The 119,280-nt window shown below is 43.5% G+C and overlaps 4 protein-coding genes and 1 long non-coding RNA gene across 5 annotated transcripts; all 5 read right to left on the reverse strand.

Moving 5' to 3' along the window:
- Positions 1–36,820: 36,820 nt before the first annotated feature.
- On the reverse strand, positions 36,821–49,423 carry LOC107312885 (transmembrane protein 182-like). Its single transcript, XM_015860701.3, has 5 exons — positions 49,183–49,423; positions 47,091–47,208; positions 45,505–45,603; positions 43,554–43,691; positions 36,821–38,818 (listed from the first exon to the last, which is right to left on the reverse strand). Exons 1-5 carry the CDS (start codon positions 49,333–49,335, stop codon positions 38,589–38,591), a joined length of 738 nt encoding a protein of 245 aa, XP_015716187.2. The 5' UTR covers positions 49,336–49,423; the 3' UTR covers positions 36,821–38,588.
- A 1,970-nt stretch (positions 49,424–51,393) lies between these two features.
- LOC107312889 (sodium/hydrogen exchanger 2-like) lies at positions 51,394–77,675 on the reverse strand. Its single transcript, XM_015860702.3, has 12 exons — positions 76,703–77,675; positions 75,188–75,651; positions 74,833–75,083; positions 71,369–71,586; positions 69,101–69,297; positions 65,559–65,648; positions 63,911–63,981; positions 62,816–62,980; positions 61,979–62,093; positions 61,224–61,358; positions 56,321–56,387; positions 51,394–54,817 (listed from the first exon to the last, which is right to left on the reverse strand). The coding sequence occupies exons 1-12, from the start codon at positions 76,950–76,952 to the stop codon at positions 54,702–54,704; spliced, it is 2,139 nt and encodes a 712-aa protein (XP_015716188.2). The 5' UTR covers positions 76,953–77,675; the 3' UTR covers positions 51,394–54,701.
- A 4,734-nt stretch (positions 77,676–82,409) lies between these two features.
- On the reverse strand, positions 82,410–87,724 carry LOC107312847 (TLR adapter interacting with SLC15A4 on the lysosome-like). The gene is made up of 2 exons (XM_015860638.2): positions 87,093–87,724; positions 82,410–86,406 (listed from the first exon to the last, which is right to left on the reverse strand). Exon 2 carries the CDS (start codon positions 86,356–86,358, stop codon positions 85,372–85,374), a length of 987 nt encoding a protein of 328 aa, XP_015716124.2. The 5' UTR covers positions 86,359–86,406; positions 87,093–87,724; the 3' UTR covers positions 82,410–85,371.
- Positions 87,725–88,063: 339 nt separating this feature from the next.
- Positions 88,064–117,531, reverse strand: SH3BGRL (SH3 domain binding glutamate rich protein like). Its single transcript, XM_015860639.3, has 4 exons — positions 117,418–117,531; positions 96,329–96,514; positions 93,880–93,960; positions 88,064–90,870 (listed from the first exon to the last, which is right to left on the reverse strand). Exons 1-4 carry the CDS (start codon positions 117,460–117,462, stop codon positions 90,838–90,840), a joined length of 345 nt encoding a protein of 114 aa, XP_015716125.1. The 5' UTR covers positions 117,463–117,531; the 3' UTR covers positions 88,064–90,837.
- On the reverse strand, positions 100,826–101,313 carry LOC146760959 (uncharacterized). Its single transcript, XR_014945180.1, has 2 exons — positions 101,188–101,313; positions 100,826–100,942 (listed from the first exon to the last, which is right to left on the reverse strand). It is a non-coding gene; the product is annotated as an uncharacterized LOC146760959 (long non-coding RNA).
- Positions 117,532–119,280: the final 1,749 nt, after the last annotated feature.

Genomic DNA, 119,280 nt, shown 5'->3' on the forward strand with positions numbered 1-119,280 from the left:
TGCTGCTGGTGCACCAGCACGCTGAGAGGGGAAGTGGATGCGGATATGGTCATCCAAAGCAGAGAGAGAAAAAGAAAACCAGACAGAATTTCAGGGGTTTATTTCGGTGTTTTGTTGAAACAGAAAACCAGAAGCATACAGCATGTAAGCAGAATTCATCAAAATGAGTTTTTGATTTGCAAGTTGATTTGGCACTGTTGTGGCATTTTGGGGTAGATTGCCCCTTCTGAGCTGTGGACGTTTCAGTCTGTCTGGTGGGCAGTGCAGGTCATTCTGTGCCACCACAGACCCAGTATTGATCCAAAGCTCTGCAAAGAAAGGAGGTTTAATAAATAAATACAAATCAATGAAATTCAATCAAAATAGAAGGGATAGTCTTCCTAGTGGTGCAGAAATGGAAAGTCACTCCATGAAATGTGACTGACTGCTGGTCTTGTGTGGGAAATCAACTACAGTCCTCAAAGACCTTGCTTTAATTAGGGCACGCAGAGCTCCATTTCACCTCCTTTAATCACTAGAAACTTATCCTACAGCTTCAGTCAGCTGAGCAAGGGGATGAGTCACCTCCTGCAGAAACTGGAGCTGTGCTACAAAGGAGTGCATCTGGGCTGTAGGTGCTGAGTTTTTGGGTGGCTGGGTTAGGTGCAGCTCAGCTTGTATATCTGAGGATCGCTTTGTGCAGCCGCTCTTGAATAACAAAGAATCCTGTTTGCCACAGCAGTTATTTACATTGAGATGATTTCCCGTTGCATGAGAGTAATTCATCTTTTTTTAAATTATGGTTGTTCAGTCAGCAAAACTGAGGCTCTCTGTAAAGATGTAGTGGTAGCGTTGCTGGTAAATAATCTAACTAATTTTTGAAAAAGCCAAAAACAATTTGGGCACAGTTATTTTTCCATCGACTGCAATGTAAATCAGGAACAGCTCCTGAACACCCAGCTTGCATAGCAAAGTGCATGCGACTCAGATAACTTGTAAGCCGCTGGCTCCTGCAGGTCATAGAATATCTTAAGTTGGAGGGGATCTTAAATCCCATCTGGTTCCAACCCCAGTGCCATGGGAAGGGTTGGCAAGCACTTGAGCACGCTCCCCAGGGGCTCATCCAACCTGATCCTGAATGCCTCCACGTCAGCTTCACCAATGCTCTGAAGCAAGCATATGTTTGATAGCTGTCAATCCTACATAATAATTCTTACCTGCTTCCTACACCTAGCCTAAATGAAGAATGCAGATGAGAAAATTAGCTGATATGGGGTGCTGAGAGTGTTGTGTCCATGTCTGTGCTGCAAAATGAAAGCTTCTGTTTTAGCAACCCAATGGGAAAGGCAGAGATGTGCCTTAAGAAGATGCTTGTCTCTTTTCTGCCTTTCCCATTGGGAGGCTGGGTTTACAGCACTGAGTTTTTTCTTTCATTTGCTTTACCTCCTCTCTGTGTGGATGTTCTGGTTGATGTCTCCTTGCTGTAGTATGGGATGGGCTCTGACCATGAAGTCTCAATCCAAGTATCCCTTGAGACTACCAGACTCTGTGCTGTACCCTGACAATTGGCAGTAATGCATTAGAGTCATAGAATCATTAAGATAGAAAAAGACCTTTAAGGTCTTGTAGTTCAACGCATCCCCACCATGCCCACTAAAACAAGTCCCTCAGTGCCACATCTACATGATTTTTGGGCACCTCCAGTGATGGTGACTCCAACACCTTCCTGGAGAACCTCTTCCACTGCCTGGCTACTTTTTTGGAGAATTAAATTTTTCCCAATTGGAACCTCCCCAGAGTCCAACCTTTCTCATCCTGTCACAGTTATCCGGAAGAAGAGACCAACTCCCACCTCACCAAACTTCCATTCAGGGAGTTGTAGACAGCAGTAAGTCCTTTCCAGAGCACCCCTTTCTCCAGACTGAACAACCCCAATTCCCTTCCCTGCTCCCTATAAGACTTGTTCCTTTGTTCTTTAGGGAATGTTTGAAGAAGGAAATAGCTGCAGAGCTTGGTGCAGGCAGTAATGAGGGAAAAGCTGCTGAGATAACCATGGTTTACAGCTGGCAGAACAGGGGCAGATGAATGAGCAAGTCAGCCAGAACAAGAGGTGGTGCAGGGATGTGTACATCAGAGTTGGTATACAACAGGCAGAGAGAATAGTGTTAGTGTTGTGCTGAGGATGTGGTTGGTGGTGGCATCCTGATCAGTATACTGTGTGGAACTTTAGTCCTCTCCCTGCAGATGATGCTATCAAGCAGGAATAAAATACTATATAGAAATTAATGCTGTGTTTTTTTGTTTGTTTGTTAATTATTTCTATTTATGTAAGGCCTGATGTAATAAAAAGCTCAGTATCTAAACTGAGGTTTGGGAAAACTGCGACCTGCAATCACAGTGCTCTATGCTGGGGCTGGGCAAGGTGGGACCTGCACTGGGGACAGATGACCCCGTGGTCCTGCTGCCCTATGCATACGCTGGGAGCAGAGCTCCTGGGGCCAGGAGGAGGTGGCTTGAGCCCATACATCGCTTGCAGTGCTTTGTGGCTGCTGCAGGCGCTTTCTCAGATTTTTTGCTGATTATGCTAGTCCAATATTGCAAGGAATGTATGCATAATGGACATAAATCTTGCTATATGAGCCACCAGAGAGGCAAGAAAAACGGTCTCTGTCAAGAATCTACATACAAAAATACATTAAACAACAGCTCTCTGAAGATCAGAAGCTTCGGTTTCGAGTGCAGGTTTGGGGGAATAATGAAGACTAAAATTAGCACTTTGACAATGTGTTAAGCCTTTTGGGGGGGTTTCACTGGCATATTTTTATAGCTTTAAAGAATAAATGATGATGATAATAAATTTTTCTAACTTTTTAACTGATTATCCAGAGGAGAATGCAGAAAGCTTTTTGTGTGCAGTGCTGTATGTGGGTAGTGCTGCTCAGCTGGGACATCAAGCCAGCACCGTGACTTTCAATGCACAAGGCATCCATTGGGGCACCCACTACAAAATGGCTGTGATTAATGGCTGTGCCATCACTCATGTGTCTGTATGTGGATTCATATCAGAGCTATTTGGGAATCGTCAGCACAGACTTGGGCAGCCCCCAGTTAGCAGGGTTTCAGTGTGACTGAGCCTGTTAATTACATTGCCTATTCCCATCCAGGTTGCTTGCAGTGTTCCCAGCAACTGGGAACTGCCAAGTGGTGTTGACAAAGCTCGTTTTAAAACAAAGCCATGAAATGGAAGTGTGCTGCTCATTCATTTCTACATGTTAGTTATTGCAAAGGGAAGTGTGGTGTTATTACAGCGGGTATGAGCCTCTTCCCGTCGCACTTCTGTGGCTCTGAATTTATTATACATATTCTCATAAATTATTTTGTTGCTATAGCAATACTTTCTGTGGGCCTAATCCCACTGTTATCATTTACAGAGAGGCCCTTCACTTTGTTCTCGCAGTGCAATGACACCTTCACTTTGGCAAATGACCTTCCAAATCACATTTTTGGCTCTCTTTGCTCTTGCTTTTCGATGCTAATCTGGATTAGGGAATTCTTACACTGAATTAAAATTGACTTGAATATTCTTAATAAAGTAAGTACTGATAAAACACATAAAACTATAAAATATTGTATATGTACATATGTGAGGGACATGGTTAGCGGGCAATATAGGTGGTAGGTGGACAGTTGGACTGGATGATCTCAGTGGTCTTTTCCAACATCAATGATTCTGAGATTCAGTGATTCTATGTGTGTGTCTGTATCTTTATAATTAAATGGATCTCTGGATACTTTAATATTTCCTGTGTAGAGAGGATAATGGCTGAGGAAAAACACAGCATGACAAGAATCTGCATATTCCCCACATACAGAATTCTGAGCTCCATTGCCACAGTTACTTCTAAGCATTTAAGAAATGTCCTTCATCGAAAAACTTGCACTCCCAAATGACATTCCCATTATCCCTGTGTATCATTTGATGCATTGATATCTCGTATGAGATATCCTGAAACCTAAAATCTGAAATTTGCAGCTATTTTACCAGCATAGAGAGGTGTTGCCTATTTAGTTGTGATGATATATTCTCTGTGAAGGAGCATAGTTTTCCCAGCACCAGCAAGAGAGCAGAGCAGGAATGATTATAGGATAAGATGCAGCTGAGGCAGTCATCTGATGGGTGTCAGTGTTGATGGCTTTTAATGTTTCCCCTTAAAGCTGCAGCTGTTCAATCTCATACTTATTTCTCTTTCCTCATTTTTTCTGGTGATGTGGCTAACATGTTGGTGCCACATACAAGTGTGTGGCTTTTTCCACATTGCTAATGGACCAAGAATCTGCTGTCCCTCATACTGGTCTTTGCAACTCTTAGCGATCCTTTACTCTGTGGTTCATAGAGCAGTGATGGATTACAAGATTAAAATGTCGAAATAGATAATTATGATTGTACATGTGTAAGAAATTTCGTCTCAAGGCAAAAAATTAATGTTTGCTTTGTATTAAGTAATACTCATTTAAATAATGTTCTTCGATATTAATTTTTAAATGGACAAATTTAGGAATAAGACCAGGCCTCTGGGTGATCTTTCTTTAATGCCCTAAAAGAGTAGTTATAATACTGGGTATATTGCCACAAACATGAAGAATCTTGGGAGATTAATAACTAAAACTCAAGTCGTTGAGCAGCTGAAAGGGCAACAAAGATCTGTATTCCCATACTGTTATTTTAAATGAAAGCATTTGCATCAGCAGTTGCCTTACATAAAGCAAATGGATGAGCTCTGAATGAGGACCAAATCAGAAGTGCTGTTGAAAATAGGGGAGGAAAGTCTTTTCCCTGTGCAGAAGTGCTGTTCTGGATGGGTGCTAAGGGCTAGGCTTGCTGAGAGTACCATGCACTTGAATTCTGTCCAATAGCTGATGTCTTTCCTCTCTTTAAATGTTATTGCATGTATATGCTATCTATGTACCTGAAAAGTTCACATAAATTATATTTTTCTTTTTTTTTTTTCTTAGCAAGAATTAGATTTCCTTTTCAAGAGACTCAGTTGGGATTATCCTGTCATTATTTTCAGTCTTTTTTTTTTTTGTTCGCATTCCATAACAAGTAATCCTAGACTAAAATCTACTTGATGCTTATATACAGCAGTCCATCATTTTTTTCTGAAACTGCTTTCAATAAATCATTTCCCCGTGTTACATATAGCAGAGAGCTGTGCTTTTCTAAAACGGCACAATTCCTTACTCATGTTCAGTGTCCTTGCATCCTTCTGTAAGGCATGAACTCCTCTGGAGCCACCATGGCTTTCTCCAGAGATGTCAAATCTCTGTGGTTTCAATACTCTGTTATTTAAATGTTTAGGATGTTCCTGCTATGTATGCAGAGCACCATTTTAATGTACTCTTTTAATCAGAAGGTGCTATCACTGATATCTATAGAGATAACTCCTCCCTAGCTACATGACTAATGGAGACTTTGACCAGTTTCTGGATATTTTCTTTTCCTCCCACCCCCAACTGATGTCTGTTTTCAGTTCTTCTTTTCCTGTGATCTGTAAAGATATTTTTGCCTGCAATTGAAGCCCTGAACAAAAATATGGATCTTTGAGGAGGCTTTTCTCGTATCAACTTGTTTCTCTTCTAGTCAAAGTTATCCTAAAATGTGGATATTTTATGTAAAATTTAAATATTGTTTTAGTTTGGAAACAAGCAAAACTCCTTAGCAGGGACATTAACACTTTAGATGAATTATTATATTGGTGTTAATTTCTTTCACTTTATTACAGCATCTGGGTGTTAAATATATGAGTGAGGGAGATGAGAGGAACAAATCCCTTTTGAGGGCTGGAGGAGGGATGAGAAGGAGTTTGTGTAACTTACGTTTCTAAAATTCCACATGTGAAACATCATAATAACCCCAAACCCATTTTGTGTTGGACCATAGAATTTAAGCAAAAAAAAAACCAAAACAGAAGAGGATTGAGTTCACACCTGAAGTTATTTTGTGAAATTTCACTCTGTGTTTGCTCAGGCTCCCATGATACCTGACCTCACCTCCACCTCCATCAGGTATCTCAATCAGATTTTAGTAAACTCAGTGCTGTGAATTGTCTTTCTAGAACACGATTTGCAAATGTGCATTTCTGGTAGATATTTTACTAATCTTTCTTTATAATGAATGTTACTTGTATTAAATACTAATTTGGGGTGAGCAGTTAATTTTTATCATGGCCATAGAACCAAACCAAGATCAGTTTTTGTTGTTTATTTTCCTAAATAACAAATCAATTTTACAATTTGGGCAGGAAAAAAACTAATTGAGGTTAGAGGAAATATAGATAACAGTGTATCTTTGTTAGGGTACCAAAATACAGATACCACTTTTTAGTTATGGATTCTGGAGGTCTACATTTAATGTCTGGGATTTTGCATCATTAATTCCATAGCGGAGTTTATCACTGAAAGCATTAATTTTCCTCAGAATGCAAGAGGCAAATTTTTCTGAGTCAACAGTCATCAATCTTTTCTGTTGGTAACAGAACAGCCCTATATAGCTGTGAAGGCACTGGGAGTCTTACTGTTTCTCAGAGTCATTGGATGTGTTTTAGGTGTTCATATCCCATTAATGATCCTTGCTGTCACCTTGCTCTGACTTTCTCCAGCTGCAGGGAATCTCACACTGCACTGAATTCTGGAACACCAGATGAACACTCAACACAGGTGAAGCCATCACAGAATGGCATGCCTTGATCTAAGCTTCTGCTCCTTCTGAGCATTATCTAATCTCTAGCAGCAAATATATATTAGCTTTGAAAGGCAAATCAGCTTTTTCATCCACCAGCCAAAGCATGCTTTGGGTTAAATGGTGCTACTAGCTCATGCCATTTTGTTGTTCAGAAAGGCTCTACCAACATTGGCAAGTCAATCTCTCTATGTGCAGTGCTCTTCTTTGGGACTTCTAACAAACAAAAATCCTCTGCTTTTCCTTTGTTCTCCTTGCTCTAGCTGTTCAGGTTTTCTCCAGGTATGTGTTGTTGCTCTCTGTTGACCATGAAATCAATGCATTTTGAGCAGGACAAGGAGCACGTCTCAGGCATGATGCATGCTCTGCAGTCAGTTCCAGTCATGTGCTACATCTGCTTCCTGAAGTTGTCTAGGACAGCAGGCTCTCAAACACTAACCATTTTCAGGTGGCACGGCAATGTGTTCTGCACATGGTCTAAATTGGGGCTTTTCACATAGCCATCACATTTGCTTAGGGAGAAAGCTCCTTTCCAGAGCAGAAACACAACATCAACCTTTCCAGTTCCATCTGGTAAGAATAAACTATGCAGCGGAGTAAACCTATTGTCCCTGCATGTCCAAGCAGAAGTTCCTACCTTATTGCACCTGAAAACATGTCTCCTGTAATGGCCAGATTTCAAACACATGTGGACAAGCCAGTAAGTTTTATTTTGATTCCATGGTAACTTGAGAAAAGAGTAAAGGAATTGGACAAAGGGGGAAGATGATCTTACTAGCAACATGCATATTGGAAAGGAGGGCAAATATATCCCATAAAGCAGATGGAGGTGGACTACAAAAATACTAGACTTGAATCTGCATACATTGCTTTCTAGCCCTCTGGCTTGGTGGCTTAAGAAACATTTCTGCTCCTCCCCTAGTGTTTTTACTCCCAAAATAAAATTATTTCTCAGTATTGTTGCATCTATGATAATTGCATCAAACTCCCATCCCCAGATGTTTAGCACTGCATTCTCAAATGAATGTGACAGAATCTTACACATATTTTTGGCTAAAGTCTTCTAAACAAAGAACTGGCAGCCTTCTAAAGAAAATCAGTTTTTACCTTATCAGTTGCCTTACCATCCTCCATCCTAGGTGGCATTCTTGGCTGGAATTCCCCATGTCAAAATTTAATCACAGTTATACTTTGTAGTCCCATCGTTCCACCTGCAAAAGTCCAACTGTGATGCTGAATCCCTAGATTCAGTACTTCTGGCAGCAATGGAGAGGGGCCCATACAGCAAGCTGGATCCTGCAGAGCATCTCATCCCCAGTGCCTGCAAGAATGCCAGGGGGAAATGCAGCCTTAGTGAGGTGCAGAGAAGCACACCAGGTAGTGCTGTACCACTAAGCCAGAGAACAGAGTAATGCTAGAAATAAGGAAAATTCAAAAGAAAGCCTGAAAGTTGGAGTTAAGGATGGAATTAAAGAATGCAGATTTATTAATCCCAATTGTTCATACCAAACTCCAGCTCAGATAACGTCTCTTTTCCCATAAGCTAGGATTTTTAAGCTAACACTCCTCTTTCAGAATATTTTTCTATTACATAGTTGTTCATGCTGAGCTATTGATTTTTTTTCTTGGCTGTAATCAGATGTTATTACTTTCTCTTAATTTAGTTTGATAGCTGTTTAATGAATGCTGTTCCTAAATGGAGGGGAAAAAAAATAAAATCAGAGGATTTAGGAAGCTAGAAAAGCCTCTGGAAATTGATTTGTGGTGTATTTTGGGTAGGAGGAGGCCCTGCTGCTCACTCCCCTTCCTTGATAAGCCTACGCAGAACAACAGACGAGATCATTTAGTGAGTTAAAAATCATTCTGAAGCGAAACAACTTCCAGATGCTTCTCTAATTTTGCGGGACATGGAACCGCGAACAATCGTTAAACTTTATCCCTTTTGCTTCCTGAGTTTTCAGAGAGAGAAACAGATAAAAGAACGTGGAAAAAATAAAAATAAAATGTTCCACTGCTGAGCAATGCTTGTGTGAGGGGAACCTCTGGACTAAATATTGTAGGTATTGCCAAAGAGCACAGGAGTTTGCAAATGGGAAGTTTTCAGTTGAGAAGGATGAAATTAGCATTAAGTGGGGGAATATGGGAAAAGTGGGAGAAATCTGTCAGCTGAAGGGCTGTGGTTCAAGGCCCTGAGGAGCCCTGCACAGCCCTGCAGGTCACAGGTGCACCTCGAGCATAGGGCTGCGTGTGCCAGGCTCAGTGCAAGAGCAGATCCTTTTGATACTTGATGAAAAGCTTATATGCAGGAGAGGGAATGACACTTAGTATGGTCTGACAGAAAAATGAATGGCTTTACACTAAAAAATGGGAAATTTAGATTACATGTTATGAATACATTCTTTACTCAGAGGGCAGTGAGGCCCTGGTACTGCTGCCCAGAGAGCTGTGGGTGCCCCAGCCCTGGAGGTGCACAAGTTCAGGTGGGATGGGACCCTGTGCAGCCTGAGCTGGTGGGGGGCAGCCAGTCCATGGCAGGGGTTGGGGCTAGGGAGGCTGTAAATTCCCTTTCAATCCAAGCATTCTGTGATTCTATGACATCCTGGGAGTCATATCGCTGCATCAAAGAGCAAGACTGGACATGTGTCTTGTAGAAGCCTGGTATTGGTGAAGTTAACCATTAGAAGCCTCCCTGGACAGATGCATTTATGATACGCTTATTGCTATCCCTGTCGCTGGCTCTGATTGAGATCACAAGATAGAGATCATGAGAAGTATTTTCAGCAAAACATTTTTGCTTTTAAAATTAAATTTTACTTGCTGAAGAGCAGTCTTCTAAGTAGCAGTTCTTTCTAACCCTACATATCTACAGTGATACTCAAGTGTATTTTCTGCAGTTGTCAAGACTATGAATTAAATTTTCCATAAAATTTTGATAAAGATCTCGAAGCTTCAACTTCAGACAGCATGTACTTATTAAAACTCCTCTTACTGGATGTTTAATATAATATTGACATCCAGTAATTAATTTATCCATGATAGCATTCAATTTTTTTTCTGCCAATTAATGCTGCAGTATTCATTTTTGCCTGTCTTAGAAATAAACAGAGAAGATACCATTAAACTTTATTCTCTTGCTTTTTATGTGGTTTTCACATTTCTTTTCCATCCATTCTATGCTGAATGTTGTACTAAGCTGTGGAAATTCACCATTTGCCACAGCAAATGCCTTGCAACAGCCTTTACGAGAGCGCAGCATCACAGGTGGCTTCAGAGATGTATTCCTCTCATCTTTCCCACTCCTTCCATTCACCAACCCACTTGTCCGGGACAAGGAATGGGAACATGCACAAGCCTCCAGAACCTCCCAGGGCTGGGAAATACAGATTTTGCAGTACCAGTTCCCCAGTGGCACCATGCTAAGGATGTTTCAGTATCCCCTGCTCCCATAGCTGCCTGAAAATCATGCATAGTCAGCTCGAGAAACTTGCTTTTTGATTTTTTTTTCACTGCTTTGATTTCTCGTGTGATTGTTGACTAGAAAACCAAGTGGATTTTTATCATCTCTCATTTGTATTTAGCAATTAAACACCAATACGATCTGTTCATGTGGTTGCAACATCACTTGGAAAAGACCCAGTAAAGCCTTTTTCTGTACTTGCCCTGTAAATGGTGTCATTTTACATTAATGCAGGCTCTGTTTCTGTTGAAGCAGCTCCTGTGCTTTTTGTTGGTTCTTTGGATTAGACTGGCTGTTATGAATTTGACAACAGTTATCAAATCTCCCCTGCAGCGGACTGACTGTCAAGGATATGATGGTCAAATGTTTCACATATTGCAATCAAACCATTTGTGTTTGGTTTGAAGAATTCCAAAAGAAAGCTGTCAGCTAAGAAATGAAGTCGAAGTAGCCTGAAGCTTTTGGAGCATGTTGATCCAATTATGATGATCCACTCATATCCTTCAGCTTTTTTCAAAATCAATTTTCATTTTAGCTCAGGGATGGGGTTTTTTTGTTGGTAGTGCGGGGAAACATCTGTAAGGGTATTTCAGATGTGTTGTTTCAGGAAATTTCTTTTTTTGTGCAAGAGAGCATTGAACTCTACATGTATTTTGTAAGTGTCTTTTGTATCCAGTGCACAAATATGCACTTGTATTATACGTTGTCTGCCTGTACATATGCCTATCAGTATGTACACACAAGCAATGAAGAATAAGCTGAAAATGAATTCTAAATTTATTTACTCATGCTCAATTCAGTTGCTTGAATCCGAGGTGGGGAGAACCACAGCAAAACCCCAAAGGAGGGGTGATGTCCAGATAAACAGATGTAAAGAAACTTCAGCCATAGGTGTTGTGATGTTCAGCTGGCATTTAACATCAAAACTGTTTGTCACCAGCAGGGCTGTATCCTGCAGGGACACTATTGCGTGATGTTGACATGATGAGCAAGTGGTCAGCTCCTTCCTTTCTTTCCTTTAGCTCTCAGATAATGTGTGGAAGTGCCTAATATTTATTATTATATTCTGCTGCCAGAGTGTTGTTGATGTCTCTGTACCCAACGCATACTGAGACTGAAGCCGCCATGTGAGGGATGTGATTGAATACCAAAGCCACGCTTACCCACCTGGGATCAAGCATACAGCATTTATGAGTTAGGGCAGCAGATTTGATCCAAGATCCATGAGCTGTTCTCATTCTAGATAATGCCTTCTTGTCATGTTGTTTCTGCACAAGATAAATGACAAGTATTCTATAAATTTAATTAGATGAGGAGATATTCCAAGCCTTTTGACATGGTAATAAGAAGCAGAAATTTGGGTTCCTCACTCTGGATGCCACGGATGGCAAGGCAAACTCTCCAGTGTCCAAAAAAGAAACCCAAAGTCTCCCTGGCTGTGAGAGGAATAAGAAACAAAGTTCTGTCCTGTAGTTATCATTCTCATCAGCTCCAGTTCTGCTGATGGTGCCCATGGCTGGGTGTAACACCAGTACCTCCAGTCTGGCTCTTCTGATCAGGAGATCTTTGTGTTCTTCAAACAATTATTTCCCAAACTATCCAGACACCCAGTAACCTGTGAGTCCCATTATCTTTCTCAGATCCATAAATGCTGCTCAGAAACCATCTGTGTAATATCTTGATCACTTAACCCAACAGTAAGAAATACACAAGTTTCCAAATTCTCCAGGAAGCGAAATTTGACCTTTTCTTCATGATTCACATCCAGCCTTCATTTAATGATTATTCTGCTGTGAGAATACAGTACAGTGAGATAAGGAAGGGGAGCCGGTCTGTAACAGCAAAAAACATTTCCAGGTTCAGCATTCGTATGCTTAGAGAGAAAGTCTACCACAGGTAGGAGGAGAGGCATTGGCTTTCAGTTGTACCAGGGGAGGTTCAGGTTGGATATTAGGACCAATGGAGATGTGGCACTGAGGGCTGTGGGTTAGAGCAGTCACAGGTATGGGCTGATAACCAGATGGTCTTGGTCCTTCCAACCTTAATGATTCTATGATTCTGTGATGTTTTAAAGGACTGGTAGGGCCTGATTTTCTGAAGAACACAGAAAACTATTCAGTACAGTTTGGTATATTAAGGATTTTAACTTCTAAAATGTGATGTTTATAGAGAAATTAATCTTCTTAATTTTATGCCAACATGTCTACAGCTGAAGTAAGTGTACGTACAACCTCTTTTTCAGCAATACATTTGGTTAAATCAAGATATTAACTGGATTGCTAGTATTTTTTGTGGCATGGTGTAAGCAAAGGCATAGCTGATGATACTGAAGTATCTTTGCACCTTGCAACACAGAGTTTTAAGAATGATTTTGACAAATGTTGGCTTTCAGAAGGAACCAGATTTATTTTTATTTGGCTTGAAGTCCTGGCATTTCTTGAAGAAATGAAGAGTTTATTTGAAAAACTCCCAAAACCCAAGAACAAATTACAAACACTGACTTTGATGGAATGATGCTGGTTTGCACCAGTTGGAACTCTCACCTCTTTCTGTTCTACTTCATCCACAAATTTGCAATAAGACGACACCAAATTCCTTTATGATTTTACTAGGAAATGCATCAGCCCCATCAAGGCAGTTATCTGGAAAGGAACAGACTGAGACACCGAATACCTTGCCAAGTAGTTTTATGAACTGATGATGGAGAATTGCACTAAGATCAGAGTTCACCTTTCAAACCTTTTGGTCTGAATGGGCTTTATCTTGGACTTAAAATACAGCTCAGAGATGCTGAAGTTAGAAAACAAAGCAGTTAGATTTTGGGATTCCACTGACCACACAGGAGAGTTGCTGTTCAAAAGCACTATTCAAAAAGCATTTAGGGTTTTATTTAACTGTAAATATTTATTGTTCTTCAGTGGAAGTCCCAGAGATGGGCTTGGAATCCAGCTGGCAGGTTTTCAACAGAATGTTAAGTTTTGTACACTCATCTCCAAGCTGTGCAGTTAGCAAGTGTCAGGAGCTGCTGAAGACAAGAGTCTACAGCAAAGGCCAGGGATGAGGGCAAGTTTCTCAGAGATAAACACAATGGGCCATATTCTGCTTTCAGATGGATATATCTTTTTTCTCCTCCCTCATCCCCAAACCAAAGGATTGATGTCCTTATGAGCAGTTGTCTCAATTCAAAGCAAAGCATTTTGCTTCATTTTCAGACTCCTGAGCCCTTCATTATAAAATCTTTCCCTAATCTAGGTAATTTTAAAAAATATTTTATTTTTTTACTGTGTGATAGAAATGGAAGTCAGCATTTCATGCTCCTTGAGGAGTTACTGCACCTTTGTGTCTGCCAATGTGATGACAGCACTGCACAGATGTTTCAGACAACCCTGGGCCTGCATAAACACAGCAAAAAGCCTGTCCAATCTCTCCAGACACTGAATTGTACAAGGAGTAAAGCATGCAAAATTAATACAGCTCATGATATTGAAATAAGGAAAATGCCAATCAAAATCTCCAAGTGCTAATATGAAGTATCCTGGGAAGACAGGACTTCAACTAAAACCCATGTCAGCACCTGACTCCCTTGCAGAATGGTGCAATTAGTTATTCTGTAGTATGATATCACGTGGAGTTCTAGCTATAGGCTGGGAGACATCTGTGTAACTGCTGCATGAAAGCCAGCTCCAACATGAGATGAAACACAGGGCTGTAGATGGTACGGTGGTGGTTTGCACAGTGACCTGGTACTCATGTATCCAGTTGGAGAAGAAAGACAGAGCATCAGGACCTGTGATGATAGGACAAGGGGAAATGGTTTCAAAATAAAAGAGGGGAAATTTACATTGGACGTATAGGAGAGGTTTTTTACAGTACAGGTGGTGAGGCACTGGCACAGGTTGCCCAAAGAGGTGGTGGTGCCCCATCTGTGGAGACACCCAAAGTCAGGCTGGATGGGGCTCTGAGCACCTGATGGAGCTGTACGTGTCCATGCTCACTGTAGGGGGGTTTGATGAGGTGATCTTTAAGGGTCCTTTCCAACTCAAACAATTTTGTGATTATTTTAAAAGATCTAAAGGGAGTGGGGAGGAAGAGACGTGAAACACATGGGGTTGGTGAGATCCTACCTCTATCCATACCACCTAAAGCTCAGCCTTGGAGTGCACGCTATTGCAATGTTGCTGTCTGTTTTAACAGTGCAGAAAGATCTCTAATACTGCCTGTATCCTTAACGCTTTGTGCTTTCTGCTCAAAGCAGAAAACACATATCAAATTAATGCATAAATATTGTAAAATTTCTAAAGTTGTCTTTAGCTGTTTAAATCTCAAACATGAGTAAATGGAATAATTTTTATTTTTTATTATTTTATTTTATTTTTTTACCACGAGCTGCTGCTCAGGGGCAAATGCATAAAGATGATGCATTTCAAAATTGAAGCTTCTGACTCAGAGTTTAGCAGAGTCATTAGTCATGTCATACATGCCAAGTCTGGTGGAATTTGGCATAGCTGTTTAAATTTTAACGAGGGGTAAATTAAATGAACCTTTACCTAAGATATACTGCTGAGGACAGAATGCCTACGGTTATGATACAGATGCTAATTTATCAAGAACTGTTGAATTCTCAGCTTCATATTAAAATACAAGTGTCAGGCAAGACCAATCCCTACAAATCTGCCAAGAAGGATACATTTTGGATCAAACAATAACATTTTTAGTTGGGCTGCATAGACACAGTTTGGCTCTGATGTATTTTCCTGGGTGAATTATAAAAGTAGGATTTGGAGATTCTTCCGTCTCAGGAATTAAATGCTCAGAACTATTGGCTGTCAACTTGAAAAATGTTAGATCTGCATCTCTCCACAATTGTCTTAAGTTCCTTGGAATTCAGCCCAGCTATTAGCAGGGGGTAAATAAGACAAAAAATTGACAACAATGCGCATTATAGGGTGAAGCGTTGAAGGATGAGTTTTAGATGTGAACAGTTAATGGATTTCTTAGAAGTGCAGTATTTGATTTGAAGCTCACTATGTTTTTGAAGCAGGTTCACCTCAGTTGCTCTCTAAAAATTCAAAAACATATCTTCTATTCCTTTTGAAGCGCTGTGAAAATATGGAATAGTGTTTATTACAAACACAGTTTAAATATGCAGCATTGTAAGTTTGAAGTCAGCTGGATTGAGTTCAGCTGTTGGTGTAAATCACTGCAGTAAAATGGAAACTGCTCCAAGAAATAAGGGTTAAGTGGCTATTATTTCCAAGTGCGTTCACATTGCTTCCGAACTCTTCATGCTGTTTTCACAGTGTATGGTGCCAGTCTGACTCAGGGCTATACTGTCAGGCTGGGAGTGACTCTGCTGTCTCATAGAAACATGTGTTCCACTTGATAATTCCTACTAATTTTGTGCTTGTGTTGTAAGAATCATTATTCTCTCCCATGGGCTGGGCTTCCCATCTTACATCACCTTGACTGGGAGTGAAAGTTCCCATTAAATAAGTGATAATTTTACTGCAGTGAATGCTGTTCACTGTGTGTAGTGCAGTTAATACGAGGCAAATATGTAAAAGATCTCATTTTGACAGGTTCAGTCTGTTCTGTGTGATGAGAAGGAGTACCCCAAAACCTGATACAAGCCCCAAGCAGTGTGAACAAACCCAAGTACATGTTAAATCTTAGTTCAGCAAGGTGTTCATGCCTGAGGTTATTTTAACATGTATGCCATCCTACTACTGTCAATGGCAATACTTTGCCAGGGTGACCATTGGCAAGCAAAGCTAAGCCTTGATTGTCTCTATCTTACTGTTGAAAAGAATGAGTGATTTTTCTGCCTCTCTCTGTACTTTTTTTCTTAGGAAAATATTTCCAGTAATATTTTTCTTTAGTTTATGGACATGGTTCTGGAGGACAGTGACTTACTATGTCCTTCCCCAGCTGGTGCCAACACAAAATTTATCTTCATTTGAGATAGATTTCTACTCAGAGCTTAACTAAGTCTGTGGGCTAACCCTCTAAAATTGAACTTTACTCAGTGGAGAAATATCACCTCTGGCCCTGTTTTGCCTTTGATGTAATGCTGCTGTGTGCCTTGAACCACAGTTTGTATCTTGAAGTTTTCTTTTTTCTTCGATGTAGGCAAACAACTCTTATTTTCTAAGGAAGGAGAGGGAAAAAATATTTTCAAAGGTTTTATTTCCATTATTACATGCAATATGGAATTCGGTAGGGCAGAACTTCTGTTTATATATGGTTGGTGTCTACAGGTTACAATGTGCAACAGAGAAACTTCCAAACAACCAGTCATAGCGCGGCTCTAGTAAGAAACAGGAGCACAAGCATAAGCGTTTGAGGTGTTCCATGTGGTAAGACCATACAACTAACAAGAGTAACTCGGTATATTTACCAAGATACCACCTACCTGAGACTAATGACTTGAAGAAATGTAAAGTAATAGCCTATACTTGGTAGCTAAAATATCATTAGGTCTCCAGGTTAAGGAAAATGCTGTTAAATGGAAATTATTCTGAGTGTTACGGAATCATTAAGGTTGGAAAAGACTGCTCATATCATCTAGTCTGACTATCAATTCACAAAACCGCGTCCCTCATCACCACAGTGTCCCACTGAGTTTCTGTAGGGCACAGAAAGGGACAGCTTAGGTGTGGTGTTCCAGCTTTGGCAAGATTCCTGTGAATGAGGAGTTTATAACCTCCCATTGATCATTCCTTTTTGCAACATGTGTATAAAAGAGCAAGCTGAAGTTCCAGGAGTGTCATGTCGGGATGATGAGTCCATCAATTTTCCTTGGTTGTAGGTTTCCCTTCAGTGGCTGGAACGTAAATTCTGAGAAGCTGAAGGAGAAAGCTGCAAATTATTGGGTGCTGTCAACTTCAATATCCTCAGTCTGATGGATCTGTGATTTGACAACAATCTGCTTGTCAGTCACTCTTGCAAAATATTAACACGCTTGATTATCAGATGTGTTAGCCAAATGTTCACTCTAACAGTGAGTGCAGTCAGAAGTCCAGGGACACTGTGGCTCACTTAGGCTGCTCACACTCATGTTACAGAGCATCTGCTAAAACTCAGGGGTTGCTCAGCTGCTCTTTGCTGGCCTGTGACAGCTGAGTTGTTGAGGGGTTTGGTGATCTCTAGGAAATCCTCGCTGAGGGATTTCTGTCTGTTTCTATGAGAAAAACAGAAAGTAGAGAATTGTTGCCCAACTGCAAAGAGATGGGACCATAAGGAAGAGGTCAGTAGAGACTGGTGGCATCACTTGGCAATGGGAATGGGCTCATGACATATTGGGATGAAATCTGCAGTGCAGTAAAGGTGGGTTGCCTGTTCTCCCTTCCAAACAAAAGGTAAAACTTTGAGAATATTTTTTGTTAATGATAGAGGAAAACATCTCTAGTATTACAGCATAAAATGAAAGAGGTGTGTGATGACAGCCTCCAGCACCTCTGCTTGTGGAGCTGCAGTAGCTAGGTGGGTGGAAATACCTACTAACAGGAGCGCCTGTCCTTAATAAGCACTGTTAGTTTAATTGCCCCCATTACAGAAGTTGGCAGCAGCAGGAAGAAGAAAGGGATCACCTGTCAAGTGGAGTGGGAGCACCAGGACAGTCAGCGATGCAGACTGCTGCACTCTGCTGAATGCATAATGAAACTGCCAACCAGCACAGGCAAGAAATTATCAACTTAAGCTATAAGGCCTCTTCAGAAATTCTTGCAGCTTTTTTTTGTGTGTGTGTGTGTGTGACTGTATGTAAGCCCTCATAAAAAAGCATGCCTGCAGAGCTGGCACCAGCTGCTGGCTTAGAAGGCTCCAAGTTACCTCTCGCCAATTGGTCTTGGAAAGCTTTTATGGGTGAGGTATTGATCAATTATTACATTTAATTGCTTGTATGGATTTTTTATTTATTTTTTAACAGTCGTAGCTTTAAGTGTACTGGTCTGCCGTAGAAAATGATGATGAGTTAGTCTGTCTCGTGCTGTAGGTTGTAATAGGCTGCTCTAGATACAAATGTTGTGCTGAACATTAAGAACAGTCACCTGGAAAAAAAGAAAAGTATGAGTACTAACCAAATGTAAATATATCCGCCATACATAATGTGCTAGTAAGTGCTGACATTCAGAGGCAGGGAATGTGGTACAGGAGGAGGACGCTGGTTTTTGCAATTACAGCCACAATCCATTCTCGAAAGATTAAAGTTTTACACAGTGGTTGTTCTCAGGAAATTTGCTGAATGCTAATATTTAAGATGAAAGCATAATAAAGGGTGATTTTTTTTTTAAAGAATTGGCTGATAGATTTGATTTGCCAGTTCTCACTGAAGCAAAACTTTCTACTGACTTCAATTATCAGTAAATTGTGTTGACCTCAATAAGGATTTTTGCAGAACTGGGCCCGTAGCATGAATAGGCTGTTCTGTGCAGAAAAGGCGCTGCATGAAAATGGCATCTTCTTACTCATCAGTTCTGCCTCCTGGGGGCATACTGAGCCGTAGCATCTGACTTTAATGATAAAAATGAGGTTATGCTGTTCTTTCCTCCTGTAAAACCTTTTCGTAACCAGAGAGTTTGAAAGCTGGGATTGCCACATGTAAGTGGTGAGGTGCCCAGGGAGATGGGGGAGTCACCATCCCTGGTGGTGTTTAAGAATTATGGAAGTATGGCACTGAGGGACATGGTATAGTGGGCTTTAGTGGTGGTAGCTGGATGGTGGGACTACATGCTCTTAGAGGTCTTTTCCAACCTTAATGATTCTGTGATTCTATGAGTCTACGCTGCTTCTTGGTGACTGTGCCCAGTAACAGTGAATATAAAACTGCTTTCAGGTGCCAGCTTGCCACTGCACGGTAACACTTGGAGAAAAATTCTTTTGGTTTATAAGACATGGTATTATATGGTATTAAGACACTGAGAGAGGAAAACCAGGGAATTCCAACCCCCTGATAACTTAGAGGCAGCAACTTTGATAGTTCAGCCTTTCTGTGATTTGTGTAGCCCCATGTTGTCCTGCCCACAGGATAGGGGAAATGGTTTTAAACTGAAGGAGTGGAGGTTTAGATTAGATGCCAGTGGGAGCAATGAGGGCAGTGAGGCCCTGACTCAGGCTGACCAGAGACGTGGTGGGTACCTCATCCCTGGCTCCATCCCAAGACCTGCTTAGATGGGGTTCTGGGCAGCCTGATCTGGTAAGGGGCAGCCAGCACATGGAATAACATGATCCTTCATGTTCCTTCCAACCTAAGCCATTCTATGATTTCAGAGCCTTCTTATTTCATCATCAGGCTTTGGGTGGTGGTGGTGGATTGGCTGGAGGGGTGGAGAGTGGTGGTCCCCAGCCTCGCTTTGCATGTAGCGATGAATCATACTGTTGTTTTCCCACTGGTCTATTCCAGTCAGGGAGCTTTAAATGCTCTCTGTTTGACATCCTCCTGATTTATTGCATTTGTAAAGGTGACCTTAAATATTTTAATGGTAATAATTCTTTCAAGGGCTTGAATCTGTAAATGTGCTATGTTCATATTTTGGCATTATATACTGTAGGCAATTTAATCCATATAAGCAGTTTCAGTGATATTAACACTGTAGGCAAACTGATACTAAAGTTTAAATGTCAGAGAGAGTTTCATATTAGATCTAGTGCAAACAAAGCATTTTTTCTTCAAGTACTGAGGCATAAAATACCAGGAGATAGTAAAGACAGGGAGCACCAATGAATCTGAAATAAAATGGTGGTGAAATTTATAGTATTTTCAAATATGTGCCCTATCCAAGGACTGCTGCAGCTGCACAGATCTATAAAATTGGAGATAAGAGAAAAACCTTGTAGCACTTTACAATAAATGCACCTCCACTGGGGTATCTATCTGGGTTCCTGTAACTCCTTGGAGATTTACTATTTCACCTTGGATTTATTACCCCGCTGTGCATGCTGCCGATGGCATTTTATGTTTCCTTCACCGCCCTGTTCATTATATGATGTCAGGTCCCAGCTGTAATCATGGTGAGGAACGTGCTGCTGAACCCTCGCCTACCCATTGCCAATGGGTGCGGGCACAGGAACTCCTGGATGAGGCTGTCATTATTTATCCAGTGATGCTATAGGAGCAGTGGGACTGGAAATGTTCCTAGTCCACACTCCTGAAGTGCCCTCTTACACACGATTGGCAGCAAGGCTTCTAACAATACAGAAAAAAGCATAGACTGGATAAACAGAGGGATGTTTTAGTGTTTCTAGTGTAAGGTGCCAGGTGCTATCTCTGCTGGATTGCTTGAGCTGACATAGCACTTAATGGTACCAGTCCATAAAATCTGTGAGAAATAGTCAAAAAGTTTATTGATCATGTGTGGACTTTATGTCCACCCCATAAAGCACTGAGAGTAGCATGCGTGAAAGCACAGGCTGTTGGTTAGGGTGTTTTCTTGTTGAATAACCTGACCCACTCTGAAATCTCATAGTTGGCATCCTGTGGCCAACAAGTGCAGGTTGTTGGGAGCAGGAGTATGCATATGCATACTTTTCTTTGTTTTATATTAGGGTGTGTAAATGATGTATTCTAGAGGCCATGGAAACCCTTACCTTACCAAACCCCATTTTTCATGCAGTTAAGCAATACCAATTGTCAGGATGACTGTCTGATGTCCATAGGATATCTTGCTAGTGCTACCTTCCATTAGCCATGGACATCTTCCTTTCTTCCTTTTCATCAATAAGGCTCTTTCAGCTTTATTTGCACTGGGCAACCCTTGTTGCTTCAGCCTTGGAAGGGCCTTAAATCTTCAGCTTTCGTATACATTTTCCAGCAGAAGAATTATGCATACAAGCATAAGGTGATGAATGGGAGAAGAAATCTGTCCCTCTAGGAATGCTGTTTCCAGCATAGCTAGCATTAGCTTCACTCTGCTAACACCAAGTCCCAGACCAGAAACAATAAGAGCTCAAAAACCCTCAAAATGCCATGAGTGAGAAAGAAGAGACTGCATCTGCCAGGAGCAGTTTCTTTAATTTGTCAGAAAACTCAGACATAAATAAGATCATCTCAACATTGTAATTGTGTCAGGGTGAACTTATTACTTTCTCCTCAGCAATTGCATGCTGAAGGACTCATCTGGAACAGCACTTCCTTCAGGAGCTCCCTACAGCAGATGTGACTTTTCTTGCCATGGCACTTGGTTGAACAAGCGACCCATGCACAGCTTGCAATCAACAAACCCTCAAAAATCGATGAAAAAGTGAATATGCACAAAAGCTGGTTATGAATTTCAGTCTTTTGCTGAATCAGAGCCAAGATCTTTAATTAATACTCAGATCTCTATTCAATATTTAAAGAAAATCAAACTATGACGTTCAACCTGTGCATTTGTGCTTTTGTTCTAATTGCAGTGTTCAGGTGCTGGTAAGTTCAGGCTTCTTTAATTTTGAGCCTTAATAAGTATAAAGGAATCCAATTTTAGTTGCCTCTCTGCACCTTTTGTAGCTAAAAGCAATTCCTTAGCTTTCTTTATCCTCCTTAAATTTACAGACTCTAAATAAGGTGTTATCATGGCTTGTTTCTCCATGGAAGATGTCATCATCATATTTAAAAACATATATAGAATGACTTGTGATAATTGCTACTACGTCAATAGATGATAAACCAATAAATTAAAGTAATGGTGCATAAAGTGATGAATTCTGATAGACTTAAGGCAATATAAAATAATTGGAGACTTTATTGCTCTTTCCATTTTTAATGGTGTGCTGCAGCAGTACATTCTTGCAGTGGGGGCGGAGAGGTAAATTAATCTTTATGCATCATCATCAAGCAGTGTAAACACGGCCAAACTTAATTACGATATAATAGATTGTTAAGTGTCTGCCCCACAGAGGTGTGATTGCTCTCATGCAAGTGATTACGGCAGAGGTGTCTACCAGACCAGGTCCTCTTTACAAGGCTGCTGGTAGCTTTTGCCTCTGACAATAAATCCAATTGGAAAGCCATGCCAGCGAGGCAGCTTTCCATGGTGCCAGCTGTGGCAGAGCTGTATGTGGGAGACAAACACAAATTTACAGCAGAGCGTTAATGACACATGGCCTGAAATTGCTGTACTTCGCCAGGAAAAACTCTTGTTTCGCTACAAAAACACAATGGGCATTTTCCCAGCAGGGCTGCGGCACCAGACACCCCTTTGTGTCCCCAGCCTGCTGGGCTGGGGTCCTGCCCCACTGCACACAGGGATGGCAAAACATGGAGGGCCTCTGGCCCCATGTTCTTGCAGAGCAAAACATAATTTTGACATATTGTCTTTTGGAAATTATAGCACATTAAGGAGAAAAATGCAACACAACGTGTATTTTCTGCTTCTGTCTCCAATAGTGTTTTCTGTCATTAGCAGCACTGTTCATGACACAGATGTGTGATTTTATGAGCCCATTGTACTATTACTTCTCTTTCCAGGGTAGCAATTTAATTTACACTTACATATATAAGTATATATTTATCCATAGTAGACATACTCTGCAGTGAACTTGCTTCCTTAATGGACTAAGTTCACTGAAAGAACACAGGGTAATAATTTATACTTTAAATGTAGCTGCGAAATGTAGTTCATAAATCTCACATTACAGGATATTTGTGAAAAATTGCTGGGAACTAATTCTGAGAAAGGAGTGTGTTTTACTGAATTCTTGCAAGAGTCTGATGTCTGTAAAATGTGTTCAGCAGAAAATTCAGGCTAAAGAATATCTGCTAAATGTGTCTGCTTTAAAACTCATGGTGCCAATTATGCGGTCCTGTTTTGTGTTTCAACGTTGTGATGCTGACACTGGCATGAACTGGTTGGGCGTGGAGTGGCAGGTTTCTTCCATGCTGCCAAGTACTGAAAGAGGTGTTAATAACTGAAAATCAATCAGAAGTGTGATCTGTAATCCCTTCAATACTCTAAATGACTTTGGACTTCAACATACTTGTGTTTATTCCCTGGTTAAAGTACTTAGTTCACTGTTGCTAAACTGCTTCACGAATTAGGGTCTGCTTTAGAGAAGGACTCCCCTGCTAGAACACACCTCGCACATCCCCAAAGCTGAGAACATCTCTTGTGATGGAAATTGTTATAGCTGGTGTGTGAGAAGGGGGGAAAAACATTACAGAGCCATGGCAATGGTTCACTCTGGATCACCAAGGAGGCCAGCTGGATTATTTTTGGCAATCAGAAAAAACAGCAAGGAAAACATGAAATCATAAGATCCCAAGCATATGTGGTCACTGGTGTACTTTGCAGAGGGCCTCTCTGTATTTTAATATTTATTTTAATTCTTTAATTCTCAGTTATTATGCTTCTTTGCCCACTGTTTGCACCATCTGAATCTAAACCAATCTAATCCAGTGTGGGCCTCCACAAACATCTCAAAGTCAGATTGCATCCCTGATTCTTGCTTTTACATTCTCACTTTTCGATAATGGCTTCTACTAGCAGCCCAGTTTAAATTCTTAATTTTATCTAATTCCTCTAAATGCACAATGATTCTTCAACTGGAAAGGAAACAGAGCAGTTCAGAATGATCCATATGTTGAAGTACTGTATTTTCATCATTTAAATGATAAACTTCCCATCAAATATCCACAAACGTGCATTCATGATTCCCATCCAGTGATCTATTGGCCAGAGGCACATACATTGTTTTAATTTATTTTGGAGTAAAGGTGCTTTCCTGCCGAGTTTGAATAAGCTTGCTATGTACAAAACAGATGTTCAATAAAAGAGAGACTTTACTGAATATGACATATAAACACAGAGAAAGAGGATGAAGAAAGGAAAATCGCAGGAAGTGTGGATTCCTGGTTCGTCAAACAACAGGCCACAGTTCTAATCAGGGTCCTTTTATAGATGGAGCGGTAATGGAATAGAAGGAGTGGGGATGTCTTGGGAGAAAGTAACATTTATGCTTTGCTTTTGGTGGAATTGGAGAGCCCACTGAGATACCACACAGTTTTCTTTGCAGTAGTGTGGTGGATTCTGTAGTTGCTGAGCTTTTCCTCACATCATGGAAAATATATATATAGAAAAAAATTCATCTGCACGATCTGGGAGAATTGCAGTGTCTGAGGTGGGCACCTGAGTCTTTCTTCCTCTTGTGTAAAATACCTAATGCTGCTCTGGCCAGAGAAACTCCTGCATCTATTCAAACGCACCCATCACGGTGAGAAGCATTCAGAAGAACAAGGCTGGCCTGATACAGCACTACTGATGGGAGATCAGAGAGGGAATGCTGCCTTTGAGATAAGCAGGCTTGGCTTTGAAGGGCTTCTCCTTTGTGCAAGGGTCCTGTGGTGGGATATCCACCTGCTGGGGGATGTCTCCCTGGTGGGCCACCTCCCGAGGGAGACACCAGAAGGAAGAGCCCCCACTGTCAGCTCCCAGAGTTTTGTGGGAAAAAGGCTGAATTTGTGGATGCTTGTGTCAGTGTGATACTTTGTGCCAGATCTGTCCTGGCTGGATCCCATAAACAGGTTTGTCTCACTCTGCTTTCCAGTATTGATGCGTGAAGGTGGGGAAAACTTAAACATAATTATGGGCACTTTGGTAAAATATGATTATATAGGAGGCAAACTCTCCCCATCTGCATCATTCAGTATAATCAAAATCAATCCTAATAGCAAGAGTGATGTCCTAGCGTGCAGGGAAGGAAAACCTACACAAATGTCTTTAGGCTGCTGAGGGTTTCCAGAGAAGGATAACAAAATCAGTTTGTGCTGGAACTTCAAAACACTCAGAACAAACCTTACATTTACAGCATCCCTAAGGCAAAAGGAAGACTGTGAGACTGTGATGAGAAATACCGTGTTTGGTTCAGTTTGGTTTTTTGTTTTGGTTTGGTTTTTTTTGATTTGCTTTTTAATATAGCCTTTTTGAGAGTCTTATTAGCAGTTTGAGACAGAATATATGTGCTGGTGTCTTAAGCATTCAAACGAATGCAACTGCATCCCAAGGGGAAGAGGCATGTAAATGGTGCAAGCTGTGTTGGTGGGGTCTGTAAACCAGTGCTGGCAAAAGGGATCCTGTATGGGAAATTGGTAATCACAGCCTGAACCTCTGATTAATCAGCTGAGGCAAGTGTCGGGTCAGCTGTGGGAGCACAGGTGAGAGTAATTTAGCTGTGCTCCTGGAAGGGATGGAGCTTGACTCCACCTCCTCTAGACCTCATTTAAGGGCTGACCACCACTAAGGCAGCATCTCTTGGAGATTGCTCCGTGGTGGAGATTGCCTTAGTGTTTCCCAGCAGACTGAAGGCTTCCATGCAGATGAGTTTTTCCTGTAAATAACCTTTAGGATATTTACTACCATCTTTACGTTATTGTCACTGTACAGGTCTCATTTGGGATCAGAAGTTTCAAATGTAAAATTGCACTGATGACACCAATCTGCCTCACCAAAGATATTTTAATTCCATCTTACATGACAAGGAGGAGTATATTTCAAACAGCTAGTGCTGAGGAGCACCCAGCACTCCCTGAGACTCTCAGGAGCATTATTGAAGCTTGGTGTCTTGCTGCTGCTTCTTCCCAAAGGTCAGGCTGCTGTTAGGACTGAGAGAAAAGCCTTTTTATCAGTAGTTATTAAGATGAATCTCCATATGTATTACTCAGATGGGAACGTACAGCCACTTTCAATGGCAAACTTTCAGCAAGTTCTTGGTTATAAAAGGAAAGTTTCCATCTCTCCCACAGGCAGAGTATTCTGAGCCTTTCTTAGCACTCCCACATCCACTTAAAAACAAAAAAAAAAAAAAAAAAAAGGAAAAATACTTTTCTACTACCTACAGAATGACACGTGCAAAATGATTATCGAATATGGAAGCACTGCACCTCTGGGCTTCTCAGATGCAGGTGTGAAAATCCATGAATAGTTTTCAATGAACTGAGCATAAAAAGAAACATCTTAATTTCTGAACAGCCTAAATGCATTTCTTCTTTCCCCTTTATTTCTCATGCCTCTCTAGGATAAGAAGGGAAAAGTACAGTTTCAGGCAAAATGATACTGCATGTGCACAAATCAGTCCCAGCCATCATCACTCAGTGCTGGGGGGTGGTTGCTACTAGGCAAAAATGTCATTGCTGCAAGGCAAACCCCTCGGTGTAAGGGGTCTGGGTAGAGTGCTGGGAAATCGATGTTGTGGGATCCAGGGCAAACTTCAAATTCAGCCACTAAGAAACACATTCTCTTTTCCCTCCTGCTCAGGAAAGCCCTTGAGTTCCTTATCATGAAGTTCTAACAATGCAAGTATTGGAGCATTGTCTAGGCATGAATTCAGGACACAAAAAAGCTGAACCATAGAATCATTAAGGTTGGAAAAGACCACCAAGATCATCTAGTCCAAGCACTTACTCATCACCACCAATCCCCTTAAACCATGTGGCTGCAGAGCACAGCGCACCACAGTGCGCTATGGATTGATGGTCTCACTTGGGGCCATGCTAAAGTGCTGAGCAGAGGAGAAGCTGCACCAAGCCTAGCCCAGAGACTGAGACAGGCTGGTAGGCTGTCATGCCAGGAAGGCAAAATATGGGAATAGTGGAAAAACACAAAACCTGGATGATATTTTGAACAAGATGCGCTGGTGGTCTTAATAATTCCCCAGTCACAAACATGTATGAAATGAGCCCTTGATGAGAAAGGTCTGATTACAAATAACCTGCACAGAGATGAAAGTTCGCTTTTAATATGGTTTGTTTTTTCTTCCTTTCTTTTTCTTTTTTTTTTTTTTGTGTCTGCTTTAGACTTTCAAGAGGCTTCAAAAGAAGGCAAAGACTTGAAAACAGTTTGATTTAATACTGTTAGATGTGTGAAATAAAATGCTGGACAATAAGAGATGCAAAACGGGCAACAAGTGCAAATGACTTAAATCAAATTAAAGAGCTAATTGAAAATAATGGAATTAAAACCTTTTTTTGTTGTTTTTATTCATCTGCTTTGCATCACTTTTTGCAACAGCATTTTTTTAATCATTTTTTACTTTGAAGAACAAACTTTTCCCACCATGAAAGACAATGATTTTAATCAGTATATGAAATGTCATTCTATGGGGATGGAGGTGCTAAATGCCAGGCAGGAGGAGAAGCACCACCAGCATAAAGCAGCAGGACTGTCAGGCAGACAGACATAGGCTTTTGTCTATGAGGCTCTCTGAGACAACATCATGGCACCAGGTTATTTTATCATCTCCCATTTACTCATTGGCTCTTCTTTACTTCCATTTTCTGCCCTGGCTTAAGGGCATAGTTTTGAGAAAGGTTTTTGCTCAGATCACCCAATATATATTTCTGATCTTAAAAAAAAAAAAAAAAAGGCTATAAGGACCTTATAGCACAGAGAAAAATAAAGGAAAACCCAATGGAGGAACCATGAGAACCATTCCTCTGCCCATGAGAACACTATTTTTTAAGCAAAATTCTTTCCCTTAAGTACTGGCTTTATTAACAGGGAGAGGGGAAGTGAGCATCTGCTCGGCACCAGAAATGGCATAAAGAAATCACATATGAGACTGAAACACAAACCATCACCACTCACAGCTCCTTAAGTTTGGTGCAATATCCAATCAGTCTCAGTGGGGTTTTTCAGGAAAAGGGGCTAAGGAAAAAAAAAAGGGAAAAAGGAAGAGAGAAAACGTACCAACCCCAATGCGTTCCCATAATGATGGGTCTAAAAATGCCCCACTCATTGATGCAAAATTGCAGTTATTGTTTATCCTCCTATGTCTACTTCACACAGTTTTATACAATACGCACCAGGAAAAATGCAAGCAAACAACTGCCACATTAGTTAAGAGACCTTCCATTTTAGTTTGGCAGTTCACGATAATGGAATTTAATTGTGGAAAAAGCTGAATAATTTTAGCTGAATGTCATTTGGTTCATTCAAACTGGGAATCAGGGACATTTTTAACAAAGGTTTTCAAACTTCTTTTGAAATCAGGAAGCTGCTGTGCACAGATAAGGGGAGAGGTTTGAGGATTCTCTATCAGAAATTTCAAGGTTTTTTCCATCTGCTTTTTCACATTAACTGGTAATTATCCAGAAAGGCACATAATAGTGCAGAAATGACAGAAGCTGACAAAGGTTTTCCTAAGATATGTAAATTGTCAGTGATAGGCAAGGTGCAACAGAAAGGCTTTCTACAGCACAATTATTTATGCCAGTTTCATTTGCTTTTAGGTAGCACTGATGGCATACTGCACGGCCACGCTTATCGCACGCGCTGCACATTCCCTCCGCCACCAGCAGCCGCATGCACTGCGCTCCCAGCATGTTGGGCTCCTCTGGCTCCAGCGTTCTGCACCGTGCCCGCCTACATGCAGATATTGGTGAGGACTCTCCTCTTCTTTAGAATTCCCGCCTTCGTTTCTGGCAAATAAACAGGTGACACCCTTCCCAGCAAAACAGCCTTGTTGGTGGTAGGGCTGTCATACACAGTGCCAGCGTGCGTGGCACAGCACTGTCCCAGTGGTCATTGGGGATGTGTAGGGCTTCACAGGGCAAACTGAGTCTGTGCCATGCAAGTATAAGGACAGAGAGTGGCTGGTTGATAAATATCCCCTTTCAAAATGAGAACGTGAGATTCCGAGCCCTCCAGGGAGGTCAGTCCTTGGTTTAAGCAAAACTTAAGAGGATACGCGGTGTTGCTCACAGGAGAAATTCCTTCCTGACCCCATCCATGTTCAACTCACACCAGAGTTATGGGCTTTTATTAACCTTTTCTGGGAGCTGGACTTCATATGTAATTTCATATGTAACTGGACTTCATATGTTATAATTTCTTTAATGGATGAAAGGACTTTGTCTCTTGGGCCCTGATGTAGCAATACCAGAGGTATTATGGTGGTATAACTACTTTACATAACTATATGAGTGACGGCAAGTTATACTGATGGGGATGTAGCTGTGGGGTGGGAATAATTTCCTTGAAGGTAATATTAAGTTAATGGGAGCTGTGAGAAGGTAAACAGTAAAGCAGCACAAGAGATTTGTATATGTTCAGAAGTCTGATACATTGCATTTGAAAGTCAATGGGTTTAGCTATTAGCTGTGAGGATCTTGTCTCCTTGCTCAAGTTCTGAGCAAGGTGAAAAGCAGTGTCCCCATTGTAAGGGTCTTTGCATTGTCACTGCAGATTTGGCTAAGCAGTCACACCAACAATAAACCAAACATACACATTTTTTAAGGAGAAGCTGATATATTTTTAACTCCAATTAGTGTTCTGTTGCCTCAGGGAGATGTTTAGGCACACACCTGCCAGCAAAAAATGCAGACTGGAAAATGCCCTGCATGAACTCATAACTGAAAGGTTGGAGCTGATGGCCAGGTCTCATTCTGTTGACGGGATCAGCCATAATTTGGCCAACTCAGAGATCACCGAATCTCTTGAGTCTGCTCAGGTGTCAGCCCCAGCAGTGCTGCAAATGGTGCTTTTCCCCACATTTAAATTAGAGCAGAACCTTGTGTCTGTCAGGGCTGTTTTGGTTGCTCTGTACATGGAGGACTAATGACCTCATGTGCTTCTCAAGCATAGACATGAGGTTAGGGATGCAACTTGTGAGCGGTCATACTTACCACAGAGCTTACATTTCAACCATTAAATAATTGCAGCAAAATGCTCAACACCCATCTACAGCCAGAGAATTATTTACTAAAGCTATTCAGTAAATAATTGTGAATAATGATTCCATCAAAGGAAATTGTATACTGAAAAAGGGGTGAAATCCAGTGGGTGAATTATTCACTTCAATTTATTTGTTCAGCTGAACTAGTAAAGAGTTGAAACATGGACTTCAGAAGGCCTGAGCAGGCATGGGGACTGTGTGAAATGGCAGGAGAATGTAAAGTGGCCCCAGGGCTGGAAAGGAACTTGCCCACTTGTGATGCATATGGGAGCCAGCCTGAACTTCTGGGTGTAGGTAGGCATGTGTTCTGTGTACATACAGCTTATTTGCCCTTTATATACTTACTGGTGCTTGATAATGAGACAGAAAGAAGAACATTTCCAAGTCATCTCCTTGAAGCCATGTCATGTTAGGAGCATATAAGGCAGTTTGACTCAACTACATCGGTTTTATTTGTCATGACCCAAGCACCCCAAAGATGCACGTGTTATTGGCTTGGCTGTTAGGGGATTTTACTTCTCAGACCAACAGTTTTGTATATCCAATGAGCTTCATGTTAAAAGAGGATGAGTTTAAAGAGTATGAAAAACTTTGATGAAGTAATGTGCAAGAAAAGTATCTGTCATTAGAGACAATGTCCCTTTGCCAAAGTTCAGTCACCTATAAAATACCTGCTCAGTATCCTTTGTTTCAGTTGTAATCAGAAGCTCTGTATTTCATAAATGTTTCTGATGTATCCAGTGAGATGGTGAAAGGTTCAAAGTAGGAAGGGATTTCTTGTTTTGTATTTTGCTTACAAGTCCTTTGCTGTAAAATGTGGATGCATTCTAAGCGAGCCATGCTCCTCCTGACACATCTCTCTTAGGGATGCTGAAAGTCATTTGTAAATGGTCACCAGGGACAATAGTTGAATATTAGGAAAAAGTTTCTTCTCTGAAAGAGCGGTTGGGCACTGGAACAGGCTGCCCAGGGAGGTGGGGGAGTCACCATCCCTGCAGGTGTTCAAGAACTGTAGAGATATGGTGCTCAGGGATGTGGTTTAGTGGGCAATATTAGTGTAGGTGGATGGTTGGATCAGATGATCTTAGAAGTCTTTTCCAACCTTAATAATTGTATGGTTCTTTCTCTCCAGGTTGTAAAAAGATTTTCTGAAAAGAGCAATGTAGAAGAAAATCTTTAAAGCATTTTCTCATTGACCACAGCCTTCCAGGTTAAGTGAAGACAAAGCTTCCAAATGCAATACCCAGCATTTTTGGGCAGGAATCAGAAGAGGAAACTGGGGAGTTCTAAATGCACAGAACCAGTTTGACTGTATTGTCCAGATTATGTTTGTTGTTTCTTTTTTTTTTTTTCTTTCTTTCTTTCTTTTTTTTTTTTTTTTCCCTGCAGCCTCTTGTTGTGCTTTGCAAGGAAAAAATAAAAAAAGAAAAAAAAGAAAAAAAAATTAAACATATTTCAGAGTCATTGAACTGTGCTCACATTAACTTACACTAAAATTATTTTTAATTAAATGAACTTCCCCTGTTTGTAGCTGGAAGGTACTTATGTGAGATAAAAACTCCATTCTAATAAGGCTGAGCCTCACTGCCACTTAATTAGCACCAGGACTGATGGCAGAGGCAGCGGGCGGGGGCTGCCAGGTCTGGGGGAGCTGCTCCCTCCCCAGCAGCCCCAGCCGCGCGGCACGCCGGGAGCAGAGCACGACCAGTGTTTGACACAGTTTATGGCAAAAGCAATTATAATTAACATTATATTAAATATTAAGTCAAGATCATAAAATGTTGATTGGTGCTGATTAGCTGTATAATCCATAATTAGAAATCACTGCACCCTTCACCAGGTAGTGTAGTGCTTCGCTTATGATTTCACTGCTAAATTAAATGACTGATTCAGCTTTTGCCCTGAGTTTTATTATAATTTAGGTCAGAACCACATTCCAGTGAAGCAAGACACAAGCCCTCTTCCTGCTGAGGATGCTCCCAACACTCCATCCCAAGCACTTAGCCTTTACATCTATTTTTCCAGTGATGGCCTTGGCTGGAGACTTGTCCACAACTTTCTGTTTAATTTTTGTATGAATTTTTTATATTTCCATAGAATGCTTTTGCCAAAATCTGCTGTAGCCCAGCCATTGGGAGAATGTGAAACACAGCACTACAGGCACAGCTTTTCCAGTGGTACCTTTACAGGCTGCTGCCAAACCCAGGGAAAGGAGGAGAAAGCACCTAAAATGTGCTTTATTTTTCTCTTCTGAGAGCACTTCTAGGAGTTCTGTGGAAGAAACCTTTTCGTTCTCCCTCCAGCAAAAGCCAACACAATTATCTTTTGTAGTGATTAACATTGCCCGGTGGTTCAGACTTGAGGCTGGGCAGAGCCCAGGACTCGCAATCAATGAAATCAATACAGTCGTGATGCTCCACTGATTCAAACTAACCAGAGGTTTGCCTAAACAACAGAGTAAGCAGCCTTGCAGAGGGCATGCAGCCAGGAGGTGACAGGGCTGCCAGCCAGGCCTAGAGAAATGCAAGATTCCCTGTAGCTGGCATCACAGTATGCCTCCACCAGATTAGGCTGCTCAGTACCCCATCCAAGCTGGCCTTGAGCACCTCCAGGTATGAGGCACCCATATTGGTGTGTATCAGTGGTTGTGTTTTGATGTAAATCATGGTGTTAAGCTTGCATATCTTCTCTCCTTGTTTTATGGGATGGGATAGGGAAGTTCTATTGTGGTGTAAAAAAAGCAGGATTTCCTCCCTATGTGTTACTGTTACATAGGCAGCGTGGGATCCTGCATCCCACTATAAAACTGCATTCACATCCACAGCACAGCCCTCATCTCCTGCCTGTGATGTGCAGAGGATCTGTCCATCCAGCAGACAGCTTTGTGGCTCATCTCAGAGCAAAGCTGTCTGTCTATTTTTGCCTGCAGAACCAATGCATTAACATGGAGGAGTGGCACCAACAAGAATCGCTGGAGCTGCTGCCTGGCGCCCAGTCCCCTATTTCTCCTTCAAATCTTTTTTTTTTTTTCCAATTAAATTAATTTGAAATGAATGAAAAAATGCGTCATGCCCTAAGATCCTGAAAGCTCTGGTGTCAGCTGAAAGCAGCATTCCTGCTCCCAGCCGCAGCCCTCGCTGCAGGCACCTCTGCTTTGAAGCCTTTGAAGTGGCTGTGGCACAGGCAAGGCTCTCTGCAGAGAAAGGCAGTCATTTTATATATATTTAATGTGTAAAGTGAGGGTGTTTGTGTTAGCGTAACCGATTCTCACAATGCACAGGGAATGTTGTGGAAGAGTTCTTGACCTGCAGAACCAGATTGCAGGAAACCCCCCCCCCCCCAGGGTTCATGGTAGGATGGGTTCTTCCCACCCCAAATTGTATAAATTGGGTGAGTGAAGTCAGACAGCTGCAGATGAAAGCATGAAAAGTGCCTCTTTGGTGCTCATTTGATAGATTAATTTATTGTTTATAAGAGAATTTATTGTTTATAAGACTGAAATATTTCTCCCAGCGTTGGGATTTACTTAGTGGAAAGAACGCTGTTGGGATGTGATGCAAGAATACTGCAATAAATGTGATTAACGGTTGGGTTTTGGAGCTAATTACTGGGCTCACTTGGTAATGACCTTGATCCTAGGAGTGCAGTGTGTGGCTTGGGAGGCAGACTCTGTGTGAGAGCTGATCTGATATATCATTGCATGTGAGCAAAGGATCCACCTCAGCAATCACTGGGGGTAATTCAGTGGCTAATTTGCCTAAATTGATAGATTTCCCTAAGTTTTTTGGGTTGTTTTTGTTGTTTTTTGTAGGGAGAGATTCAACATTGATGCCTCCATTTCAGAATGAACGCCATTTGTTCACCACACACCATGATCATTCCAGCCCTTAAAGGACAGAATTTCATCCCCAGCTCCTCAAGCAGATCATTGCATGTCATCCAAGCAGCAGTGCCGTGTGCTCTGGTGAATGACTCCTCCCACAGACTGTTTTTTAACCCAGAGAAAAGTATGAAAGATTACTGAAAGCATCTGAAATGGGGAAACAATTACATTCTGTGACTGTAAAAATACTTCTGAGAGCAGGTAATATATTTTGCCTGGGTAATGTCCCTGTTCTGGGGGTGGCTCTTTCTTCTCAGCATTCGTTGGTTGCCAGTGAAATATTGGAAAACAAATACGGAAAATATAATTAATCCTGTGTTTTTCACACAGATGCTCTTTTATTTTTATTTATTTTTCCCTTGCTTTTATGAAGCCATCATTAATCTACTCAGTGAAGGTCGGGCAATAATATTTTTTCTTCTTTGCAGACCTAACACTTATCAAACTTCAGTCTATTCTTCCAGAACCAAATGTTCACTATCTGCCATTTGGGTTAATTAGAGTGCATCCTTTACAGCTCTGATAATAATCACTATTGTACCATCATAGCATCGTTTGGATGCAGGAAAGAGTTTGTGAGATTATGAAATACCAAATTCTAGAAGATGAGAGCATCACATGCACTCATTACAACTCCGGAGCTAAATGCAGCACCTTGGATACACCTTAAAAATAGATAATTGTTTTGTAGAGGTGGAGAAAGTATTCATGGGAAAGAGATGAGAAGAAAGAGAGGAGACCCTCTGAACACTCAGCACTGGTGTGGAGAAAGGCTCAGCCAAGCAGGGTGGCAAGGAGCCTTCCCTGATCTTTTCAGTGCATGGTGACGGGGCTCTGTGTCCCAAGAGAAAGAGTGGTGAGTGAATGAGGATACAAATACATTTCTGTAGGTAAAGTTTTTTGGTGGTTTTTTTTTGTTTTTTTTCAATTCAGGTGTGTTTTTTTTTAAGGAAGTAGGGGGGAAAATAATGTACTTCTCAAATGTCAAGTACTTGAAAGACTAAAAATAGATCACCGGAATAAATAAATTAACCCAGAAGAGAGGACTGATGCTCTGCAGGCATCAGGGATTAAATAAATTCACTAAATTCAAAGTGGTATTCCAGATAAGAGCTCTTTGTGCTGCAGCATGTACAGCTTATTGATTATAGGATTGAGGTGCTGTGCACTCTTGTAAAATGTACTCTGGCTGATACAGCTTAATCCTGTGATAATGTACGGCCCTGTGCACCAAGCATGGAGCTAGCTTATATTTTCTTGTTTATTTTAATTTTGTTCCTCCCTTCATTTGCTGCAACACATCTGTACCCTCTTCCACCTGCGTCACATCGGCACGTTCCCAGGCAGCTCTCGGTGTGAGTGCTGAGGTGCCTCCAAACACACTGACTCAGCATGATAAGAGCTGTGCTGCCGAGCAGGAGCTGGCAGGGCAGAGTCTGTGGGAACTTTCTCCTCTTATACCCCTGTCCAGTGGGAGGTAAATCCTGAGCACCTTGTTCTTCCCATGTGGGCTATGGGATGTCTGGAAGGTTGGGACCCAGAGCACTGGTGATGACCAGTTGACACAAGGAGACATTCTTTCTGCAGACATTTCCTTACATGCATTCTTTGAGGTGTTGAAAGTGTGCATAACCAAGGCGAAAGCACTACCTCATTGGATTCTTCTGGATGCACAGAACAAGTAGAATGCTTTGTAAATCCTGCTGGGTGAAGGTAAGCCATTCCAGAGTGGAGTTATATACATACCTAAGTGGCATTTTGGTTATCTTACAGTTAATGTCCTCAATCTGCATTATTACTGAAGAGAATAACTATCTCCTGACATGAGCTAGTGCTGCAGAGAATTCATCTTTGGGTAGCATCCCAACTTCCCATGTCTCCCAACTATTTGACAAATCTCCCATTATCTTACTTCACCAAAATCAAGTCTCTTAATTGTCAAGGCACATAGAGTCTACTGTGCAACACTGCCTCTGTGTGTGATCCACAAGGCCTATACTTTAACACCCAAGATTCATTAATATTTCCTGCAGAGTGCTCAGCAAGTAGCAAATAAAGCAGGAAGTGTCCCAGATGTTGGGAAGAAAAAATGGAATAATTCATTGCTTACTAACGTCAAATGCTAATGTGAGAAAAGCATCCTTGAAGAAATCCTTGACTAAAATTCATCAGTGATGTGAAATCACTGTTTTAATTATGCATTTTTGAATGTATTTATTAGTCTCAGTACTGATCTGACTTACAGATGTTTAACAGTGATAAGAGTCTACTGCAGTCTCTGGAATTACTCATGATTTATAATGACAAAACTTGGATCAGAATTAGGTCCTTGTCAGTACTCTATAATATCCTTTCATCAGACTTCTTTACATGCAACAGATGAAAGAGGCTGTGGTTTCCACAATTTCAAACCCTGCTGCTGAGTCCGTCAACCTTTTTTTTTAAGCTTCTACTCCAGAAATAATGATTCTCACACAAAATTTCATCTGTATAAGGTATAGTTACCACAAGAAAAATATGAGGCCAAGGAGTTAGTTTGACTTTTTAGTCCACCAACATGATGTGTCTGGTTCGCGCTTGTGCTGACTACAAATGTTGCATAGTTGATAGTCAATTTAATTGTGCCAGTCTACAATCTCATTTTCTATATCCTTATTGTTGTGATATTAGAATCTGCTCAGCAGTAGAGTTTAAACAAAAAAACCACACCCTCCATTCAAGAATGATTCAAAGCCATGATTCTGTAAAGAATGATTGAGTTTTAAACTATTGCCTGTTCTAGAGCTGATCCAGAAGGAGCGAGTCTCCAGGGATGGTTTACTCCCTAAGGCATGAATGCATGATTAAGCTAAATGTATTCCATAAATGCCTTGATGACATTAAACTAAATTTTTTAAAGAACAGATGGAGAAAGTTAATAAATATTTCATTCTGTAATATAAAACTCACTTCTGTATTCACAACTTCAGGGATCCTCAGCTTCACAGATATCAATAAGTCTGATGGATTTCTTGCTGCATTCTCATACTTCTGCCCTGGTGTCTCTTATGGGATCATCATTTCTGCATGCTTGGATTGTTTTATGGGATCAGTGGAAGGCAAGTGACTGTAAATCTTGACCTCTTCTGCTCCTGGATTATATACTTTTATTCTTTGTGACCGTAAGTGTTCATCTCTACACTGAATAGATAATTACATGACAAAAATTATTCAAAGAGAATTTATAGTGAGAAATTATCACTCAAGGAACTGATGGGGCACAGGCACAACCCAAAGAAAGGGAAATTAAAACAAACAATTAAAAACAAAACAGTTTAAAAATACCAGCTAAAACACTGAAATATCAGCGTGTTTGAAATGCCATGAAACATTTACTCACTGGGGAAAAATGCATGATTTTCACCTGTATATAACAATTCTAGTCAAACAAAATTCCCATTAATGGAAATCAGTGTGAATGTTGCTTAAGAACCATAGAACAAGCGCATTATTCATACGAAAGAACTAATCTTTACATGTGGGAATTACAATTTCTCACTCTATGTATGCTGTGAATCTTGTAAAAGAGTAATTAGAACCTGCTCCAAAAGTAAAGAAATGCCAGACTTGAATAATATTTTAAGAAGAGCATTAACAAACATTTTTATACTGCCAACAGTCGTCGCTGCTTTCTAGAAGAAGTTTACATTACATTATTAATTAAATATACTGAGTCAGTAGTACGACATAAAGCACTGGAAATATATGTTTACCATAAACTTTGACATCCATGAGAAAAGCATGTATTTTTAGTAAGTTTAATTTAAAATTTATGCAGATGAATTCAGCAAGCAAAGGCCCAACAAACTACTTCAAAGTAGCAAGATCTTGACTGAAAAACACAAGATCAACTCTTTGTCATTTCTCAAGTGTCTACAAACCTTCATGTGCACGGGATAAATGACATCACCTCCTGAATGTAGATCGTTTTGTATAGCATTAGCATGCATTACTCTTAGTGGGACCACTTTAACCTGTCAGACAATGTACACTTGAGCAATTGCAAGAATTAAAAAATATATAAATTGTATATAATGAGTCTTTTCAGAGCTGGCTCTTCTACTGTGTGGAATACAACAGGGTCCCATGCTGTGCTGGCTGACAGGCTTTACCATAAAACAAACAAACAAAATAATCATAGCATCATTGTTCCCATTTTCTTTCCCCCCCAGCTCCAATTTTCAGTTTTGGATTGCAAAAAAACAATTCTCTGTTCAGGGAAAATCTTAAATGCATTGTAGCACGGTGCTTTAAAGAAATATTAATTGATACATCTCATGTTGCATACCATAGAAATCGGTTTAGTCATTATTACGAGTTAGGTTAGACACAGGTACATTTGTACCTTCAGAATCAGACCTTTTAATGAAAAAAACTCTTATGTTTCCCGACATTCCATTAAAATGGTTGTACTTTGACGTCAATTAGAGCTAGCTTAAAAAAAAAAAAAAAAAAAATCATCCTTAATTGCTTCTCAGAAAAAGATATCAGAGCGTACACCCCCACAGCTGCATTCCATTACCTCTTAGAGGAAATGAGGATGCTGGGAACCTCCAGTGCTGCTGAACACGGATGGGGCCATGCTGGCAGCAGTGAGCCATGGTGGATGCCAGCTGCAGTGAAGGCTGGTCCTCCCACCTCAAACTGCTGCACAGTCCAGAGAGATGCCTACAGGACTGAGAGTGTTTGCATGCTCAGTGCTCCACCCCTGCCTCCACATAACACTGACTTCAATCACGCACCTACGCCAATGGTTATAGCTACAAAACGGACATAATCTTCAAAACTTGTGTACGCTTCATTACAAGGAGCATCAACAATTTTCTCCAAGAGTTTCTCAGCACCTTTTCTTACTCAAGGGACTCTGCCAACTCTCTGCCAATCAGGAAGAAGAGGAGCCCAGAGAGCAGTGACAGGGGCACGCCAGCAGCAGCAAGGAAGAAGGACCAGCCATAGAAGACATGTACGGGAGCCTCCTGCAGGCACACCTCACTCCTCTCCAGGAGGATGTACTTTTGGAAATCAGCCACAAACTCCTTCCACAGCACAAAGAGGAAAATGAGCAGGAGAAATAAACTTCCTGAGAAGAGAGACAAAGATGGTTATTCTCCAGTTACAGAGTATGAAATACAAAAAGGTTAAAAAGTGAGAAAAAATTGCAACATTTATTTTTGCAGGCTAGTGTTGCAGAATGGCAACATTTGTCAGGTTTTCCCTGACAAAGGAGTGAGGAAAAGAGGAGGAAAAGAGGAGGAAAAGAGGAGGAAAAGAGGAGGAAAAGAGGAGGAAAAGAGGAGGAAAAGAGGAGGAAAAGAGGAGGAAAAGAGGAGGAAAAGAGGAGGAAAAGAGGAGGAAAAGAGGAGGAAAAGAGGAGGAAAAGAGGAGGAAAAGAGGAGGAAAAGAGGAGGAAAAGAGGAGGAAAAGAGGAGGAAAAGAGGAGGAAAAGAGGAGGAAAAGAGGAGGAAAAGAGGAGGAAAAGAGGAGGAAAAGAGGAGGAAAAGAGGAGGAAAAGAGGAGGAAAAGAGGAGGAAAAGAGGAGGAAAAAAGAGATGCTTTTCCAAATACGAGATCCTATTTACAGCAGAAATACCAAGACCTGTAGACTAGTCCTACTGGTGGACCTACTGAAGGCAGAGCCCCACAGACTTCGGTTGCCCCAGCTGACAGAAGTGTCCCTACGTGTCCATATGGCCAAGATCCATCTGCCTCAGTTGAGTAACTCAAAAGCAAGGTCAGAGAGCTCATTCCATGAGGCTGTGGAGTCTTTTTATGACCCCGTGTTAGCACATGAAACCCTCCACAAGCCAGGTGGTGAAAGGCTGAGGGCACTCCAGCCCTCAAAGTCAACATCTCCCTTGGCAGCTCTCCCATCAGACCCAGAGCCACGTATTTCTGTACATATCCCCACAGAAGACCTTGGAGGTCAGCCCTCTTATATCTGTAAAGTATGTGGAGGGCAGGCACCTCATTTTGCTATCCCAATTGCAACACCCTATAACTCACAGTGATGAGAATCTTCATGGAGCAGACACCGAAAAAACAGCACAGTCCCAATGTTACTTACTTCATTGCATTAAAGAATGTATATGATGCATTTAAAAGTCAACATATATTAACACTAAATGGTAATGGTGTGATGACAGATCTGAAACTACATCAGTAATATCTTGCCTTGCCACATCACAGCTAGAAGCTTGCCATTTTTAAATGGTGGCATATAACATATAGACAGACACACATGTGCATACATATATGGAAGAAATACATCACAGATTATGGTATTTTCATAACAGAAGTAAACAGTTTGGAATTAATATGGCTGAAAAGTCATTGCACAGTTCTGTGGATGTGTTCTGGCTTCTGCAGGATTTCATTCCGCCCATTGCAATTTTTAAACCAAAGGTAGCTTGTACTATATTTAACTATTCCCCCCAGCAGCTTATGCACTACAAAATCCAGCTTTCATGCTAGGCAAAGGCTGCAGGTATGGCTTGACATTGATCTGTCTGCTTAGCAATGGAGCTTAGTGAAACTTTGCTTGGAGGACACGCAGCAGTGTTGAGCTGTGTTTCTGCTCATAGTGATACAAGCACATATTGTTGCTACAATACCCTGCTTCACATCTTGTAGCCTAGAAGGAGGATCCAAAACATTCCTCAGTCCTCACTAGGAGTCATATAGAAGTTGAAGCTACTCATCCTAAGCTGTTGTATTTATTAAACTGCCTCCTATGCCCTAGGACTGGGAATTGAATCTTAAAAGTCAAACATTTCTATAATCATACCAACATACTTCACATCACCACACTCTGCTATCTCAGACCGTTCTCCCTCCCATAGACAAGTCCTCATGGGCACTGCAAAGGCAGGCTAGGAGTTAAACAGCAGCTGGTGTAACATTTGCATGTTCATTGAGATTGTGATACCACTTGAAATTACGTGCACAAATAAATATTTTACACTTAATATGATAGTTGTATGTTTAAAATACCAATTATTCTACTTTAAGAAAATGATCGAATGCTTAAATAGTCACATGTTCTTTACAAAAATACAATATATTGATAAGAAGGCAATTAAGCCTTTATTACTGATGTAATTTAAAATTAAATTAATTAGATAGCAACTGAACCTTGAAAAGTGCTCTTTTAAAGATCAATTTATATTTCATTAACTTATAATACCTACCGTAGGAGACACAAATAAAAAAGTGGTCCCAGAGGGACAGAGGACACGGGTAGGTAGTGGGTTTTTTCCCCAGAATTTTCTCTTTTCCTTTAAGTAACATATTTAATTCTTGGTTGCTGTTTTATCCCTGAACAAACCAGATTGTCTGAGGCTCATTTACTGGGGAAAGCAAAACAAAGCCTACCTGCCCTTGTGCAGCTCCTGGGGAACCTTCAAAGAATGTCATTACTTTGTCATTAAACAGGTGGTGGAGGTGATGGCACAGCCACAAACTAACTACAAGCCCCCTGACCCTGAGAGAGCTGCACCCTACTGGTGGGTGAATGGGAGTCTGCCTTCTGCTTTCTCAAGTAGGGACAGGTCTGTGAACTCAGTCTTTAACTCTTATTCTGTGGAAGCTCGTGAACTTGCATGTAGTCTTCTAATTGTGAGAAAAATGAACTTTAATGATCAGCAACTTGTTCACCTATTCAGGATGTTCATAATAAGGGAATGGAGGGGTGACCTTCACCTGCCTTTCCCCATCTGTCAGCTTCTGCTGCTCACTGAGAGCCTGAGACTTGCTGAAATGATCTGGGAGCAGGGGTGCTGGAGAACCAGCAGCTGGAAGAAGCATGGGTTGCATATTTACTGATATTTCTGCTTTTCCAGGGGTGCTTGTTATGAGTTCCTATTTGTTTTCCTTAACATCACCCAGGACACAGCAGGACAATTCTTCCCTCCAGCAGCTGAGCAGCCCCAGGACTGGGTGAAGACTATTCTCACTTTGTAATCATGGCTGCTAAAACACCCAAAGGAGCACAAGGGTATACAACCCAGGAATCTGAATTTCAGAGGATGCAGCATTCACCCAATGTCATTGTGATGCAAGTTAAGCATACTGTCATCCTGCATCTATTTGGACATTATTTTCAAGCAGTACTGATAAGTTTGAGGTCAGGAACAAAAAAGATGGAAAAAAAAATTTCAATAATCAGCTGAAATCCTAAGCAAACTCACCTGAAAATATATTGCATTCTTCTAGCTCTCGCTTACATCAAAAACATAACCTGGGGAGGATTTGGGTGCTTGGGTTCCATCTCAGCCATGTCAGCTCATGCACACATCAGATTGCCAGTACTGATCACCAGAAGGCACTGGTACCTAGCGAAGGTCTGAGAGCAAGATATCTTGCATTCCCAAATGAAATTTCTAGGTGTACAACCACATTAAATTTACCTTTAGAAAAAAATTCAACGCAACCGAGCATTTATTAAACTGTATAAGAGAGAGATAAGCAGATACCCACAGGCTTGCTGGGCTTACTTCAATAACTGAAGACCTGAAGGCAAATGGAAGATTGAACAAAATGCAAAGCAAATTAGCAGAGGCAGGTAGGGCCACATTGATTTAGTGCCTCCCAGATTTTTTAGTCAAATAGATAGATGCCATCTAGCTTCACGTTAACAGGCATCTCAGCAGGAATCACGTGGTTAATTATTAGTACATCTGGGGAAGATGGAGACAAGGAAAGAGCCTGTGAAATGGAAAAGAAGCTAAATAACAGGAGGGAAGAAAAAGTAAAAGATAATAAGGGGAAGACACAACGAAACTGTAAGGAATTTGGGTGGAGTTCCTCCAGGCTTCGTTTAGGGACCTCTCTTGTTAAGTCATTTTCATCAATGTTTTTTAGTCCAAAAAGCTTAAGCTGACAAAAAGCCCAAAATGGGAAAAAAGATGCTGGCTTGTGCTTGATTCACTGAGTACTGAGGGAATCAGAACCTGGTACGGGGCTCATAGCTAAGCAAAATTAATTTCAGAGGAAGGCTTGAGTTCATTAGGAAGTTCTTCACTTGGCAGGGCTCATCAGAGCTCCAACCTTTAGCTGCTTGCATTGCAGGGGGGAAAAAAAGGGAAAAAAAAAGGGGGGGGGGAAAGAAAGAAAAAAAAGAAAAAGGGTTTTTTTTTCCCAAGTTTGAGTCACAGTTATAAATCAAGTACTTCTCCAGTTATTCCCTCTCAAATACAGAATAGGCCCAAGTGATAATTCAGTGGACTAATTTGCAATGGTAGTGGGGATAATGAATCAATGCCTATTTTTAATTCATTTCCCTGCTGTGACACTGCTTTATCTTTTCAGATTTTATTAAAAACCAGCCCTCCAGTTTTGAATTGCTGAGTATGCCTTTCATTGCATGGTGGTTCTCCAGGTTCTAGCAGAGCAAAGACAGAAGAGGCTCAAATACAGAGCCACGCTGACAGAACAGAGCGTGGCTGCTCACTGTCTGGGATAAATGCAGCTACGGACATTACTAAAATTAAAAGGCTCTGGATATCGTATAAGGCTGTAGAAGAAAAATAGTACATTTCCCAATTCCCAGGCTCCTTAGGCCTAAGAACTATCTTTCTAAAGCTTGGCTCAGCATAGGAGTTTATTGCCCCCTGGGGAAGGGGAACATTTATTCCAATTCACCACTGCTCCCATCAGAAAACCAATCCCTCCCCAGCATCCCTGAGGGCCACGACATCACTGTTTGCCACCCATCACTGTGTGCCTCCCCATCATTGGGTACCACCCCATTCCCTGAGTGCAGTAGGCTGTGCACACTCCTTTCTGTCCCGTGTGTATGATTACCACTAATGGCTTACCTGAGGCTATCAGGAACCCACCGCCCACTTTGTAGGACCTGGCGCTGACAAAGGGCACACCACACACCAGCAGCAGTCCTCCCACCAGGCCAGCAGCCACAGCCAGTATGATGAATGCTGTCCAGAAGCCTCTGTACACTGCATGAAAGCCAAAAAGAAGAGAGTTAGAGGAAAAGGAAGGGAAGCTCAGCTGGGCTTTTAGAAGGCTATATGGAACTCCTGCATTGATGCCAGCTTGGGCAACAAAATGATGGTGAGCACTGGGATCAACCTAACACTGAGATTGGATTCATGGGGCTGAAAGTGTTTGCAAGGAAACCACACCAGAGAGTATATGAGAAGGGAGGACAACCCCAGGTGTGGGCAATGAGGGCTCAACAGGTGGAAACCCTCCAAGCCTCCTCCCATTTCCCCCAGTATATCTGGTCTGCTCAGACCACCACCTCCCACTGCTTCCATTGCCTTTTGTTGCTCAGAAGCATGAGTTAGAGAGATTTGAGCTGAGCATGAGCAAACAGCAATGCTGAAATGACTCACACTTGAAAGAAAAATGATACAGAGAAGATGTGTTTTGCTCATTTTAAGCCATTTTGTCAGGAGAGCCACTTAGGGAGAGATAAGTATCTTGAACTCTCCAAAACCACAGAATTCATTTTAATGTTTAACCTCCCGTCACCCATTTCTCTCGGGGAGCCTAAGAGGATGCAGATAAGGCAGAATTATCTCTGGCACAGGTAATAGCTGGAGGACCCACTTCTTGGACAGCCTCCTGTTTTGTCATAATTTGCATCTGAGTATGGACTGCCTGGGAATAAAATAAAAGTGTATGGCAGAAAAGCCTGCTCCATGTAGATTTCCCAGTGCTTTGCAGAGGGGTTGGTACAGATCTCGGTTCCCTGAATGAGGGTGCTGAGATATCCCCATCTCCATACCGACACGTCCCCATGTCCATGCCATCACGTCCCCATCTTGTGCCAACGTGTCCCCATCTCCCCAGGGATGACATCATCAAGACCAGTTCAGCAACAGGATTGCAGCAGCCCCAGCACTGGGGCTGTACCCAAAAGGCATTTTAGAGGCAGCTGCAGAGGCTGCATAGCACAGGCTGATGGGCAGCGACAGATGGTTCAAGGCCCCTTTATTTAGCATGGAAAAATCCATGTGTTTACCATAGAGATCATTCAGAAACTGGAGTTGTACCACTCCCTCCTAAGCAGAAAAATAAACCAACATTTGCCCATGTGCCTGCCATGGACAGCCTGCAACAGGCTTCTCTTGCCACCATCCACTCCATATTGCAGTTTGCTCCCCGAGGCAGGGATCCGACACAGCAAAAGGAGTGAGATGCTCTCCCTCACACGCTCCTACTGACAAATATTTTATTTTAATTAATTTCTTGTAAAAAAAAATAAAAAAGTATAAAAAATAAAAAAAAAGGTAGTGCTAAAGGCTAAGGAAAAGGTCAAGATGTTTGTTTGTGCAGCATGCCTGCCCCGGATCCCCAGAGGCAACGCAGAGTGATGCACACTATTTAAAGAAATCAATTCATTTCCAAAAAGATCATGGAATTAATTCTAGCTGCTGCCACCAATTTAGCAAATTAAAATTCCTAGCAGCAGCTGATTCATTAAAGAACTCTGAAAATACAGAGAAACATAAATAAAAAGGGAACCAGTTGAAAAGAGAGCTCTCCAACTGTGTCGTATTCGAGGTATTAAAAATAAATGCGATGGATCTTCTGACAATTTGGTCTTTAACTGATTTTCCAGTGTTTGTTTGTTTTGTCTTGCAACAGATCAATGCTGGCGCTCTCCCAGGAAGCCACGCGAGGCCACTTTGCAAGGAGCATCCCTGGTCAAGCTTGGCCATGAGGGCTTGCAGTAGGGCACACATAGCACACAACACACACCCCAGTCCCATGGCTTGGAAAAGGAGCTGGGAAGTGACCCACCTGCAGTTGTGTCATAGGAGGGATGTGGGAAAGGCCCCAGGACGATGGGCATGGGGAACAGGTAGCCATGCATGCAGTGCTTGGGGTGCGCTTGACTGGCTGCAAAAGAACGACAAAAGGTTTGCTTTGATTTTGTGCAAAACCACAGTGATGCTGTTCAGATTGCAAATTGACATCAATATTCCCATTGCTATTTTGCTCCAGAAACCACCTGCGAGGGAAGAAGGGGTTTGGGTAGCAGAGCCCTCTGGTTGGTGAGAGAGGAAAGCACAATTAGAATGGACGTGCCCCATCAATATTAATACCACCGAGACTTATCGTGATTAACAGTAATAGAATGAATGTTAAATGAATTAATTAATGATTGGACACTTATTTAAATATGTTCCCCAGCTCAAAGGAACACTTAATAATAGGTGGACATTAGTTCATGCTAAATTGACTATGGAATACCTATTGAATTAATTATTACATCCATGAGAGCAGCAAATTAATTTGCCATGATCAATCCTATTATAATAAATACCTAAAGAAGTAATAAAAATTTGCCAGCTATCAGAAAGAGTCATTTTACTTCAGGTAACATTGTATTGTATAATGTATTCCTGTATAATGTAATTAGATAGCAAGCTCCCTCTCTCGCCTTTTTCATCAAAATATTCTGTGTGAAAAGCTCTGCGCTGTTCTACTGAACAGTGGCAGTAACAGTTCTACAGCAAACAGAGGTCAGGGACTGAGGGACAGCAAAACCAGCTGAGATTTTAACCACTGGGGAATAAACAGATTGTGGGAACCTGCATTATTTTCAGCCAGATCCCTCAGCAGGGTTATCCCGCTGCTCCATCAGCCTGTAAGCATCTCTGAGCAGAGCGAGCAGAGGGTCAGGGCCTTTGCAATGTTGAAAACCTTGGCAGACCTTAATATTTTTTTTCGCCTCTGAACATATTTCACCTTCTTCGATTTTTTTTAAACATGAACGTGCTTTCAGAAAATAATGATTTTGCATCACTCTTCTTCTTTGCAATGAAACTCTCATGCTTGTGACTTCTATGACCTTAGAAAGAAAAACAGGCAAGATCTGAAAGCAAAGGTCTCGTGTGCCCAGGAGCACAAACCCACTTGGTTCTGTGGGAGGCAGAATGCTCAGCCAAAAGGGTGAGCACCTGGAGGAGCTCATAGTTGGATGGGGCCCTGGGCAGCCTGATCTGGTGTGATTAAAACCAATTTTCTATGAAAAAAAGGAACTGAAGAGTAGTGCTAAGGATAAGATAGACATGGGTTCAAATTCATCACGCCTTAGCTGGATACAAATATCATGGTGCACGGGAGCAAAGTCAACCCTGCTGGTGGATGTCACCATCCCATCTTCATGGGTGATATTTTAATTGGCACCAAGGAGTTCCTATGTGATGATGCCCAATGGGGGCAAAATCCAAGCCCAAAAAAAGAACCCAGGAAGTGTGCCCCCAGTTAGCTTTTAGTGGAGAGATTATGGGAATGGAAAAGAAATAAAATGGAACAAAACAGAGTGCAGAGACATCAGGCTGGCAGCAGCACCAAGAGGCACAGCATGGCCGGGTACTCACTGTACCAGAAGGTCCAGATGGTCTCAGACTGGCTCTCGCTGAAGAACCAGCACCGCCAGAAGAAGCCCTCATGATGGAAGGTGAGGATCTGCGTCCCAGCCTCTGCCAGTGTGTCTGCCTGTGGGGAGTGAAAGACAAGCTGATGTGAGGATGGTCACAGCAACAGTGAGAAGCACGTATGTTAAGCTCAGATGGTTGTGCTGCTGTTTGAGTTGGTTTTGGAGGGGTCAAGGGACAGCTGCTGCCATTGATTTTCTGCCTTACCACAGCTACAAAACAAATATTTTAGCTCCTTGAAATGAATAGTATCATCATAGCTATCCTGATAAAAAGGGTTTTGCAGATCCTCACAGACCATCTTCTCCTCTCTCCAAAGATGCTCTGATTCTCCTTTTATTTTCAGGATAAAATGCCAGCTATGGCTATAGTGCTATACAGACCCCACCAGCTGCTGACCTGGTGCACATTCAACTACTGTGTGGCAAATAGCGACCCTCCTTATTCATCAGGGACAACATTTGCCAGTTTAGGTAAAGAAAGATAAGGTAAAATTCTCTGTAGGCAACCAGTACCTGAACTAAGAATCATAGAAATAGCATCTGAAATAGAAATAAAACAGCTCAGAGGAAAGAAGAAGAGCAGTGCCCACTTCTTCCTGATGCTACTGGAATCACCCTGCCTCTGTGACTGGCAAAGAAACACGTGGCCAAGAGCGTCCCTGACACCTCTGAGGTGTCTGTGTCATGCTGCATGCCATCCCTGCCTTTCATTCTAAAGGACAGCAGCACTAACAAAATCCAAAACAATTAACACTGTCATTTCCTAAGATCAAAACCAGAGCTGCACTCCTCTGGCTGTGGCTCTGTCTCCTTTGGGGCTCTATTGCACTGCTTTTTAGACATAAAAGACAACGCCTTTTGCCAGGCAGTTTTATCTATCTATCTATCTATCTATCTATCTATCTATCTATCTATCTATCTATCTATCTATCTATCTATCTATCTATCTATTTTGAGTAGTAGAAAAAGTCATTTGGAAACATGACTCAAGCAGTGCCCCACAATTGACAATGGGATTCTGAAATGACAGCATTTCTTGCTGGCATCATGATGCTCACCCAGTGTGACTCACCACACCAGCAAACATCAAACCTAATTGGATTGAACTTTGGAGTAACAAAAAGTCTGCATGCAACAAGAATCCTCCTGTCATTTTTGTAATTGCAGCCACACATTGATCAGCTCAGAAATACTTCAGAAGAGAGGATGGCTGTGATTGCTTGGGCAGGCAGACAGCAGCAAGTTCAGCACACAGCACACTTTCAAAAGGATATATAAACATGTGATAGGAGCACTGAGCACTGAAACACCTGTCATAAAAAACAGGAAACATTCAAAATCGTCTTGCCTGCTAACAGAAACCCTACACAAATCCTAATTTGACAATAGATCTCTTCACGTGAGGTGGGCAGGAAGCACTGCTGCCTCTGCCATGCACCTGCTGCTCGCTCCTGTTTGCTGTCTGTACCACAGCTCTCTCACTTCAGATGTAAGTGCTTGCCAAGCTCTACACTTTAAAATATGAACTACTTTTAAATGAACAAATGAGGCGGAGAAATCTTTTAATAGAAAGTATCAGGAGATATCTTTTGTTTTTTGAGGCAAAGGCTGTCAACAAGTAAAGCTCTTACATTTTTGCCTTTCATTCCCTAACATTCATATCTGCCAGAATACAGAAGCACTGTTTTCATGTTTTCTAGACATTTTTACTGTCAAAACATTCACAGAATCATAGAACGGCTTGAATTGGAAGGGACCTCAAAGCCCATCCAGTCCCAACCCCGTGCCGTGGGCTGGCTGCCCCCCATTGGACCAGGCCCATGCGACCTAGCCCTAAGCACCTCCAAGGACGGGGCATCCAAGGGAGCTCAGGATGACTTTTTGCATTAACCGGTCACTTTAAATAAGCATAAATGTCACCATGGATCCGAAGCTGCCAGCACCTGAATTGAAGGTAGCTGTGCCGCTTTTCAACAGTTCTAGAGGAAATTATCAGCTCCCTCCTCTCTAGAACAACCTGGTTGGGGATTTACCTCTCCAGGCTGGTGCGTGCTGTTCCTGTCCTCGATGACCCCACACATGTCTGCAGCCAGCAGCCAGTAGTCTGTCCCGAAGGCGAGCAGGAAGAGCAGCACGGCAGTGCTGCCTAGGATGCCTGCGGTCAGCGAGGCGACACCAGCCTTCATGGCCAGGCAGAATTTGGGGAAAAAGAGGGAAACACTGGAGCTTCCCAGTCACTGAGGGAAGGGAAGAGAAAGGAGAGAAGTGCTATTCTGGGACACAGATCGGGATCTTCGGGCAGCCGGTGTGAGTTTCAGGGGGTGGCGGGAACGGGACTAATAAAAGCAGATGACCTGGCGTAGCCAAACAGCTGTGGCATTAAGGGAACATGACAAACAGCTATTGAGACAGAGCAGGACGGCTTCCAAAAAAACACATGGCTGCTCACTTCAGTGCGGTGAGCCCTGAGCACGGGTCATGAGAAGTCGGGGTGCTGAGCCCAGTGAACTGGAGAGCTTAAAGCCTGCTGTGCACGGAACAAGCAAACCTGAACCCACAGATATCACCACTCCAGAGCCCGTGGTCCTGTGGTATCTTCAGTCTTGTCTGCCAAAGCACCGTGCAGAATAAAGCCCACACAAACCAAGGGATAGCATTAAAATATCAGTGGCCCTCTCAAAACCCTGGTGCTCACAGAGCGATGCGATCATCCCACGCACACACAGTTACATCAGTGTGTCCGCATCCAGCAAGGCGCAGAGCACAGAGCTCAGCTGTCTGCACCTGCACATCTATTCTACACACCTGGAGCATGGGGATCTCCCTGCTGCTGCACAAAGGCAGGCAATATATGGCTCTTGGTCCCCTTCCAGTGTCTCACCAGGCACGAAGACAATCCTGTGCAGAATTCTGCTGCCATTCGGCTCCTAACGCTATTGTCTGCTGCTGGAGCATCTGCTGTAGATCACTGCCAGCAACAGGATGCCAGACCAGGAAAACTGCAATTTCTGTAGGGCAATAACTATATTCCTGTGGCATGCCAGCAGTCTAGGGGAGGAAATTTAAACTACAGTGAAAATTCAAGTGCCAATTTTCAAACCTCAGCCTAAGCCATGACCCAGCCTAAAAGGAGGATAGAGGAAAACGTTGACTTCCTCAAACAAATTGCCAAATTAATTTCTAAATCAATGTAACGAAGGCAACTGTGCGCATATGTGTATAGCAGAGAAGCTGCCCACTGCTGAAGGAACTGGAGAGAGTCGGGTGAAATTCTGACCAATTCAAGCAACTGCCGGTGCACATGGATTGATGAACCTGAGTATAATGGACTTCACGTTACAATAAGAGATTGTACCTCCTGTACTGCTCTTTCTTAAATACTGCAGGCTGGTGTGGCTGTTAAGTAATACAGCAGGTCTCTCTTCCTCACTGTCACAGTGGGTTAATGGTACACAACTACTGCAGCAAAGCGGTCTCCTTCTATTGAAAACAAAATGGTTAATTAAATACTAAGTGCAATATAACTATCACCTAAATAATCTCAAGTAAGTGCAATTTCAATCAATTTCCATTTAACAAGCATGGAATACTGGTGAAACCTGTCTGGAGTGGCCAAGAAAATTGGTTGCCCTCCATTTTTGTGGTGCACAGCTCAGAGCTGAGCCCAGCAGTGGGGATGTTCTGCCTGGGGGTGCCCAATGAAACCACAGCATGATGTACCAGCAGCAAGGACTGCTCGCAGATCACAGTGCAACCACATGAAATTACAAGACAAAGTGGGCACTTGCATGTTAAAAAAAAAAAAAGAAAGAAAAAAAGGGGGGGTTGATGCACACTTCCACGTTTAGGTGTGTGCTTTTTAGTTAGCTGCATTTGGCAGTGCTGCGTTTATGCTAATGCATATTTGCACATTAGCACGGTTTGCCATTTGGAAGGCATCCTGCACAATTCTCAGTCCCATTGGCAGCAAAACGCTGTGTGGCTGCAGCAGAGCATCACCATGCCCAGCCCTGGCTCCTGATGGGCTGCTCTGTGCCCAGTCAAACATCTCCCAGATTCTTCGGCTGTGGAGTCTGCAAGGTCAGAGCACCTCTCCCATGAGCTCTGTTCTCCTCAGCTCAACCCAATGCATGCGTTCCTCACCTCTGCAGAAACAAAGTAGATAATATTAAAACACATATAATAAGAATGGGATTTTTTGTTTGGTTGTTTAGTATTGTGAACTGGACTAATAGAAAAAGTAGTACTCTTCAGGAAAAACATCTTTATTAGTTTTAAGTTTGAGATCTACTCTGGTTTCAAAGGTTGAACTTGTTTTTTGGTTTCCTTTTGTAGAAGCATTTTGTTCATATTTTACACAGTGCAATGGGCAGCCTTGTTAATGGACAAGACACATGAACAACCACACTGCAGGGCTGGGAATACCGCTGAGATGGTGGCTGCTCTTTCCAGCTTGCTTTGGGATTTCTGGAGGAGTCCTGGTATGGACTGTGAGGAATAAATATTTGCATTGACATTTGCCCCTTTAATTCTGCATTAAGAACATAATCATCAGTTTGTCTCCATCCACGTCTACATTTCTCTTGAAAGAAGCACGTAAGCCCAGACGTTGAAAGACGTTTGGTGTTTCTGGGGATACCCCAGTGCTTGATGGCAGGAGAGAAGAAAGCTCAGCTTGCCTCACCTGCTTCTCAGGAGTTACCAGCACTTTCCAGGATTAAGCTGTTATAATCACCTTAAGCAGTCATGAAATAAAATAAACACAAGCGTGATTTTCTGGTCAAAGCAAAAAAAAAAAAAAAAGAAAAAGAAAGGAAAAAAAAGTCCATAGGCTGACTGCAAATTCTTTGTGGAGGGGTGAAAGCAAGGCGGATTTACAGCTCGCTTCTGAGCGTGGCCGATTGCTGCTGTGCCCAGGTGCCAGTTTGGGCTCTCCCTTTGCCATTGAGCTACTCCGCATCATTAGCAACTTTTTCCTGTTTTAAGCTGGACTTTCAAAAGACTCCTGCAAATTTCCCGAGTGAGTGCAGAGCCATAACTCTCTGAACTACCAAAGGAATCAAGCTGATGCAATTTATTTCCACAGAAGCATGCAATATTCAATGATACAGAGAATCCGTGTTTTAAACACTTTTTAAAGGACTAAAACCCCTGCAAAGAATTAATTAGGCATGCTCTGAGGCCCAAGCGTTTAACAGTTTTCCACTCAGTTGTTGAATTTTAAGACCACCAACACTGGATACTGGCACAGATTATCAAATGTATGCTAGGCTGAAATACACACTAGGCAGAAGGCTTGGCCACTAAACAGCTGGAAAATACTTCATGAAAGCTTTAGCTGTGCTATTATATTTTGTAAAGAAACTTCTTTTAAAAAATCCATAAAATCTAGGAGGTTAAATTTGGGGCAGAGTGACTCATTGGGAAACTATGTACTGCACAGAATATTGTCTTCTCTGCAGATCAAGCAAATTGTTCATACAGCAGAGAGGTATTTGGGTCCCAGCACTGCAGAGCAGCATTGGGAGGGATTAATGGGTTGGAAGGGGTTAATGGGCTGGGATCCATGCAGGATCAGGCCAATACCTGGTTGTTCATTTTTTCATCATCAGAGATAACTTGCATAGTGCAAAGACGCCATTTTCTGGAAGCATCCTGCTTTTTCCAACCGTTTTTATCATTTACTACAATATTACAGAGAAATCTAGATGTGCCAAAGCAGCCACCACTCACTAAGGGCCTTGGTAACCCATGACAGTATTGCAGAGAACTCATGACAATGAGTGATGACAAGTTATACAAAAATTAGTAAGTATTCACATATACATACAAAAAATACTAACACAAGGCTGATTTTCATCTGCAATTAGATAGATGCCACTTGTTCAGATTAAATTACAGAATCATAGAATCATTAAGGTCGGAAAAGACCTCTACGATCATCTAGGTCAACCATCAGCCCACTCCCACCATGCCCACTAACCACGTCCCACAGTGCCACATCCTCACAGTTCTTGAACACCCCCAAGGACAGTGACTCCCCCACCTCTCCAGTCAGTGTGTGTCAGTGCCACACCACTCTTTCAGAGAAGAAATCTTTCTTAATAACCAATCTGAACTTCCCCTAGCACAACCTGAAAATGCTCTTGAATTCATTAGAGAAGAAGAGAAAGAAAAATGTATGCAATGTCAAACCTGAGCCTTTTGGGTTTGGCTAAGGATAAGAATGCAAAAACTTGGACACTTACCTTCACCTTTGGACAAAATGACCCCAATCTGGAAGTGTCTCTCATCCACAGGTGCTATCCTTGCCTCTCTGCACCTGCTCTGCAGCTGGAATTGTGCCTTTTTCTGACAGCAGAGGGATAGGGACCTCTTTCTCTGTTTATTAGGACACTAAAATTCAAGCTTCTGCCAACACTGTAAGTATCAGTAATGGCAGCAGAAACCCTCTTAGAGCCTTAGCAGTCCCGCTCATGGTGGAGACACCAACCAGCACAAAGGTTGGTGCCTGCTCTGGAGAAGATGCTGGAGACCCAGCAGCAGTGCTGCAGCACCATGTGAGAGGAGTGACCCTGGGTCAGTGACTGTCCCCTCTTCCCTACCAGCACTGCTCTTTGTGCAAGAGTTTGCATGTTACACACACCAGAGATCAAAGTTGGCAGGCTTCTCCATAGGGCATTTTATTTCCCAATGTTAATCCTTAAATAAATTTTAAATGAGTGTTTGTACTCCTTTTAACACACCTGGAGTAAGCTTCCCTTGCAAGACTCACATGTTGTTGTGGGGTGTTCCCTCTGCTAGGACACTCCAACTGATTAACACCACAATTTGACTCAGGAATGCATGTGATTAATGCTCACACTGAGGACTCACCAGTTCCTGAGGAGCAGCAGAGGTCTTTTGCTCTTTCTGCTGTCATTCCTGCAGCATGCTCCACCACCTAAAAAATCTCTCCTTGAGATTACAAAGTTTCTCCAAGCATATAATCTAAACGCTCCCTGCTGTTTATTCTATCCCTGCTGACTACTGAGAAGACCAAATATTTTATTAAACACCTGCACTTGCTTTTCTGCGCATCATCTCGCAGAATCATAGAATCATTGCACCCGGTAGGACAACCAAGATCGTCTAATCCAACCACCACCGTGCCTGTGACCACTCTTGACCACATCCCTCAGTGCCACATCTGCCCTTTTCTTGGACACCCCCAGGGTCAGTGACTCCACCATCTCCCAGGGCAGCCCATGCCAATATCCCACCAATTTTTCTGAGAATAAATTTCACCTAACATCCAGTATTTGCCTTTTCCTTGGTTCCCTTTCAGAACAGAGCGCTGCACAACAAGAGCATGACGTGATGTCAGATTTTTTTTGCCCAGTCCATGCTGTCCTTTTCAATACGCATCTTATTTACATTAAGATCATGTTGCTGGTCATTGTAACAAAACAACAAAAAAAAGAGACTAAAAAAAAAGAGAAAAAGAAAATAAAGCAGAGTGTATTATGGACACCCGCAAAGCAGTGAGATCCATGCTGGGCAGACAGCAGCATCACATATTTGAAGCCATCTCTTTCCCTTGTCCTCCCTGCTTGCTGTGGGCAGGGATCACACACACAGACTGCGACCGGTTTTGCTTCACAGCCCGAACCTTCTCTGCATCTTCAACTGCAAGAAGAGAAAAGCAGAGGCACGGGTGAGGGATGTTCTCCTTTGTGGGTCAGCAGTAATGAAGCAGTACAGAGAGCCACTGAGATGACCACCGGCTCATTGAGGATGAGCTATGTTGCTGCAAAGATCACTTTTCAATTACGAAACAGAAGACAAAGATCAGTGTCTGAGTAGATGAGGGGAGGGGGGAAAAGCAGAATGTAAGCCCTACTTTGTACCTTGAAATATGCTATGTGTCTGGATCAATGAAACCATGCCACGTTCTGTCTGGGTGCACACAGGCACAACGGAAGGACTGCAGCCCCGTCAGCTCTGTGCCTACGTGTTCCCTGGGGCATAGCTTGGATGAGAGAGAATGTAATAAAAAACAATAAAAAGCCCACCCAGAATTGCTGTGTTTTTGTCACTCTGCTCTGGTTTTTTTGCCGCATTATGTTCTTCTTCAAGAAGAGTTTAAACATTTGTAATAAACCATGGATTCAAACAGATACATCCGCAGCAGGTGGCCACACCATGAACACAGGAATGCCACAGAATTATGTTCCCTCTACCTGCTTGAGCAAAGCTGCAGCGAGGCACCTTTGTGCAGATGTATAGCACCAGCCATACAACTCCTTACTTAATCTGTTTGTAGCTCAAAATTTTAAATAAAACTGCAAAGAAAGACAACATTAAAATCAGAATGACATAAAAAATAATGAGAGGAAACAAAGACTTGCTCTTTTCTTAAATATTTCTCAGGTATATAACTAATAAAGAAATACTTGTTCTAGTAACACTTGACTGAGACCTTCAATCCAGGTCAATCATATTTGGAGGCAGGAAGTCACAAAATCATGGAATCATGGAATCACTGATGTTGAAAAGACCACTAACCCAACTAGTCCAAGCATCAACCCATACCTGTGATCATTTCAGACCCTGACCCTCAGTGAGACATCTTCCCTCTCCTTGAAAACCTCCCGGGTACCTCCTGCCACCTGCAGGATTGACAAATGTGGCATCGCTCTAATCCTCCCCCTTACAGCTGTGATTGTGCTGATGGTGTTTGCTGAGTACTCAAAGACTCATTGCTGCATCCCACGTGCTGCATCTCTAGTAGAGATGGAAACTGAATAATGTTGTGATTCTGAAACTAAAACAAGATCATCGTCTACATTTGGGAAGATGCATTTTACAGCTTTGACCAGCTATACCCCTTGATATTAAACCATTTGTTTAAAGTGTGAAATCTAAGGTTTCACATGTCCAAAGAATGAGCTTGTGCATACAAAAACACCTGAGCTTCTGAACTACTGGTCCTTCTGTAACAAAGATTCAAGGCAGTGCTGCTAATGGTGCATTTTAATAATACTCAGCAAACAAACAAAAGCACCAAAGATGTTAATTTTCAGAATCCTTCCTGCATAGCATTCACATCTCAGAGCACTGCCTGCCTTATCCCCTGCTGAGATGCCCCCAGCAGGGCAGGGTGAGAAGGGACCCCCCATCCCCACTTACCGGTGAGGGAGCGGCACAGACGGGGCTGCACATCGGAGTCACCCCGCACCAGGGAAGAGCCCTCCTTCTGTGATTAAGGAAGAAAAGTGCTTTAATGCATTTATGAAGATTGCTAGCAAGTCTGTTAATGACGCTCATGCTTCATAAACAAGCCATTTGCAATCCCCAAGGACTCTGCTTCCATTTGTTTTACTTTTGCCAAGAAAAACAAAAAAGAACTGGTTCTAAAAATAGAACCAACGCATGGCAGGCGTTTCTAAGGGGAAATATTTACAGACACCAATGTGGATGGGCTGGTGGGAGCCTTCCAGCAGCGCAATGCAGGAGCAGCTGACTGGGATGGGGACACCAAGCCCTTGCCCAAGACACAGAGGCAGCATGAAGGAAGCAGTGAGCCCATCGCCACCTTTCTGCAACCAACAGTAGCACCATCCTACCCACATTGTTCAGTCTTCCTATGAACCGGGAATAAGCCTCTTGTGCAGCTGTGATTTGGCACCCAGGGCCAGGAATCTGGACTGCCAAATAACTCTGGACATTTCCCAACCTGGCTTTCTGTTTTGTTTCCCTTCTCTTTCCCCCCTCCCTTAACAAGGGACCCGCTGCCCTCTGCCCATTGTATGTGGTTTTATTGACCATTTTCAAGACAATACCTCCCGGGCTCCACAGCAGCAGCCTGGCTCCCTGGAAAGCCATTCCCAGAGGCATTTAAAACTGCTCAGAGCATGCTCCATGAAAGGGCTCCGACATAATTACCAAAGGCAGTATGTCATTTACGCACACGGCTTATGGGCAGCTCCAAATAAGCTCTTTTCTAGGGGAGCGCACTTGTGTTTTGGCAGAAGAAAAGAGAGCCAAGTTGCCTGGCTACAGGTGCAAGGATTTTCTGGGTGCTCCATGGTAAATAAAAGCTATCCCGGGTCTCAGAAAACACAGTGCCTGGGTACTTTGTGTTGGCTCCTTGCCTAAAACAAGGCAAGCCTAAAATACACACAGGCACTGAGAGCCAATGTGATGCACAGCCACAGGAAGCAGTGGCCTTCAGGAGGAATTTTGTCCTTAGGCGGAGGAAGGCGAACTTTCTGTTGGAAATAGATAGTGTCTTGGAGTTAATGCTCTGGGCTGCGATTCAGATCTGAAGTCATCCCTCAACCTTGCCAAGATTTTTTGTGCCTGGTGTAAATCACCTGACTCGCACCACTGGCTCAGAGGGATAATGGTTGTCCGTTCCTTGCTTCTCACCTGTTCACTTGGCAATACCTTGGCATGGTTCCTAGCACAGCCAGGAGCCACCTCTCACCACAGTAAAGCCAAAAGATCAACACCTGAAGACAGGAAGGACAAAGGCAGGAGGGGGCTGAATCACAGAATGGTTGGAAGGGACCTGAAGGACCATCACGCTCCAACCCCCGGCCACAGGCAGGGCCACCAACCTCCACATTTAATACTAGTACTAATCTAGTCAGGGTCTGGTGCTGGCACCAGGCAGGAGGAGCTCCACTGCTGGTCCTTCTTGGGCTGGTGGTATCCTACAGCAGGACACATTTCCATGTAGCCCTTATTTTTGTGTTGGCTGATACAGGAAGAGAGAAACCAACCCCTAACAAACTATGAGATTAATCTAATTGAGCTACAACAGCTTCATAATTTAATAGCAAAAGACCAATCAGTTTCACTAAAAAAGAAAAAGCCCTGCATGTTGACAGCTGCTGAGCAGGAAAAGCAGTGTTTCTATTGAGCCAAAGGGATTTTTTAATTATTTGCTCAGCTCATAACATGTAATTGGTTGAATGTATAGCAAAAGCTTCTTTTCACATAGGCTGGAAAGGGAAGACAGCCCACACATTGCACCACCGCTGGAGGGTTGGAAGGCCCTTGGCTGGAAGTTTGGTTCTGTTCCTTGATTTCCAGCTTGGTTTGCAAACACAGTTGTAATGCTTCCATCTTGTGGAGAAATGCAGAATAGAAAAACATGCAGCAGGGGGGTGAATGGATTTTGCTGCTGACTCAAAGCCCGGGAGGCCAAGCCCTTCCCTCAGGGACTACAAAAAATGGAGTATAAAGTAGATATAAAGTCTCCAATGCCAGCCACCCCAGTCTTCTACTCACAGCTATTTTAAACACCATTTGCTTGTCAACTTGGCATGAAATTCTTAATCTGAGTGCCCTATTTTTATCCAATTTAAAATTTAAAATACTTTTTCTTAAATAATGAACTGCTTTTCATCAGTGTTTCTTCTTTCTGCTTGCAAATTCCACTGCTACAATATTTTCTATTACAGTGGGAAACACTGGCATTACACACCTCCCCACTTCACACTGATGTTCCAAGGCTCTTTTAAAATATTATCTCATAACTTTCAGGGATGGCCTTTTATCCAAATTAAAATAAGGCAGATACACTACAAGATAACAGATAAACGTGCTGATAACACCATGCCCTCCTGACTTTTTGTTTTAGGCTCTTTGCTGTTTTTTGGGGCTGAGGCTCACTCTAGTGACATCTCTCAGCATTTATACCTGCTTTATTTAGACTGGGACAAGGGAGAAGTAGCTATTGTAAAGATATGATTAGCACTCCCAGATGTCTCCTACAAGACATAGAATGGCTTAGGTTCCAACCTTAAAGACTATCTGCTTCTAATCCCTTGCTGCCAACTGGCTGCAACCCACAAGGTCAGGTTGCCCAGTGTTTCATCCAAGCTGTCCTCAGGCACCTCCAGGGATAGGGGATCCTCAAATTATAGAATCACAGAATCATTAAGGTTGGAAAAGACCTCTGAGATCATCTAGGCCAATCATCACCCATCTTCACCATGCCTGCTAAGCATGCCCTCAGTGCAACATCTATCCTTTCCTTCAACACCTCCAGGGACAGTGACTTCACCTCCTCCCTGGGCAGCCAAATCCAGTGCCTGGTCACTCCTTCAGAGAAGAAATTTTTCCAAATATCCAAATTGAACCATCCCTGGCCCAACTTGAGGCCACTCCCTCTAGTTCTATCACTAGTTATGTGGGAAAAGAGGCTGATCCCCACCTCCCCACAACATTTTTTCAGGTAGTTGTAGAGGGCAGTAAGGTCTCTCCTGAGTCTCCTTATCTCCAGACTAAACAGTCCCAATTTCCTCAGCTGTTCCTTATACAACTTGTGCTCCAGATCCTTCACAGTTCCACTTTCCTTCTCTGGACATGCTGCAGGGCCTCAATGTCCTTCTTATAGTGAGAAACCCAAAACTGAACACAGCACTTGAGGTGTGACCTCACCAGTGCCAAGAACAGAAGGACAATTGCCTTCCTAGTCCTGCTGGATGTATCTTTTTTTATATTTCTGACAGCTGCACTAAGTACCAGCTTGGCATTTTGCATTGCACCCAAGTGCTTGTTGTGTACCGCTGACAGCAGCTGGCAAGTCCCATGCATCTGTCTGTTCACCAAAGTATTCTATCCTTAGAAAGGCCAGTTATAAGTGCTCAGAAAAATGGAGAAGGTCTTACTGAGGTGCCAGATTTCCTATTAAACATTACCTCTGGGAGCAGCAGAGGGCAGGAATCTGGCAGCACAAGGGTTAACAATCAGATGTCCTTAAAGTACATAATGTGCTCAAAATCAGCGCGAGTTTGATGTTGTTCTTTTGAAGTTTAATTATACCAAATGTTCTACAGGAACATGCCATGTTCTTCCCTATCTACTTTGAATTCTAAGTACCAATCAGCATGCAAATGATCAAATTAAATCTTTTAAGTTGTTTGCAAGAGCCGGAACACCTTTCTGTGCAAGGAGGGCTGGGAAGCAGTAGCATTTGGTGCATCACTGCAGCTCTCGGCAGGCTCCTTGGTGACTGGCATTTGAACAAAGAAACCAGAATGGAATAAAGCCCGTGGCAGCCTGGAGATCTTGTGCTGCCGTGGAAAATCATTGTCTAAATAAAGATAGATAAAGTATCTCTTTAAAAGGTCACCCTGTTCTCCGCAGTGATGGAGCCTCCAAGAAGGAGGTGAAATTTAGGATGGCTCAACTGTTTCTGATGCTGAGCTGGGGGGTCTGGGGGCAAATTGTGGGGGCTTCACTGGATTTCCTGCAGAGGAAGAGTTAGAGAGGACTACAGTAGCCCAGTAGGATGGAGCCTGCTCCTTATATGCTGCTCCTGGACCATTTCACCTTTCCACAGGGAACACCTGCCCAGCTCCCTTTCATTGATGACAGAGGAGCCAACAGAAGCCATGGGCACACAGACATTGCATTCACCTTGCTTCTCCCCTTGATCAGAATATGAGCTGGCAGGGATCTATGCCAGCCAACCTGGGCTTTGCGCGGCTCTCCAGCAATCCAGCATGCAACGCTTCCATTTTATTTTCTTTGAGTCCACTCAGAACTGTAGTTGCTTTTAAAAACCAAAAAAAAACCCCACATCCAAAATAAATAAGCACACTCACAATAACACTTCTGTCCTTTTAAGTGAGGATTATTTGGGGTCAAAAAACCCCACCAATTTCAAATGTTTGCAGAGCATCTGGAATGCTGACAATGGATGCACTCGATGCCAGACTGCCAAAAAATCTCCCAGAAAAGAAAACACAGGAAAAGTAGATCTCTAACTCTATAAAATGAGGCTCAATTAATAATATTTGCTTAGTCAGTAACTTTCCTGGTATGGATGGAAGCTTGGGCTTACAAAGAGCTGAATGGCTCATCCACATGGGATGGCTCATTTGTTTGTCAGGAACTGGGTAGGTTTCTTTCCCTACTCATTGGGATGCTATTTTGGAATGAGGAGGACTTTTTGTTTGTTTGTTTTTAAGATGATATTTGTCTATAAAAGAAAAGAGCAGGAAAGAGCCCTCTTCCTTGTTCTTGTGATACCTGCAGTCGTTCTATCACCACAGGCACATCCCCACTCTCTTACCTCTTTCCTGGGGCTGATCCCATCACTCCCACTTGCATCCACCCGCAGGCTCCGGCGCTGCAGGATCAGGATCTCCTGGGCCTGCTCCACGGGCTCCGTCTCACCGGGCAGTGTGTGCCTGCTGTACGCTGGGCCCTGCCATGCACCACAGAGCACTGTGAGCATGGGACACCTCAGAGCTGTCCCCCAGCCACCAGCACACTCATCCCCAGAGGTGGTCAGAGAGATCATTAATATTAGAAAAGACCACTGAGATCACTAAGTCCAACCATCAGCCCATCCCCACCACACCCATCAACCATATCCCTCAGTGCCACATCTCCGTGTTTATTGAGGTCACAGCACACCAAGCTGCAATGGCACGATGATGGGGCAGGGGGTGTCTGTAATGCTGCAACCACACAGCTCTGGTAGGTAACCAGGAGCTTTGAAGCAGCTGGATGAGCAAACCTGGTGCCTGAGGATCCATGTGCTTCTTTCTTCTCACTTCTGGTGCTGGGTGCTGATGCCTAAAATACCTCGTGAAATTACAGGCTGACTGGGGGAACCTTTCAAAAGCTGTCATGCTGCAAACAGAAACGCGCCACTGACTTGGAAACTGGATCTGGCTTCACACAGCCAACTATTCTCTGCTCACAAAGCCACATCATTACTAATTATGTAAATATTCACAACATCTGTTCAGGCTGCTGGGATAACAGAAATAACTTTTGTTATTGGACATATACAAAATGGATTGAGGGAAGTGCTTATACCGTTCTCCTGATGCGGTACAAGTTCCTTGCCAGTATTTCCTGTATGTCTTCCAGACCATCCGGACACAGAGTATCCTCCAGTTTCTTCTCTGTGATGACAGTCCTGTCGCTGTTTCTGCAGAGAAAACCAAAGCATTTTACTTCAGGAGGTGCCACCAATGCCCAGTATCTCTGTTGGACACCACAACAAGTGGGAGAGGCAGACAACCAATAGCAAGTCCCTGCAGATGGAGCCCACCCTTCCACCAGTCAGTTGTGAATATCCTCCTCCTCATCTTGAAATAAGGTTTACTTTGCATTGGTCCAAGGAATGCTGTTCTTTTCTATGAACAGCTAGGCAGAGGAGACAGAGAAGTTTGCTAAATATGTTCATAACCATCCAATACTTAAGAGCATATAAAAAAAACTGAGAGAAAGCATTTTTACATGGTCTGATGGTGACAGATAATGGGAAAATATCTTTAAAATAAAAGAGGGGAGATTCAGATTAAATGTCAGGGGAAAATTCTTTATTCCAAGGGCAGTAATGCACTAGCACTGCTGCCTAGAATGCTGCGGGTACCCCATCCAGGGCTCTAAAACAAAGATGATAACCCCAATTATGTATCCAATGACTAGGAGGTACTTAAATCTTTCCAGATCAATATATATATACATAAATATCTTTCTTAAAGGAAGATTTCTTTCCTTGTGAAAACTTGGTAATTCTCAGTCGTTATTCTTTCCAGCATGTGACAGGAGGATAAACCCTACCCTGCCAGCCCTCCCAAACAGGGACACAGCCTTATTATAATTCAGTGGCACCCTATTTGTGGAGACAGGCCGAGGAGCACTTACAGCAAGGAGGGGTGGGACGGTGCATGGCCCAGCTGCCCTGCTTCTGCCAGCTCGATGGCGTGCTTCCGCTCCAGCTTTTCATAGAGGAGCACAATGCTTGATTTGGGCTGGTCGTATTCTCGGAGCAAGAACTTCTGCAGATACTTGCTGTTGAAATACTCCAACCTGTTTGAGAACAAAGCAAGGCGTTCTTACCCTCCTGCCCTCTTGCTCCCTAGAACTACTGTAGGTCTGAGCAAGCCAGCAACTTCACAGTCCATGGTTACCCCATACTCTATTATATTTCATTTCCTGCTTTTTGCTGCCCAAGAGGCCAGTCCCTACTTATTTCTGTACATGAACTAAGATATTAAAACATCTTCAAATACAATATAAACTCCCCAAAGTGCCAAATTTATTACGAAGACCAGTAAGTGCTACAAGTACATGCAGTAGCCCCAGGGATACAACAGGATTTAGCGATTTAAACACTTCCAGATGCCCTCTTAAGTTGTTTCCTCCCACTTCTCAAATGCAGCACAGTGTTTGGAGAAAATCTTGCTGGCATTAGACAGCGATGCTGCAGCTCAGCCACATGCAAACTCACTTGCAAGGAGCAGCAGCAGTGCTTCCCATACCCTCTAGTGGCACTTCCAAGCACTGGCATTTCAGCTGCCTCAATCTGAGCTATTATCGTGAGTCGGCTGTAAATGAATTAAACCAGGTCAATTGTTATTAGTATAGGTTAAGCTATTATTTAAAAATAGCGATAATTTCTTCTATGTGGACAATCTACCATGGCACCCACAGCTCTTGTGTTTCCAGCAGATTTCTTTGGACAAGGGGCAAACACTGTAGAAAGGGAGAAAGGAGTCTTATTAAGGCAAAGTACAACATGCTCCCTACAAAGAAGGAGAGAAGCTTTGCTCTGCACAGCAGCAGTGCCCTAAAAGCCTGGTCTCACCTTGTTGCAGATGCAGGAGCTGCCCCTTCCCACCTGCACTGTGCCACAAAGGATGAATGAGGCTCAGCAGCCCACAGCAGAAACTTACAGAATAGGAACCAGACTCAATTTTTTCTACACATGTACACAGTTGTATTTTGGCAAATCCTTACTTGTCTTTCCAGTAATACTGTCCCCAGTGTCCAGATATATCTTCTATGCCAGCCAGCAAGTGATCCAGGAACTAAACAGAAGAGAGGATTTTGCTATACACTGGTTGCATGTATTGCATACGTGATGAACTCAGTCAGCAAACATCAAAAGCCAGCAGACAGAATGGGGGACATTTCCAGCAAGGTACACAGCTCTGGTAAACAAGAAGAGGGGCTGTCAGCCTAATTCCCCATTCAGCCCTACACATGTATCCCTTGGTTCTGGAGCACAATAAGAGATTTGGCTGCTTTCTTTCAGGTCTGTGCAAGCAAAGCCTAATCGCTGAGGGACGGGGATCTGTTCCTTATGATACACGAAGGTTGGCTAATGGCTGGCACGTCCTGCATACCGGGCCTCAGTAATGCTCATGCCACGTGCTTTGAGGACAGCTTGTCTCAGGAGAACAGTATCTTCAGGATATAAACAGAGATAACGTACAAATGACTACTCCACTTGAATAATAAGTAGTGCCTTCCCCCAGGCACTTCCCGCTAAATAAAATCACTGACCATACTGCGCCTCATTCAAAAACATTATTATTTTTTAAAAACACATTAAAAACCCTGGACTGGTTAATGATGCTCCTGTGGGCACTGGGTGGCACCTCCCAGCCAGAGCTGCACAAACAGGGCCCCACGCTGAACGTCCCAGTTATGTGGACTGAGAAATGTGAGGACAAAAGCTGCTTCTGGTTCCCTGCATGCCTGCCTTCCAACTATCTGCATTGTTACCTTGTCTACTTAGCTTAATTGGTACATGGCCATTTTCAGCTCACATTTCCCAATAAACACATTTTCAGAGATGATTTACTATTCAGACGCTAACAAAAGAAGAAAGTATTCTCTGTTCATTATAGGAAAAGCCTCTTCAGCCTATTGAACTATTCTGTTAACCTCAGACAAAGCCCTGTAATACAACCTAATTGTGAGGATGCCAAACATTTTATACATGTCCCCAGACCTAACATCTCTATTTCTAGCTACTCAAAAAGAAGACAAAAATATTCCCAAAGGAGACATGCTTATGGAAGTGTGACTGGGCATAAGCAATTAGATTCAGAGCAGTACTTCACACTGGACACAGCGCATCATCAAATTAAACATCCCAGGCCACAGTTCTCTGTTGGGTTGTAAGTGTCAAACTCAACAAGACCCATTGCAAAATCTCCCTGAGTTGTTCCCCAGATTCCCATCCCTGGAGAAGCATAAGGCCAGGCTGAATGGGGCACTGGGCAGCCAGACCTGGTGGTGGCAATCAACCCATAGCAGGGTTGGAACCGAGTGATTGTTAAGATTCTTCCAACCCAACCCATTCTATGATTCTCTGATAAGCTTTCAAGCAAGCAACCGTCTCCGCCTGCCAAGTCTCTGCATCACCTACTGCAATGCTCAGCTGAGTGAAAGTTGGCCACTGCAATACAAATAATAACCCCTGGTCAGAAAGCTGCATAGGACTTTAAACATAGAAAGGTTCTGACTTGCAGAGGACTCAAGCAAAATCAACTGTATGCTGTAGAGTCCCAGAGGCACACTGCATTGCAGAAGGACTCTGACCACCAGCAAAGCCCTTGAGAAGCTCAAGTCATGTGTTGTTGGATTCCTTACTTACCCGAATGTGAATCTGCTCACCCACTGTGGGAGCACTCTCTCTTTTCCTCTTGACATGCAGCAAGTCTACAAGAGGGCGGATGGTCATTCCCTGCAGCAAAACACAAAACCAAAAGTCAGGCTTTCTTCACATCAAGCATTCTGGTGGTGCTTGCACTGTCTCTTTCATATTCACAGGAATGTATAAGAACAAAAGCTACCCCAGCCACTGCAGCAGGAGTAACTTCTTTGGTAGAACAAGGCCTGCTGTTTGAGCTAGCATCTGTTTTAAGGCAGGATAAACATCAGGGAAGCTCTGACAACACTTGAAACCCTGCTATCTGCTAATATTTGTAAGCCAAACATTTTGTCTGCTTGCAGAAAGCCATTGTGGTAGCTTGTCAACAGCAGCTCACACACAGCCTTTAGATAGGGATGGAAGAGAGGAGCGATGCTCTGCTCCCCTCACCTGCCCTCCGGCATCTCCAAGATCACAAAAATTCAACCAATAACTTCAAGGTCAAGGCCACAGTTTGGTACTGCTGTCGTCTACCAGATGGAAAGAGGCTTGAAATGGCCAAAGTTCAAATGCCTGAATTGATGGCAGTCCTGGAGACGTCTGAGCACACAGCCCCCACCAGTGGTGGCCCAGACCAGAGCGGGTGACATCTGCTCACTATTTAAGTGCTTCAGATCATTACTCCAATGATCTCTGATCATCAGCCAGTGGCTAAGTTTACTAATCAAAGCATCCATCTAGTGGGAAGGTCAAGGGAAGAGTTGTAATGTCCTTTGAGCCTTGGGAGCGAACTTTGAAAATGCTTCTGCAATGCATTTCCCAGTCAGGCTTCCATATGAAACTCCTTTTCTAGGACATGTTTACAGTAACAATAATGGAGCAGTTAATATTTATGACTTCTGAATGTCACAAACGTTGGCACAGAGGACAGTTGAACGCATTTTTAATAGTAAAAACAATTAATGTGTCATTTTAATAGCTAATAGCAATTAAAACGCATAGTTATTCAGAGTAAATAAGGAAATATATGAAATTCACAAGCAAGAGATATTACAAAAATAAAGTATAGACAAGGTAGTTTGGTCTCTTGCCTTCAGTGGATAATCAGCAACATTTGTATTCATTCTAAAGTGGTGTTTTGAAGATCTGTGAGCAGGACTCCCAGACTTGGAAACACCCACACACTTGGATTCCTTCGGCCCTTCCACACCATGGCAGAACTATGAGAATCCCACACGTCTCTCAGGCCACCAGACCGTGTCATGCCTGTAGGTCCCCTGTGACCTCCACCCACCAAGGACAGCTTGCCCAAAGAGCACTGCACGATGCTGATGGGAGGCCAATCGTACACTGGGCTTCATCAGCAGACGAGTGGGAGGGGGCTGGAATTGCACGGGCTTTAAGGTCCCTTCCAACCCAATACCACGATACGATTCTATGACATGATGCCTATAGCAGGGCTCACACAATGGTTTTCTACCAACAGCAATCCAGTAGCTAATGGGTAAGTATATTCAGCAAACAAAGAGAAAACACAAAAGTCTCTACATGATGATTACATTTGCTAACAATTTCATCAAAGAGGTCAGATGCTAAAGGGCTGAGAGTGATCTTTAAAGGGAGAGTGGGGCATTTAGTTCTTAAAGCTCACACAGACAGAACAATGAGGGCCCTCTGTGGCATTCCAGATGAGCCCACAGCTCCTGGAAGGACTCCGGTTGGGTGGCACTGAGCCAGCCCTGCCTGCAAGCACTGAGGACTTGACAATTGCTCAGCCAACCTTCCCAAAATTATTAACCAAATCTCTTGGGGGAAGGGCCTTATGCAACCGAGTTAGAAAGCCCAAAATAGCCACGTTTCCTGGGTTATATAAAGCAACGACAGACCCATGTATGGGCAAGCCCAGCTGTTTACACATCGGTTGTCGGTCTGCTTTCCAGACAGCGTGGACAGGATCTCCATGAAAGCAAAGTGGATCTGTGCTCTGACAAGACACTTTGCTGGCTTTCACCAGCTTCTCCCCTGCCTTCTGTCCAGTCTAAACACAAACTAAGACCCACGTCACTACTGATATCACTGTCAATATATAACAAAAAGCCATGACACAAAACAACAGCAGCAAAAAAAAAAGTCAACAGAAATTGTCTGTAGCCAATATTTCACTTGCCCTTTCCATCCAAAGCAATGTGAAGGATGTGGGGAAATCAAAGATATTCACTCCTCAATGCCACATCCACCAGTCTGCTGCAGCAGTGCTCAGGCTTCTGAAGAACTTACATACAACCCAAGTTGCTGAAGGCTCACCGCAATACCTGCTTTTTTCTTATTATCATTCTTATTTTCACTGATGTATTCCATGCTGTGTTATAACAGCACTTTTCAGATTCAGCTTTGCAGCAAGTTTGCTTTCTTCCCACTGTTCTCATGACTGCCCCAGCTGCACAAAGCTGCCTGAGCAAAGCCTGCTCTGCTCCCACTGAGTGCTCAGTGTCCCCACGGGGATCCTGCCCACCTCCCACCCATCAGCATGGGAGTGACATCACCAGCCGAGCTTTGAGGTTACACAAAAGCACTTCCCTGGTCCTGGGAAGGATTTCCCAAAGCCTCTGCAGAATGGAGCTGCTGCCTTAGAACAACCTTTGTCTGAGCCTCAAGAGTGTCTCTGCATGAGCAGACATGCCTAGTGACCGGATCTTTTCAATTTCTGACCCACATTTGCATCTTAAAACTTGTCACCCTCCACCTAACCACGTCCCCCACCCCCGGGGCCCCCGCTGTCTCCTTTCAGCATGCAACAAGGCCCTGAAACCTGCAAGCCCAGCACCACGTCACACTCATTGCAGATTTTCTTCAGCTCCTGGTGTGGATTAGCAGGGTTCAGGAATGAACACAGTCTCTCCTGCATTGCCCGAGCACCCAGCACCCGCACTGCAGGGTTCAGGGAGGCCAAGTAGAAGGAATCAGCTCTCACTGGGTGATACTGAGCCACGGGGCCATCCCCACCATCAGCCCTGCTCCCTTCGGGACCCACCGACCCCAGTGTTTCCACCACATCTTTGCTGGAGCGCGGCAGCATTTGCAAGGTGAACCAAAAGGTGGTTTTCCGGCTGAGAAACCCTGGAAGCAACCCAAGTGCGACAGGCTTCCTCCTGGAAAGAGAACAGCAGGGAGCACCGCAAGCAGCGCATCCCGGAGGCGTGCAGGGAGGCTTCCACCGCTAGATGTCAGAGCAGTGCCTGGACGAGGGAAGCATTTTAATCAGCAGCTCATGATTGCTGTTGCTTCACCTGATGGATGCCCCAGGAAACTGGGACTCATTCTTAGGAAACTCGTCCCAGTTTCCACCACTGCTGCCCCAACGAGGATGGATCAGGTCAGAAATGGGACGTGTTGTCATAGAAGAGGCTACAGCACACGATTTAATTGAACAAAATACAATCAACCTCACAAATGCATCACACCTTCTGCCACTTCGTCTGAAAGATAGAAATAGTGGTCATTCTCTACATCTGCTCATGACAGTCCTTTGGGCTGAGTGCTGTTACCTGTGCAAACACGGTGAAGAGGATGACCACAGTGGTGGCTGCAATGAAGAGCTTCTTTCTGCGGAAGTCAGGAAGCAAGAAGACCAAAGAGAAGCAAATGGCACCGCGGAGCCCCCCGTAGGCAATGATGAATTGGTCCTTGCTGGTAACAGTGTTCACATGAAATCTGTTCACAAAGAAGGTCAGCACCAGAACCCCTGAAAGCAGGAAAGAAGGTGGGAACACCTCAAACAAAAAGAAATGGGATATATTCCTCATAAATATATCCAGTATATTGATTTTCTCAAAATCGAGTGATATATTCAATGTTACCACTGAACACTAGACCAAGCAGGGTACCTTCCCAATGCCATTGGAACCCTAGAGCTTTAGAGAAGGGCTTTTCTTCCATCCTCAGTCATTCCTGGCTTGGGGGCATACAATAAACACCACAAACCTTTAAGTAAGAGATTTATACTGCTCAACTTCAAGACCATGTAAGGTGACAGCAGTTGATGTAATTTTTAGTCATTTGCAAATACAAGACAGATGCAGAAAGATACAAAAAGTCTGGCCTTAAAGCTCTAAGCTGTGATCTTAATGCCAACTGATAGAACAAACAGTTTATTTCTTGAAGATTAACAGCCATGAAGATCAATGGGAAGCCCCATTCAGGATGACATATGCAGGATGATTTTCAGCCTTAGTTTGAGTGTTCTTATTTAATTCAAGGGGACCTTGAATATAAAGAGTGTTTTCTTTGCTGGTCGTAGCACCGAGCCATTCTCTAATAACGTACAGTGTAATTTGAGTGCAGTCAGAATGGCTGCGTTGAGAGAGCCGGAAGATTTTGCCAGGCTCTTTGTAACATTACTGCGTTCCTTACCTCTTGCAATGAAGAATTTTCAAACTAAATAGAAGTCAGAATAACTCAGAACTTCACCTAAGCAAATAACTTGAAAGGAAAAAAAAATGCTTAATCATAATAAAACATTTCAACGTATGCACAGCCAATAACCGTGTTTTTAAGTGCATTTAGAGCGCACAGTTATTAAAACAAACCTTGGCATGTATTAGCAGCAAATAAAACAGATTCTGCTACGTCTTGCTAATCATGGCTTAGCCTATTTAAGCAATTTCTTGAAGTGCCTATCAAATTTGAGTTCAAGTAAATTACCATTCTGTTTGACTCAGTGGTTTGTAAACATAAATCCCGTTGAATGTTTTGTAGCTATCAAATCTTTGCCAAAATGTGTGCTGTGCTGTATCTGCTCATATTGTTCATATATAAAACATCCATCAATGAGGAAGACAGAGAATGAAGAAGACGGCGACATATTGATGTCACAGAGTTCATCTCTATCATCTTTTCCTTTGAAAACAGTATCTGTATGATATTAGTACTAAGTATATTCAGTGGACAACACATGAACTCTGCGCTCACTCAGATCAAGACAATAATACAGAACACAATAGAGAAACAGCTGCTCAGAACACTGAATTAGTGTAAGATACACCTGAGGACAACACCACAACATTTATCTGGTCACTTAGAAGTCATGAAAATGGGATCCCAGAGTCCTGGCACCAGGACTCAGGTTTTCCTTGTTGCCAATCTCAGCAAGATTACCTTTAGCCAAGATGACCAGTAAAGCACAACACTCTTTCTTCAGCTACCACTATGTTTCACTCTCTTTTTGACCGCGAGTGTGGTCAAAGGCTGCAATAGGATTCCCACAGAGGATGTAGAGTCCCCTCCATGGAGCTCCTGGGCAGCCCTGCTCAGCAGGGTGGGTGGACCAAACCAGGAGAGCAGCAGTTGATAAGCTACAGCTTGCCTTGAGCAGCTGGTTTTCTGTGCCTTGGAGACCAGTTCTCAACAGGATGTTACTACACCCATAGCTACTTAAATTCCTGAACATGGTAATTAAATCTCAGTTACATAAGTATCCTCATATTTTTGCCCTTCACCTCCATTTTAGGTCCCAGTTCTCATCTACCCACAAATAATCTGCGTAAAACATCTCCAGGGACAGCTGTCCAACAGTTCCTCCAGTTTTCCATTTAAGGATACTGCTGTACACAGAAGTTGTTACAAATTAAATCCCCTAAATCTCTGCAATTCTGGATATGCAGCCAAAGGCCCTGGGTTTTACACAGCTCTGATCCCAGGGTCTGTGCTTACACTCTTTCTCCTATGTGAAGATAGCAAGGGAACACGATACATAGAATCATTAAGTTCCATACAAGCAACACCCACAACAACAAAAAAGCATCATTTCACCATACCCAGTGCTCTCCAAATCAGGCAGAAAATGACAGTGAAGAAAATATATGGCCAGTTCCACTCGTGATTTTCTCCAATGGTAGACACTCCAAGAAAGATGAAGATGAGGGTATCACTAACACTGCTCCACATCTTCATGAAGTATTTGACCGTGGTGTGAGACTTCAGGGAGATGTTGGCCTCCACATAACGTTTCATGCCCATGGCACAAGCAATGATGCTGGGAAAATTAAAATGAAACATTTTTCTTCATAAGGGCACAACACTGACACATTAGTATTTAAAGAAAAAAAAAATATATATATATATAAGTAAATATATATATATCAGCTTTATCAAGTGTCAGATGCTTACAGTGAGAATGATTCACTTCCTACAGCTCTCTAACAACAGCAGGACAACCAAGACAGTAAGATACTATATAGGTTGACCAGACTGCCTGAATATTTTCACAGATAAACAACTTCATTCACTGCACGTAGCACACAACAACCTTTCCCACTGCCATACCCTGCTCTCAGCACGCTAACTGTACCGATCTCAAAACATCTGGGCACAAGAGTTTAATTCTTAGGAGCTACTTTCTTGCATGGGAGAAAGATACTTGAGAGCAAGGGAGAGTACTGTGTGCAAATAGGACTATTTTGAAGTGTTTGCTACGTGGTCACTACAGGATACTCTTGTAGGACTCTAAGTCATAGTAGCTTAAGAGCAGCTTGAATGGAAACACACAAAACATACCTCACACTGCATATTTCTAAGTCCAGAGTTGCCCATTCTTCGGATGTAGCTTAGGAAGCCATCCAATATGCAACCAAAAAACAACAAAATGCTCGAGCAGTGAAAAGAATCTTAATGATCGCTCATCAGGCTGCACAGTGAGCCAAGAAATGGCTTCGCTGCTCCTTCTAAGTAAATTAGAGAGTGTTGCTGGAGTCAGAACATTTGACTTCCTTGTATCACGTACCCAAGGTCACTTCGGAGGCACACAGCACCAATTAAAACTCTGCCTTGCAATTTTTCATGGCTAATTGGTTCTTTAAGTTACAGGGTACATGTGGTTAGTCTAATTCATCAGCTTTACAAATCAATACATATTCAGGCCAGCAGTCTTAGAAGGTCAGAGCAACTGAGCACTGAAAGAGCCAAAGCTCCATTTTTTATATTTTAACCCAAACAGAAACATTTTGTTCTCAAAGTGCTACCAGGAGTGGTAAAAGGGTTTTACATCTCTGAGATCTGATTTTCCCTGGCATTTGGTAAGGCCATCCACATGGAGTATTATCCATGACAGATTCCCTTCCCAGGGGATTGCATGGTATCTCCGCTGTTCTTCTTCACCTGAATTACTGAAAAAGCCATTTCCAGATGAAGATGCACTTCTACTATGGAATAGCTTTTCAGTTGCTGTATCTGCCTCAATAAAGAGGGAATAAAACAGTTCCAAAAGAGGGAATAAAACAATTCCAACTAAGAACTAGGAAACCCAACATGGATTTATGGCAACCCACTTCCAGAGCCATCATTTGGAAATGCTTCTTGGAAAAAAGAATACAGGTTCAGATCATTCACCAAGAATAAATTTGACCATTTTACAGCTTCCAAGATGGACACTGCCACAGGGACAAGGAGAAAAAGGTATGTGTGTGTGTATATATATATATGTATGTATATATACACATATATATGTATATGTGCATTAAGCTAAAAAACATTAGCAGAAAAGTTTAGGAGATCGAGTTGCACTCAGAAGGTTTTTGGACTGTGTAGAATGTATTTATTTATTTTTGCAATCAGATTATTTTTCAAAGAAACAACTGCCAAGGTCTGTTTCTCATAATACAGTATTCCCTGATCACCAATGAATAGTTTGAAATCGAGATATATAGAAGAGGCATTTATAATTTGGCAATTGTAGGACTGGTATTGCAGGAATCAGCTGCCTTTGAAATTGTTTTGCTTTAGAAACAATACATTATTCAAAAGAATAGAAAATGGGTTCCATAATGGGTACAGTAGATTTTGATTGATAGAAAGAGACACCATTAGGATTGAATGTTTTCTGCTCCATAATGATTATGCAGCACATTTATTTCACTGTTCTGTCTTTTGCTCCTATAAATAGGCTTTCTCTTACCTATTCCCAGAGCTAGAATTTTTGTCAGTAATGCCAGAATATTGCTCATTTTAACTGTTCAAAGAACAAAATGTGCAAGATATAGGAATAGTTTATAGCCAAAGAAGTACCATTAGTTTTAAAATCGATGTCCCAGGCACTCCTGTGTCTAGCTGGTACCCGACTTAAATTTCTTATTTTCTTTTTATCTCATTATCAGATTTACAGTTGTTTACACTGTAGCTATCAATGGAGTCTTAATGCACTTTATAGTCTTCAGGGAAATAGTGAATGGTCAGTTGTGATCCTCAGCAGCTGCTGACTTAGTTCAAGTTGTAGAACCAAGCAACAAATATCAGCCCACAGAAATCAGAAGGACTGAATCACCCATGCTGTGTTTCTCATCTGTCTCTGCTTTCCAACACAAGGCTTTGACTACTGCTAGGATTATTAGATTTATTTATTGTACTCAGCACCACCTTACCAGGTAAAATTCACAATGAGGTAAGCACAAAGTCAGTCATCAGTGTATGGAAACTAACTGTGCTCTATTAAATTTCAAGCAGTTTGGGTTTAGTACTTTTGAAACCTTCCTCTCTGACAAACTTGGCTGGATTTGGTCAGAAGATTTCAAGTGCCATTAGAGGCAGGGAGGCAATGGAGGGGCCCACCCACACTAAGTACAGAAATACAATACAAACACATGAGCTTTCCCTGAAATCTTTTGGAGGTCAGTCAGATTTTCCAAGTCAAATCTCCAGGCAGAGGTTGCCATTAGAGCCCTCCACTCTCACACAGAAGGCATATTTCCATGCTTCAGCTCTGTAAGGGATGAATAGCTACCACCCATCACTTCTCTGTGCCACCACCAGGTCTGCTTTCAGCACACCTCTAGATACCAAGCCCCAGATGCCAACTGGTAGGGCACGATCAGGGATGAAGCTAGAACAGATGTGCTGTAAACCTAACGACCACATTTTTCAGAGGTCATGAGGATTTGATTAAAGAATCCTCTCTGTTTTTTAGATGTTGGTTTTGGCTGGGTCTAACCCCCATGGGGCTCAAGTAACCAGTCCTCAATAGCCTACTTAAGTGAACTGGACACTTGAAATTTGCCTGGCAATAGTGATCTAGATTGCTTGTGAGCTGCAGATAGCACTGTTATGTGCAGTAGTGTGATGTGTGGAATGGGGTTACACCTCTCAGCTCTTTCAGAGATTTTCATACTTTCTATTTGCTGCCATAGACAGATTTGCAGCTAACTTTAAAACAGTTGGTTTTTTTTTACACCTTTTAGTAAATACAACCAAACATTCTTCCTGGAGAAACAAGATGCTGGGACAGACTTACGCCACGATGCCAGAGAGGTGAAACATCTCTGCGGTGAGGTAGGAAAGGTAACTGTACAGGAAAACAAAGAGCGGCTCGATGACACGGATGTCCTTGGTGAATCGTGTGGTAAAGGCAGAGGTCATCCCAAAGGTAAGACCTACCAACACTCCCCCAATCCCAACCACAAAGAATTTTCCAACTCCGGCGAACACATCCACTGTTTTGATGGCTGGCATTTCACAGAATGATCGAAATAGCTTGTAGAGCACCTAGGTGAAAAAGGAAAGGGGAAAACAACCATTAACAAAACCATCACCAGACATTGCCACCCTTCCTCTGAACACCAGGCGCTCTCACAGAGCCTGCTCCTCACCACGGTCACCGCGTCGTTCAGGAGTGACTCGCCAAAGACCAGGATGTGCAGCTTCTCGTTGACGTGGATCTCCTCAAACACTGCCAGCACGGCCACGGGGTCTACAGCCGCAATCAGGCTACCAAAGAGCAGGTTGTGAAGCAGCGACACGTCCCGCAGCCCAAAAGCTCTCACTTGGCAGATGCCGTAGAGAGAAAAGCCAATCCCAAACACGTTCCATATCGTCCCCACCACCGCGTAGAGGAGAATGGTGCCAATGTTCTCAAAAAATGGGCGGCTGGGCATGAAGTACCCTGCGTCAAGGACGATGGGGGGCAGCAGGTAGAGAAAAAAGATATCGCTGTCCATGACAGGAGGTGACTTGTCGTTCAGGCCATAGATGATGCCCCCCATGATGAGTCCCACAAATATCAATAAACAGCTTTCTGGGACCACGGAAGGCAGCTTGTTGTATAGGTGAAATGCTGGAAGGGGATGAACAGAAAAAATCTGCGTTATCACCCAAACTGGCCAAGGAACACCAGGTACCCCTTGCGGTGAGGAGGTTTCACCAGATCCCACCTTCAACAGGCTGCACTTTGGAACACTGATAATAAACCAAAGCAAATACACAATGATAACAAATTATGTTATTAAGGTAAAGCTCAATCAGAAACTAGCTAAGTAATCTAAAAGATATCAAACTTTTGGTCTGCAGTTCCTCATACCTGAAAATACACCTTTAACGTTATGCTAATACACAAAGAGAAAATAAACTAAATCATCCATATAAATAAAAATGCTTCTGGGATAAAGTAATCTAGTTAGCACACCAACTTTAACAGCATAAACAGCAACTGCTGATTTCAAACACAATACAGATTCCATACATACAAAAAGATTAAGAAAAAAATGTACATTATTGAATAGCATGGAAACTGTCACCACTTGTAATTATCAACACAAAATTAAAGGTAAGATGGGGAAAGAGATCAAGCAATCAACCAGGCCAGCCTTGTGCAACACCCAGTGTTTGCTAGAGAGAAATCCTGGCAAGCACCGTAAGTACTAGAGGTGCGTTATTAAAAGTAAGAAGGAAATTGAAACAAGTTAAACTGGAACAGAGATAACAGCATTTAAAAAAAGTGATGTTTATTATTTCTTCATATTTATTGATTGAGTTGAGATCTCATTCCATGAGGTGCAGAACAGCACAAAGAAAAAGCCATTTCTATCTGAAAGAAATTAAATTCTGATTGAAATGAATTTCCGAGACTTTTCCTCTCTGAAGAAGAAAGTGGTAAAATAACTTATATGGCAGGAATTTCACATTCCTGTGTGGGGGACAAATAAAGAGTATATAAATTCCACTCTCTCCTTTCCAGTCCTGCAGATGAATACACATCTGCTTGCCCCAAACAGCTCTGAACTCCAAAGAGAAAGCACAACCTGTCCTGTTCCCTCCTGATCCTACTCATAAAGGCGATCTTAGCAAGGAACAGCCCCTCCCTGCCCACCCCTTCCCTGGTGCCTCACCTATTTTGGCCAAGGATGCAAGCATGATCCAGAGCGTGATTTCGAAGGGGACTTGGACGTGCTGATAATCCAGAGAGAAAAACGTGTGCTCCATGGACGCATTGCCCTGTGCTTCCTCAGCAGCCCAGCTGCCATTCTCTGCCACCGCAGAATCATGCAGGGCTCCCACCCCAGCAGCTTGCAGGAAGGAGGAGAGCAGGACAGCCAGGACAGTGGCCGTGCCCTTGCTCCATGCCCTCTTCCTCTCCATTTGCCCCAGGGCTGTCCACTGCGTGTATTTGTTCGCGGCTGCTCCTGTTCTCACCGCAGAGCTCAGCCCTCAGCCTGCTCTCCTCCCTGTCCATCAGCAACTGGATGGGGGACCTGCTGGAGATCCGTGCTCTTCAGGGCCACGTGCCCAAATGGGCTGATCCTTCAGCTGCTTCGTGCACCAGCTGCAGACCTCTGCAGCTCCCACATGGCACAGCGGCAGCCAGAGGCGGGCCTACCTTGCTGCATTTCACCCATGCTCCTCATCTGTAGCCCAACGCAGGCAGCAATGCTGATGATCATCACCAATTCTAGTTAGTAATTCAAAGCAGTCATCTTTCTTGTGCTGAATATAGAGCTGTGGAGCTGTACTGAATGGATGGAGGATGCCTGAAAAAGAATAAATTTAACCAATTGCTTTAAGCTTCTTCCTACAGCAAGAGGCAACAGGAGAAGTTAGCTTTATTTCTCTTTGCTGCTTGTACATGGCATTGGAAATGGAGTGAAGCTGGTTAGAAAAGCTGAACATGCAGACAGGCAGCAACACCCATCTGACCTCTCTATGCCAGAATGGCTTTGGGCCATACTGAGGGACGTACGGAGTTCTGGTCTTAGGGGTTCTCAACAACCCTCAAACATCAACTGCTCACACAAAGCTGAAGTCTTCCCCCAAACTGGTATTCAAAAGAATCAGATGTAGGAATATCAAAGAGGAGAGAAAAAAAAAAAGAACCAAAACTTGAGTCAAATTCCTCCATTATGGAGTTTCATTTAAGTTAATAATGCTTCAACAGGGATGAATTGAGTCCAAAGCACACATGTAATTAAAACAGAAGCCCCAGGCTGTTGCTAGACTGATCGATGGCCTCTTTGCTTCTCTGCAGCTGCCTAAATGACACCAAAATTGAGCTGCCAGCAAGATGCTGGTGACCCACTTTTCTATAGGAAGCCAGAACCCATCATGCAGACACACACCCGCAGCTCTCAGCATCCTACAAGCTGCTTCTGATCTGATTTGTAGGGATGAAGCTAAACTTTGGGGTATGAGGGAGATGCAACAAAGTTCTCTAACGTTAACTTTTCTAAGTCACCATTATTAATGTGTATTAATTGCGTGTCATTAGCCCACTTACTGACTTTAAAGCAAAGAAGCCAACCTTCCATTAGAGCCATCTTAGCAAACCAAGCCATTTAAATATACAAAGGAAAGTGGCACCAGATTGAAGAAGCTGGCTGAACTGCAGGACTGACACTTGGAGTACAGAATTCCCACAAGGTTTTCCCCCTCTGTTCTCAATTATTCCATTCCACTGAGGCAGGGACGGGGAAAAGAATGAGAAATCAGATCCCTCGTTATTTTTAAGGAAGGACTTTCTTTCATGTTTACATTTTCAGATGTTTCACTCTAAAACTCCAATTAAATGATCTTGTTATTTCCCCTGACTTTATGTATTATATTTTCATTATGTGCTGTTTCTGGTATATTTATAACTGAATGGCAAAATGTTTTCCCTGAGCGCTATGATGACACAATACTTGTTGTCTCTCTTGTAATGGCTATTGATATTATTGAACCACTTTTTAATGTGAATACCATTTGATCATATGTTTACTGACATGGGGTTTGGGGTGTTCTTTGTTTGTTCATAGCATAATGTACTTTCCCCATTTTTAGGTTTCAGGGCTAGATTTTGATCCCTACAATTTTATTGACTGGTCCCTGGTGAAAGGGATAGGGTTATGAGAAGAGGGTATTGTGTAATACAGTAACAGTGATGAGAATCCAGGACCCCAAAACAAAATTGTTCTGTTACAAGCCTGGCTTTAAATGCTACTATTCTACTCCTTAACCCGAGGCAACAAATTGTTCTTCTTTTCCTTACTTTAAATTGAAATATGTGGTTTGTGATGTACTCATCACTTAATAAGAAATACAATAAACTAATTCTCAGTTTCCATCACCTCCTGAAATTTGTGTATCTACTACTGAAATTTATAAGAAAACTTGGAATATTCCTTGTGGCTTCAAGGAATAGAGGAGAACTAATTTGTGATGCATATATCAGCTGTGGTACCACGTGGGCCTCAAATGAGGAGATACTTCAGTAAAGTACTAAAGTAAATCTTAACTATAAGTGCTCAACATTTCAGAGCTTGTAGCCAATAATATGGGAAAATCCCATGTTGGATTGAGTCCCCCAAATACACCAAGAACAGAGAATCTCATATTACAATGATAAGTAATTTGCCAAGCTACAAACCCACCACACTGCAGCAGTTCCCACTGCTGTGAGCCTGTGATTTCCAGTCCACAGTGCAAGGCAGCTAATCTGCATGGATATATTTCTTCTTTCAAAAGCTTGAGGTTATTACTCGTTTGTAGTCCCTCTATCAAACAGTTCACCCCAGGACACCTCAGAGCTATAAGTGGTGGGGCTTTGGTGCTTCACTTCTTCAGCCCTTATGTCTCTTCTGTCTTTTGAGCTACGTGCTGCTGTTGCAAACACCCCTGTTCCAGCTGATGTCAGAATAACAGCCATTTGCTTACACACACGGTCTAAAATTTGAAGACAGTCATTCCAGTTTCTGAATGAGCAAAATCTTTTTCCCCATTAGAATGAAACCTGCTCATATTTTCACACGTAGTTGCCTTCTTTTTTTTGTACTTCTTGTTGCCAGCAGTTTTGTTACATTTCAGTGTTCAGCAAAGGCTGTGCATAAGCTACTGATCTTCTTGAAGAAGCAAGGGTGGAAAAATACATATTTTCATCCATATGCAAGCCTACAAGCAAACACAGAAAGCACACCAAGCAGACGTAGAGTTTAACAAGATTTAATCAAAACCACAATTAAGACCAAGCCCTCATCACACTTACTGCTGGGATGGATCACACTCCCAGCTTTTCTGGAAAGCAGAAATACCAAAACCCCTTAACATTTAATTCATACCATGTTGGTTTTTGCTGCAGCGTATCACAAAGCATCAATGTGCTGAGAAACCAACCGGGTGCTGCAGGGAGCTGGCTGAATACACAGGCTCACTAGAATGGCTTGAGTTGGGAGGGATCTTTAAGATCATCGAGTTCCAACCGCCTGCTACAGGCAGGGAGACCACAGACTGACTTGCAGCCCACAGGGAAGAACGTACACCTAACATCGAGTTGGTGAATCTGCCAAACTGCAAACACCCTGACATGCAATCACAAAATAAAACAAGAGCCAAAGAGGAACATGAACGCTGGAGATGAGCGCAAGCAATCAGAGCAAGACTAGATGCAGCATCACTTGTGCTAAAGCTCAGCATTATACATAAGCAGATCCAAGAACACACAATAGCTCCAAGACTATACAGTAGTACAGAAATGCTTCACTTCAGAGGTGTGGAGCACACTGTGTCTCCAGAAATCCATCTATTTACCAGTGATACAATTAACCCTGAGACTTCAGCCCAGTGTGGGGACCACTGCTGCTGGGCACACACACTTCTATGGTCCTGTTGTGGCTGAATGCAGCCTTGGGTTTCTTCCCAGGGAATAAACATAAGCAGATGGCTACCTCCTAGGGTATATTTGTTACCCAGAAACACTCAGCAAGTCTGTCTGAGAGCTGGGTAAGTGCAGCAGAACTGCTGCCATCACTGCTCCATACTTCATGCTAAATAGCTGAGTGGTGAATGGTTAGTAAAGGGAAATGGCACTGTGTAAGTCACGTTCCCGGTTCACAAATTCACTTCATTTGAAACAAAGCAGTAATACATATCTCATACACACAAAAAAGTACAAGCAGACATGTCTGTGATTTCCCTCAGTCTTCCCACATGAAACAGAATTCAGGGTCTTTGGACAATGAAATCTACGTCAGGATCAATGAACAATTGCAGCAATGAGTGACAGAAACAGAAGCACACAGTGAGACATGAGCACTTCCCCAAAAGCCTCAGAAACCCCCTCAGCCCAAATCTCAGCAGCTTTGTTCCTTACTGCTCACAAGGCGAGCAGTAACTGGCTGTTCTCCTAGAACTTCAGGCATGCAAACCCAAGAAGGAAACATTAAAAAACAACAGCAACAACAACAAAACCAGTATTCATATTATTTATGAAGTGGTATCTTAGTGTCTTCATCAGTCACCTACTGGGCAACATGGCACCCTGTGCTTACCCATAGGGATAGTCGGACAAAGCCAAACAACCTGGAACACGTCATGAGATCAAAGCTTTCATCTGCTACCCTCAGCCTGCTCAGGACCTCGTTAGCTTTCGTCACACCCCAGAGCAGTACATAACTACAGAAATAGCAGTTTAGTAGGTTTGAGTAATGGAAAGAGCACTGAAGGAAGCTGGTCAGCAGCACAGCATGCAGCAGAAATTGAGCCATGGAAAGCAGAAGTATGTTGTCAGTACAGATGGGGAATAAGAACAAAAAAAACCCCACCAGCACAGCATGTTATGAAATTATATTACCACACAAAACAAGAATCTTCCTGAGGACCACTAAAACCTAAGTCAGAACTTACATGTCAGTGGCATTCCTTGGTGCATTTAGAAGCATGGAGCTGTTTACTTGTACATCCTCTGATATAAAGTGTATTTGCATATATAACCCAACCAGCCCTACCACAGAGCCATGTTCAGGAAGGGCTCCACACTCCGCTCACCCCAAGGAGAAACAGCACCGAGGAGCAGCAGAAGAAACCTACAGGTCTCCCAGGAACTGCAGGGCACTGAGTTAACACTCACCAGGTGAAACACCTCAACCCCACCCATCAGCACTGAGCCAAACATCCATAAATAAGGCCCAGGAGAAGCAAGGTGTGGGGTTGCTTCTAAGAAATGGTAACAGTATAATGGTAGATTAGGGTTAACACAGATAAATTACCCCATGGAGATACAGCAGGAATTCAGCAGTGAGTTCTTCTGGTATAGAAAAAAATGAACTGAATTACATGAAATCCCTACATTTTAGAAGCTTGTAGGTAGAAGAGGAACAACGTGCAAAATAAAGAACCAGACCTTCAGGGTCACAGCACTCAATGAACACTTCTCTGTAGGAACCCTGAATGAGAACTGGAAATGAAAGCTGCAAATTCCCTGCCACGATTTCTCCTTCCAGTTCAGATTTTCTGGCAGACACATAAACAGAGCTGCCAGTCAGAATGCAGCCCCATGTGTGTGACCTGTAAAATAAGGCACTGCTTTCATTGGTAATGAAATCCATCTGCTGTCCTCCAGCAGTCTGGAAAAGCACACCTTGTAAGTGATTTTCCTGTGTAATTGGAGTTCGTGGAGCCATTTTTCCTGTTAGTGAAAACAGGCAGAGCTCCAGTGCAGCTGATGGAGATTTACTCATTTAAATGTGATTTGATATCTTTATCTAAAAAAAATAAATAAATTGAAGCATGCCACGAATTCAAACATATCACTTACAACGGTCTCTTCTTAAGTCAGGCACAACACTGAGACATTATTTGCATCTTTTATTAAATCTGAGTAAGAAATATCAGGAAAACTACACAGACAACACTCCTCCATGGGCAGACTTATATAATATCAATAACAAAACCTACTCCACAGTAATGTACATTAATAATGCATGCTTACTTGCAAGTATCCTTGCAATGCTAAAGCACGTCATGGTGAGGAGTAGCTACATAAATTAGCTGCAAACACATTTTACTGACATAAAAAATGAGCTCTGAAAACTGTCCTGAAATGGTTCAGGATCGACGGAGCTTCAAGGTAACGCTGGGTTCTGCCTAATGCAGAACACCCATTTCCATATCCCTTCCACAACTCCATTGCTTAATGACAAGAGGAGCAGGTCCAGCAAGGCCTGCCTTGCTGCAGCAGTTCACAACACTGCATCTCCTGCTGCTGCCTTTGGTGTTGGAGCTGCAGTGAGCTGAAGATGCAGGGTCCCCATCCTGAGGCTGGCAGGAGAGAAGCACAGCTTTCCTCTAACACATTACCCAGAGCTGGGAGGAAGGACAGAGAATACCAGGACCTGGACCTCAGCTTTAAACTCTGACTTCCACACATCCTGAGGAGGAACCTTGTGCAATTAACTTCCTTTCAAGAGGTTGGATTGAACTATAAATATGTCCCAGGGAGATCTAAAGACGAGACCAGGGCAGAGCAAATGCCATAGGGCACTTTTTTTCACAGTTAATTGCAAACCCATCTGAAAATCTTTCACCTCACCTCCAGTTAACTTTTTCTCTGCACCTCAACCAAGGAACACTTCATTGCTGCCCATTCTGGACTCCTCCAGAATTTAATGAAGTCCTTTGGCCTCTTCCATAGGACTTCTGACTTGCTTCTGAGTGCTGCAAAGGCGATTAATGAGATGTGTGGGATCAGGGCAAGGCACAGTAAAAGCCAAGTGACCTTTCTGTCATCCTGTTAGAAAACAGGAACCAGCTTCACTATGACTTATACTTCTTGCACTACTAACGTCAATGGGAATTTTTGATCAGGCAAGGGAAGTTACTCAAGGTCTTCTCATGTATGAGTTTAATTGTATTTAATTACTTGCCACGTGCTCTGTAGAGATCCTCTTTCCTTGTCATCTTCATCCAGAGAGAAGAGTGCTTATTTGGGTCACCCAGATTGCTTTTCCCAGAAGAGCAGATCCTTCTCAATCCTGTTTGTCCCCAAATAACATCAGTCTCTTTTATGCACACGAAATATCCACCCTACACACCCCACAGCCACCACTTCAATGGCAAAGCCTACCTCACATTGCAGACTGCTTGCAAAATACCACAAAAGGCTGAAAGTTGGGCATTCAAGACTAGATGCAAAGAGCAGAAATAGGATTTATTTTCAAGGGCAGCTTAGGGAAATGTTCGTTTTGGAGCTTTGAGGTTTGGTCTCAAATTTGAACACACATACCCTATGAAATCCATTGCTTGTATCTGAATGCATGCTAGGTCTTATGTACAGAAATTCACTTTACTCAAGTTCCACCAACCATAAAAAAGATTGAGAGGTTTTAGAAAGGGTTAAAATCTTGGGATGCATGAAAGTTCTGTAGTTCCCTTTCCATAACACATGCTGCTACGTTCAGCAGCCCGTGTGACATCACATACAGCGACTGCCCACACTGGTGTCTCCATGCCACCTTACAAAAAGCCCCATGCCATGACAGTGCAATCTCTGTACACCTACAGCTCATGAAGGGTCCAGTGTACTTTGTTTTCATACAAATATATTTCTCTCTATAGGCCAAAACAGGTACAATTTTAACTCTAAGCCCTAAAACACAGTTTCTACTACAGCAAATGCAACTAATGAAGCTAAATTACTTGAATTCGAGAGCTCAAAGGTGAATTCCTTGTGAATTCCGATCTTCTTTCATGCTCAGTGGTATTTTCTTTATAAAATCCAGCACTCGATTTTTAAAAAGCCCAAGAACTGAAGATGCTGCATTAAAATAAATAAAGAAATAAATAAAACCTTTGATCTCTTCAAAGGAATGATGGGATGTCAAGGGCCTTGATTTACAAACACAAATATGTTTGCATTTGATGTATTATTACCCAGAGATCACACGATCTTTCATATTCTCCTGAAGGGTTGACAGAGATCTAAAAAATGCACACATTATGCATCAGAGTTTAGGAGATGTCTCAAAAGTAACGATGGGTTTGGTTTATGCCAGCTATTCGATGGCAAGCTTCACTGAGAAGCTCTGCTCTACAACTCATCCCATTGCAATGCACTGAGTGCACAATGCACCTGGATGAGGTGACTTAACTAGTACATCAGCAGATGTTTTGGAAGCTTGTGATTCCATAAGTATTGTTTATTGGCTCTCTCACCTGGGCTTTCACTGTGACATACCCTATCTATCAACACAGTATAAACATACATATGCAATGAGTGCCTTGCTTGATGTTTCATGTTGATACATTTTCCTGTGTATGATTCCAAACGCAAAATAATTCAGTCCTGAGCATCTCCCTCTGCTGACAAGATTTTCAAACCAAAGAAATATTTTCCCAGCCATTGGGATCAAGCTTTGCAGAAGCAAAACTTGTACTTAAATGTCCAAAACTTGAGCTTCAGCTCTATAGCGCAATCCAAAGTCCAGCAGAGACTCCTACTTAGAGGTGGGTGGATCAGCCTCCTAGATAGAAGCTTTAGCAGCGCTCCTGCCTTGATTGATTACTCTTGCAGGAGTAAATCCAATGAAACACGAGGACATTACTCATACAGACAGAGTCTCACAAGGAGGTCAGACACATTTTTACAAGGAAATCAAATAGAATTTTAGAGATGAATGCATTTCAAATCCTGCATGAGAAAAAAGAGAACAGTGACCTTTATTTCCTCTGCTAATGATCATCATAGACAAAGTATGGCTTAAGCACTAGAACAGTTGAAAAGGTCTGCAGTGCCTACATGCTTTTGTTTTCCAACCTAATCCTTAGAGTGAGACCCTGGAATATGACCTGTGTTCATCTCTTCAGCTGAGCAGTTCAGACACGATGCAAACCACGTCCTGCAGCTTTTTCTCACACCTGCTGGGTTTGATATTTGCAGATTTGGAGTACTAAACTCAGAGCTACTTCTGTTGGTAGCATTACGCAAACTAAACAAAGCTAAAGACTGTAAGAGCACTTCTCTGGCTTTTGATGTTTCTATATTCTGCTTCTGGGATATCTGAAAGCTTATCTGATCCACATTACTTCGTATAAAACTGCAAGTGAGGAGGTTTCTTACAGAACCACACCTGGTCAAGATTTCATCAAAAAGCTGCTTATAGAGCTCTGCCACTTTTGCTTCCATATAGTTGTTGAGCAGAGAGTTTGAAAGAGGCTCCTCACAGAACATCATGCTCCTTTCTCCAGCTTCATCTCCAGCTGGGGAATTTACACTTGGCCTTTCAGGATGCTCACACAGCGGGGACTGACCGAGAGGAATATCTACTGACAGTATAACGGGGCCGTCAGAAAGTTCATCAGACACAGGGTCCAAAACACAACCTGAATCACATGTATGGTCTCCCACGTGGTCTCCCCCAATATGTAAGTCAGGGTAGTTCTGATAAATGCTGTTGCAAGACCAGGATCGACACAAATATGTCTGTTCATTATTTTGTTCTATAACAGGGATATGCAAAGCCCGTGATACAGTTCTCCTAACTGCTCTATTCTGTATTACTTCAGGTAACTCTGTCGTGGATCTCTGTTGAAGACCATTCTTGTTTTCCATGCTGATACTTTCAGCAGAAATCTTGTCTGGATTCTCAAGTCCATCATCAGATCCTTTAATTTTTGGGTTGTCTCCAAGTTTCTCTCTCCAGATTCCCCCTTTATCCTTTTTGGCTGCATGAGATTTGCGAGGCTTATCTTGATGACAGATATCTTTATATATGAGCCTAGTTAAGATGCCTTCTGCCAACATGATGACAAGCACTGAGTAACAGCCCAGTCACCAGACCTCCATGTAGTTCTACAAGTGAAAGATGAGAAAAATACTTTAAGCTCATTTGTTTCCAAATATTTTTATTAATTATGGTATAAGATGTATATTTAGTAAAGACAAACTGCCATTTTGCTTTTTCTCTAGAATATTTATATTAATAAAAAGCATGCTAAGAATCCAATCTGTACTCAGGTGAGGATATAGGAAGGGCATTCACTAAGTTGTTCACCTCTAGTAACACACTTCTGTACCTGTGTATCTCTTCTGCATTGTGGCTAGCTGAGAGATGAGCTGTTAGTGGGTAAGGATTCATGTAAAGGAAAATGGCAACCACACTGTTATAGAATGGGAAACACAATAAAATTCTGCTGTGCTTCAAATGTCTTTCTAATTTCTGCATATTCAAAGCACCTTCACACATCCCCAGTGTGCTGTGTGGGGTTATTTTTAGCCTAAATTGCATTGATCCCTACCAAAAGTTGAACTTAGTGCTGCAATTGTGAAAGGCTTGTAAGTGGGACCAGCGCAAAGACAGACAGTACAGTCTGCCTTCTAGCTACATAAGCAGAACTGTTTATCTCCAGAATCATTCACACATGCAGAAAACAAGACATTTTCTTAAGCTCTTAAGGGTCTCAGGAAACTAAGTATTGTTTTCAAAAGAAAGTTGAGGGGTGAATAGAAATATATAAATACAACAAGCTGAGACTTACCAATTCCAGTAGAGTTAGAAAGGTGGGTCGTTACACAGCCACTAAGTCTCTGACTACAGCTGCTCTAAGGGAACTCGGTCTCCCATACTATTTCTTCCCTGCTGTGTGAGCAACAACTGGAGCACACATGATTCAGTTCCCCGTTTTGTTTTCCTTTAAAACAGAAGCGATCCCAGTGGGAAATGGGTGCAGTCATTGAGTACGGAATGGGAGCAGATCTGAAAGAGGATGATAGAAACGTGAAGTGAGATGTTTCTGACTGCTGCTGACCGGGTAGGAAGTACCTAAAGGCGCCACTTAAAACCAACAGGGATGATTAAATGTCAGGGTGTGTGGATGTCACCAGGCTGTTCGAAAGTGAAACTGAGCTCCCAGGACCGCTTCTATGTGTGTAAGCTGAGGTCTTTACACCAACACAGCGCTGTACTGCCGCCAGGGGACGCTGCTGTGATGCTTTGATGAACTGGGGGGCAGAAGGATGCTCCTTAACACAGGGGATGCGGCTCTGGGGCCGCTTTGTAACGCCCGGGGACACTCCGTGACGGACCGAACTGAGCTGCAATGACCAGAACCACCCGACCACCCTGCAACAGCACCACGAACCGCCGCCATTCCCCTGCAATGGAAGCCTTAAAGAGGCGGGGCGGAGCGGAGGGCTGATTGATGAGGCTCCCGCTGTGGGGAGCGGGGCAGCGCTGCCGCCATTACGGGTAATTGCGGTTAGGCCGTGCTCTACCAAAGCCCCCCAGGGTTTAATTCCACGTAGGTGTATCCCGAGTAATTAAAACCCATTAGCTGCAAAAGGTGAGAGATCTAGCAGGTTGAACGTGCAGCAGCGATGGGTACGGCGCTTTAATTGTGTTGTACGGATGCTGTGCTTCAAAACCTTGTTATTTTCACTGGAAATCTCTGTTTTTCTTTAACCTCACGGGCCCACTTCAAACCATAAACAAAGCACGGAGCACAGCCAATAGTGTGAGAAAGCGTTCTAAAACTGTTTTATTGGAATGATACAGGAATGGTTAGTAATGCATTTTACAAGGAAAAAGTCCTCATTGCCTGCCATCTACATCATAAAACAAACATGAGACACCAACAAACTCAGTCCTTGTGCCCATCGTTAACTCAGGTATGTGAACTAGAAACATGGAGGCAACGCCTTCATAGCACTCCCATATTCAAACATGATGTCCGCATCAAAACTGCCACGCACGGTCCCACAACAAAGATATTACAGGCATTTTTCAGTGTGCGTTGGTGCCTTGTTCCCTGGACAAAGACGTGATTCAGTCTGTCTCAACAGAGCTCGCTTAGGAATGCTGATACAGTTTGAACGCTACCATATGGCGAAGATGGGGGACCAGACGAGGAAAGCGCGTTTGCTTTTTTAACCTGGTAATTCTCTTGACCATCAGAAACAAGACTGACCTCATTGCAGAATGTTCTGGGTCGCTGAGCTGACAGAATTTGGCAGTGACTTTCAATTACAGATTCTTCCAAATAATGACTGTAATTCACAGCACTTACTTTCCTTACACAGGAAACATGGGAAATTGGAACGAGGATACTGACTTGCGTGTCAGATTCCACTTTCTTCACAAGACTTCACTCAGGATTCTTAAATACCTTCTCAAAAACTTGGCCTTCAGTTTAGACATAGGAAATGATTACACAGATATGGAGAAAGAAAAATCACCTCTGTTCTGAAAGATGAAATGACAGCGAACAAAGACAAGACGCTAACCTTAAAACAATACTTAACATACACACTCAGAGGATCTTAAGAGTAAATTTCACAGACATTCGGTAATTACTGATAAAGCTTGTGACTAAAGAAAGCACAGATGCGTGTGTAAATTTGGAAGGTAAGGCAACATTAATCTATCTGTGTGTAATGTGTGTGCTTGCATTTTTAATCTTCAAGCCAACCTTCTGGCTCCCAAATCAGAAAAAATGAAACGTGAAATAAATGTACCTAACTTGGCTCCTAACCTGGCTCCATGCTACATCCTGCTCTCTGATATCTGTAGAAGCCTCAACGTGATCTCTCCAGAAGCAGAGCTGCTCTCCAACCACAGCAAGTAGCTGCATTTCTGTTCACAGATGTTGACAAAATCATTGGTTTCAGTGAGTGAACAAAAGCCCCAAAGAACCGTCAGTGAGGGAAGTATTTAATTACTGCACTTTAAACCATCTTCATAAGCCTGAGTTTTTACTTCTATCCTGTTCCTAACGGGAGAATTTCAAACCGTAAACCATTCTGTAATGTCTCTGAAAAGCACTGCATACATTTCACAGCATAAATGGGAAACAGCCGCACCGCGATGATACACTGCAGTCTTTTGCTGAGCTGCACCACCCGTTTCGTCATAAAGCAAAGAAAATCAACGTGTGTGTATGCAGAGCTATTAGAATGATCCTCTAACTATAGCAAGGACTAATTACCTTTCTGTATTTTGATGCTTTGGGGGGATAAGTACATTATGTGGTGCATAATGCATTTTAAATTGCTCACACGTTTTTTAAACCTGGTTCTTATCCTTCAGGGCACTTGTAATTATCTGCATTTTTGCAGAACGTGGCCAAGAAATTCAGGCTATCTCATGAGCACTGGGAGAACAGACAGGTTAATATTGCACGTGGTAAATTCACCAATACAAGACACTTTAATGGGTTCGCAATTCCTGTAATAGCTTGATGATATGGCAACAGCAATGGAAATAAGCTTTCAAACCTTAAAAAAAAAATCTTGGATAATTACAATAGTTCCTGCTATTCAAGCATGTAACTTTACTCATTTGAAAAAATACTATATGAATCTAACAACTACTTGAGCATGCATTAAGACGCCTAATACCATAAGCAGTGTGAACTGGTATTTTTTGTAGAGATATACATTAAAGGCGTTCACCCTTACACAGGTAAGGAAATGCCACTTCTGGCCATTTTGGCTTAATTGCAACATTGCCTGGGAATCAGCATGTATTTCTTTGAGGTGCACCGAATCTTGCACATAAACGTGTAACCAAGTCACGCTTAGGCAGCTGTGTGATGAACCCGCCAACAAAAAGGCTGTCCAGTGCCCTACATCTCTTTTTCTTTGTCAGAAGAGCCCATACAAATCACTTAATGAGAAATACATGACCTATTATTTTTTTTATCATCTGTACAGTGTGTTACAATACAAATCTTAAATATCCATCCTACAAAAGAACAAACATAACTTTCAACAGTGACTACAATGGTTATAATACACGCCACCACCTACGATTCCATCTGAACCCAGAATTTAAAGACACTGAAAAACTGTGTGTTTCAGTAACATTTTTGAGGCAACTCAGGCACTAAAGCTCGTATCTGACAAGGTTCTAGGTACTGTTGCTTTTCTTTTTCTTACACTTTAAATAGTAGGATTCCTAGGTACAACCACATCTGTATTAAAATAGCTTCTTGATCTTTACACAAAATGGACAAATCGCCAGGACAATTTAAACTGTGTGAAAACCATTCACGTCCAATTGCTTCCGTTTCCTATGCTTATAACTTTGTAATAGTACACCCCATGCTTTCTACCTTTGCGTTCACATTTTCATCTCGTGTTGAAATTTGTGTTACGTACGGTGAATGCTGCAAGCACCAATCAAACGTTAGAAATCACATCTATACTTCTTGAAGCAGAGACAGTTTTACTATTATATAAAAAGCTGTGTAAATTCCCTTTACAGAACGTTAAGGCAGTTGAAATTCACGCTTGTTGTTTTGCCAGTGCTTCAGCTTCCTGAAACAGCAGAACAGAAACATATGTATTAGTACATTACAACAGATAACAATGTACACATACCTGTTAGGCAGCAACATGTAACATAAAAGAATGCAGTCAAACGTGATTAAGAAGTGAACAGCACTGAACCCAACTCGATGTATCTCCATTGCCTACAATTACATTAAGTCACGTAAGGCACTGGCTTCACCTCTAATTCTGACCCAGCTCAAGCAGGACTGGCAAAAAATGTCCTGGTTGCCCCCATTCCTCAGCTTCCTCCTGTGTGCGCACAGAGCAAGACTGACCGTGAACGTTTAAAACAGAAGAACAGATATAATGAGTTATCCCTTGTTTATTGTTAGGGCACAAGAACTACTTTGAGATAAACAACTATCTGAAGAACTACGGACAAATAGCAATATCATATATATTAATATATATGTTATAGATATTAATGAAAAACTCTATATAGGTTAAAGGAGAAAAAAAAAGACAGACTCAACAGTATCATTGTTAAAACAAGCCAGTGTGCTAAACAGAGGAAGGACTGTGAAAGGACTTTCTGAGAAGCCTGTAAGACTCATCAGAGGGGAAACTGCAGGACAGCAGTCCCACACTTATCTCCATTATCACACACGGGCTGTGCTGGCTCTGCTGACACACTGCCACACACATCCCAGGGGCCGTGGGAATGGCCCCACACTGTGTGCCAGCTTTGCTCCCCTGCTCTGCTCCCTGCACAGACACCATGGAACAGAGCAGAGTAAGGATGTTAGTGAGCCACAGCACTCGTGGAAGGGCAGCCCATCAGTCTGCAGCACAAAACACAGGTGAAAAAAACAGGGAAGATTAGAAAGGACAACAAAAGCTGGGGGAAAAAAAGGGTGGTGTAAATTGTCTGGAAGACATGTAGCTCTTTGAATGGAAACAAGAGGTGATGGATCTCTTGGCTTTCTAACAACTCCATTAGGCAGTTGCTGGCAGTACAGAAGTGACACCTGGCCTTTTTTTTTAGGCAGTGCTAAGCTGGAGGGGACTCCGGGTATTTCTCTCGTCTCCAGGAACAAAGAACCAGGGCTCAGTAAACAGTTACTTGCATTTCCTGTGCTCACTTCTGAGCATCTCTTAATTTTGTTTAGCATTAATCTTGGAACTTGGTATTCAAACACCTTTCCAAATCTCTCTTAATGGCATGTATTGGAGTCTTGCTGCCACAGCCTTCTCTTGCTGGCACACAGGTTGATCCCAGACAACTTTATCTAGCAACACAAGGTCACTAACTACAGTAACAATGTAATACTACAGTATTACAGCCATCCTGTAAATACCAACTGCAGCATCTACAAATCAGTTCCTCCTCCATGGCACAGGCAATCAGGTTGATTTGACATAATGTCATTTCCAGATGGATACCAAAAGTCAGAGCAACTGTAAGAAGCATGGGGTACAAAGTCACTTAAGCAAAGGTTATCTTCATCAGCTCATATTGCAAGCTGTAGCAAATAATATGAGAATCCAGCAGCGTACGACTGCATTAATGTTCCTCCTGTTTAAAACTCATCTTTTCCCCCTAGGACAAATGTGAGCAACTAACAGCCACACAGACTGTTTCTGCCAAAACAACAATCTAGCAGGTTAGGTAAGCAGCAGTGTCTGGAACTGCTGTGGAGACAAGTGACCTGATTCGTTATGGCACCAGCTGCATTTCCCGGACCTCACATGTAAGAGGCAATGCAAGGAGACTTTCCTGCACGCCTTCTCTCTCTTTAGTTCTACCTTGCTCACTCTTTTGTGCAACACTGTGCAGATGTTCTGAGAAATAAACAGGATTTAAACACCCATTGCACTGTGTAAGCTGGCCTTCGGAAGCCAGAAATGCACCATGCTGGGGCACGTATCACAGGGTTTGCTCCCGAAACATCATGCAAGGCAGAGCTTTTCCTCACTACACCCCTCATTAGTGGAATTAACCCTAGAAATTAGTTTGGTGCCCCAAACTGTCTCGGTCTGACCTGCAAGTTCTAATGCTTAATGCTAACTGATCGTCATCCTCTTTTAAAATTAGGTCTCTGAGTGATGCACACACTGTGACCTTCAACTCTTACATGAATAAAGTTGAAAGGAAACGGCGTGTTTACCCATTGGAACAAGAAAGCTGGAAGTGACCTGGAGGATCCTGCTGCCCTCCAGTGAAACGTATAAAGCAGGCTTGTCCTATCCTATCAAAATCAAAAGGAGAATTCCAGCCCACTGAATCGGCAAAGCAGCAGCCTGGTTTGTAATTGGCAAGGAAAACAAGGCTTCAGATAACAAGCTGGAGGAAAAACTGCTCTGAAGTAAGAGCACATTATTTCAAAAACAGTGATTCTGGTTTCATGGTATTTCCTCAAACAAAACAAAGCTTCATGTGATTTAGGTGTTCATTGATTTATTTTACATTGAATTAATCCTTTGTTGTTTGGTTGGTTTTGGTGTGCAAAGTGCAGTTTGGAAAGAAGTCCCACGGTAAGGGACAATGATAGTGCTGCACAACTCTACCAAGCTCTTATTTTATTTATCTTTTCCAAAGCAACAAAAGCGTTTCCATTAAGTTGGAAAAGAGCAGGGAAGCTCCACGCTGAGGATAGCAAAAGGACACCCTGGAGGTGTTCAAGGCCAGGTTGGATGGGGCCCTGGGCAACCTGATCTAGTAAATGTGGAAGTTTGGTGGCCCTGCCAGGGAGGGGGGTTGGAGCTTCATGATCCTTTAGGTCCCTTCCAACCCGGGTCATTCTGTGATTCTGTGATCTGACGTCAGTACTGAACACAGATACCTACAGGGAACACAGCGCTCTCCAGATCAAGCAGTATATAACGACAGTGTGTCGCTGTGATGTTAAAGCCTGAAAGCCAGTCTGTACACACACTGAATGTCAGTCCAGTATGTAGATTCATTGGGACACCCTCAGAACATGCGAAATATTGTGCCGTGAGCAGAAAAGAACAAGGTATAAAATACAGGTTGTGGTAAATGTACACACCTACCTTTGAGCCAGGTGGCGCAGTCAAGCCTAAAAATGCATATACTGCATTGTTCTCTCGAGCTTCAAAGAAAGCTTCATAATCCTTTCAATGGGAAAAAGAAACAAAGTAATTATTACTTTTCAGAAATAATCGAAGCTCAATTTGGGGTGTTACCGAACCCACAATGAGCAAATTGCTTCCTGCGGCCTAATGCAGACCTCAGTGTGTCATCTCCTACTTGTATCACTGGCACTGATGCTGCAGTTTGTACAGTCTGAAAAGTGACAGACTGGGAATCTGGGGTTCTGTAGTAACAGATGCTGCTGCAAGGTGCTTCAGCCTTTCCCAAAGGGACAAGCTCCACAGCTGTCACATGTCTGTCCCCTCCAGGACCAGGCTAAGCCCACTCTTCATTGGCATCAGAGGTACTGATACCCATAGCTGCCACTATTAATTACTCATCAATAATGACAAATGGGCAACTGTGGACATTAGCTCTCATACCTGTCAAAAGTTAAATTTAAACCCGTAAATTGAGACTTAATCTTTTCTCCCCTCATTTCACCTTTAGTGATTGGCCTGCACAAATAAATGAAGTCAGGTGAGACTGATGTAAAACCAACCTACTTGCATGCAGACAGACGTTGCTTCAGCATAAGCCCTGTTAGTGCATGAGCCTAGTAAAAAAGCACATGTCTCAGCACTGTAGTGTTTGGTGCTGTATTAAGAAGTGCATTGCAGTTGCTCTAAATATGCACACAGCCACTTCCCAAGAAAATTAAGGTAAAAACAATGAAGCAATCAAAAAGTACCCACGCTTCCTTCTTTGCCTTTCTTCATATTTGAGATAGAATGCAGTTCTGTGTGGATTACAAACAGCACAGCTTAGTTGCCTGCTAGGTGAGGAAATAGCAAGCAAAAACCCCACACTGTGGCTCAGCAGGAGCTGTTGCCAAACACCAACCAAAGGAACCCAGAATATTTGTGCAAGCTCACCGCTGTCTGAGTTACCACACACTTCCCTGATTTCCAAAGGCAGCACGTTGGACCTATGCCTTGCCTTTTCTCAGTTTTAACAGAAACAACAGTACTGACTCTCTCCTGATTTACTGGGGAATGTTTTGCTGCAGGAGTCCTGGCAGAGAATTCCACAGAGAGGCAGCAGCTCAGAGCAGGCTCAGTCATGGGCTGAAGTCAGGCAGAGAGCTGCCATTAAGGGCACGGAGCTCAGCACGCCTGCCTGGTCAAAGCCTGAGAAACAGCAAATGCTGTAGGACTGCATTGTGCTCAGAGCTGGGGGGCTTTGCAGCTGCAGAGGCTGTTGCAGCTGGAAGAGAGAAACTACATGGAAGAAAGGGTTTGAAAAGCCTAGAGATCAGGGATGTCAAGTTATTGCTCGATTTGTACACGCAGCACTCAGGTGCTAGTCTGATAAAAATGTGTACAAGTATGTTAAATCCTCTCGAGGCCCTTCTGTCGACAGCACTTGTTATGCGCTGGGGCTGCTTGATAACAAAGCTGTTTATCTTGCCTGTGCATAGTTCAGCAGGCTGCTTTGGAGCATCCACTAGGAAAGGAATGCCTGCGCCTAAGGAGCAGGGTTTGTGCCAGCCTGGTGATACACAGCACCTACTACTATAGCCTCCCTGTCACACACGGGCTGGTAAAGATCAGCTTGCTCATACTGCTGCCAGTTATACTGCATCTGATGAAACAAACAAAGAAGTTCACGCTTGAGGATAGTCAGATAAAGACATAAGGGTGTACAAATGTGTGTGTACAGAATTAACTTCTGCCTTTCTGAGAGCTAAACTAATAACTCAAACCCAGCTACACAAATTCACTGAACTTCAAAGGTTCAAAGTGACATCAGCCAAAATGTTAGGAATGAAATCAGGTTCGGCACAGGCAGATGTGAATGACAGATGTTGCAGCTCAGAACCAGGCAGCAAGATGACTTAGAAGTGAATGCACAGCAGAAAGCAATGCATACTGTGAGCTCTTTTCAGAAGATATTAGGTTTTAAAAATAAAATTAACAGTTAATCTAATAAGCATTCAAGCATGGCCTGCTGAGAAGAAGTGCCGCAGGGCAGCATACTTTTGATCAAGCATTAAAATAATTACAAGGAGGTATTCTATTCTCAGCGTGATTTTTAATCTTTCAAGGCATTGGAGTGAGTGGACTGCAGCTGCAAACAGCACAAAACCTCATCCCAAGGATCACAAAACTCATGTACTGACATAGGATGCATCACCCCATAAGTATTTTGGAGAGGAACAGGCTGGAGCTATCTGAAATCTACATGCAAAACCCATGTGGACAGCTCTCTGAACTTGCTGCAGGTCAATGTATCACTACTAGACTTCTGCTAAGTATTAGATTGGTGAGAATTAAGCCTTGCTGATGACAACGGCAGGGCAAGAGCACGGCAGTGAGCACAAGGAGGGCACTAGGGGCTGTCCCTTACCCCGAGGTAGCGGCTGTCGTTGAAGAGCCGCGGTGGCAGCGGGTTCCCGCTGGCTGGCCGGCTGTCTTCAGGGACGTTCTCCCGCATCCACTTCCGATTCTCCTCATTGGCAGCAATATCCTTTTCCTCAAATTCGATTTTGTTGGCTTCCAGGAAGCCTAGAACATCTTGTTGTTGCTTTTTGATCTGTCACAAGAAAAGGAAGGGAGGAAGAGTAAAATCAGTCAAGCGACTTCTGCTGCCGATTATGCAGTACCTGGGTTCGATACAAGATCGAGGGGGTGCAGAACATAAAGAAAATGAAAACTGTACAAAAATTCGTAGCAAAAAAAATAATTAAAGGTTTCTTTTCATTACTTCTCATCATCAGCAAAATTCTGACAGTGGGTTTCTTTACAAGCAATCCCTCAGCTCGGCTCCTGTATAACCGAACAGGCTGGAGTACAAAGGCTGCCTCTATACAGACGACCCCAACCCACATACGGACTTCCTGACAGAGATCTCATCCCATCCCCATTAACAGTGAGATCCCAGTGCAGCTCTGGCTCACATTTCTCTAGGCAGAAGGCCTCTCCTGCAATGCTCCAGCACAGAGTCCTGACCCTGCATTCTGGCCAGAGAGCCCACATGGATGTAGTAGAACCTCAGCAAAAAGCAGGATTTCTGCAGCAAAGGCTGTGCTGGATATTTACAGGAAAAGTGTTTTTTATTACTGTCATGCTTGAATTATTAACTTCCTGATGCAGAGATGTTCTGTTGTGCTCTGTTCTTCCTCTACATGACTTTACCACCAAAAAGGAAATTATAACCATGTGCATCCTGGCAAACAATGAAAAAATAAGGATTAATGGGAAATATGTACCCTTCACATTGCACCCTTCACTGCAAATGGAGCTTTATCCCAGCGAGGCCCCTGGGCAGCACCCCACACTGATGCTGTGCCACTGCCAGCTCTGACCACCAGCTGCTCTGCATCCTGCATGTGGGAGATGGCTGCAGGGAGGGAGCAGCATTCAGGAGCAGAACCCCTAAGAGGATGCACAGTGGCACTGCTTGGCATCCACCCCTTTCTATGTACTTCTTCAGCAGAGTGATGATTCATCCTACAAGAGCCCACACGGCTCCTCCCAGAGGGGTCAGTGCACCCAATGTGAGTGCAGACCCTCAAGCAACATAGCTGTGCGTTAGCAAATTTTCATCATGGCTAAAAATAAATAAAATGGACGAGTTGATACAGCCCCAAGGAGGTTATTCGTGTTACAGGCGATATTTAAGAACATTTCTCAGCGCACACAGATTTACTGGTAAGAGATTTCCTCATTTGCCTTTAATAACAAGGGTCATAGCAGGGGGGAGCCGTCAGGGAAAGTTTTCCTCCATCATGTTACAAAGGTCAAAGAAAAAAGAGCCAGCACTTCCTCCATAAACTCTTCTACAGGACTAGAATATGGGAAAGGTCTTTGTAATTGTAAACTGCTCTGCCAGTACTCAGTTTTTAAGGCCACATGCTGACCTGGGAATAAATGGAGGGTTTTTTCTCCCTAATTACATTTCAATTAACCATTTCCCACCGGTTGTGTATTACAGATCCAGCCAACTCTCATTACTCTCAGTTCTTTAACTTGTGAACTAGCCACCTCTACTCATCCCCCTGGCTTTGTGCTGCTCTGGGAGGCTCGGGGCTGTTTCCAGCCACAGGTAGCACAGCAGGACCCAAGCTTAGGGCTTAGAAGACTATTGCAGCAGGTGACCCTCCCTGCTGGTCTGAGAGCAGCTAGTGGAGCTGGCTGTGCATTTATTCTGCTAATAGCACTGTGCGGGAGGCAAGGGCAGCATTTTGGTCACTGCCCATCTATGGGCAAAGGAGGCAATTCTCCTTCCACAGCAGTGGGAATGCCCTGAAAAGAATGAACTAGTGCTGACGCACATGAAAACCCTCTTCTTTTGGCTGAGGAAATGAGTTAGAAGATTCACAGGACATCCCCCTCCTGGATCCTCAGACACAAGGAACACAGAGCATTGAATGATCCAGAAACACAGCATCCATAGCTGCCAGAGTGCATTATTTACCATGATTTTATTTAGAAAACCACTATGAAATCTCAGGCATTGGAGAACCACTGGGAGGGAAGCGCCTGAAATAGAGCAGCAGATGCCTGCTGCCGCTCTGGGGTGCTTTGTCTTACTCAGATGGGCACACAGCGCTGAGGACAGAAGCCCGAAGATGGTTCCTGCTGCCCAAGTTTGGGAAGGAGTGTGGAGCTGTGGGAGCACAGGCACCCTCGTCAGCAGCTACAAGCCAGCCATGAATTATCAGCCTTTCAACAGAGAACACATATAGAAACACATCATGAAAACGAGCAGCTTAGGACTATGATCAAGTACTGTCCCTCCTGGGGATGCTCGCCAGAAGTGAGTGTTGCTGTTCTACGGTCCAGCTTGCAGCAGCAGATGCTGTCAGTAACACAGACGTCAAGCTGCTGGGAGTGGAGGTGGGTGATGCTGTCCAACAAATAACAGTCCATCAAAAGTGGAACCTGAACTCCAGAACAGGCAGCACTTCCCACAAAATGCTGCCACACTTCAGTCTCAACATAATTTTGTTTCTTTCCATGTTTTGCTCACTCACATGCACACACAAAAAATGTAACTAAACAAAAATAAACAGAAAGGAGACAAGGAGACGGAGGACAAAGCTGGTTTAAGTTTTCAAGAAGCCTGTGGCATTACTACTTCATGCCAAACTCCATTTTCTTCCAGCTTCTCAGCTCAGCTACAAGCTGGTATCCAGTACTCTCTCACCACAGCTGACCAAGGCGTGTATTGATTCGTGATTCAAGGCTATCTGGTTATTTTGACAAACACTTCCAAATATAGTAAAAATATGTCTCCATTATTTTAGTTCACTTTCAAGGAAGTGATTTCACCTAAAACAATTTGTCCAGATCAGCAGACTTTTGACAGCGCTGAGCTAAGATGTTAACAAGCTGCCCATATATGTTCTTCGACAAAAGCCATCGCAACGTCTGCAACAGCAGAAGGAAAATGGAAGAATCCGACATGAATGTGACCAGCATTGATGGAAGTTTCATGTGCAGGTCCTGCAGGGCAATGCTTGAGGACCTCGGGCTCCAAACGCAAGGTGGACCAGCACCAACCCACTGCAAGGAAACTGCTGTTTGAAACACATCACTGCAAAGAGCTTCAAAGAAATGTCTTATTTGGTATACAGAAGCATACAAAACGGTCTTGTTTGCGCTGCTGGCCAAGAAGGGTTTTGCTTTTAAGTCTTGCTATTTCTTCAGTTTATAAATAAACTCCCCGCTGGACAATAGATGTGTTTTGGAAATCTATTTCTGGACCACAGGAACCCAAAGTAAGCTGACAGTCTGAGTGCTGCTGCTCCGGCCCCAAGCTGACCTTCCTGCTGCTGCTGGCACCGCTCCGGCTCTGCCGCTCTGGCACCAGACGTTCCTGCTGCTTGGGCGGGCATGGATCCCTGCTGCCACGCAGGGAAAACACACATATGTCTCTACACATAGTTTTTGCAAAGTTACTTTCAAAATGGCTCTAATGCTGTTGTGAGGGTTTAAAGGAATTTACAAGTTTTCTTACCAAGTTCTCAGCCATGGTTCTGCCATCAGTTCCAGCCCCAACCTGCACTGCCCCCTCCGCCTCTCAGCTGCTTCGCTGTTTCATTTCATTTTCCAAACCAGCACCAGGACACCAGAGAACAAAGACACTGCAGTGAAATGAGATCTTGCACAATTCTCATTTTAGCTTAAAGATAAAAACCACTTGAAAAGGTTTTTACTGTTTCCAATTCCAGCCTTTGGGGTTTCACCAGAATTTGAGATAAGAAAAAGCAGTCAGATCTTGGAAGGGTTTGCATTTCAAGGCACTGCTGGTTTTAAACAAGCTGCTTAATCATTGGGGGGCCACTCCGTATATCATATAGGATATCTGTTCATACAAAGAGCTGAGAAGTTCAGTCCCCCAGGTGACATCTTGCTGTTCTTCATTCACAGGAACAAGCCAGTTGTTCTTTCCCCTTATTAGCTACAAACCAGAGGTGCCAGCTGCGATGACGCTGGTGGCCACCACTGCCATCAGCTGTGGTGAGAGGACTGCAAACTGCAGTCCCCTACAGCCCAGTAGTGCTTGATGAGAGCTTCGCAGGATGTCTCTGAAGTGTTTCCCAGTGGTTTGTGTCACTCTTTTACTTGTCTCTGCCTGGTAGAACATTCACCTATTTTTAGGTCTGGGCAATTATCATTACAGAACTCAAACCACTTCTTTGCTCTAACTATTTTAAGCCAAACATGACACGTAGCAATGCCATCATTATCTGTTCCAGTGCTCAGTTACTGGTCTGTAAGGAAGAAAACTGAGGGCAAACAAAGCAAAACCACCATGAACTTACATGACCTAAACCAAACAAGGGAGGCTGGAAAAGCTCATGCTGTACTTGCACTTCTTTTTTCTTTTCTTAATTCTTTTATTTCCTCCAAAGTGAGGCAGCATCTGGATGGGCTCCATATGTACTTTGTTTCATGCTGGGAAAGCCCAGGGCATATCAGCTCATGTCCTGCACAGCTACTGCAGCAGAGCTGCCTTCATGTGGTTTGTCCCAGCAACTCAGGCATCTCCTGTATGGATGCTGCTCTCCCCATCAGCCACTTGCACTCTAGCCCAGAGCTTGGCTGCAGCTCGGCTCTGGGCTCCTGCTTCTCACCTGTGGCTCCATAGGACACTAGATAAAAGCAAGAAAAAGTCCAGGACTGAAAAGATGCAAAACCACCACTTAGTGCAGGGCTGAGGGAACAGTCTGGGCTAGTGAAACATTTCTGCAACATAACCTAAAGGTTGCATCACATCTGGAAGCACACGGTCTGCTTGCAACCCGGGCATACTGTACCATGCTACACAGCTGGTTAGCCTCTACAAGCCAAGAATACAGCTTGAACAAGGAGCAAAGTCCTTGCTTCCCAAAGCAAGATAATGACTTTCTCCAGAAACTATAGAAAATTATGTAAGCGGAAAAGCTGAATCATGAGAACAAAAATAAAAGCTTCTTTTATGGATTATAATGCCATTTTGAGTGCACTCGTTCAATAACCCCATGCCTAAAAATCTGCTAAATCCCACAGCAACAAAACCCAAACCAAAAGGCTCCAGTGCATCCGACAGCTTTATTCTTCTCAGCAGAGTGAGATACCAACACTAGCATCACCTCTGTGTCATGGAGTCCTGGAGACTGGGATTCCCAATAGGGCCTAAGGCACCTTGGGACACACTGGATTTTATTCACCCTTTGATGCAGAGTGCTGAGATCATGAAGCCTGTTGCAGGAGCCTGGCTGGAGCACATTAAGCAGCCCTTAATTGTGCCATGGGCAGCTGACAGAAGTGAAGCTGGAAGATGGGTGTTTTTGTCAGTGTTGTGTGGTATCTGCAGTCAAAACCTTCACCAAGGGCTGATCTTGCCTGACCAGTCTGGTGGCCTTCTATGATGGAGAGACGGCTTTGGTGGATGGGCAATGGATGTCATCTACCTGAACTTCTGCAAAACCTTTGACATGGTCCCTTACCACATCCTTCTCTCTAAAGTGGAGAGATGTGGATTTGAAGGATGGACTGTATGATGGATTAAGAATTGGCTGGCTGGATGCAGACAAAGGGTTGTGATTAATGGTTCTGTGTCAGTGTGGAGGTTGGTCACGAGCAGTGTCCCTCATGGATCAGTCTTGGGACCAGTGCTCTTCAACATCTTCATCAATGACAGATGATGGCATTGAGTGCACCCTCAGGTTTGCGGATGATACCAAGCTGAGTGGTGCCGTCGATACACTGGAAGGAAGGGAAGCCTCCAGAGGGACCTGGACAGGCTGGAGAAGTGGGCCTGTGTTAACTTAATGAGGTTCAATAAGGCCAAGTGCAGGGTGCTGGATCGAGGATCGATCGAGGCAGCCCCAGTTATTTATATAAACTGGGGGAAGATCTCCTTGAGAGCCACCCTGCAGAGAGGGAGCTGGGGGTCCTGGTGGACAAGAAACTGGATATGAGCCAGCAGTGTGTGCTTGCAGCCTGGAAGGCCAACTGTGTTCTGGGCTGCATTATAAAAGGGGTGGCCAGCAGGGAGAGGGAGGTGATTGTCCCTCTCTACTTGGCACTTGTGAGGCCTCATCTGCAGTACTGCGTCCAGGCCTGGAGCCCCTGATACAGGAAGGATAGGGAGCTCTTGGAGTGGGTCCAGAGGAGGGTCACTAAGATGATCAGAGGGCTGGAGCACCTCTCCTATGAGGAAAGGTTGAGAGAGCTGGGCTTGTTTAGCTTAGAGAAGGCTCCGGGGAGACCTCATTGCAGTGTTCAGTACTTGAAGGAAGTGTTTAAACAGGAAGGGGAACATCTGTTTACAAGGGTGGATAGTGATAGACAAGGGGAAATGGTTTTAAACCAAGACAGGGGAAGTTTAGTTTAGTTGAACGTTTTTCACACAGAAGGTGGTGGCACATTGGAACAGGTCATGGATGCCCCATCCCTGGATGCATCCAAGGCCAGGCTGGATGTGGCTCTGGGCAGCCTGGTCTGGTGGTTGGCGGCCCTGCATATGGCAGGGGGGCTGAAACTAGATGATCATTATGGTCCTTTTCAACCCAGGCCATTCTATGGTTCTATGATTCTATGAAAATATTCAGACCCAAATGGCATCACTCCTTTCATTTAAATGCACACAAGATTTGAGCTTCGCACTGCATCTGGATTTCCAAGTGTCACTATTTTTGTATCAGACAGAAAACAGACAGTTCTACTACCACATTCTAATAGCAAAGACCCTAAAATGCCATAAACACATCTGCATCACATCAGAGATCTGCTTGGTTCCCTTCCTCCAGCAGTGGCCCACAGCAGATTCCTCCATCCGTTACTTAGATGCAAGGAGAAGTTAACATTTCCTTATTTATATCTCCTCAGCTACTAGCAAGCAGCTGTAGAAGCACTGCCTAATGAAGCCTCGATTACTTCGTAATGTTTTTTAAGCTTACATTCTGTGAAGGCACCTTAAGGATTAATATATTAGCACATCCTGCGTGAAATTCTGTTCTTAACAAATAATATTCAAGCACTCAGAGAGCAGGCACAGAATTAATTTGTCCTTTTATACCTGCTTTTCAAAGGTAACACACTCCAGAGGAAGGAGCCGAAAGCTTTGAAACAGCAGAATTAGTTTACTGCTATGATCACAGATGATGGCTCCATTTTCAGAAAGAAGGAGGGATGCAGCAGATGCATTAGCACAGCAGAGCACTGGGAGGGTAGGTTTTTGGTATTAGAAGAGGCCCCAAACCCCAGTGAGTGCATGATGTTAGAAAGCCTGTCAGCCTGAGAAGAGAAAAACAGTGACTTGTAAATGCAGCTGAATATTGTATGAGGCAGTTCTATTCACCTGGAAAGGTGTTAGACTTACACTTCACTCAAAAAGGAGATCTGGAAAACGGGGGATGCCTTGGCATTGCTCAAGTCCCCTGATCAGCACGGTGTGCCCAGTGAGTTCCCCCTACCTGTGACTTGTGCCAACAGCCCCTGCAGCACAGTGGGGATGTCTGGTGAGTGGATGCAGCTCTCTGTGCTTGCAGTAGTACAGGGCGCAGAAGAAAATGAGCCAGGGGACATGGCAGTATCTCATCCCACAGCAATATGCACATTGTATTGTGACCTCAGGTCATCCCTGTCTCAGCCTTTTGCTCTGTTTGGTGCCGATCTTCACATATCATAATAATAATTTCTTTTGTGAGTAGACAGCTGAAGTGGGCCAAAATGAATATATCTTGCAAAGCCATGCTGCTAGTCCTAAGCCTTCCCTTATCTCGCTTTAGATGCGAATGTAAAGGAACATCAATGTATTGCAGAGTCAGAGCATCAACCACGTGCACTGGCAACTTCCGCAGATCACTGCAGCACCCAGAGCTGTTCTCTTCAAAACACAAACACCACCATCACAATACAAAATAAATTGACCTTTGGCAATTTTCTAAGTCAGTTTTGTGGCATTTGACTTTTATAAGGCTGAAAACTGCTTGTCTGGTCCAAAACCAACAGAGAGACAGCTTCCTACTGCGGGAATACAAGCTCCATTATCTTGGTTATCCATTAATGCAGCATAAGCAGTGGCACAATGTGAACTCCCCATTTATTACACGCAGTTGTTTTGTGCTGCAGACTTGGAACTTGGCAGACTATGCTCTCCTGAACATCTACGTGCCCCTGGTGACAGCATCCAAGCTCCACATGGGGTTAAAGGAAAGAAAAACAGCTCTGCTCCTCCCAAAAAAGGGTATAAAATCAACCTAGCTGCTGCACATCTCGATGCGTCAGAGCTGTGAGAATGCCGGGGAGAGCAGACAGATGCACTCAGTGCCCACTGCAGCGCTCGGTATTAATCAGCAGGTTTCCAAGGCTGCCCCAGGAGGAGGAAACGCCTGCTTAAAAAAAAAACTGAAGTGCCCCAGGATCTGGAACAAGCTCACAATTCTTCAGCCGGAGCATCTCCAGCAGTCTCACTGATCTGACCAATTTACGGTTTGCAAGAAAGCAGAAGTCTAAAAACAAACCTGTTGTCACAGCTTCTGAATTTTCCCTCATTAATCATTGCTTTTGTTTGCAGTCAGATGTCTGGCACAACAGCACGGAGCTACAAGCCTTGAGAAACTGCGCGCGGCTTTCCCACTTGGATGTGGATGAAGCATTCCAGGCGAATCAATGTGAATCCTACAGCTGGATTTGTGCTTGTCCATGCCTCGGGGAGGCTGGAGGAGACTCAGGCCCCCCACATCTTCCTCCCAGCCCATCCTTCAGCCCTGGAAGCAGTGGAGCACTTTATGTCACACAGAATCACAGAATCACAGAATGACCCGGGTTGGAAGGGACCTCAAGGATCATGTAGTTCCAACCCCCCTGCCCGGCAGGGCCACCAAACATACACATTTACTAGATCAGGTTGCCCAGGGCCCCGTCCAACCTGCTCTTGAACACCTCCAAGGACGGGGCATCCACAACCTCCCTGGGTAGCCTGTTCCAGGACCTAACCACTCTCCTAGTAAAGAACTTCCCCCTAACATCCAACCTAAATCTTCCCTCTTTTAACTTAAAACCATTTCCCCGTGTCCTGCTATTGTCAGCCCTTTCGAAGAGTTTACTCCCCTCCTGGCAGTAAGTTCCCTTCAGGTACTGAAAGGCTGCAGTGAGGTCACCCCGCAACCTTCTCTTCTCCAGGCTGAATAAACCCAACTCCCTCAGCCTGTCCTCATAGTGGAGGTGCTCCAGTCCCCTGATCATCTTTGTGGCCCTCCTCTGGACCCTTTCCAAAATCTCCATGTCTTTTTTGTACTGAGGGCTCCACACCTGGACACAGTACTCCAGATGGGGCCTCACAAGAGCAGAGTAGAGAGGGACAATCACCTCCCTATCCCTGCTGACCACCCCTCTCCTGATGGAGCTCCTGATGTCCACCCTGCTCACTCAGCACAAAGTTCCAGGGCAGCACTGAGGTGTGAGCAGGAAGCCTGCAGGCCCAGCTCCCGCTGGCACAACTCCTCAGGGCACTGCACACATCTCTGCAGCAGCAGCACCTGGTCTTAGTCTCTTTGTGTTACCTGCAGCACAGCACGCTGCCAGGAAATAGGAAATTCCACTATAAGGAGAAGAGAAAAAACTCTTCAGGCTATGCTACCTCCGTCACGTACTCCTCACATAACTCTGAATGCAGCTTTTGTATCACAAAGCTTTGTCCCCTAAGCTTATAGTCAGCAATAATACATCACTGCTTTTGGCTGTTTCTACAAGCAGGAAAGTACTACAGATGCACCACAGCCCAGTCTAACTGACGGGCTGCACGCATCAACCATAATGCAATTTAGCACACACAAGACTTATCTCCAGTGAGTCAATCAGGCTCAGTATCACATGAGCTGCAGAACATGGAACATGACAAATAACTAGGCTGGGTTCTGGAAAGTACTCAGCATGGCTGAGAAAAATTGGGGGAAAAGGCATTCGAGGTGCCACTGCAAACTGACTCTTTGCTCAGGGAACTTGAACAAGGACTTCAGTCCTGCAGATCTGGATCTCACCACCACCCTCCACTCTCAAGCTGTTGTTTTTTTCAGCCCATCTCTCCCTGAAAGCCAAAACAATCCTCCTTTATGTTTCTTTTCACAGAGGTCTCCTGGACAGGCTGAGGAAGCTCTCACTGAATGTTGGCAGCAGATACAACCTATGAATACTGGTGTCTGCAGCATCCCACCAGGTACAACAGCGCGGGTCACACATCATTACGCTCCAAATGTTGTGACTGCGCAGTGCTGGGATTTGCTGGAGAAGCAGCCTGAGAAGACAGCCCAAGGGCCAGCACCATAAACAGTAGAAGGGCGCAGTTCAGGCTGTTTATTGAAACAGCTGCTAATGTAATTATTTTTCTGAATCAGTGGATTTGTGTTGGTGATGAGGAGCCCTCCATTGCAAACAGCAGAGAGAAGAAAAACATTTGACATTTCATTTGCCTGACTAGAGCAGAACTCTAGTTAGCAAATGAGTTAAGAGCACAGAGAAGCTCTGCACGAGGCTCCTGTGGCTTGCAATAAAAGGAAGGTTTATTTCCTGTACAGTTGAGCACACAGGGAGACTAAATTAACCGACAAGGCTAAAAGTTTACAGCATTAATTGCTGCTTCACTGCCTTTATACTGCCAGGTATTCATTATTTTTAAATAAAGCTTACTTTAAGAAGACATACAGCACGACCTTAGGGATCCGACTCTAAATCCAGGTGCTTCTGTTCTGTATTGCCTTCTGTCTGCAAGGAACTCATATACTAGAGGCACCATTGAGCAGAGAAGTCTTTTGGATGACTGCTATCAAAATAGCTATATTAAAACAAATAGCTATATTAAAACAAATACATTCTTCCAAGACAAGCAAGCATTTTTTCCCCCCTGAATTAAAATACCAAAGTATCATAATACAAAGGAAGAGAGGATTAAGAGAAAAGCTATGGATTAAAGTTTTCCTTCTCTCTCCAAAAAGAATCAGGCTGCTCCAAAATAGAACAGCAGTTTGGTGCATCCACACTGAAGCACCCAAAAGGCAAAAGATGTGGCAAACAAATGCCTGTGTTGGTACCAGCCCTTTGCACTGCTGGCTTGCAGCTTGTTTTTGAGAGTGTATTGACCCAGGGCCCACAATCCCTTCTTTATTCTAGAGCAGATTTGATAACTTTTGTATGTAACTTTAGAAACTGCCTTGAAGCACAGTGAGAAGGGGATAAACAGAAAGCTCACAAAGAGTGGCTTTGCAGCTCCCAAAGCAATGCAGCATTTGGCCAACTTTTGCTGCCATCAGCTGCTGGTTTGCCATCCAGGGGACTGCTCAGGTGACATTCTCAACTCTTCCTTTACAGGAATGCAAAAAAACTGAGCATTTTTTCAACAGCTATTGCTACCCACTGGCTAAGTACTGCACACTGATGGGGGGCTGCCACCTCCAGCCCATACCTAACGCTGCCCATGCCATGCAGCCACAGCCACCAGCACAGCCATGGCCACGTCCCAGCCTCCTGCTCTGCCTGCCATAAAGTTTTAGAGCCTTCCCGTCACTGTGGTATCAGCCTTTTTTATTTTTAAAGAACCACAGACTTCCTTCTGCCAGTGTGCAAGCTGACATTTGCATACCACAAGCAAACATGAAGACAAATACAAACTGCATTTATTTTTTGAAAGACTAAGTGTCCCAGCTGTTATTTGCTGTAGGATGGAGTTCTCCAGACTCAGGCAAGCAGCCAAAATAGCTTCATTCCCCTGCCGTTCTTCAGGCTCAGCCCCATGCTCAGCTGCTGGCACTGGGAAGTGATGGCTAATCCCAATGCCTTCTATGCTGCTAAATTCAGTCCCAAATTGTTATGGGGAAGACATAGCTGTTGGTCCAGCTGTTTCTCAGTTTATATAGGTGTGAATTCCTAGAGGAAGCAGACCCTGAGGGAGCCTTATGAACTGACTCCATATTTTCACAGCACGTACAGCTCAAACCTTGGCCCACTGCAGATAAAATGAAGGCTGTCGTGGCTAACTACCAATACATTCTAAGTTGGTGAAAGGAAACAGAAATTTAGAGGAAGATTGCTCAATTGACATGATGAAAGGAAACAAATGTAGAGAAAGATTGCCCAAGCACAAAGGTTTCGTGGACTTAGCCACCAGAAGCATGAGACGTGCTTATCTGCATTGCAGGGCGGAAAAGAATTTCCAGTTTCTAATCAGGATTATCAGCTCACTAACATACAAGTCTGCAAACCTGCCCCTTTTACTGTGCCTCCTTTGTACTTCTACATACCTATATTGCATTTCCCGCCTAAGGAAAAAGAAAATCCTACATCTTTTATCAATAAATGATTTCTGGTGGAGCTTCGCTTCTATCCGCATCCATTGAAAAAGTTTGGGGATAGATTTTTAATTCATCCACCGAGTTATTCTGCTCCTCCCCCATTCTGCTGGTTGCTGAGTAAACTCTCACCACGTGCACAGGAGTGACCTCAGATAAGCAGCATTTAGGATTTCCTAAAGCAAAATCTTGCCCTGCTGTAGTCCATGGAAAACCTCCAGCACCATTAACACAGCAAGATGGTCATCCCATGAGGTGAATACAGATGTGCTGTTTAAACCTGCCTGGAAACTCCTGCTCTCATAAAAATGTGTGTTATGTGAAACCGACTGCTGTTTTCCCCAGGGGCTGCCTGTTTTCTGTTTGCACAGGGTCTGCCAATTTATTCTGACCTACAGCAGTAGGGATTTCTGATAAACCTACCTTACTTTCTAGGTCTAAAAATGATGTATATCAGCATCTGTTGTTCATGCTGCAAAATCATGATGGTTTTGGAACCACCTGCTGCCTGTATCGTCAGACACTGATGTTTCCTGTGTAAGGAATACTGAGATGGTGACAAGATGAACAGTCACATGCTCCTGTGAGCTCTTGTGAACATTTTGGGTAGCTTGAAAGGCACATCTTGAGCACAGGAAAGAAGGAGAAATTCTAGCTAGGAAACCTTACCCCAGTAACACCCAAGTACAATGCAAAACCGCAATAGAAAGGTAGAACTAGATGATTGTTAATGTCCCTTCCAAAGCAAACCATTCTATGACTCCTCTAGTTACTAACGCCCCAATCACAACCTGGATCCCATAGAGTATTTCATATAACATAAAGAAGAAACCCTAAAAACAAATCCTCCCAATGCAAAGTATTTCCCAACACCCAAGTACAGAGATTGCAGTGCCTGCCCATCACACAACCAACAGCTCCATGCCAAGTTTCTTACAGCCCTATCCTCAGCGGCTGAGCTGGACTGCAGTTCTTCAGAATCAAACCAAGAGGAGATTTATCATTAAGCTTCCACTATTTTCTTTCTGGTTTCTAAGATACAGGGAACAAATACAGTTAAAAGTTCCACCCATATCTACAGTCTCTTGAAGCATCTCAGTGTCTGCAAAGCAGAAAGAGGTAAGGTCTTAATCACAGTAGTACGGCTTAATAGAAAACAGACACAAAAACCCTTCACAACTCAAAGGATATTTCTCATTACACTTAAGTATACAGAGCCTTCCCATTACTTTACATCTGCAGCCTTTGTCGTAACCACCAAACCAAAAACAAACCCACACATTCCAAACAAAGACGTGTACTTTCTTCCACCAAACATATTCTTTTCCTGGACGACACATTCTTCAATCCTTCAAATGCAAACTGTTAACATCACTTTGGGAGCAGAGCCAATTCCATCCAAGAACAGAAGAGCTTCGCTGGGTCAGATCCAATGCTTGTCTGCCCCAATATCCTGCCTCCTCCACGGAAAGGCACACCAACAGACAGAGCACACAGAGCAACACCACGTTGTACTTTCCCAGATGCAAATAACACACAGCTTTGAGTCAGAGGTGTAGCAATTAAGGGCTATTTTGGCTATTAACTATAATAGTTTTTCCCTCTTAATTTGTCTCACTGCTTCCTGAACCCATGCAATTTTTACCACATACATTCTCTGGCAATGAGTTTTTCTGGTGAACTGCATGCTGTCAGGCACTGCACATCATCAAATACTGCAAGTCATTTAACCTGATCCTGCCACCTTCTAGACTCCTTTGCTCTCCCCCTGTTTTGTTATGGCACAAAAAGTTATGTATACCACTTCCTCATTGCCCTCCTCTGCCGGCTGTGATTTTATCTCTATATAACCTTTGCAGTCCTCTCTCTGCTACAGAATTCTCCCTTATTTGGTTGTTCCTCGTGCAGTGACCACATTACCTTTCCCATTTTCTCTTTTAGCTTTATTGTATAGTGGCAACTGTTTCAGACTAAAAGAGATACACAGTCACCTTAGATTTCTACAGTGTTACAGTGTTACACTTCGCTCTCTCTGGTCCTAAAAACTCCTGGTATTTTATTTATTTATTTATTTTTAATGACCATACTATGGTATTTTTATAGAATTACCTAGCTCAGCTCCAAGACTTCCCTGCTATGCAGTATCAGTTAAAGCTCAGCAGTGCACTGTGCTCGTGTATCTTTGATAACCCAGGACAGGCACAGGAGGCTGCTCTGGTGCAATGCAACTTCACCAGCAGCCTCCCTCCCCTCGCTTTCTCCTTCTGGGTTCCCTCTGATTATGATGATCAGCACAGACCTCTGTAGCATCCCCTCCTAACTTCTGTATATTGCAAGAGCTGCCTGTGTGTTGCAAATTTGATTGTTATCTGCTTTATACAACAGGTGTGTAATCAATTATGCAAGCCAAAAAAAAAAGCCCTTTCCTCTTGGCAGCCTGGTTTCTTTACAGAAAAGGATCGTCCTTACTCATGGCTCCTCCAAGGAACTCAGCAACATGGCTCTTTCCCCTCCCTGTGCTGCATTTCCACACATCCGCTGGGGAAGTCGAACAAATAACATCAGTTTGTCCAGCCCAGAAAGGTATTTGTAGCTCCCACTCTTTCCTGAGATCCTTTCCAAAATCCTTTTGCCTTTGACACCACAGCACCACAAACAGGAGATTCCTCAATAGGCAACAGTTACAATTTCACACTTGAGCGCCTTCAGCATTTCAAATGTGGCGGTACTCAGGCATGCAAAAGGAGCCCCAGTAACATTAACCTTCCAATAGCTAATTAAAGCAATGCACACCTCCACTTCTCACAGGGGAAACTAAGTCCAACAAGAAGTTGTAAGGACAGAACATGGAGTCTACCGCAGCTATCAGCATCAGCTTTGCTCAGTTTGATGTTGATCCTTTACATTCTCTTTCAGTAACTTGAATCTCATCTCCCTACCTTCTGAATTTCTCTAAGTGGTCCCAGCAGCCTCTTCAGTTGGCCTACTAAAATGATGTGCTCTTGGATGTCATGAAGATCAGCATGACAAATGGTGCCCAGGCAGTACCAAGAGCTCCAAGCAGAGCTGCAGAGCTCAGCACTGGGGACTCTCAGAGCAGCCCCGTAAGGCAGAGCTCACTCCTCTCCTGCTGTGATGGCTCATCCTTAGCCGTTCTCCTTATCATATAGGGGAAAAAAATGTTGTTCTGTTTCCATCTTGAACAGCTGATATCTATCAATGCTCGCTCAGTTCCATTTGTCTCATCTTTCCCCAATTCCCCCTGCTCTGGGAGGAATAAGCTGTAATAACAATGTTGTGGAGACTCTTTGGCATCCTCCACTCATTGTATACGTGCCAATTCACTGACTTCTACAGGAATTTTCTGAGCGTAACCTTAATGACTCAGGACAGGAGATGTTTCTTGTTCAGCTCTGCAAATACCTCCTAAAAAAGTGCAAGTGCTCAGCACTGACCTGTGGCTGCCTGGATCCCACCTGGGGTGCTGAGCCCCTGGAGCCAGCAGAGCCATTGCAGCCTGCCCAGGGACAGCAAAATCCCCATACACTGCCCCAACATAAACACTGTCATCCTGACATATACAGCCACATGCAGTCTTAACAAAGAGCCTTTTGCAGTCACAACTGCAGAGCATCGCTTCAATCCCTCTCACACTGTCAGAAAACTCTTTTCATTTAAGCACGGTAGAATGTTTTTTCTTTCGATACATCAGAACTTTTTGCAATGCCTGCAATCAATTTAATCTTTGGCTCCATTAAAGGTTTGAATGCAGTGTTTTAAGAAAAAATGTTTGGCTTATCTGGAGTTTAGAACAATGACTTAAAAAGAGGCAGCCGGGAGGCAGACGGAAGGCATCCCAGCTGACTGCCTGCACTCATGTTACATATTTCGTCTCCTACCCTGAGAGCTGTAACTCACAACAATTCATACCATTCTTTTTGAGGGAGAGATTAAGCGTGGTATCACTGGATATCCAAAAAAGTACTTCACACATATAATGTCCATACGAGAGAGGGGTCTGAAATCAATACCGAACCTATTAACCAGGCAGTTCTCACCCACAGTATACAAACTGTGTGCAAAGTATCACGAGCCTCTGGTATACCCTAAAAATACAAACACATATTTTCCCACCTTACACGGTTTCACCTGAACTTGCATTATATTACACAACCACTTATAAAAGATTTATATCAGTACTCCCTTTCACTAACAGCAGTGATACAATTTAGGCAGACATTTGCCAGCTACTCTAGTTCGTGTGCTCCAGCTGCTCACGGCTTCTGGGCTGACAAACACAAGCATGTGCACCAGGGCTTCGATGACAACTTTGCAACCATGGACACGAGCGCAGCAGGAGTCATGCTTACTGTACATAGTGCTGAAATGCAGGGTGCAAGGAATGCCAGTGCCGTGGCCATGGCACTGCTCATAAACCACAAAGCAGTGGAACAGAACAGGAACAGAAAGCACTTAGCTTTCATTCATCTTCTCTTAGGGCAGTAGTACCTGTATTTATTGAGATAAGAAGAGAGAAAAGGCCCCAGAGAGATTGAAATGCAAAATACCCATCTTTGTACAAGCTCAATTTCTCAGTTTATTACTTTCTGGAGATTGCTTTAGAAGAATGATGCGGCTTCACCAGCCACCCCATAGCCCTGAGCTGCTGAGCACAAACAGGGGCAAAAGCTGCTGGCTGCAGACAGCTCTGCTCGTTTCCAGCCACTCTCACACAAAGATGCTCTGCCTCAAACCACCTGCTGCTGGCTACACATCCCAGAAGGAGCTTCTGTGCTTCTTTAGGTGACACGGGAGGAAAGAAGAGCAAGCACTATTGCTAGCAAGCACTTGTGCTCCAGATGACAGGCCACATTCCTCTCTATTTCCTGGTGTGTGAAGACCTCGATCTTTTCCCAAACAAGAAAACACGATGAAAATACAAAACCTTACACTCTCCCATCCCCTACTCTGAGAATGAAAAAATAAACTCAAGCTTCCTCTCCTTCTTAAAGTCACCCTTACCAGTGGGAGTCCACAGTATGACATGGAACTGATTCTAGAGCACTCTCTGGGTTTGGCCATTGTGCTCAGTCTCTCATTGTGCTCAGTCTCACCCATTGCAAGTGAGAAGAAGCAGCCATGTGCCATCAGAGCTGCAGCTGGCAGTGGGGTACCCTATGAATGGACACAGTCCTCTCGGACACGTTCTGCACCACGAGCAATGCTGGCAGTTGCTGGCAACAAATGTGCGCTTGTAAGAGTGAGAGGAATTTCAACAGCTGGCTCCTTTCCACCCGAGATCAATAAAAACAGCAAGGCAGCTGCCTTCAGGAAGAAGTATGCAAGTTCTTTTGGTACTGGAGGAAAGACGGGGCAATCTCCTACCCGAAAAGAATGAAAGGCCCAAATGGAGAAAATCACAGGCTGATGCAATTCAGCCTCTCCAGTCCCTAAATACTTCTTCACAGAGCTCGAGTGCCAATCACTCCTCGGCCTCTCCTCCTTTTGTCTCTTAAAGGATTTGAATAGAAGTCTATAGCCAAATTCAGTCTCACAGCCTGCACAATCCCCATTCAAGTCAATGCTTGGGTGCTCCTGAATATGGTGTTTATGTCTGCCATTTCACATCCGTGGCCTCCAACACTGGCTCACATTAGGTAATGCTGTTCACTCTGGCTGCACGCCACTGAGACTCCTGGACAGGAGCTGCACGTGCACATTCCCACATTGGTGCCTACAGCTCATCTCCATAATTACAGCCACCTGCGCTCCATTGCTTGTGGTTGAGAACCAGAAACATCAAAGGAGAAAGGCACCTTTCAGTTGAAGACTCCCAAACTACAACCTTCAGGTACATTCAGTTAACTCTGCCTCTGAGAGGCACAGCACCAAACCACAACAAACACAAAGTCACCTTTACCGTACAGAGTATATAGCAAAACCCATGATTAAACACAGAGCTTAGCAACCGATGAATCACAGCAAAGATAAGACTGTGTACTCACCAACTCCTATTGCTGGAGAACAGGCAGCTCAGCACCCATCCTTAGGGCTGTGACACCCATAATGAAGGACTTACAACAACACACAGGAACAGAGGAATTAACCAGTGGAATAAACATCACCAGAAACCCCTCAACATGTACCCGTGATATGTCCCTGCTTACACACCAACAGCATAAGGTAGTTTTTCCTCACTGATACATATTACCAAATAAAAATATTATGGAGAACAGTGCCTTGGGGAAGCAGTTAAAAAGATGTGGAAAACTGACTGCAGAACAAAGTTCTGCCTTGCCAGTGAAAGACCACAAAACTTGGGCACCCTCCCAGACCGACAGCCCAAGGCTGCAAGGTGCAAAGCTGCCTGAATCCCTTTTCCCTGCAGCAGATATAATGCTTCCAGAGCCTCACCAATGCTTTACCAACATTCTGAAACAAGCCGTCGTTTTCTGGAGGTGATTTTCCACCTCTTTCTGGGTTTACTCAAGGAAACCAAAGTAACAGTGAACTGGATGCTGCTGGCAAAACAAAGCCATCTCTGTGAGATGGAGCTGGCTTACAGGGCTGATGTTAGCAACCGACAACAACTTTGACTCGGTTCCACTCCTCTGCAGCACGATGTGGGTCCTCTGATCCACTACCTGAAGATCCCCAGTAAGACTCATTTGGCCCTCCAAGCAGAGACTGACCCACCGATAGTTCATTTTAAGACACAATAAAAACAACTCGTTCCCTTTGAGCTCGTTTCACGTGAATCAGAAACTTTTCCTTCAGTTGGGTGCCTCTCTGTTCTGCTTTAAGTTCAAGCATCAATTAAAATTCTTATAGCAGAAAGAAAACAGCCACCCGGTGAGGTGCATGGCTGAGCCTGGCCAACAGAAACACCCTCGGTGCGCTCAGCAAACCAAGAACGTGCAAGTCCTGCTCACTGCTTGACATCACTTCAGCTGAAGTCACTTTAGATCTGGGCATACATATGTAATAAAATTGGTATTTATGACTCTGTTACACTCATATTCCATAAACACAACCCACACCAATGCTGAGATCCAAATTCTGGGGTCAAGGATGCATGAGGGAGCCTAAAACACGGGATAAAGTTAGCACTGAGTCTTGTGACATGTACAATTCACACAAAGACAAGGCAGCATCACTGAAACCACTGAGCCGATGATTAAAAACCTATTCTAAAACCAGCAAAATGCAGTTGAGATGGAGATCAGTGGCCGTCTCCCTGGAGCTTAGTACCACTACACAAACCAAAAATCAATAACTGCCATTAAGAGGTCACTGATAAGAATCTACAGCAGCAAAGCCTGTCAACCAGAAAGCTATTAACAGCTGTGTTAGAGAAAAGAATTACTTCTATTTGCCAATGACCGTTTCTTTCCCTCTATATGATCATGAAATATATGAAAGACCTTTTGATTCACAAACTACCTGCTCAGGATGCCAATACTCTTAGAAGATGTGCATCTGATAATCATCAGCTTTCCATCATCAGCGTGTCAGTGTTAGCACTGACACTGAGAGTAACAGAAACGACACAGGGACTGTTAGCACAGGGCCACCCGAGGCATGAGATCTCTGCCCTTTTAGATTCTGTCTAAACACAGCAAAAGTCACCGATCATTAACCGCATTCACTGGCATTTTGAAAGTCTCTTGTATATTCACACAACGCAACAAAACCCCCTGGATTTTAGGCTGAGTCTCCTTCCTGCAGGTCACACAGAAGACATCAGACAACTTTTGGGCTGCTGCTGCAGCTGAGGTATATCTGACCCCAGGCACAGACTCCTGCTTGTTCTCTTTCATTCACTTAGCTTTGGAAAAGCACAGTCTTCTGAGCCAGCTATGCTGACAGTGCTGGGGCTGCAGAAAGCAAAACTCGGTACTCCCACAGGGCAAATAGCTGCAGCTGCTCGGACAGTAGCCACACACACCCACCTTCATTAACCACTCGGTATGAGAGCATCAGAACCCAATGCTGACACCATGGATAACAACAGTTCAGAAATGAACCTCAAGAACAAAACCAAAACAAACGAAGAAACGCTAGATTAGTTCACTTTGCCTTCCCCAGCGCAGAACAGAGCAAAAGAGTCCTATCCACTTGGATGTGTTAAAAATAGTCCGACAGCGGGAGCGTCACGCAAGAAGTCACAGAACAAGCTGCTAAATCACGAAGGAAATGACATGTTATTTGTGCAGTAAACAGATCGCCCTCCCAGGGCAGGATGCTGCTGCTCAGGGGTGAGGAGGATGCGGGTTGTGCTTCATCTGGCAGGGCAGCTTTACCATGGGGAGCTCTGCACACTTGGGGTGGTTCAGAACCCCAGCCAGCCCCAACCCTAGCCCAGCCTTTAGCTAAGCCCATACCCCACGCTAACTATCCCCCTGTCCCAACTGGCCCCCAGCCTTTAACTAAGCCCAGCCCTAACCCGAGCCCCTGACAGCTCCACGCAGGGTCTCCCCGCTGCCTTTTCCCCACAGTCCCTCTATCCCCACGCTTTGCAGAGCCCCCACCCGCAGCGCGCTGCTCCCCGCCGTGTCACACGACAATCCGCGGACGGAGGCGGCGAGGAGCAGCCCCGCCGATGCTCCCGGATGGGCCCCCTACAGCCCCGTTACAACTTTGTCGCCTCGCTGCTCACCGCCGTGGATCCGGAGGAGGAGGCGATGTACACCTTGATGACCATGCTGCCGGGGAGCGGAGGGAAGCGGAGCCGGGTGGGTGTGTGCGGCTCGGCTCAGCGCGGCTCGGAGCTGGCGCTGAGGAGGCGGCGGGAGGGCGGGCGCTGAGGAAGCCGCTCCTGGGCTCGATTCGCCCCGCCTCGCCGCTCTCTCACTGGGCTGCAGGCACGGCAGTCAGCGCCGCCCGGCCCGGAAGAGAGGGGAAAATGGTTATAAATAAATAAATAAAGAGAAAAGAAAGAAAGAAAGAAAAGGGGTGAGGCGAATTCTCGACTAACCACGCGAGACGTGCTCGGAGGAGGGGGCTGCCCGCTGCACGGCGGTGAGGCGGGATCCAGGAGCCATGGCGGCACAACCCGAGGGCCCACACACACACCGTGGCAGCAGCTTCTGGAGCTAAAAGCCTCGGAGAGAGGCTGGGGCTGCGCTTAAGTGGGAGGTTTTGCAACCAAAACGGCGATCCTCAGAGAGGAAGGTGAAATAGAGCGTGTGTGAGGCACCGCCGCACACCTTATGGCCCTGGCACACCTCACACAGCTCCCATCTCTGCCACTACAGCACTGGTGTGGGTTGAATCTGAAGTAAAAGCCAGTTCTATAGAGAATGGGACTCTATAACATTCTGTGGTACAGGGAGCAGGAAAAGGCCCTCTTAGGAAAACATATCGAGTTGTATGTGTAAGCTCCATGTGAAAATACAGGCGCTTAGGTCTGACGCTGTCTGATATGGGAAGGAACTGAAGGAGCTAAAGATAAGGCAATGCAAGAGAAGATGCTCTTGTCAGGAACTTCATTTTGGGAGTGAGAGGAGGGGAGAGACAGGAAGGTGGGAGAGGAGATCTGTAAGAACTTCTTTACAGAAAGGATGGTTAGGTACTGGAATAGGCTCCCCAGAGAGGTGGTTGTATTGCCATCCCTGGTTGTGTTTAAGAGCCGTTTGGATGTGGTACTGAGGGATATGATTTAGTGTAGGGTTTTTAGAGTTAGGGTTCTGGTTAGGCTGCAGTTGGACGTGATGATCTTCAAGGTCTTTTCCAACCTGGCTAATTCTATGATTCTGTGATTCACACAAAGCATCAAAAAAGCACATGAGCCAGTACTGCTCACACAGATCCCACTTGTGTCTGCCCACAGCCCCTCTGCTCCTCAGCTCCTTGAGTTCTGTGCCTCCGAAAGGAATTTTGCTGCTCAGTTAAAGCCCCAGTGGGAAACTTGGAACCACAACACTGCCATTTCACTGCATGGTATTTTATCGTTTCTATTAATTACAGCTGCTAGATGAGACCTGAAAGAGTTCTTAATTATTATAGTCATAGTAACACTTTATTTAGTGAAATTTGTATTCAGCACCTGTCTCTAATAGACAAGTTACCTCTATAGACAAGTACCCCAGCTACCACCTTCAATGTTTAGCTATGCAATCTGGTAGCAACTACACACAAAACGAAGCTTCTCTGAAGCTCGATTCTCTGTAATCCGATTCTCCTTCTCCAGGTAGACCAGAACCTCAACATGAATAGATTTGCCTCCCTGAAGCAGCCCCGGCTCTGCACCGCCCTCCGTCCGGGCCGGGCCCAGCCACGGGCGGGCAGGGAGGGAAGGGGAGGCGGTGATATGGGGGCGGCTGGCTGCCGGGGCGCGCCCCCTGCTGGCACTGCCACCGCCGTGTCGGGCCCGAGGTGGGGAAGCAGCCGGGCATGGGCTTTACTCGGAGCTCCCACCCCTGAGCAGCGCTGGAGCTGTCGGTGTGATTCCCAGCATGAAACGGGCGGTTTTAGTTCTTTGAGTAATGTTGTGTTGTTCGATAGTTCGGCTTTTATAGAG

Source organism: Coturnix japonica, chromosome 4 (assembly GCF_054131305.1).
Source record: "Coturnix japonica strain WE chromosome 4, WE-NBRP24, whole genome shotgun sequence".
In the NCBI taxonomy this organism is placed as follows: domain Eukaryota; kingdom Metazoa; phylum Chordata; class Aves; order Galliformes; family Phasianidae; genus Coturnix; species Coturnix japonica.

Coding starts and splice junctions, on each gene's coding strand:
- LOC107312885 (XM_015860701.3), bottom strand. CDS start 49,335: ATGAAGGCTGGTGTCGCCTCGCTGACCGCAGGCATCCTAGGCAGCACT. Junction 47,209..49,182: donor GCACGCACCAGCCTGGAGAG/GTAAATCCCCAA, acceptor CACTCCCCACAG/GCAGACACACTGGCAGAGGC. Junction 43,692..45,504: donor CTCCTATGACACAACTGCAG/GTGGGTCACTTC, acceptor GCTTTCATGCAG/TGTACAGAGGCTTCTGGACA.
- LOC107312889 (XM_015860702.3), bottom strand. CDS start 76,952: ATGGAGAGGAAGAGGGCATGGAGCAAGGGCACGGCCACTGTCCTGGCT. Junction 65,649..69,100: donor TCTTCACCGTGTTTGCACAG/GTAACAGCACTC, acceptor GTTTTGCTGCAG/GGAATGACCATCCGCCCTCT. Junction 62,981..63,910: donor CAGTATTACTGGAAAGACAA/GTAAGGATTTGC, acceptor GTTCTCAAACAG/GTTGGAGTATTTCAACAGCA.
- LOC107312847 (XM_015860638.2), bottom strand. CDS start 86,358: ATGTTGGCAGAAGGCATCTTAACTAGGCTCATATATAAAGATATCTGT.
- SH3BGRL (XM_015860639.3), bottom strand. CDS start 117,462: ATGGTCATCAAGGTGTACATCGCCTCCTCCTCCGGATCCACGGCG. Junction 93,961..96,328: donor ACGACAGCCGCTACCTCGGG/GTAAGGGACAGC, acceptor TCCCATTGAAAG/GATTATGAAGCTTTCTTTGA. Junction 90,871..93,879: donor CTGCGCCACCTGGCTCAAAG/GTAGGTGTGTAC, acceptor CTGCTGTTTCAG/GAAGCTGAAGCACTGGCAAA.